The 144,179-nt window shown below is 44.4% G+C and overlaps 1 protein-coding gene across 2 annotated transcripts; it reads right to left on the minus strand.

The window, feature by feature from the left end:
* Positions 1-3,076: 3,076 nt before the first annotated feature.
* On the minus strand, positions 3,077-91,713 carry POLB (DNA polymerase beta). 2 transcript variants are annotated; one of them, XM_033949440.1, is made up of 15 exons: positions 91,577-91,713; positions 87,416-87,581; positions 80,187-80,244; positions 76,073-76,139; positions 74,718-74,792; positions 73,379-73,437; positions 58,089-58,138; positions 47,481-47,532; positions 43,156-43,210; positions 40,441-40,513; positions 25,425-25,495; positions 19,128-19,214; positions 11,418-11,479; positions 8,367-8,506; positions 3,077-3,800 (listed from the first exon to the last, which is right to left on the minus strand). In XM_033949440.1, the coding sequence occupies exons 2-15, from the start codon at positions 87,564-87,566 to the stop codon at positions 3,706-3,708; spliced, it is 1,095 nt and encodes a 364-aa protein (XP_033805331.1). In that variant the 5' UTR covers positions 87,567-87,581; positions 91,577-91,713; the 3' UTR covers positions 3,077-3,705. The 2 variants fall into 2 exon arrangements, with proteins under 2 accessions (XP_033805331.1, XP_033805332.1); XM_033949441.1 differs by lacking the exon at positions 19,128-19,214.
* Between the last annotated feature and the right edge of the window lie 52,466 nt (positions 91,714-144,179).

Here is a 144,179-nt window from a genome sequence, read left to right on the forward strand (position 1 = left end):
CCTTTAGCAAAATTGGTCAAGAGCGCCTGATCACCTTCCAAGCTTTGTAGATTCTTTCCTGGTTAATAGCTTAACACCACCCTTTTGGAATGGAGATGAGAAAGCAGCAAACCAGTCCTCTCCCACGAGAGCAGTGGTCTCAAACTCACGGCCCGCCAGGTACTATTTTGAGGCCCTCGGTATGTTTATCATAATCACATAAGTAAAATAAAAGTTTCTTGATCATATGTCTCTTCAGCTATAAATGACAATATTATTATTAAGACTTAGCCAAAAGGAAAGATTTATAAACTATAAAGAGTTTTACCTCATGCAAAATTGTCATTTCTTTTTTTTTTTTTAATAAATCTTTATTGATTTTCAAATTTTGACAGTGCAATACACATGCAGCTGAACATATAACAATCAAGAAAAGCGTTTTGAACTTACAAATATTCAAAAGCAATCATTTCCCCCCTCCTTAAACAAAAATACCAATGCATATGCATATGCATTAATCCAGCTACCTCTCCTCCCTTGTAACCGAAAAAAACCAAACAAACCCAAAACTGTTGTAACTTCACTGGAAATGTCCAGTTAGCTCTTTTGTAATCCGCCTTGAACTGCAAGGTATAGGCGGAATAGAAGTCCCTAATATAATGTAATGTAATATAATCTTCCAATAACCTAGCAGTGCATTCCCACCCTGGATGTGTAAGGAAATCAAACAAAAATTAAAGAGAAATGACAATTATATAGAAGCAATAAAAGATGCCAATGGGCCCCACACCAAATTAAATACATTATTATGCCCCAAGAATTCAGCATTCATTTTTTCATATTTGTAGCTGGAGCATAAGTTCGCCCAACAGAAAGGAAAGTTAAGTCGATCATAGTTCTTCCAATTGCATGTTATCATCTGCATGGCTATTCCTGTCATAATTAAGAAAAGCCGGCATTTATAACGATCCACAGGGGGTTTAACATGTAATAGTGTTCCACATATTATGACTTCATAAGTCAATGGGATTGATGACTCAAGTACAACATTAATTTGACCCCATATCGACTTCCAAAAAATTGTCATTTTTTTAATAAGACATTAACTATTTTTTTGGAGGCCCTCCAAGTACCTACAAATCCAAAATGTGGCCCTGCAAAGGGTTTGAGACCACTGAACTAGAGATATCTCAGATTCCAGAAACAGATTGCAATTAACAAAACAAAAAACATTTACCGTACTACTGAAGGAGTCACACTGGCTCCACATGAAGAGAATACAAGATAGCCTGCATGGTCTACAAAGCCATCCATGGGGATAACTCTGCAAGACTTAGCGCAGACATCACAGTTACGCACTCCTTCCTCAATGCAAGGACACACCAATGGTACAAACTAGCCTCCCCCCTTCACAAATACTAGGAAGAAGCTCCATTAATTAACATTCGCGTACCAGTGACCTAAATATGGATCAGTCTCTCTCCACCGGTGACAACCATGCCAGTATTACATCTTCAGGAAGACGCTTAAGACCCACCTTTTTGCCTTGGACCTATAACCAAATCGCAGGAGCCTACCTTCTATCCTTCATTCAATGTTCACGTCCTCAGTTCTTAATCTTATTGTAAACCGCATTGAATCTTAGCTGAAAATTGCAGTATAGAAAAATGTATGTTAATTTATATATTTTAGCTCTAAGAATGTATTTTGTGTAGCTTGTAATGAAATATTTATCTAAAATAAAAACAACCCCCAGATGCAAGATGATTACAAAACTGTTATGATTTAATATATAGAAATAAAACAAAAACCAAAGGAAATAAGGTAATACTTTTTTATTGGACTATTGTGATGAGCTTTCAAAGGTAACACTTATTATTTCTTCTTCTTTCTTGGAAAGTGGACTAACATGACCATCACAGCATTTCATAAACAGTCTGGGATTTATGTTGGGGCTGGCTTCTGATTCAGATTTCTTGTACAGAGGCGTGCTTAACCTGACATAATGTGTTCTTGCTCAACCCACTGTTTATTATTATCATAGAAACATAGAAATAGACGGGCAGATAAGGGCCACAGCCCATCAAGTCTGCCCACTCTAATGACCCTCCCTATCTATCTTTGCGGATAGATCCCACATGTCTATCCCATCTGGCCTTAAAATCTGGCACGCTGCTGGCCTCAATAACCTGGAGTGGAAGACTATTCCAGCGATCAACCACCCTTTCAGTGAAGAAGAACTTCCTAGTGTCACCGTGCAGTTTCCCGCCCCTGATTTTCCACAGATGCCCCCTTGTTGCCGCGGGACCCTTGAAAAAGAAGATATCTTCCTCCACCTCGATGCGGCCCGTGAGATACTTGAATGTCTCGATCATATCTGCCATCTCTCTACGTTCCTCGAGTGAGTAGAGCTGCAACTTCCCTATACCGCAGGACCGTAAAGTTATTTGTGGTTTGCAAAAAAATTTTAAAAAATTACAATTGAGAGAAAAAGTTAGATAATCAAATAATTAGAAATAATACTATAATGATCATTCTAGATGGTTCATTGCAATATCCTTGCTGCCTAAGGCCCTGTTTTACTAAAGCGTGCTGATTAGCGCGCGCTAAACGCTAACGTGTACATGTTAGTCTATGGACGCGTTAGCGTTTAGCGTGCGTTAATCGGTTAGCGCACCTTAGTAGAACAGGGGGTAAGTGTTTCATGAACAAGTAAGTCTTTGAATGGCAGCAACAGCTAAAAGTAAGAAGGGGGGGTAGCTCTTGGAATTGGGCTCCATTTCTGGATCACGTCAAAGGCTGACAGAGAGAAGGGACGGAGGGGGGGGGGGGCGTAGAAGCAGGAATTTAGGAGATACAATTGGTACAAAGTTCAGCACTCAGACCGACGATGGCTGATAAGAGCGGCCTATGAAGGATTAACAGTGGGCTATGGCTGGTTCTGATTCTAAAAATGTCAAGAAACATAATTAAAAAGTGAACTTCCTACTATCACAACATTACTTTCATAATATTAAAAAAAAAAAAAGGTTTTATTTTAAACATATGTGATTTCCAAAACTACTGCTAAGGGCAATGATTCTCACTAACAGAAAACTCAAAATAAAACAAGTTTCAAGTTTATTTAAGTCTTGATATACCGCTTTTACGTGCAATGCGGTTTACAATTTATACAAAGTATTAAAAAAAAAAAAAATGTTAGAAAATATAAAATTATGGAGAACAATTTTGCAAGAACAGTACAGACAAAACGAGATACATATAGGCAAATATGAAGGATACATTGCTTAAAATAAAAGAAAGGGGAGGTGAAATACAATAGGACAGGGTCAAAGTCCCTCCTTTAGGGCCGCAATCCAGTCGGGTTTTCAGGATTTCCCCAATGAATATGCATGAGATCTATGTGCATGCACTGCTTTCAATGCATATTAATTGGGGAAATCCTGAAAACCCGACTGGATTGCGGCCGTCAAGGAGGGACTTTGAGATCCCTGCAATAGGAGTAGGGGGAATCCTTTATATCTGGCCTAATGTCTTAGATTTTGAATAAGAAGGACTAGGTGTAGACTGTGAAAAGTTGCAGTCTAAACTACTATCATGCAAGGAGCACAGGAACATCCACACATACTCAAATGAAATACACAGTAAAAAAAAAAAAGTGACATCTCTTGTATCCTGCACTATGTTTTAAATGTGCACCCTCAGTTTCTTCTTAACCTTGAAAGGTCACTCGCTTCGCTCTTTAGGTTCTCGATACTTCCACTGGATATATTCAAAAATGTCCTCTTCACTCTGTACTGGGAGGGGCTCTCCAGCAACACCTGCAAAGACAATTGAAAGTTAGACATGAAGGTGGCATACTCCCATGCTTAACAGCAATGATCCCAAGAAAATCAATATCTGCTTATCACAGTGAATCACAAACTGTGTGCCCCGGCGAGACGATGTCATGGCGAGAGGCATGTTCTGTAGGCAGTCAGCCGACACGCCTCTCCTCCTCCAGCACCACACCGGCGTAGTAATAGCAGGCTCAAAGCCCCATCTGGAGAGCCTCCGTGCATGCACAAATGTTGACATGATGATATCACGCACGCATGTGACATCATCGTGCCGACATCTGCGCATTTCCGGATGCCCTCCAGCCATGGCCCCAAGTTTAGTGTGCCACGGCTTCTAAAAGGTTGCAGGACACTGGCTTATCAGGATATCCAAAAATGGATATCCTGATAAGCCAGTGTCCTGCAAACTTTGGTCTTGGAGAATGAGATGTACAGTGTCAGCATCTATGAGACAAACTTGGTTCTTTTTATTACATAGAGTGTTTTGGACCCCTGTTCGTTTACAAAAATTAAACAGTTCTAAGTCCAATAGATCAGTGGTTCCCAACCCTGTCCTGGAGGAACACCAGGCCAATTGGGTTTTCAGGCTAGCCCTAATGAATATGCATGAAGCAAATTTGCATGCCTATCACTTCCATCATATGCAAATCTCTCTCATGCATATTCATTAGGGCTAGCCTGAAAACCCGATTGGCCTGGTGTTCCTCCAGGACAGGGTTGGGAATCACTGCAATAGATGCTGGCACTGTAATCTGGAACCTGGGACACTTGATCATCTACTTTATAATTGTCCCTATATTAAGAAATTTTGGAATTCAATTTGGTCTCAAGTAAATGCATTAATGGAAAATCATGTGGCACTCTCTTACGATACAGTGTTATTTGGCATGATGAGGAAAAAAAGTCAAATATCATCAGAAAACAACAAGCTTTTACTTATGACAGGGGTTGCCATCCAACACATAACCAATAATTGGAAGAATCACAGTAACCTTAGTTATACATTTTGGTGGAATACATTATGTCATATATTTAAAATGGAACGAGCAATAGCAATACAAGAGGGACATATACTAAATTTATAAAAATATGGGGGCCATTGACAAAATATTGTAGTGAATAGTCATCACTTTTCTTTTTCTTCTTTTGGCACACCAAAGGGGGGAGGTTGTTGGGTACAATTTTACATAATATGTTATAATATATTCTATAATATGTGTATATTCTGATTGAAAATATGATGAAGGTTGGGAGGTAGGGGGGTAAACGTATCACTAGATTTTTATGTAGTAGATATCAAAGTGCTATTGTGTAATAACTTGTTGAAATATATTATTTTGTGCACTTATTGTCAAATTTGAAAATGAATTAAGAAGGAAAAAAAAAAGGATATCCAAAAATGTCCAATCTAGCTTGACCCCTAGAACAAAAAAGTATTTTTCATTTCATTTTTAACTTAAATTAACTCTTTATTAATTTTCCAATAGTATAGTCTTACTCCCAGCTTCTACAGTAACAATTTATTTATTTATAGCATTTATATACCATTTACAACCTAAGTGGTTTACATTCAGGTATTCAAGCGTTTTTCCTTGTCTGTCCTGGCAGGCTCACACTCTATCTAATGTACCTGGGGCAATGGGAGAATTAAGTGACTTGCCCAGGGTCACAAGAAGCAGTGTGGGTTTGAACCCACAACCTCAGGGGACTGAGGCTGTAGCTTTAACCACTGCACCACACTCTTCCAGTGAAGTGTTTTTTTTTGTTTTTTTTTGGGGGGGGAGGGATTTGAGGAACAAACTATGCATTTAGAGTTTCCAACCCATCCTGTCGGGCTTCCTGATAGGAGCCCTATGCATAAATAGCACGCCCCTTTTAAGGAGAGTAAGCACATCCTTACTGGCACATGACATCTGCTTCAAATGTCAGCCCATTCACTGGAACAACAGGTAGAGTTCTTATTGCATTGCCTTATTTTATTATGTATGTTTTGATGGAAAGTTGGAAACCGCCTAGGTGTAGACAGTATATAAACTTTTTTTTAAAAATAAATCTTTATTTGTTTTCAAAAATTACAAGTGTACAATAATCCATCAGAAATATATTAATCACTTCACAATATTATTTGTAATCTTCCAAATACATAAATATAAAAGAATCCCACCCCTCCCTCCCATATACTAATAATTAACAATTATTAATTCTTATCATTCATACTCCCACCCTCCCTCTATCTTTTCCAATACTGAGGTGTTTAAGATGTCTGATCATTAGAATAAATAATCAACAGCTTCTGGTGGAATTCAGTGTGTCATCTGTACAAAATGGAACGACTACTTGCAATACAAAATGGTCATTTTAATAGGTTTCAGGATGTGTGGAGGCCAATAATAAATTATTATAATGATTAATGTTAATTTATTATTCTTTTTCTTATGTGATAAGTTGAAAGAATGGGGGATGGGTGGGGTATGACAATTCAAATATATATTTACATATTTTAAATGATTAATATGCATAGGAATTATATTATTTATGTATGGATGTGGGAGGGGGGTGGGATATAAACTTTTTGGATATATATTGTTATGGAATTTTCAAATGATAATGTATTATGATGGTTTATATTTATTGTACACTTGATGTATATATTAAAATGAATAAAGATTAAAAAAAAAATCAAAAAATCAATGGCCCCCAAATCTTTTTAAACTTATTATAATTACCTTGTTGTATAGCAAGCACCCTTTCCATTTTATAAATATGGCATACTTAATTCCACCAAAAAGTATAATTTAGTTTAGTATAATCTTTCCAATTTCCTGTAATCTGCTGTAAAAATAAATAATTCCTACAATATGCCCTCTATCCATAGCTCCAAACCATGCTGGAGGTAGGTAGCCACGTATTAAAACCCAACAACGGTAACACATAAGGAGCACTCCTATATTGCTTGAGGCATTGCCTCCCATGTTTCTTTCCCCACTCCTTGGTCACCCAGCTTCCCCTCCTTTGAGATGCCTATGCACACATTTATAAATCCTTCCAATTTTCCCCGTCACTCTTTTCTTTTAAAACACTTCCGTTTCTAGTCTGTTGGCTCCTTGCAATTTGTAATTATGCATAGAAAAGAAAATGTGGCAGCCAAAATCCATCTTGAAATTCTAACTAAGTACAGAACACCCCATCCTGAAATAACTACTTGAAGAAACATAACAGGGAACCCCTCATCATCCAGACCTGCTCTAACCACCAGACTCACCCCCTTTACCACTCACTCGCTACCTCCAGTCCTGCCACTATTCCCCTACATTAGGAGCCACCTCTTACTATCATCCACCCCTTACCCAGTCCAACCAATGCGGAAGCTTCCTGGGAGAATACTACTGACAGCAAGCTAAACGGAACCGCCAGATAATAATGGTAAAAATTAGGCAAGTTCATTCTCCGGTCTATCCTAGTCCACTGTAACATTTTCAGTCCCACACAGAGTGTTCTACCCATCCAGGTAAGGTCCGATATTAACCTTTGTAACAGCGGTACCCTACAGGGAGCATTATAAATAAACAGAGCACTTGCAGAGGCATCGCAAGGGTAGGAGGTGGTTGCCCCCCCCCCCCCCCGCCACACTCATGCCCTCCCTTTCCCGCTGTACTTCTTTAAACCTTCGCCAACGTGAGCAGCTTCTCTGGCCTGGCTGCTTGCGCTGGTTTCCCTTTGATGTCACTTCCTGGCTCTGCGACCCGGAAGTAATTTCAGAGGGGAGCCAGGCCGGCATGAGCAGCAAACCGGAGAATTTGCTTGTGCTGGCAAAGATTTAAATAGGTACGGGGAGGAGGGAAGGGAGTGCGTGAGTGTGGCATGGGGGGAGAGCAGAGAGGTGCCGGTGATCCCACCAATTCGGCACCTAGGGACGGTCTGGTTTCCCCCCTCCCCCACCATGCCACTGAGCACTTGTACTCCAACTACTCTAAGCCCCAGGCTCTCCTATTTCAACTCCAAGTCAGCAATACCTGTCTTCACATCCTATATCTCTTGAACAAATATGTCACAGCCCTAGTAGCAGCCACTCCCATAACTCCACTTCCTCCTGCAGTCCAGCATGAACACCATCTTGCTCCTAACTCAATAGGCTGCACTGCATTGTTCACTTCCAGTCTTTGCAGATCTTTACAAAATTCTGTTATCTGGTCGTCTGCATCATTCTTCATGCACCTGGCCGCATACTGAGCTGCTCATGGATCCACAGACAATCTCAAACATGGGGAGTGATCGCTAATCAAGCTAGGGGAGCCATATTAAAGTGTGATTGCTGCCATCAGCACTCCCTGTATTTTTCATTTCATTTTACATTTACACTGTACAAACGGAAACACAAAAGCTGTTCACAGTATTTAATATCAGCATTAAAATAGAATAAAACAAACAGAGAAATACAATTCTATTAAGCCTATTACATAGCCCAGCCCAAGCTCTCACTATGAGGTCTATTGAATATTCCTGGTGGATATCCTGAATCCCTCAACTGCAGGGATTCCGAAAACTCACCTGTGACTCCTAGTGGACGGATGGTATATTCATTCAGCGTAAAGCCCATTTCTAAGGCATGGGCTCGCATATTCTTATTGAATATGTCACTGCCTGTGAAATAGAGAACCCCGCAATAATACTGATCCTTTGGAATCAACCTGAAGGTATTAAACAGATAAGAAATGTATATGACTATGTGCATATTAAATTTCCAATTAATAGAACAGTAGCAAGGTGTTTGCTCACTGATAGAGTTAAGATTTTCACCTTAAACTTTCCCATTTTCCCTTCCCCTTTCCCTTTTTTCTTATTAAGACTATGTAGTTCATCCCTGGCTCCCTTCAGTACTTACTTATCTGTATCCTATATGTCGTCGATATGTCTTGTTTTAATAAAATAAGTCGTTTTAACTTAAAAAATAAAATAAAATTGTACACCGCTCAGATACACAATGAGCAGTATATCAAAACTGAAATAAAACTTGGAAACCGACTGGCCACATTTGTAAGCTGCGAGTCTGTTTCCATTCTGTAGTCATTCTCAAATCCTGTCGCTTTAGATATCCAGACAGGAATAGTTTTCAAGCAATTTAGTTCTCACATTAAATGGGAAAATACTTCCGAATCTGCAGTTTCAGTATCCGCGGATTCGGTTATTTGCAATTTTTGAACAAAAAAACATTTTAATTTTTTGGCATATTTTAGGCCCTGTAAGTCCCCCCCTTAAGCTTTACCTGGTGGTCTAACAGGTTTTCGGGGCAGGAGCGATCTTCCCACGATCCTGCCCCGTGTAGACCGCTCACGGGAAATGGCTCGAGGGACTAAGGGAGCTCAAGGCAGCCATTTCCTATGAGCGATCTACACGGGGCAGCAGCGTGGGAAGATCGCTCCTGCCCCGAAAACCTGCTAGACCACTAGGTAAGGCTTAAGGGGGGGGGCTTACAGGGCTTAAAATAGCCAGGGGGAAGCGGGGGTTAGGGGCAGAACTGGCCCAAATACTATTTGCGTTCTTTTTAATATTCGCGGGCCGACTCTGCCACCAAATCCCCGTGGATATGGAGGGAGAAGTGTACTTGATTACTATTCCATGTATTGTAAACCACTTTGGGTGAATCTCTTAATGAAAAAGTGGAAAGTAAGTATATAAGTATGTACACGAGTAACCCCCCCCCTTTTTTTATAAAGCCGTGTTAGGGTTTTTTATCGCAGGCTGCGGCTGTAAAAGCTCTGACATTAAAGGAATTCTATGAGCACTGGAGCTTTTACTGCTGAGGTCAACAATAAAAAACCCTAAAACGGCTTATAAAGGTATGTGGGGTGGGGGGGGGGGGGTGTATGTGTGAGTAAATAATTAAGTAAATAAATAAATGAAAACATCAGAGCCGCTCATAAACTTATTTGTCAATTCCTTGCCAACATCAACCAGAAAACTGAAATCACTTCAACTACTCATCTCATCTCCCAAAGGAGTTAAAAGTAAATGCATATTCGACTTGCACCATAACCTGGAACAACTTCCCAACTAACATTAGGATGGAAACAAAATTAAAAACTCAAAAAATTCAAAAAGGTTATTATAATAAATTTAAGGATGTGTGGGGACCATTATTAAATTATAGTAATGAATAAGTTACACTTTTCCCAATCTTAATACACATGTGGATTTGGGGGGGGGGGGAATTTCTTGTTTTTCCAATAGATGATTGTCGTAAGATATTATTTTCATGTGGTATTAGTTGTATATGAATTTGGGAGGGGGGTGGGGGTTAAATCTTCTTGGTGTATGATATTGAAAATTTTTCAAGTGATGTATTATATTTAGTTGATATTTACTGTACACTTGATGTAAGTTTAAAAATGAATAAAGAAATAAAAAAAAAAAAAACCCTCTCTTCTTTGAGAGCATACACACTATAGATAACTAACTCAATATACCTAATAACACAAAATCCCATACTTAACTCAAGCATTATACCAGTACAGTCATGGAACCTCAATCCTCCCTTCCTCCGTTCATAACTCGGTTCTCTTCGAACTGCTATAATATAATGTAGCTTATACATTCTAAATTTCCTTATATTGTAACTCGCCTTGACCCTAATTAGGCATAGTGCGACTAAGAAATACTGGATTAGATCAGCTTAAGAGAGACTTGTTCTTGGTTTGCTGAAGGATGAAAAAACAGGGGGGGAGGAGCAATAGTCACATAGGAGGGAGTGCTCACACATGCTCAGAGTGGTTTTCTACCCTCTTCTGGTCTCTGGGAGAAAGAATCCATCCTGACGCCAGGGATGATGTTACCCATGCTTGTGGCTGATCTATCCTGCTTATTTATCGAGAATATTAAGTTCTCCATCGTTTTACTGTATCTTTCCTATAGTTCCCTTAACACCTTCTCCTTTGTGTCGCTCTTCTCTATATCTTTCAGTAAGTCTTCTCTCCAGCTTCATCTTCTAGTACAGGGGTGGGTAACTCCGGTCCTCGAGGGCCGGAATCCAGTTGGGTTTTCAGGATTTCTCCAATGAATATGCATTGAAAGCAGTGCATGCAAATAGATCTCATGCATATTCATTGGGGAAATCCTGAAAACCCAACTGGACTCCGGCCCTCGAGGATCGGAGTTGCCTACCCATGTAGTACTTTAAAAAAAAAAAATCACCATTACATTCCCTTTGCTACTTTCTGTACTAGCTGCTGGCAGGACCCACACTACTGTCAGAAGCATCCGACAGGTGCAGGGGAAAAGAGAAGATCTACAGCAGGAGTGTCAAAGCCCCTCCTCGAGGGCTGCAATCCAATCGGGTTTTCAAGATTTCCCCAATGAATATGCATGAGATCTATTAGCATACAATGAAAGCAGTGCATGCAAATAGATCTCATGCATATTCATTGAGGCAATCCTGAAAATCCGACCGGATTGTGGCCCTCGAGGAGGGACTTTGACACCCCTGCTCTACAGAAACTAAAGTTGTGCTGACCCGGCACGAAAAGGTTTGTTCATTTCAGTTGTAATAAGACACTAGATAAAATCACTCCATTGTGCCCAGTACATTACATGTACAGACATTACCTGATGTCAATTCTTCTAAATGGAAGGCTCTCTCCACTTTCATCTTGTAACCGACACACTCCCTTAGAAAGAAAAGAAACAACATTAACCACCGTTTCTCTAAAAACTCATAATTATTTTGAGAGGCCAATTTTCAAAGCATGTTCATCTGGATAAAGTGATGTGTCTGAAAATTTCCTCTTCAGAGAAGCTAAAAGGTGCAGATGCAGTTCAATACAAGCAAACATCAAAATAGTGGAGTGGGCATATAAATTCATATAATATTCAAAAAAGGTTCTTCAATAAACTTCTCAAAACACTCTCCAAGGCATCAAAAAAAAAAAAGGTTTATGCAAACAGCCAATGCGCTGGCTTAAAAATAGTCTTGTAATAATATTGGAAAGGTGGAAGACCTCAGACTCCTTTTGCCAGCTCACAATAGAGCAGCTTACGCTGTTCAATTCAATGGGATATTCTGTCAATCATCGGTCTACCACCTCCCCCAAATATCAAAATTAATTGAAAAATCATAAAAGGAACTAAAGTTTCTGGTGATTAATCTCTTATTATCGCTGATCTCTGGTCACTGATCCCAGCGGCACCCGTTTCGCCCTAAAGCTTCGTCAGGAGATCAGAAGACACATTATCCCAATGTAGCTTCAGATCAATGATTGACAGAATATCCCATTGACTTGAACAGCGTAAGCTGCTCTATTGTGAGCTGGCAAAAGGAGTCTGAGGTCTTCCACCTTTCCAATATTATTACAAGACTATTTTTCATTGGCTGTTGGTGCAAACCTTTTTTTTTAATGCCTTGGAGAGTGTTTTGAGAAGTTTGTTGAAGAACCTTTTTTGAATATTATGTGAATTTATATGCCCAATCCACTATTTTGATGTTTGTCCAGCACTGGTCACCGTACATGAAGAAGAACACATTGCTACTTGAAAGGGTCCAGAGAAGAGTGACTAAGATGGTTAAGGGGCTGGAGGAGTTGGCGTACAGTGAAAGATTAGAGAAACTGGGCCTCTTTTCCCTCAAACAGAGGAGATTGAAAGGGGACATGATTGAAACATTCAAGGTACTGAAGGGAATAGACTTAGGGGTCCTTTTACAAAGGCGCGGTAGCGGTTTAACGCGCGAAATACCGCGCGTTAAACCGCCTGCCGCGCTAGTACTTAACGCCTCCATTGATGAGGCATTAGGCTTTTAGGCTGCCGCGGGGGTTAGCGCGGGATGAAAAGTCCAACGCGCTAACCCCCATAGCGTGCCTTGCTAAAAGGAGCCCTTAGTAGATAAGGACAGGTTGTTCACCCTCTCCAAGGTAGAGAGAACGAGAGGGCACTCTCTAAAATTGAAAGGGGATAGATTCCATACGAACGTAAGGAAGTTCTTCCCCACCCAGAGAGTGGTAGAAAACTGGAACGCTCTTCCGGAGTCTGTCATAGGGGAAAACATCCTCCAGGGATTCAAAACAAAGTTAGACAAGTTCCTGCTGAACCGGAACGTAGGCAGGCAGGGCTAATCTCAGTTAGGGCGCTGGTCTTTGACCATAGGGCTGCAGCGTGAACGGACTGCTGGGCACGACAGACTACTGGTCTGACCCATCAGCGGCAATTCTTATGTTCTTATGTCTTTTGATGATAATTGAGTGTAGTTTGTGTCTAAGTGTTCATAACACATAACTTCATTTAAAAAAACGTTAAAAACTTATCTTTTTAAAGACGCGTTCAATATCTAATAATGAGACCTACCACATGAAACTTCAAGCCTTTATTTTGTTACTTTCCCTCGTTTTTCCCTTTTTTGTTCTCTCTCTTTAACTAAAAATTGTAACTTCTCCCCGCTATCCCCACGCTTCATGTCTGTCCTAGAGTTAAAGGATGTGTATTACTCTGTTAGCTTTCACAACCTATGTTTTTATAAAGCGATGTATCAAATATTAATAAAAACTTGAAAAACTTGATAACAAGCATACATTTAGCTTTATTAAGCAGGCCTTTTTTTCCATTTAGGCTTGTTTTGGTCTGGAGAGAAAAAGTGTGCATATTTGCCATTTTCCAAGGTATTGTATCCCACCCCTTGCCTGCCACCAGAAGGCACAAAGTATGCAATTAAGTGCTTTCAGGAAAAAAAAGACTTCTGTCTACAAGGAGATCACAGAAAGCAACAGGGCAGGTGGTCTGCAAACTCTTGAGACGGTGACAACAAAAGCATGTAAGCCAAAGGAACATATTCAGAAGAATTGTATTCTTGTGGAAGACACACAAGACTGAAAAGCTTGACACAGGTTATTTTTCACCCAGGCAAAGAATGCATCAGGGTCTCAAGAAAGGTAACCTGATGGTTTGAACCCTTCCCCCTCCCTGCATCACCAATAGGTTGAAACTATAAAATCCACAAGAGGGTAGCTGTTCAGTTGGGTTCACTGTGCCATCTTGTAGATTTTATGGTTTGAACCTGTTGGTGATGCAGGTTTTGTTCACATCATCAGGTTTCCTTGAACCCCTGACACAGTCCTCGTGTGGGTGAAACACAGCCTGTGTCGGGATTTTCAGTACTGTGTGTCCACAAGAATAACACTCTTCTGAATATTTTCTTCAACTTGTCTGCTTTTGTTGTCACCTACAAGGAAGATCAACCAGGCACAGCAGATTCAAGTTAAATATACTCTAGGGATATGCTTTTGTTAAAAAGTATGTGGAACAGCTTTAAGTGTGCAACTCTAAAGTTACATGGGAAACAAAATCAAACCTTGGTATAGGTCAGGGGTAGGCAATTCCGGTCCTCGAGAGCCGGAGCCAGGTCAGGTTTTCAGGATATCCACAATGAATATGTATGAGATGGATTTGCATGCACTGCCTCCTTGAGATGCAAATCTGTCTCATGCATATTTATTGTGGATATCCTGAAAACCTGACCTGGCTCCAGCTCTCGAGGACCGGAATTGCCTACCCCTGGTATAGGTGATGTGCATGATTTTAATTATTTTCCAACATAACTACTGTTCAGTGTTTCTTACCAAAAAACATAGGTAGCAGAAAAGGTGACTTTTCTATCCTGTCCTCCCCCAAAGAGCCCAGAACAGGTTACAGGTCAACATACACAATATACAGTTTGCCATATTAGCACCTTGTAATTGACCGATTGCACTTAATTGGATGTTAGGTCCCTAGTACATGGTGCCTGTCACAAAACAGGCATGGTTAGGGGTGTATAATGGACACATTTCGTATGTAGGCACCTGTTTGGACTTAGGCACATGCATTTAGGCCAAGAAAACCCTGGCATAAACAGGATGGCCTAAAGAAGGCAACGCAAATTGTGAGCCATGGAACACCGGTGTGCCTCCTGAGATTCCAGCTGTGCCACGGCACACTGCGGTGGAGGAAAGGAGTCAGCGCCGGCTGACTGCGTACAGGATGTGCTTCTCGCAACGAGAGGCACACCTGTAGGTAATCAGCTGGCGCCAGTGCCTCTCTCGGGCCCTCTTCCCTGCTGGCACCCCCCCCCCCCCCACTGGCATCTCAGAACCCATCTGGAGGGACTTGTGCATGCGTGGATGTCGACGTGATGACATCCTGCATGCACGTGATGTCTTCACAGCCACATCCGCACACTTCCGGATGCCTCGAGCCGTGGCCACTACGTTTAGTGTGCTGGACACAGGCCTAAAGGGTGCCTAGCAACATCTAAGCACAAGTCTATGAAATGCATCTAACTTTTATAGAATCGTGCTTAAAGCTGCACTACTTGGCACAGATTTTTTAGGCGACATATATGGAATCAGTCCCACTGTGTCCTTGTTTCATTCTAATATTAAACAACAGGATTTTTTAAAAATCTTTATTAATTTTCAAATCAAACAATAAGTGCATAAAAATATATCATAAAAATAATTTCAATATAGCACTGTAATTATCTAACATATGAACTATAATAATATAAATTTCCCCCCCCTTCATCCCATGCTCAATTAAAGTAGAATATGCAATATTATATAACAATATTATAACATCTCATATTTAATTACATCCCAAATCCACCCTCCCGCCTTGAGTGTGCTAGATAAAACTAAGAAAGAAAAGAAAAGGAACAAAAAGGAACGATGTCTATTCATCACAATATTTTTCCGATGGCCCCCATATCTTTGTAAAGTTATTATATGTTCCTTTTTGTACTGCTATTGCTCTTTCCATCTTAAAAACATGGCACAACGAATTCCACCAGAATGTATAATTAAGATTCTTATGATTTTTCCAATTGTTGGTAATACGTTGAATGGCTACCCCTGCCATAACTAATAAAAGTTTGTTGTTATGTGACGAAATTTGACTCTTTTTTCTCATAGTCATTCCAAATAAAACAGTATCATATGAGATCGCAACATGGTTTTCCAATAAAGAATTTACTTGAGTCCAAATTGAATCCCAAAATGACTTAATGAAGGGACAATAATAAAGTAGATGGTCTAATGTCCCTGGTTCCAGATTACAATGCCAGCATTTATTAGACTTGGAACTATCCAACTTTTGTAATCTAAAAGGGGTCCAAAACACTCTATGCAACAACAACAACAAAAAAAACCCAACAGGATTTAATCATAAAAATGAAACACACACTATTTTTAGCCACGGCTTTGGTGTGGGTAAAGTTTCCTTGTCAGCAGCTAATGATACATGACAGCTAGATTTGGGAAGAAGTACATTAGGAGAATTGGGCTGCCTAGAGTCTCTGTCTTACTTTGATCTAGCTATGAAATGTAATTCTCACCAGGAAAATCAAACAAAGAACTAGCTTAAGCAATTGGAGCTTTTTTTGGGTCTCAGCCAGGGAATAAATAGGACAGACTCGCTGGAAGGGTGAGTAAGAGATTCCAAACAGGAACAGAACAGGCAGAAATAGGAAAATGAGGAATTAGTGGCATATCAAGCAGCACACATGGGAGGAAGGGGCAGGAGAGCGAAGAGGACAGAATCCCACAAGGGAGAGGCAGATACAAAAAGAAAGCACCAGCCTACACAGCAGCCTTTATATTGCACTTCTTCCAAGATACAACTCTGGTAGCACAGTGACATATTGAAGTTGCCAATTCCTTAAAGTAATTCAATTTTTGAACCAGCTAAAGATCTCTGAATTCCCTTTTGCTTAGTTAGCTGTTAATACATTAATTTTAGAAAGCGATTTCCTTGCAAAGTATCTTTTACATGCAGAAAATTGTTCTTTTTTTTTTTTTAATTCTTTATTCATTTTTAAACTTTCATCAAGTGTACATAAATTCATAATAAACACAATTAATCTGAGCACTTGAACATCTTATCATTATAATCTATAAGTAGAAATGTAACCCTCTTCCCACCATTCCTCAAAGCCCATTATTCATTACTAGTCTTATAGCTCGTTACATTAACGGGTGCTAGAATATATGTGTGTGTGTCTGTCTTTATTTCTTTCTCTCTCTCTCTCCTTCTTCTCCTCTCCTTCTGTATTTCTTTCTTTTTCCTCAGCTGTCCACCCATTCTCCCTTCCTTTTACCTTCCCTGTGTCCATCAGCACCTCTTTTCTGCTCCCCCGTCCAGCAGTAGGCCTCCCTTCCTTTTTCTTCCCCCCCTAGCACCTCTTTCCTGCTCCCCCATCCAGCAGGTCTCCCTTCCTTTTTCTACCCCCCTGTCCAGCAGCATCCCATACCTTGCATCTGCCCTCCGCCGACAGCCGACTTAAGCCGCTGCGGCCTGCAGCCGCCGACAGCTGCAGTGGTCTGCAGCCGCCGACAGCTGCCACGGCAGACAGCCTCCGCACCGCCCGAAGCCGACATCCGCCTTGGGAGAGATGCGTGGAAGCGCGCATGCGTACTCCTACCTGCAGGGACCTACAGCGCACGGAAAACGGGAGCACGCAGGTAAGAGTGCGCATGCGCGGCTTAGGCTTTTATTATATTAGATAAGATCATATACTTGAAACCCTCCCCCCACCCAATACTAAATGGTGTATAATTAATAGAAAAATGGCATCTAATCATGACAAAAAGATGTTAATGGCTCCCATATTTTAATAAAATTTTTATAATTTCCATTCTGTACCGCTATTGATCTTTCCATTCTATATATGTGACATACTGAATTCCACCAAAAATTAAAATTAAGTTTACTATGATCTTTCCAGTTATTAGTAATATGTTGCAGAAAATTGTTCTTATAAAATTGTCCCGTGTATACGCATCAGGTGACACAACAGGTGTGACTGAGAAAGCAGCTACTTCACGTGATCTGCACACATGCATATTAACACACATTGCCCCCAAGTAACAGGCACTTTTTATGGAGATTTTACATATGTCCCCAGTTATGAAATAACCCCATGCCCAATGTCAATAAAAATATCACAATTATTGTTAAAGCAAAATAATATTGTGTGATGACATCATATCACCATTCCATAATCTATGCTTTACTACAAAAGCATTACTTCAGGTACACATAAGAAACATCATTCAATATACGTTCCGTACACAATATAAAACATATTGACAGGAGGAGAAGTTCCGATTAGAGAATGACACGGGGAAAAATTCTGTCCCTGTCACCGTCCCGTCCCCGGATCACCATCCTCTGCACCGCTCCGTCCCCGCTGGTCCTTTCACCGCCCCGTCCCTTTCTCTGCCGTCCCCTTCACCGCCCCGTCTTCAGCGTCTTCTCCTCTCCATCCCCCCATCCCCAGCACCCTTCACGCGGTCCAGCAGCTCCCTCCCGCCGGCCAGCCGTGCATTTTCCTCCCTCCCTCCTTTTCCCTTACCTTTTCTTCTTGAAACTGGCGATTTCTATAAGGCTACGAGCTGTATTACAGCCGGAGCTTTGAAGTCGCGTCGGGTTGCCTGCTAGAAAAGTCTCCTCCGATGCAACCGGAAACAGGAAGTTGCGTCAGAGGAGACTTTTTCCAGCAGGCAACGCGACGCGACTTCAAGGCTCCGGCTGTAATACAGCTCATAGCCTTATAGAAATCGCCAGTTTCAAGAAGAAAAGGTAAAGGAAAGGAGGGAGGGAGATGCATGGACGGCCGGCAGGAGAGAGTGGGCTGCCAGATTGAACCCGGGTTCACTACTTGTTCACCGCCCCGTGCTACTATTCACCGCTCCACGGGGCGGTGAATAGCCTTGTCCCCGAACTCGTGGTGACCTTTTCTTTTGGTCACCATTTTGGAGGGTTACCCGTGGCTAGCCGCGGGTAACAACCAACGTGTCATTCTCTAGTTCCGATGTGGTATGGCCAGGGAAAAGAATCAATAGTGTGTGTGCGATTGAAGGAACTATATTTTAAAAGCATAGGCTTTACACTTCCCCTTCCGTATTCGCGGGGGTTAGGGGCAGAGCCTGCCCGTGAATATTAAAAAAACATGAATAATATTTGGGCCAGTTCTGCCCCTAACCACCGCTTTCCCCCGGCTATTTTAAGCCCTCCTTAAGCCTTACCTTGTGGTCTAGCAGGTTTTTAGGCAAGAGTGATCTTCCCATGCTCCTGCCCCATGCAGATCGCTCACAGGAAATGGCTGCCTTGAGCTCCCGTAGTCTCTCGAGCCATTTCCACACAATACTAGAATCAACCTGAATGTATTTCTGAAAAGTCTTAACTGAAATAGCCTTAACATTCCTTGAAGTGTTTCCTTCCCAATTTTTAACCTAAATTTTTGAACCCAGTGTCAGAGGAATGCCCGCATGCATGCTCACTCGGGATACTCACCATGAATTTTGTGTCTCCTTTTGACAGTGTGTCTGTGACAAAGCTGGTCTTCTCCAGTCGTTCCACAACTTGATGCAAAAGCTTTGGCTACATAGATAGCCAAAAGAAAGCCATTAATAGGCAAATCAGATATCAGAGGACATGATATTGTGCATAAGCATCTCATTCATGATCATGGAAATCAGGAGTAAAATGAGGATTATCACGCTGAACACACCAAAAACTCCATTTAAAAAAAAATAAAAGAAATGACCATTTTAGAACCCTACAGAAGTAAAGAGTCCAATTTACATTCCAGATATGCCAAGTGGGGAGTAGTAAACAGGCCCTAAATCTGAGAAAATGTTAAAAATTCTGCAGTGCTGCTGCTGGAGTCTCTTCAGTTCTAGGTCTTAAATGGATCCAAACAGAAAACTGTTGGAATCCAATGTTTTCCACCCACCTTTAAAAGTTTTAAGTCTATGAAACTGGCAGACATGGGCCTCCCATTTTGCCTAGCCATTCGTGCCTGTATCAAAGTGACCCCTAATTTTTTTTTTTTTTATTCTTTATTCATTTTCAAATCCATCAACAAGTGCATATTATTTAATCAAACATGAAATTATCACAAATCACTTGACAATCTTATTTATATTCTTTAAAATATATATCTATAAAAGAAACCCCTCCCATCCCCATTTATTAACAATAATATATTATCAATTTATCTATCCCCACCCATCCCCCCCTTATTTCTTATTTAATATCTAGGTGTTTAAGATGTCTGATCTTTAGAATACATAAACAATGGCCCCCAAATCTTTTTAAACTTATTATAACTTCCCTGTTGTATGGCAAGCACCCTTTCCATTTTATAAATATGGCATACTGAGTTCCACCAAAAGGTATAATTTAACTTCGTATAATCTTTCTAATTTCCAGTAATCTGTTGAATGGCAACCCCTGTCAATATTAATAAAAGTTTATTATTATCTGCAGATATTGGGCTTTTGAATCTCATTGATGTACCAAATAAAATAGTATCATATGAAAGGGCAACATGATTTTCTAACAATGTATTAATTTGAGACCAAATTAATTTCCAGAAAGCATTAATATAGGGACAAAAAAAAAAAAAAAAATCAAGTGATCTAATGTCCCAGCTTCTAAACCACAATGCCAGCATCTATTCGACCTATTGATCTGTCATTCACTGAATTTGCTGCAGGTAATTTCAAGCATCCACTATCCCCTCTTATCTTATTTACTTGTATATAGAACTTGCCTTGAATTTAGCCACCCTTCTATTTAGTCCAATTAACTTCGTACTTCCCATCTTGTCTCTTCTATATATCTGCACTTGGCCCCTGGCTACACAGTAAAGATGTCCCACTGTGGCCAGCTATAAATTGGGAGCGGGTGTTTCTCCGATTGCTTCGTGTCTCTATAGCTAGCTCTTTGGTGGAAAATGGATACAAGATGCTAGCTATATCAGTGGTACCTTATGCCCATGCATCTCCATAAAATGTACCCATAGGTGTCAAACCTCTGCTGGAGAAACTGTGGACAGCAGGGGACCTTTCTTCACATTTGGTAGGACTGCCCACAGGTTATCCCCTATTGGGATATGGTTTTTGAATTATTGTCTGACATCTTATATACCACTCTTCCTCGAACTATGGGTAATGTTCTTTTACATCTTCCCTTACTTACGTTGCCCACTAAAGCATATAAACTTGCTTGTTTTGTCTTTACTGCTGCTAGACTTTTATTGGCAGCCCATTGGAAACAATCTTTTCCCCCAGATCGGATTCACCTGTTGCGTAAAGTGGACTTTATTTTTCGTATGTCTAAACTGACTGCGTTGCTACATACTCGTCTTACTCCCTTTCTTAAGGTGTGGGATCCCTATATTAGATGGTGTGAAAGTACCTCATGACCTCTGGTTAGTTTTATCTTTGTTAGGTGCAACCATTTTGTATTGCTCTTATTTGCATTATTGACCCTGGGGTGGGGGAGGGAAGGGTGGCTTGGTTTTATTGGCTGTGTTCTTGTGCATTGTACTGAAGAGTTCTGGTACAACATTTTGCGTTATTGAAATTCGGGGGGGGGGGGTGAAAAGAGGGATTGTTTAATGTAGATCTTTAGTTTTGTATTTGTTATACCTCTGAGGCTTTGAATTTTTCTGAAAAGTTTCAAATAAATATTATTAAAAAAAAAAAAAGATGTCCCACTGTATTGTAGGAACAGCATTACTATTTTATCTACTGTTTGTTATTTGAATGTTCTAATGTGCACTTATTAGGTGTTCCATTGTTAATATGCTGACATTGTATATCTGTTATTTAAATGTTCGTCCAGGCTATCTTGCTATTATTTGTATTGCACTGATATTTATTATACCTGTTTTACTGCAGTGCTGTTAAATGTATATATTTCTGATACTATTTCATGGTGGTCCTAATACTTTCAATTCGCTGTTTCCGAGTTTACCCCATTGATTGCATAGTTTATAGTTTATTCAGATTTTATATATCGCCGTTTCTAATAAAAATGAACACAACAGTTTACAATAAACAATAAAAACAGGAGAAAAGAATGCCAATATAAAATAAGAGACAAAAATCAAGCAAAAAAGAAAAAGAGGGGCATAATAAAAAAAAAACACATCTAAATCTCCTTTTGGCCTAGGCCCTAAACGCTGAAAGTAGAAGCAGGAAAAATGTCCATTCTCAAAAAAAAAACCCCATCCAAAATGAGGTGTTTTTTTTGAGAATGGCTTACCTCTATGTTCAGCTATTTGAACGGCCATACATACCACCACTATGTCTAAACTTAAAACGCATTATCAACTCCAAAACAGCCTAAGCCCCTTATGCCTAAAACTAGACCTTTTAGCCGAAGGAAGGGCCAGTCCTTCGCCTAAAAGCTGGATTCTGTAACCTGTGTCTGTCAAAAACAACACTGGTTACAGAATCCCCCCCCCCGGTAATGATTGTGGCAGGAGAAATGGCTCATCTCCCCTGCCGCGATCGGCCCATCACCGAACTGCCGCGATCTGCTCCTGCTGCGGTTTGTGGCAGTTCAGGTAGAAGGGTGATCACGATCGCTGCAGGAGAGATGCCCCAAGTGCCTAATGTCCCACCCACAGGAAGGGCCTAAGACAACTGGGCCAATTCCAATTGGCCCAGGAGCCTAAGGCCCCTCCTGTGAGCGGGGCCTTAGGCGCCTGGCCCAATCAGGCCCTAAGGCTCGCCATCCGTCCAACTGATTTTAGGTAAGGGAGGTGTTGCGTGGTCGCAGGTTGGGGGGAGCGATCGGGGGTTCAGGGGGGCACAGACCATGAGAGGATGCAGATTTCAAGGCCCTCCCTGGAACAAGTGTACAAGACATGAGGCTCTATGTGCCAATATTAAAATCTTAAAATGTAGATGGCACCAGATCAGTAACCAGTAGCATCAAGTGAAAAACAGGCTGGTATGATCCCTGAACACCGACAATTTTTTTTTTTTTTTTTAAACTTCTCCCAATTGTTTTTGGGTATTAATGACATGAAACATGGACATTTCCCGTGTTGTTGCAAACAACGACCCATCCCTAGTAAACAGGAGCTTTCTTAAATTGATATTTACATATGTATGTGATATATACAGCTTCAACTGACCTCAAGGCTTTCCGCAAAGAAATCAAGACCCTACTATTCAAGAAATTCACCCAAATGTCCTAACCCCTTCCTTTTCCCCTCTCGCCCCCTCTTAGAATCCTCACATCAAAATTGTTTTAGACCTTACGCCTTTAATTGTATTCCTCTTACTGGAAAAGTCCAGCTATCTTTTTGTTGTACTAGGTCCAACTTCTTTAATTGTATTTCTCTTCCTGGAAATGTCCAGTTATCTTTTTGATATAATCTGCTTAGAACTGCAAGGTACAGGCGGAATATAAGCCATTAATGTAATGTAATGTAATGTAATATACACATTTAAATGCTACTATTTACACTTTTTAAAAAAAAAAAATTTCTTTATTCTTTTTCAAACTTACATCAAGTGCACAAAAAGAACATGAAATACTATCGTATAACACTTGAACATCATACATTATATTCTTAATATGTAAATTAATTAAAAACCTCCCCCCTCCCATCTTTCTATACAATCATTAAAACTATCATATTCCTTCAAAATTTCAATTTTGCTACATCTTATCTTCCAATCTCCCCACCCCCCTATGTATATTATCAAAGAAAAATGATGCCTATTCACTACAAAAATCAACCATCGGTCTCCATATCTTAAAATTTTTTTTATAACTTCCTTTCTGTATTGCAATTGCTCTTTCCATCTTGTAAATATGACACAGGGAATTCCACCAAAACGTATAATTGAGATTACTATAATTTTTCCAGTTGTTAGTAATATGTTGCATAGCAACACCCGTCATTATCATCAAAAGCTTATTGTTATGTGCTGATAATTGACTTTTTTTTCCTCATAGACATACCGAACAGAACAGTATCATATGACACTTAATATGTTTCTAAAATAATGGACTTAGTACAGTATATACTTACATATAAACCGGGATTTTGGGGCCCATAAATGGGGGGTCCTGGTTTATATTTGGGCCAGTGCCCCGTCGCCCCCTCCCTGACTTATTGTAGGCCTCCACCGGGCAGGAGAGAGGTTTCCATGCTCCTGCCCTGCTAACCCGGTTCGTTGCTGCCACAAGTTCTGGCTTCAGCCGCTGAGCGGTACTGAGCAGGAGCGCACTTTGGCGTTGCTGCTCGGCGCTAAGCGGCTTCCTGCAAGACTGCATAGTGTACTAAGAGGGCTGAACACTGTCCCTGCAGATTTCATTCCCTTTCTCTTGCACCCTATGCCTGAAATAGACTTCCCGAGTCAGTACATCAAGCTCCATCTATGGCCATATTCAAATCTAGGCTAAAAGACCACCTTTCTTAGGCTGATTTTATTAACTCTTATTCACTTGTTCAGTACCAATATCTGTTTTAATCATTCACACAATAAATAATTCCTCAATTCCTTATTTCTCCTGGTTGTTTTTTCTTGAATAGACTGCAAGCTCTATCAAGCAGGTACTGTTTCATACGTGTTTAATATATAGCGCTGTGGACATCTAGCAGTGTTACAGAAATGATAACTAGAAGCATCGAAGTCTTTTCTTCTCCCTAATAAAAGGTCTCTTGAAGAAACATTTTGCGCATCTGACCACAAGCCAACTATGCACACACCAACTATGCAATCAATGAGGTAAACTTGGAATTAGGGAATTGAAAGTTAGTACAGTGGTAATCTAATCTAATCTAATCTAAACCTTAAGTTTATATACCGCATCATCTCCATGAGAATGGAGCTCGACACGGTTTACAAGAACTTAAAATAGTGGGTAGAGAAGAAGAAAAAGGATTACATACCTTGGTTTATGAGTGCACCGGTTTGCGAGTGTTTTGCAAGACGAGCAAAACATTTGCAAACTTGGTGCCTCGTAAACCGAGCTTGCCTCGCTATACGAGCGCCCCCCCCCCCCGCGATCCGGCATCCCCCCTGCTCGCGTCTGCCCCCCCCCCCCCCCGCGATCCTACATCCCCCCCAAGCACGGCAATGACATCCCTTACCCCGACTGGGCACCAATGCCGGTGCCCGAAGATCCTCCCTCTTCTGGCGTGGCCTGGGCTGGGCGGTGCGTCGGAGATCCTCCCTCTTCTGGTCTGGGCTGGGCTGGACTGGCTTTGAGCATTTCTGCATACTCAAAGCCTTCTGGTCTCGCTCTCTCCGAGATTCTCAGATTCAGAATCTAGGAGAGAGCGATACCAGAAGGCTTTGAGCATGCGCAAATGCTCAAAGCCAGTCCAGCCCAGACCAGACCAGAAGAGGGAGGATCTCCGACGCACCGCCCAGCCCAGGCTGCGCCAGAAGAGGGAGGATTTTCGGGCACCGGCACTGATGCCCAGTCGGGGTAAGGGATGTCATTGCCGTGCTCGGGGGGGGGGGGGGGGGAATGTAGGATCGCGGGGAGGGGTATGGAGCAGCGTCGGTGGCCTCAAGGGGGGAGGGAAATGGAGCAGCGCCGGTAGCCTCGGGGGGGGGGGGGGTGGGAGGAGGTGGAACCAATCAAAACAAGTTTCCCTTACTTCCTATGGGGAAACTTGCTTTGATATACGAGCAATTTGGTTTACGAGCATGCTTCTAGAACGAATTATGCTCGTAAACCAAGGTTCCACTGTATTAGGATTATCATGAAATAAATACACATTTAACAGCACCTAAGAAATCAGTTGTGCAAAATGAAGATACTCGCCTGTTTGGCTGATTCGGAAGTGAAAGCTGGATGGGTTAGGAGAATATCTATATCCCCACTAGATTCAGCACCTGTTAAAAAAAAAAAAAAAAAAGAGTGAAATCCCACACATTCTATACATGGAACTCCTGGGAAGACAGAGGGCTCCTTTTACTATGCCGTGTTAGGGCTTTAATGGGTGGAATAGCGCGCGCTAGACCTTAATGCCAGCATTAAGCTGGTGTTAGTTCTAGAAGCGTAGCACGCGGTAATTTCCTGCGTGCGCTAAAAAACGCTAGCGCACCTTAGTGAAAGGAGCCCAGAATAGCAAAAGGAGTTGCGAGATTACTGAAAATACCTACTACTACTATTCTTATTTCTATAGCAAGACTACAAAGCAGAGTACAATTAACCGAATTACCTACCTCAAAAAGTATTTAATACATATAAGTAGACAGGTTTTTTATTTAAATACTAGTCTTTAAGCCCGTTACATTAATGGGTGCTAGAGACTCCTCTTCCTGTATAAAGTTGTGGTTTTTTTTTTCATTTTATCCTTCCTCCCCCTCCCTTTCCCCTTCCCGTCCCACCTTTCGCTTTTTCAACCCCCTTGCATTTCCCTTTGCATGGTCTCCCTCGTGCTGTGATCTTGCTTCATACGCTCCTTCTCCTGCGCGGGCCACCGGAGCAGAGAGGACGGGGCGGAGCAGGGGGCGGCAGAGATGAGCTAGGCGGCTGGAGGAGTAACAGCAGCCGCCGCCGATCGCAGCCTCCGTCCCGCCTTCGCCTACCTGGATTTGCTTTTTTTCTTATAGTTTTCTTGCTTCATCTGCTCCTTCTCCTGCGCGGGCCACCGGAGCAGAGAGGACGGGGTGGAGGGGGCTGTCAGCCGGGGCCGGCGGAGAGGAGCTAGGCGGCTGGAGGAGTAGCAGCAGCCGTTGCCGATCGCAGCCTCCGTCTTGCCTTCGCCTACCTGGATTTGCTTTTTTTTCTTATAGTTTTCTTCACCGATCCTTTTGTTTCTTGCATTGCATCGGAAAGGTGGAGAGCGGCCTGCAAGGTTCGCTACAGCGGCTGGCGAACCTAAGCAGGCTGCTTTGAAGAGGACCGGCAGCGGGAGGGAGGAGTTGTTGGCACACGCGCCTTCAGCTAGCGCAGGCGCCTTGAGGATTGGCACAGAAGCACACCTCACGCCACCAGGACTCATGGACTTTCGACAGCGCATGCGCGCTCTAGGGTTTTATTATTATAGATACAGTACTTTTGAATTTTTATTGGGTTCAGGGACAAGAGGGGGATTAGGTTTTCCAGACCTACGTATTTATAAACGGGCATGTCTGTTAAGACTCTTCAGAGATTGGATTCTTCAGGATGATTTGTTTACCCCTTTTGTCATATGAGAAAGCATTTTTCCATCCATATCATTTATTATTTTTTATTCAAATACCAAATTCAAGATTACCAGATTATCTTAAAGGTAAATCTATTCTAATTCCTTTGAGATCAGTTTGGAGTAAAATTCTGAAACTATGGGAATATCAATCTAATATAACAGATCTTTTACCAATTCAGGGAAATGGAGATTTTTCCCCAGGTATGACCAATGGAACTTTTAGATTATGGGTAAACAAAGGGGTTAGATTTATAGCTCAGATTTTGAATGATTGTGGAAAAATAAGTTTTCCAGATATTTTTTTAACAGTGGGTAGCGGTCCAGGATCATTTTTTGGATATATGCAATTGGCATATTATATTAGTAAAATATGAAGAGGGGGAATTTCATTGGGTGTTCATGAAAGGTTTTCAATTTTTTAAATCAAAGTAATGATATTCCAATTTCTGTATCTTTATTAAATAAATGGTGGTGGTGTTTAATTCCAAATAGAACATATGATACTATAATACAAAAATGGTGGGATTAATTGGGGATGCAGATTTCTCTACAAGATTTTAGTCAAACTATTTATTGTATATCCAAAATTGTTAAAAGTTATATATGGAGAGAATGTACGTATAGAGTTTTGCATAGGGCTTATTTCTCACAAGTACAAGCATTTCATGCAGGTCTAGTAAATTCTCCTATTTGTATCAAATGTGAGAAAGACCCAAATACTTTATCTCATGCATTGTGGCAATGTTCTCTTATTAAATCATTTTGGTCTGCCATCTTATTATTTTTAGGTGCTCTATGGAATATTCAATTAGTGGAATCTGTAAGGGGGGTAATATTTGGTAAAGCTGCTGCTTGTGGGGTTTTTGGATTAGAAAGAAATATTTTATTTCAGAAGGCATGCATGATTGGTCATAAGTGTATTCTACAATATTGATTACAGAAAGATCCTCCTAGTTTTTGGCATTGGAGGAACCAATTCCATCGGTTAATTTTATTTGAAGTCTGGGAGGTTTGTAAATTTCCTAGAAGAACTAGGTATTTCTTGAAAATTTTTCAAAATCTTTCCCTTAGAGCTCGTAGTATGATTCTTAATTTTTATATTGTGAAATAAGAAACTTTCATTACTTCTTAACACTTTGTAACATGTCATCTTTCATTAAGGGGGTAGGGAGGGAATTTGTTTGATGATAATAATAGTTTGAATTTCTTGAATTCTATATTTATATAATTAATTTATTACATTGTTATATTTTAAAAATTTGGGGGGATGTGAAGAGGCGGGAAGTGGGTGGGAAAGATATAGGGGGGTATATATTGTATTATGAATAGGTAATATGGAAAATATATTTTGGAGAAATGATAAAATTATTTATGTAATATTTGAGCTTTGAATTTAATTGTAATGAGCTTATATTGTATTATTGTATATTTGATTGATTTCTTCAATAAAATGTTTCAACATAAATATACAGTACTACCCCGATATTTGCGGGGGTTCCGTCGCCTTCAACTTATACAAAACACAGCAATAAAACTCATCTACAACTTAGGTAAATATGATCATGTAACACCAGCTCTGAAAGATGCACACTGGTTACCCATGACTCACCGAATCACCTACAAAATCATCCTTTTGTCATTCAAAATAAAATCTTCTCATCTGCCATCATACCTTCACAAACTTCTTATCCCACAGTGCCCCACACGAACTCTGAGATCTTCAAACCAAAATCTCTTATTGATTCCATCCATAAAAGAATTTTATTACACACGCAAAATAAACTTTGCAGTAACTGCCCCGACATTGTGGAACTCCCTTCCACAACCACTACGTGACAAACAAAATCTTGAGAAATTTAAGAAAAGCCTAAAAACTTTCTTATTTCGAGATGCATTCTCTTCCATTTAATTTCTATTCTTTGTAATTTAATTTTTCGCTTTCAAAAACATTCAATATATCTTATCCCCATCCCACATGTTTTTTCCCTAACCCCTCTTTCTTCTTTTCTACTTACAATGTAACTTCACCCGTCCACTCCCTCTCTCCTCACTGTCAAGTCTGTCTTGTTATTGTTTTTAATGTTCACTTTATAATATTTAAATAACTTAATACTCTTTGTTTTCAATTGCTCCTACTCTTAACTGTCAATTTTTTTTAAAATCCAATGTAAACCGTCCAGATATTTGCTTGATGGTCGGTATATTAAAATTTAATAAACTTGAAACTTGAAAAACTTGAACCCCCGCGAATCTTGAAAAACCACGAATATGGTTTTTCATGGGGGAGACTGGAGAGGGAAGCGGGAGAGGCAGGAGAGAGCAGCCGGAGTGCCGGCGAGTGAAGGAAATCACTCGCTGTATGCTCCGACCGCCTCTTCCTGTACTAAAGTCGGGCCTTACCAATCAGAAGCTGCGTGTCAAAGCAGCTCCTGATTGGTGAGGCCCGACTTTAGTACAGGAAGGGGCGGTCAGAGCATACAGCGATTGATTTCCTTCACTTGCCGGCTGCCCTCTCCTGCCTCTCCAGCTGCCCTCTCCTGTCTCCCATGCCTAAAAAACGTATTCGCGTGTTTTTTTTGAAATTTGCAGGGGTTCCTGAAATGGAAACCCCGTGAATTTAGGGGGAGTATTGTACAGCGTCTTCAGGAGCTGAAACTGTGGCAGGTTTTCTACTTCTTTACTGCTTCATTTCATTATAGATTAGCAACTGCACGGGTACACAAGCCCACTCTGTTTAATGTATAATATAGTGTTAAGATTTGTGTTATTTAATAAAAATACAGTCTATTTAAATTTAAAATCTGTCTAGTTATAATAATTATTATTTCTATAGCGCTACCAGACGTATGCAGCGCTGTACAGTCACAAAGAAGACACTCCCTGCTCGAAAGAGCTTACAATCTAAATAGCCAAGACAGACAAACAGTATGTCAAGGATACAGTTAAGGGGAATGGTTAATCAGCTGGCTGGGTTGGAGGCCAGAGGGGAGTTCAGGATAATCAAGCCATTGTGACATCACTGATGAGGTTGGCTCTTATTGGTGGAATGAGGCATTATGACATCACAAGCTCAGCTCTGCTTCTCAAAGACTGAAACTCTTCACACTACTACTATGAATAATTTCTTTAGAGCTACCAGACGTACGCTTACAATCTAAACAGCCAAGACAGACAAACAGTATGTCACGGATACAGTTAAGGGGAATGGTTAATCAGCTGGCTGGGTTGATGGGCATTGGAGTAGGGTTAAGGATTGAAGGCTATATCAAAAAGGTGGGTTTTCAGTTTGCTTTTGAACAAGGGAAGGGAATGGGCTTGGCAAACAAACTCGGGTAATTTATTCCAGGCACAGGGGGCAGCTAGAAAAAAAGGAACAAAGTCCAGAATTGGCAGTGGAGGAGAAGGGTACAGCCAAGAGCAGCTTATCTGATGAACAGAGGAGAGATATTGAGGGGCAGCAGAATGAACACACTTGTAAAGTCAGTAATAGGAGCTTGAACTGTATGTGAAGGTGGATACAGACTCAGTGAAGTGATTTAAGGAGTGGGGTGACATGAGTGTAGCAAGGTTGGTAGAGGATGAGTTGTGCAGCAGAGTTTTGAACAGATTGCAGGGAATAGATTGTAGTAATCTAAGCTTGAGGTTACAAGAGTGTGGACAAGGGTAGAGAATGACACGGTGGCGGTTTACCCGCGGCTACCGCGTTTAGCCGCGGGTAACCCACCAAAACGGGGAATGAAACATAGCAGCCTCTGCGGGGACGGGGACAAGGCCATTCACCGCCCCGTGGAGCGGTGAATGGTCTTGTCACCGCAGTGAGGCATCAAGGATCGCGCGGTCCCCGCAGCCCCCACCCGCATGCCAGCTTGATCGTTTAACCAGCTTCCTCTCTTCACCTCACCTTAGTTTGCCGGCTTTCTTTTTCGGCGACCGGCACACTTTCAAAGAGCCGCACATGCACGGCTGCTCAGTATTCAATCTTCTGCTCTGACCCAACCGGAAACAGGAAGTTGCAGCAGAGCAGAAGATTGAACTTTGAGCAGCCGCGCATGCGCGGCTCTTTGAAAGTGTGCCGGTCGCCGAAAAAGAAAGTCGGCAAACTAAGGTGAGGTGGAGAGAGGAAGCTGGTTAAACGATCGAACCGGCGTGCGGGTGGGAACTGCGGGGACCGCATGTTCCCAGCTCACACAAGGAAGGAGGGAGTGAAAGGGAAAAAGTTTATCTTCCTTGGAAATAGATTCTGAAGTGACCTCATCAAAGAAGACCAGCACCAAATGTACAAGAAATCCCTTAAACAGTGTCAAAAGAGCCCAAAAGAGAAAACTGCTACTGCCGTGAGACTCCATTATTGAAGGAATCAACTAGAAATCACAGTTCAAGAGACAGGAAAAGGTTAAATGCCTCATGGAATCCTCAGCCACAACACAAACCAAATTGTGACTGAAATCAGAGCAGACAGTAAGAATTATAAAATTGATGTCTAATGCTGAGGCATTAGAAATAATGTCTCAGCAATACAATTTTCAGAAGTTCTATTTGCTCATGGTAAGGGAGAAGACAGACTGCTAGTGATGGTGGGGGGACTGATAGAAGATATGAAAGAAGGGTGGGAGAAAGGAACAGATGGTAAAGGAGGGAGGGAAGGGTGGTGGTGGAAAGGAATAGAACAGACATTGAAAGAGGGTAGAGAGGAACAGACCCTGAAGGGAAATGTGGAAGACAGAGTGGGGAGAAGACACTGGAAGGGAAGAAGACAGATGCCAGACTATGGGGGAGCGGAGGGAAGAAGATGGGTGCTAGACCAATTGTGGGAGGGGGTGAAGGGAGAGGCACAGTAACAGCAAATGGAAGACGCAGAGAGAAGACACACAGTGGATGGAAAGAATTGAATGAGAAGATGTGGAAAGCAGAAACCAGACAACAAAGGTAGAAAAAAAAATTATATTTATTTATTTATTTATTTTTTGCTTTAGGATAAAATAGTATATTAGTTGTGTTGATAAAAATTTATAAACAAAGCCCTGCCAGCTGAACATCTCTTTCTCTAGTTCAGCAGCCAGAACTTTGATTTATAAGAAAGGAAAAAGCTAAATATTGCAGTACTAAGACTTATATGGATGCTGCGGGGACGGTGACGGGGAGGTGAATGGGATGGCAGTGGCGGTGACGGGGCGGTGAAAGGGATGGCGGTGACAGTGACGGGGCGGTGAAGGGAACGGCGGTGACGGGGCGGTGCAGAGGATGGTGGGCCGGGGACGGTGCAGTGACGGGGACAGATTTTTTTCCCCGTGTCATTCTCTAGACAAGGGTCCATGCAGTGTGCTCAGAGAGGAAGGGGTGAATTTTGGTGATGTTGTATAGAAAGAAGCGAAAGGCCTCAGCAGTTTGTTGGATGTGTGTAGAAAATGAGAGGTAAAAAAAAATGCCTCTATATCGCACCATGGTGCGACCTCACCTTGAGTATTGCGTTCAATTCTGGTCTTATCGCAAGAAAGATATAGCAGAACTAGAAAAGGTTCAAAGAAGAGTGACCAAGATGATAAAGGGGATGGAACTCCTCTCATATGAGAAAAGACTAAAAAAGGTTAGGGCTCTTCAGCTTGGAAAAGAGAAGGCTGAGTGGAGATATGACTGAAGTCTACAAAATCCTGAATGCTGCAGAACGGGTACAAGTGGATCAATTTTTTACTCCATCAACAATTACAAAGACTAGAGGACACTCAAAGTTACAGGGAAATACTTTTAAAACCAATAGGAGGAGAAAGCACAGTTACTTACCGTAACAGGTGTTATCCAGGGACGGCAGGCAGATATTCTTGACTGATGGGTGACGGCACCGACGGAGCCCCGGTACGGACAATTTTAGAGTGATTGCACTCTAAGAACTTGGAAAGTTCTAGTAGGCCGCACCGCACACGCGCGAGTGCCTTCCCGCCCGACAGAGGCGCGCGGTCCCCAGTTAGGATAAGCCAGCTAAGAAGCCAACCCGGGGAGGAGGGTGGGACGCAAGAATATCTGCCTGCTGTCCCTGGATAACACCTGTTACGGTAAGTAACTGTGCTTTATCCCAGGACAAGCAGGCAGCATATTCTTGACTGATGGGTGACCTCTAAGCTAACAAAAAGAGGGATGGAGAGAAGGTTGGCCATTAAGAAAACAAATTTTGTAAAACAGATTGGCCGAAGTGTCCATCCCGTCTGGAGAATGCATCCAGACAATAATGAGATGTAAAAGTATGAACTGAGGACCAAGTAGCAGCCTTGCAGATTTCCTCAATAGGAGTGGAACGGAGGAAAGCCACAGATGCTGCCATAGCTCGAACTCTATGGGCCGTGACAGAACCTTCCAGCGTCAGTCCGGACTGAGCATAACAAAATGAAATGCACGCTGCAAGCCAATTTGACAACGTACGTTTAGAAACAGGACGTCCCAATTTATTCGGATCAAAGGACAGAAAGAGTTGGGGAGATGATCTGTGGGGCTTAGTACGCTCTAAATAGTAAGCTAGAGCCCGCTTACAGTCCAAAGTATGCAGCGCCTGTTCTCCAGAATGAGAGTGAGGTTTCGGAAAGAAGACAGGCAGAACAATGGATTGGTTGAGATGGAATTCAGAGACAACCTTAGGGAGAAACTTTGGATGTATACGCAGAACCACCTTGTCATGATGAAAGACAGTAAAAGGTGGATCCGCAACTAGTGCATGTAGCTCACTGACCCTCCTGGAAGAGGTTAAGAGCAATAAGGAAGACCACTTTCCAAGTGAGAAACTTGAAAGGAGCCGTAGCCAAAGGTTCAAACGGAGGCTTCATTAAAGCGGAGAGAACCACATTGAGATCCCAGACTACAGGAGGAGTTTTAAGAGGTGGTTTCACATTGAAAAGACCCCACATGAATCTGGAAACCAAAGGATGAGCTGAAAGGAGTTTTCCATGAACTGGCTCATGAAAAGCAGCAATAGCACTGAGGTGGACTCTGATGGAAGTAGACTTGAGACCAGAGTCAGACAAAGAAAGAAGGTAATCCAACAAGGTCTCCACAGCAAGGGATGTAGGATTATGATGATGAAGAAGACACCAGGAAGAAAATCTTGTCCACTTCTGATGGTAACATTGTAGAGTGGCAGGTTTCCTGGAGGCATCCAGAATAGAACGAACGGGCTGAGACAAAAGAGTATCATTCGAAGTCAGCCCGAGAGATACCAAGCTGTCAGGTGCAGAGACTGGAGGTTGGGATGCAGAAGGGTCTCCTGATGCTGTATAAGCAGAGAAGGAAACAATGGAAGAAGAATAGGCTCCCTGGAACTGAGTTGAAGTAGAAGGAAGAACCAATGTTGCCTGGGCCATCATGGAGCGATGAGAATCATGGTGGCCTGTTCCCTCTTGAGCTTGAACAGGGTTCGCAACATCAGAGGTAGCGGAGGGAAAGCATACAGGAACAGATTGGACCAGTCCAGGAGAAATGCATCCGCTGCCAGACAGTGAGGAGAGTAGAGTCTGGAGCAGAAGAGGGGCAGCTGGGGATTGTGAGGAGCTGCAAAGAGGTCTATCCGAGGAGTGCCCCACTGAGCGAAGATGGACTGTAGAGTTAAAGGATCGAGAGACCACTCGTGAGGTTGGAGAATTCTGCTGAGTTTGTCCGCTAAGGAATTCTGTTCTCCCTGAATGTAGATCGCTTTTAAGAATAGTTGGTGATCTGTGGCCCAAGCCCAAATCTTCTGGGCTTCCTGGCACAAGAGGCGAGAGCCTGTCCCACCCTGCTTGTTGATGTAGTACATTGCAACTTGATTGTCTGTGCATAGCAGGAGGACTTGAGGAAAGAGAAGATGTTGGAAGGCCTTGAGGGCATAAAACATCGCTCTGAGTTCCAGGAAATTGATGTGATGCTTCATTTCCTGGGCTGTCCAAAGACCTTGAGTCTGGAACTCGTTCAAATGAGCTCCCCAGGCATAAGGGGAGGCGTCGGTGGTGATGACAAGTTGATGAGGAGGTAGATGGAACAAAAGACCTCTGGAGAGATTTGAGGACATCAACCAACATTGTAGAGACTGACGAAGAGATGATGTCACAAATATGTGCCGTGAGCAAGGATCCGTCGCTTGGGACCACTGGGTAGCTAGGGTCCATTGAGGAGTGCGCAGGTGAAGACGTGCGAATGGTGTGACATGAACTGTGGAGGCCATGTGACCCAAGAGTATCATCATTTGCTTGGCAGAGATGAAACGTTGTGGAAGCACCTGCTGACATAGAGATTGAAGAGTTTGAAGACGGTTGGACGGCAGAAACGCTCTCATGAGGACTGTGTCCAGCACCGCTCCAATGAATTGAAGTCTCTGAGTGGGGATGAGATGAGATTTGGGTAGATTGATCTCGAACCCAGAAGTTGTAGAAACAGGATGGTTTGGTTGGTGGCCAGGAGTACTGTCTGAGATGAATTGGCCTTGATTAACTAATCGTCCAGGTAAGGAAAGACCTGAAGGTGGTGAGAGCGTAGAAAGGCAGCCACCACAATCAGACATTTGGTGAACACTCTTGGAGAGGAGGCAAGACCGAAGGGCAGCACCTTGTATTGGTAATGACAATGATTGATCATGAAGCGGAGGTACTGTCTGGAGGCCAGATTGACCGGTATGTGAGTGTATGCCTCTTTGAGATCGAGGGAGCATAGCCAGTCGCCTTGATTGAGAAGAGGGTAAAGAGTGGCCAGAGAAAGCATCCTGAATTTCTCTTCAACCAAGCATTTGTTGAGATCGCGAAGATCTAGAATGGGTCTGAGATCTCCTGTTTTTTGGGGGACTAGAAAATAACGGGAGTAGAATCCCTGCCCCTTTTGATCTAGAGGAACTTCCTCTATGGCGTTCAGAAGGAGGAGGGATTGAACCTCTTGAAGAAGGAGGGAAGACTGAGGAGTGTTCAAAGCAGACTCTTTTGGCAGACTTTGGGCAGGAAGAGTCTGAAAGTTGAGAGAGTAGCCGTGGCAGATGATGTTGAGGACCCACTGATCCGAGGTGATGATTTCCCAACGGCTTATGTAATGAGCAAGGCGTCCTCCAATGGGTTGTGGAAGATGGGCAGATGGTACAATACTGGCTATGTCCTGGAGAACCAAGTCAAAAGGGTTGGGAAGACTTTTGTGGAGGAGGAGGAGGCTTCACCTGTTGTTGTTGTTGTGCTGGTCTAGGGTTTTGCCTCTGTTGTTGTCGCTGACGCCTTGGTTGTTGAGGGGCCGGTGGCAAAGGACGAGCCACATAGCGGCGTTGATAGGCCGATTGCTGCCGAAAAGGCCTGGTAGGTGGGGTCTTCTTTTTTGTTTTGAGGAGAGTATCCCACCTAGTTTCATGAGCCGAGAGCTTTTGGGTAGTGGAGTCCATGGATTCTCCAAAGAGCTCATCACCTAGGCAAGGCGCATTAGCCAGTCGATCTTGATGGTTGACATCAAGTTCTGAAACCCTGAGCCATGCCAGACGACGCATGACCACCGACATGGCCGTGGCTCGAGAGGTCAGCTCAAATGTGTCATAGATCGACCGGACCATGAACTTGCGAAGTTGTAAAAGTGATGAAGAAGTTTGGCGAAAGGCAGATCTTTTGCGGTCAGGGAGGTACTTTTCAAAAACAGTCAGATTTTGAATGAGATGCTTTAGGTAGAATGAGAAATGAAAAGCATAATTCCCTGATCTATTAGCTAGCATCGCATTCTGATACAACCTTTTGCCAAACTTATCCATGGCCTTACCTTCTCTGCCAGGAGGGACCGAGGCGTACACACTAGCTCCCGTGGATTTCTTTAAAGTGGATTCCACCAAGAGAGACTCGTGTGGAAGTTGTGGTTTGTCAAAGCCAGGAATGGGGATGACCTTGTATAAGGAGTCCAGTTTGCGAGGGGCTCCTGGGATGGTTAAAGGCGTCTCCAGATTTTTGTAAAAAGTCTCTCTTAATATATCATGGAGAGGCAACTTCAGAAATTCCCTTGGAGGCTGGTCAAAATCCAGTGCATCAAGAAACGCCTTGGATTTTTTGGACTCAGCCTCCAAGGGAATAGAGAGAGAGTCACACATCTCTTTCAGAAATGAGGTGAAAGAGGTTGCATCAGGCTTAGAGGACGGATCTAAAACGGAAGGATCCTCGTCAGCCGATGAACATTCCCCCTCAGAGAGAAGAGGCTTTTCGGAGTCACCCCACAGATCAGAATCCCTCACTTGGAAGCTGCGATCCCGGGACTCCGGTGTGGAAGGGTCCAGGTGTCGAGTTTTGCGTGTCGACTTACCCGACCTTAGAGAAGCGGTACCGGGAGATGTTATGGGCTGTGTCAGTGCCGAAGTTTGCACAGCCTGATGTAAGGACCTCGGTTCTGGCGCTAAGATCGGCATGGATACCGATGAAGCAGAATGTACCGGTACCGACAGAGTGGATGCAGATAAAAGAGGCTGCTCCACTGTCGGTACCGGCGGCTCAGACTGGACCGGGACTGGAAGGCTCGGTTTCAAAAGAGCAGGAAGGAGCTGCTGCAATTGCTCCTTGAGCTGCACCTGCAGGACGGCAGCAATTCGCTCGTCCAGCGAAGGCACCGGTACTGCTTTTTTCTTCTGCGGTACCTTTGGTGCCGCTCGACACTCCGAAGAGGAGGAACCCGATGTCGAGGGGCTCACCTCAATCAGTGCGGAGCGCTTCCGCGGGCGCCTCGAGGTCGGCAGGACTGGGCTTGCTGCTACTGAGACCGGAGGACGCTCCAGCGGGGAAGGCTTCTTAGCCGGCTTACCTGGAGGATGCGACGCCGGCGCGGTGTCGACGAGGTAGGTGCCGACTGAGACGGGGCCGATGTCGGGGTCGGTGCCGCAGAATCCGACATATCGGTACCAAACAATAACCGCTGCTGGATTTGACGGTTTTTTAAGGTTCTCTTTTTTAAAGTGGCACAGCGGGTGCAGGTGGACGCCCGATGGTCAGGACCCAGGCACTGCAAGCACCAGTTATGTGGGTCGGTGAGAGAAATGGGCCGTGCGCACCGCTGGCACTTCTTAAACCCAGGTTGGGGGAGCATGAACGTAAAAACGGTTTCTGCCAAATCGAAGGCCGAGGCAAAACCGAAAAAATAAAGAAAAAAGAAATTCTTTTTTTTTTTTTTTTTTAAGAAAAATAATGAAAGAAAAAAGGAAAAACAATTTCCGTAGAGGTTTACGCGAGCGGGAAGGCGTATGAGGAAAAAAGTTTTCAACAGCCGTTGAAAAGTGCGTCTTCTTAGCTCCGCGGAAACTAAGAAACTGGGGACCGCGCGCCTCTGTCGGGCGGGAAGGCACTCGCGCGTGTGCAGTGTGGCCTACTAGAACTTTCCAAGTTCTTAGAGTGCAATCACTCTAAAATTGTCCGTACCGGGGCTCCGTCGGTGCCGTCACCCATCAGTCAAGAATATGCTGCCTGCTTGTCCTGGGATAATAGTTAAGCTCTGGAACACATTGCCAGAGGTTCTAGTAAGAGCGGTTAACGTAGCTGGTTTTAAAAAAGGTATGGCCAATTTCCTGGAAGAAAAGTCCATAGTCTGTTCATGAGAAAAATATGGGGAAGCCACTGCTTGCCCTGGATCGGTAGCATAGAATGTTGCTACTATTTGGATTTTTGCTATGTTCTAGTGACTTGGATTGGCCATCATGAAGATGGGCTACTCAGCTAGATGGACCACTGGTCTTATGTTCTTAATTAAACAAGACAAACACAGCGCTTAAGCAGCCAGCCCTTCCTGAAATCCTTTTACCCCCGGATCTGATAAGAGGCACTCTCCATCACAGGACTAATTGACTCCCTACTAGCACTAAGTCACAAGAAGATTGCAGGGTCCTGGTTTTGCACAATCCTTCCCCTTGACATATCCAGATGACACCTCACTATCTAAAATAGCATTCTAACTTCCAACTAATTGCCTATAATGTAATCCTTGTAATACTTGTAGGTGGTATCCAAAGGCAGCAGATCACTTAATTGCATAAGATGATACAACAATTTATACCAAAAGAAAGGGTACAACCCGGGACAGCATTTTAAGAAAGGGATACATGCTACAGTGTTGACCTCAGAATGTAAAACCAAGTAAATGTCCATGGTATTGCTAATGTCCAAGGAAATGCTTAGCTCAGGTCACTAATACTATGCATAATTTTGGTTTTTCATAAGAGGATTTCTAATCTACTACGAGATTTTTGTAGTTATGTATGAGGGTCATTTCATAAATAAGGCACACTATTTTTTAAAATTTACATGTTTTTTGTTTTTCAAGTATTTCTTTACAATCCTTCAATATAGTCTCCCTGCTTTGCAATGACCGAGTCCCAATGTCCGGGAAGCTTCATTATTCCATCCAAGACACCATTTTTGTTCAGTTGCCGAATGGCTCGGGTACAGGCAGAAGAAAGCTCTTCCAGAGATGCAAAACGATGTCCACGCATAGGATGTTTCAACTTTGGAAAAAAGCTGAAGTCTGGTGGACTCATGTCTGGACTGTACGGAGCATGAGGTAACACCTTCCAGCCGTATTTGAGTAGTTTTTCCAATGACGACATTCCCTAAGGGCGGGCGAGCGTTGTTGTGAAGAATGAGTGGCCCAGCCAAGAGCAACTGAGGTCGAGTTTTGTGCATTTTTCGCAAAAAATCATGATAATACACTGCTGTGACACTTCTTCCACATGGAACTTTGTCTATGATGATGCCTTCATGATCATAAGCAAAAATCATCATTTGTTTGACTTTTGATTGAGCTCATCAAAATTTTTTGGTTCGTGGGAAAGAATGGGGGCTCTCTACTCGTCACTGAAAAACTACGTGAATACGGCTGGGAGGTGTTACCTCATGCTCCCTACAGTCCAGACATGAGTCCACCAGACTTCGACCTTTTTCCAAAGTTGAAACAACCTATGTGTGGACATCGTTTTGCATCTCTGGAAGAGCTTTCTTCCGCTGATACCTGAGCTATTCAGCAACTGAACAAAATGGTGTCTTGGATGGAATAATGAAGCTTCCTGGACATTGGGACTCGGTCATTGCAAAGCAGAGAATCTATAGTGAAGGATTGTAAAGAAATACTTGAACCCCCCCCCCCAAAAAAAAAAAAAAAAAAATGTAAATTAAAAAAAAAAGTAGTGTGCATTATTTATGAAATGACCCTCGTAATATACTTAGGTCTAAATATCTGTCATTGGCTGGTATCTTGCTGTTAAGTGACTGATGTGGCAGCAGAGAAACTTTCAAGACTTGGTGGCTGTTGGTGGTGTGGCAGCACAGTACCGGAGATGGATGGAGTACAGAATTATACAGGGCTGTGGAACCACAGGCAGTCATACACTCAGAAGGGAGACGAGGGAAGACTGATAGAAATCAGTTTCGGTAAGAAAAGGAAAGAAGGGACGAGTGTGTTGGGCTCAGGCTAGGAAGTGGTAGCAAATATCTGGCACAGAGGCAAAGGAGTCAGACTGGGAAGAGGAACACACGGTAGGGGAAAATAACTTACACTGCTCCTCCGATAAATTTTGCTGGGTGCATTATTTATTAATCTACTTTCTCCTTTTAAAATGTAGTCTCATTATTTAATAATCCAAAAATACCTTACCACACCATCTTTACAGCTGTGTAAAAAAAATGTAAACTATTTTGGGATATTAACCTCTTCGGAAACTGCCACATATTGTAGCGATGTAATCAGGATCCTGTTTGCCCACCTCTTTCAATATGATCGCCTGCAGAGAATAGACACAAAATTAAAGGTAACATGCTATACTATAGCTCCTAGTTTACTAAAGCAACTTAATGGTAGATTTTGCAGCAAAATGTAGAAAATTATGTTAGCGCTCTTTCTGAAATTCTGCGACATATTTACATAAATCTGTATATTAAGTAATGCAAATGTGTTATTCTATGAAACAGTGTCATTTGCATATATTTGTGTATCTGGTACCCTGGGTGGAGGTGGGGGGGGATGAAAAAACCCCAAACTCTCCAGTACATTGGTGCTAAGAAGAAAGAAATGAGAGAGAAACAGAGTAAAGACATGATCTGTGGGACACAAAACTGCTTCACAAGAGGAGGACAAGGGGATACATAAAGAAGAGTAGAGAGCTTCATAGAAATGGGGATTGCAGGAATACAACAGGACCCACAGGATTCCCTCAGGTATGGAAGAAGTTGCCATAGGATTCCCACAGAAACAGTCAAATCTCTGGTGACTCCAGAATGAGGCTCGGAATGTACCGAGGTACAAGTGGAGCACCAGAATGAGGCTTGGAATGCCCAGAAATGGTGCACCATACTGAGGCTTGGAACACTCATTGATTGAATAGTGAACACCATCAAAAAATCAGGAGAGGCTCTTCAGATTAGGAGAAAACAGAGGGCTGTGCGCAAATAAATAAGAGCATCAACTCCTGTGATGGGGGCATTATGGATCTTAGCGGGTATGAGCGAGGATGGGTGAAATTTTTGTCCCTGAGCATCTCTATAACACGGTTCACAGTCATTCGCGCACAGGACAAAGCCGTGCCAACATTTGAGCCCAGACAATTGTGCACAAGACTCCAGTGTGCCACCGGAAAAGTTAATTTTAAAGAGCTCCAACGGGATGTGTGAGGGGGGAGCCCCCCCCCAGTTTACTTAATAGTATTTGTGTTGTCATTGGGGGGGGGTTGGAACCCCCATTATAGAGGAAAATTAACTTTTTCCTGATTTTTTAGGAAAAAGCTAAGTTTTCTGTATAATGTGGGGGTTGCCCCCCTCAACGGCAGCGTGAACAGTATGAAGTAAAGTGGGGTTCCCCCCTCACACCCCCTTCGTAGCTCTTTAAAATTAACTTTTACAGTGGCGCGCTGGACTCTTGCGCGCAATTGTCTGGGCTAAAATGTCGGCACGCTTTTGTCCCATCACCCTCTAACACAGAGCATGGGAAGACCACAAGCAGGAAAGAGAATAAAACAAAACAAAAAAGGAAGGAAGGAAGGGGAGAGAGAGAGAGAGAAGAGAAGAGAGAGAGAGGAGAGAGAGAGAGGAGAGAGAGGAGAGAGAGGGGAGAGAGAGAGAGAGAGAGAACTTTGTCTATGATGATGATAATGCCTTCATGATCATAAGCAAAAATCATCAATTGTTTGACTTTTGATTGAGCTCATTGAAATTGTTTTGGTCGTGGGGAAGATGGAACTCTCCACTTGTCATTGAAAAACTACACGAATATGGATGGGAGGTGTTACCTCATGCTCCCTACAGTCCAGACATGAGTAAATAAAAAAAAAATATATATATAGTGTGTATTATTTATGAAATGACCCTCATATTATTTATGAAATGACCCTAACACTCCCACTCGCTTCTTCTACTCCCTTCAATACACATGAACCTCCACCTTCCCCTCCTAATGTACCCTCCAAACCAATTAACTTCACTGACCGGTATTTTTTCCTTGTAAAAAAAAAAAATTACCCTCCTATTGTACACTCTTGTATATTCCTATTGTACATTCTGTCAACTTCATTGACCTGTACACTCCAAAAATTGTTAATTCCTGTCAACTTCAATGACATGTACATTCCAAAAATTGTTAATTCCAATGTTATCTTCGTTTGTAATCTTATTAATTGTTGTGAACCGCCTAGAACTCTCTGGGTATGGCGGTATACAAAATAAAGTTATTATTATTATATTGCTTCCCCTGATATGTGACCAAGCACTAACATGGGAAATGAAGTTAAAAAATAGCTCCTTTAGCAACCACCCAGCTATTTAAAGCCATGGAAGCTTGTCTTTACAACTGGGTAGCACACAAAATATTTGGGAAGGTGTGATAAAGGTAAGCTAGTTGACATAATGTATCTAGATTTTCAGAAAGCTTTTAGGCCCTGATGCACAAAATCTTTCCATAGTAGTAAGACTGGTTAAAGCAGTCTTACTGCCACAGAAAGCTCTCTTCCCAATGCACAAAAGGGTTCTCCGTGGTTACTACCAATCCTCGTAGCAGCCACCGAGAACCCTATGGAAATGCATCGCAAGGAGCTCAGTAGCATTTAAATGAGCTCTCCTATACAGGATTTGTGGTATTTGTAGCAAAGCCTTGTGTCCTTTTGCTCTGCAAGATGTTTGTGGATACAAAGCATCTATGGATATTGGCACCAGCTTTTTCTGCAGATAAATTAAATGGGCAGATTTGAAAATGCAATCTGTGCCATACGTTCCTCCTCCCAACCCGAACACCTAAGTGCTGTGAATAATTTTATCTGTGTTAAGGGTGGGCAATTTTCAGCCAGCCATTTTACTTAACTAAAACTAGTTCTTATCAAGGTAAATAGCTTTTGAAAACTGCCCTACCCATCACCAAATGGGCCATATGTATACTCACTTGCATCTGTAGCATCTCTTTCCGTGGAATCCGTCTCTCAAAATCATCAAAATATCTGTACACAGAAAAATATGAGACCACAGGTGAAAACTAAGCAAGAAAGATTAGGTTCTTACCTCGATAATCTTCTTTTTTGTAGATGTGTCTAGTAGTCCTGAACGCTAGGGTTATGCATTTGAACCAGCAAGTTGCTTGCAGAATGCTGTCAATCATTTTTGAACTCTGCCTACTTCCCAGGAAGCTGCTCTTGCCCACTCAGTTTGTACAAACACAATAAAGCAGCACTGTAATGGCAGACATAACTGGAAGGAAGGAAACGGAGAAAATCCCTGACCCTACAATTCTGTTCTGCTTTGTAACAAACATGTCAATTAACATTATAACATTCAAGTAACTGCTCAAAACAGATACTAAAACTATGTGTAACCAGCATGAATACTATATAGAGCTTGTACCTACTCGCATGTTGTGCTATCAAGCAGAGACTTAGGGCTCCTTTTACTAAGCTGTGCGTGCGGTTTTAGCGCGTGCTAAATTGTCGCGTGCACTAGACGCTAACGCCTCCATTGAGCTGGCGTTAGTTTCTCTGTATAGTATGGGGGTTAGCTAAAAATGCTACCGCAGCTTAGTAAAAGGAGCCATTAGACCCAAAAGCAGCGTCTTTCCTGGCTGCTACATCTACTCTATAGAACTTGGTAAAGGTAGGAGGGGTAGACCAACTAGCTGCTCTTCAGATTTCCTCAAGCGAAACCGCCTGAGTAACCGCCTATGAAGTAGCAACTCCTCTGGTGGATTGCACTTTCAATGTGGTCAGCAACTGCTTACCGCAGCCCACATATGCGGAGGTAATGACCATTGCAATCCATCTGGAATTCAAGGCCTTAGATACCAGCCTCCCTTTCTTAGCATGACTGGTCAGAACAAAAACATGATCCGATATGCAAATCTCATTAGTAACTTCAAGGTACCGGAGAAGTACTCGCTTGACATCCAGCAAATGCAATGCTTTATTCTATTTTTTTAGATCCCTTAGGGTGAAAAGCAATCAAACAGACTTCCTGATTAATGTGGAAGGCAGAGACTACTTTCGGTAAGGAGGAGGAAGCCCTGCTTCTGTAATCTTAAGGAACAGCTCCCTAACAAGACAGAACATGTAACTCGGAGACTTGTCTCTCTGACATAATTGCCATCAAAAACATCATTGTGACCTAAGGTCAGGAAGGGAAGCCTCCTGTAAGGGCTCATACGGAACTCTTCCGAGACCTTGCAATACGGATTCCAGGCGGGAATGGGAGACGAACTGGAGGGTGCAACTAAAGAGTCCCACCTTTAATGAACCGGGTGACATCTGGATGAGAGGCCAGAAAGCCTCTGCCCCTCTCCCTCCCCGAGCTTTGAAAAAGAAAAGGCCTGCTATCTACATTTTCAGCAATCTGTCCGACAGACCCTTCTGAAGTCCCTCTTACAAAAAGTCCATTTTTAGATCTAAGCAGCGTGGTGACGACCCATGTTCGAGAAACCCTTGCTCAATAGGGCCGCCACTCAAGAGCTATGCCGTAAACGCAAAGTGTTCCGGATTCTTTATAGGGACCAGTTCCCGAGTGAGAAGATCCACTTGGAACAGCAGTCAGAAGTCTTCATCCCTCTGGAGACAAACTAAGTTTGCATACCATGGTCTGCGGGGCCAATCGTGTGCTACTAGGACTACCAATCCTGGATAACTCGTAATCCTGCAAATGACTCGACCTAGCTTGGGCCACGGGGGAAACACAAACAAGAACTCCTTCTCCAGTCATGGTTGGACTAACATGTCTAGCTCTGTACTTCCGGATTCATATCTTCAGCTGTAAAATTGAGCCGCCTTTGTGTTTACTGCTTAGGTCATCAGATCCATCTGTGGATGCCCCCACCTCCGAACACTGGAGTTCAATGGCTGGAGACAGTGACCCGGGACAAGAGTCTGCCAACTAAGAAAGTTGGCCTGCACATTTTCCACTCCCTCTATGTGTGCAGCTGAGAAAGTCTGCAACTGAGCTACTGCCTTTAGAAAGAGAAGTTGAGCTTCTAGGCATAATGCGGCACTTCTGGTGCCTCCCTGCCTGTTGACATAGGCTACCGCTGTCACATTGTCTGAGAAGACCCTGACTGCTTTGCCTTCCAGAGATTTCTCTAGTGCCTGCAGCACTAGCTGAGTTTTAGGCGATTTATGGACCACTTTTGCTGAGCCAGTGACCAATGACCCTGAACTGGGTGCCCGTTGCAATGACCCCCCCCCCTAATCATAAAGGCTGGCATCAGTCATTAGTACCTCCGAAATATGGAGAGGCATGCACCTTGAGAGGGAAGCTATCTGCAGCCACCACCGCAGACTGCTCCTCACTTTCAGTAACCATGGAAGCAGTCACTGAAGCGAGTCCTTCTGAAGACACCAGCGAGAGAGGAGAAAGTCTTGGAAAGGTCTCATGTGCGCTCTCGCCCAAGGGACCACATTTATGGCTGACCCCCAGGACCTGCAGATAATGCCACGCCGTGGGAGTTGGACTCTATAGCAGGTCCGAAATCTGCTTCTGGAGCTTCAGTCTGCATAGCTCTGGAAGAAAACCCTAGCCCAATGCTGTGTTGAACAAAACTGCCAGGTACTCCAAGCACTAGGTCGGTTCCAGCTGACTCTTCTTGAACTTAACTATCCATCCCAGGTCCTGAAGTAGTTGGACTACTCTTGAAACTGCCTGTTTTCCTTCCTCCTTGGACAGGACTCCGATTAGCCAATCATTCAAATATGTATGCACTTGGATCCCTTCGGAGAAAAGGTTCTGAGCCAGCCAGGCAGCGATTGGCTGGCCTGGAACCTTCTCTCCGACACCAGAATTGATGTTGGGGGAAGGCTTGTGGGCTGGCTGCGTGCAGTTGCTGCACACGTCTGGCCCGTCCCTGTTGCGGTAGGAGTGGGGCAGGGAGGAATTGGCAGTGGCGGCTTCAGTGGGAGGAGCAGACTGGGAGAGATCCCAGAAGGTGGCCAGCCTGCATACCCCCAACAGGCAGCCCGCATACCCCGAGGTATGCATACCGCAGGTTGAGAAACACTGTTCTACAAGACAGAGTTTGAAGCTCTGAGACACATCTCACACCGCGTGCAGAAGGGAAAAACTACAGGTGGCAGTAGAACTCCCTGTGACGTAGAGAGTCACAGAAAAAATCCAGAGTGGATTCCTTCTGCAGATAGCTCGTGACCATTGGGAGATAACCCACATATCTGGAATGTCTCACCTATTGCACTGGAAACACATTTTAATGAGAGACGCCAAGCTCAGCAAAGCCTTTTGAAAAAGGCTTGAGAAATTTTGAAAGCTCAATTCCTACTTAGGTGTACTCTACAAAATGGAGTTATATATCTCTATTACTTATTTGTATCCATGCTATCATCTCAAGCCAATGTAGGCTTGCTGTTTGGAGAATGATGGCAATGACTATATTCTTCAACTTTGTTGTCCAAGGCTGAGGTGTTGTGATTTGAATGTGCTCTACAGTAGTGCTTCTCAACTTGGTCCTGGAGTACCCCCTTGCCACTCAGGTGTTTGGGATATCCACAGCAAATATGCATGAAAGAAATTTGCATAGAATGGAGGCAGTGTATGCAAATCAAGTTTGTGCATGTTCACTGTGGATATCCCGAAAACCTGACTGGCAAGGGGGTACTCCAGGACCGAGTTGAAAAACACTGCTCTACAGTTCAAAGCACAAAACTCTAGACCAGGGATGTCCAATCTTTTGGCTTCCCTTGGCCACATTGGCTGAAAAAAATGTTTCTGGGGCTGCGCAAACGCTGCAGCAAGACAGAGGAGGGAGCCGGCAAGATGGTAAACACCTGGGGGCAGCAGAGGAAAATACTGCATCGCCTTCAACCGGGACCGCACAAAATACTTCACGGGGCCACATGCGGCCCTCGGGCCACAGGTTGGACACCCCTGCTCTAGACCTAGGAGAATAACTTTGCACAAATTTCTGGGTTGCTACCGTCTTCCTCCTAACACCAAGCATGGAACTGGGCAGGAAAAGAGGCGGCAGACATAGTGTCGGCCAACAGTTTTCTGCAAAATTTTGAGACATCGTTAATTCCATGGTAAGTTTAATCATATGGCTCAACATAGCCATTGAATTGGAGAAGAATGCAAACTATAGCCAGAGTTCTTAGACAATTATGCAACTCAACTCTCAATAAAGAAAATTCAGAAGAGGGAAAACAGCAAACTAAAAAAAGTTGACATTCTTCAATAGTGGACATGCAAACTATTTTCTACCTCTACTATTATTAAGTAGACACCTACTTCAGCCCAATTTTCTGATGATGGTTTAATTTCTGTTCATTCTTCTTAAGATCTGAAAAATGAAATATGAACACACGAAACCTTGAAATGTACCATTCAAGCCACAAAAGGAGGGATGAGTATTCCAACAAATGGCAGGGAAGTGAGAGAACAATATATGCATAGGAAAAGAGAGTATGCATTTGAGATATACTATCTATGAAGTATACATACTGATATACACACACACAAAGCATGTATAATTTAAGGCAAAAGCTAATTGTATAACTAAGGGCTAGATTCACAAAGCCCACCGATCAAGTCCTGACCACTTAGTGACCCCTTTGTGACCCGGACCCGATTCCGATCTGCGCATGCAAATGAGGGGCAGGGCATCCAAAAATAGGGAAGGCAGCGATTCACAAAAAAAAGTAAGGAACTCTGACTGGGCTGGCCGATCACAAAAGAAGCGACTGGTGAGGACCAGTCGCTCATGTCCTTGCCGACTGTTCTGCAGCCCTGCAATCTACTTCCCCCATAGCAACCACCAAGCACAGTGGACACTGCTACCCGTGGGATGCCGCCTGCACCCGTGTATAGGGAGAAACAATCGCCGGGTGACAAGCGCGGCTGGAGACAGCAGCAGCAGAAATAGAAGCCGGGAAAAGGGGGGGGGGGGGAGACACGTTTGGTTCCCGGTCCCCAAGAATCCACACATCCAGGTGTCCTCTGTACTCTCTGCACAACATCCCCAGTTCTGGTCAGCCTGGAAAGCATGAGATCTAGTCCAGAAAATGTTAGCGGCTGCTCAATAGAGGGTTTTAACTCACGGGTTTAAAGCAGTGCAGCCCATTTTAAACCCACGGCTTAAAACTGGGCTCGCACTGAAATCGGGGCGGCAAGGAGAGCACTTGAAATCGGGGTGGCAAGATGAGTTCAGTTTAAAAAGAAAAGTTGCTACGGAGGCAAGCACATGCGCAGACCATCTACAAGCAAAGAAGATGGTCTACGCATGTGTCAGGATCACTCTTCTGCGATCTGCGTGATTGGTTGGGGGTGTGCCTCCGAAAGGCCTAATTAGCATAAGGACGCGTTGTGAATAGGGAGCGCGGACATGGACCGGAAAGGTAAGGTGGGCTTACTGAATACAGCCCTTAATGTGTACAAATTTATCACTGAGGAGGGAATCCATCGAGGGGCGCTAATCGATTTAGCATGTGCTAAATGCTGACACCTATTATATTCCTATGGGCGTCTTAGCATTTAGCGTGTGTTAAATCGGTTAGCGCTCCTTAATGAATTCCTCCTCTGAGTTCAGCAAAGGAAAAAAGCTGTGTGGGCTAACTTTTTAAAATATTTCTTAACAAACTTCAGATCACAATCTAAAGAAAAAAAAAAAGAGATACAGAAACACGTGAAATATCCTAAAGGAATTAAACCCCATCTCAATCCACAGCCAGAGGAAACTCTTTGTCAACCAACATTAAAAGGAATCGAAAGGAAAACATTGCAACTTAAGCAGTATAACCTGTGAACTAATACAAGTCAGTGACTTTTGACTGTTGACCAGAGGAATTGGGCGATTACAGTGGTACCTCGGTTTACGAGTGCACTGGTTTGCGAGTGTTTTGCAAGACGAGCAAAACATTTGCAAAATCAGTGCCTCGGAAACCGAGCATGGCTCGATTTACGAGCACCCCCCCCCCCGCAATCCGGCACCCCCCTGCGATCCAGCACCCCCCCTGCCTCGAACCGGCACCCCCCCGCCACGATCTGACCCCCCCGCCACGATTGGGCACCCCCCCACCACGATCCGACCCCCCCCGACAAGAATGGGCACCCCCCCGACATGATCCGACATCCCCCCGACACAATTGGGCACCCCCCCACCGCTTCTTACCCTCATCTAGGCTCTTGAAGATCGGCCTACTCGTCTGCTGGGCCTGAGCATCTGAGCATGCTCAAGGCCTGCAAGTTCACGTTCACGTTTAGAACGTGAACTCACAGGCCTTGAGCATGCTCAGATACTCAAGGCCCAGCAGACGAGTAGGCCGATCTTCAAGAGCCCAGATGAGGGTAAGAAGCGGCGGGGGGGTGCCCAATTGTGTCGGGGGGGGGGGGGGGGTCAGATCATGGTGGGGGGGGGTGCCAAATCGTGTCGGGGGGGGTCGGATTGTGGCGGGGGAGGTACCGGTTCGAGGCAGGGGGGTGCCGGATCGCAGGGGGGGTGTCTGATCGCAGGGGGGGCCTTCGAGGGGAGCAATGCTGGTTCTCGGGGGGGGGGGGGAGAACGCATCAAAGCGAGTTTCCATTATTTCCTATGGGGAAACTCGCTTTGATAAACGAGCATTTTGGATTACGAGCATGCTTCTGGAACGGATTATGCTCGTAATCCAAGGTACCACTGTAATTGCAATGAAAATTTTTGATCAGACAGCTATAAAATATATATATTATAGCTGTCTGATCAAAAATTTTAATTGCAATTCACCACCCGATTCCACGGGTCAACAGTCTTGGCGGCTCCGCTGGCTGACCTTTTCAATGCTTCTCTACAGTCAGGAGTGGTACTGGAGGACTGGAGAAGGGTGGATATGGTTCCTTTCCACAAAAGTGGAAATAAGGAAGAAGCAGGGAACTACAAACCGGTAAGTCTCATTTCTGTGGAAAGTAAATTAATGGAAACGCTTTTAAAACAGAGAATAGTGAAGTTTCTGGAATCCAGTGACCAGAGAATTGGATAGGATGTGCGCAAGATGTAGAGTATTTAGATTTTAGCAAAGCCTTTGACAGTGTTACACACAGACGTCTAATAAACTGAGTGCCCTTGGAATGGCCCCAAAGTGACGAGCTGGGTCAGAAACTGGTTGAGTGGAAGGCGATAGAGGATAGTGGTCAATGGAGATCGCTCTAAGGAAAGGGATGTTACCAGTGGTGTGCCTCAAGATTCAGTTCTTGGGCCTGTTCTTTTTAACATATTTTTAAGTGATATTATTGAAGGACTGTCAGGTAAGATTTACCTCTTTACAGATGATATCAAAATCTGCAATAGAATAACTCCTGATGGTGTGAACAACATGAGAAAAGACTTAGCGAAGTCTGAAAATAGCATTAACCTTTTCCTATTATAATAAATTTTACGTTACGCTGGTTCCAATCGTAATTATTTTAGCAAAGTTTTGTATTATTTATCGTTATCATTTACGACTATTGTAAACACAATGGCCCAATAGATGGGACAAATAATAGGTAGAAGGTGTACTGTATGTCCCATGCCATGGGACATACGATGGCAACGACATTTTTTGGAATGTCCCGTCATCTGGGACCCACGATAGGAAAAGGTTAAATCTTAGCTGCCAAATTTCAGGCCATGCATTTGGGTTGCAAAAAGTACAGTTTAGGGGGGGTGAAGAACTTTTGTGCACAAAAGAGGAGCAAGACTTGGGTGTGATAGTATGTGATTATCTTAAGGAGGCCAAACAGGTTGAAAAGGCGACAGCGAAAGCTAGAAGGATGCTAGGGTGCATAGGGAGAGAAATGGCCACTAGGAAAAAGGAGGTATTGAAGCCCTTGTATAAGACTCTGGTGAGACCTCATTTAGAATATTATGTACAATTCTGGAGACAAACAGGATGGAATCGGTCCAGAGGAAGGCTACTAAAATGGTCAGTATTCTTTGTTATAAGGCTTATAGAGACAGACTTAAAGATCTCAATATGTACACTTTGGAGGAAAGGTGGGAGAGGGGAAATATGATAGAGACATTTAAATATGTACGAGGCATAAATGCTCATGAGTCGAGTCTCTTTTGAAAGGAAGCTCTAGAATGAGAAGGCATAAGGTGAAAGGCTCAGGAGTAATCTAAGGAAAAGCACAGTTACTTACCATAACAGGTGTTATCCAGGGACAGCAGGCATATATTCTCACATGTGGGTGACGTCATCTACGGAGCCCCGATGCGGAAGCATTTTCAAGCAAACTTGATTGAAGATTTAAGTTTGCTCTGCTGCTCCACGCATGCATGCCTTCCTGCTCCACTAGGGGGCGCATCCCCTCGTGGTCTCCAGTTCACTTAACTAGCAAAGAAGCCAACCTCGGGGAGGTGGGCGGGTTGTGAGAATATATGCCTGCTGTCCCTGGATAACACCTGTTACGGTAAGTAACTGTGCTTTATCCCAGGACAAGCAGGCATGATATTCTCACATGTGGGTGACCTCCAAGCTAGCTGAAAAGGGATGGAGGGAAGTTGGCAATTTAAGCAAATAGATTTCGCAATACTGATTGGCCGAACCGGCCATCGCTTCTGGACAGTGAGTCCAGACAGTAGTGGGAGGTGAAAGTATGAACCGAAGACCACGTGGCAGCCTTGCAGATTTCCTCAATAGGTGTGGACCTGAGGAACGCTACGGAGGCTGCCATCGCTCGGACCTTGTGTCCCGTTACTCGACCATGCAGTGCGAGACCAGCCTGAGCGTAGCAAAAGGTGATGCAATCGGCCAACCAGTTGGACAAGGTGCGCTTGGAAACTGGGTGGCCTAACCGGTTTGGGTCGAAGGACAAAAATAATTGTGGGACTTTCCGGTGTGGTTGACTGCGTTGGAGGTAAAAGGCCAACGCTCTCTTACAGTCAAGAGTGTGAAGCGCCACCTCTCCGGGGTGAAAGTGGGGCTTGGGAAAAAACACGGGCAAGACGATGGACTGATTGAGGTGAAAATCAGACACTACTTTAGGCAGGAACTTTGGATGTGTGCGGAGTACTACCTTGTCATGGTGGAAAACAGTGAAGGGTGGGTCCGCTACTGTAGCTCACTAACTCGCCGGGCGGAAGTGAGTGCAAGCAGGAAAATCACCTTCCACGTGAGGAATTTAGGATGGCATTTGTCTAGGGGCTCAAATGGAGGTTTCATTAGTTGAGCCAGAACCACGTTAAGGTCCCAAACCACCGGAGGGGTTTGAGAGGGGGGTGGATATTCAGAAGACCCTTCATGAAGCGAGAGACTAAGGGGTGGAGCGAGAGGGCTTTTCCTTCCAGAGGCTGATGAAAGGCCGCAATCGCACTGAGATGTACTCGAATGGAGTTGGTCTTTAGGCCGGAGTGAGATAATTGAAGTAAATAGTCAAGGACCAGAGGGACGGGGACCGACACCGGGTCCTGGCTGTGAGAGGAGCACCAGGCTGAGAATCTGGTCCACTTTAGAGAATAGCAGGTTCTCGTCGAGGTCTTTCTAGAGGCCTCCAATATCTCCTTGACTGATTGAGACACAGGGAGAGAAGTCAGGGGGAAAGAAACCAAGCATTCAGATGAAGAGATTGAAGATTGGGATGTAACAGCGAACCCTGACTCTGTGATAGTAGAGAGGGAAACCGAGGCAGAGGCAGTGGATCTCTGACACTGAGTTGAAGTAGAAGGGAAAACCAAGGCTGGCGTGGCCAGCGAGGGGCAATCAGGATCAGGGTGGCTTTCACCATTTTCAGGTGGACCAGCGTCCGTAGGATCAGAGGGAACGGCGGGAACGCGTACAGAAACCTTCCCTCCCAGTCGAGGAGGAAGGCGTCGGCCTCGAGTCGGTCCGGGGAGTGTATCCGGGAGCAGAAGAGGGGCAGTTTGTGATTGTGGGGGGATGCGAACAGATCTATTTGCGGCGTCCCCCACTTTTCGAACACCTGTCGTAGGGTCTGAGAGTGCAGTGACCACTCGTGTGGCTGGAGGAGGCGGCTGAGTGTGTCCGCCGGACAGTTTTGTTCTCCTTGTATGTACACCGCTCGAAGGAAGGTGTTGTTGGAGATTGCCCATTTCCAGAGGTGCATGGCTTCCCGACAGAGGGACCAAGACCCTGTCCCCCCTTGTTTGTTTATGTAGTACATTGTTACCTGGTTGTCGGTTCGGATGAGAACCACCCGGTCGTGAAGCAGATGTTGAAAAGCTACAGCTGCGAGATAGATGGCCCGGAGCTCTAGCACGTTGATGTGACAGCGGCGGTCTTCTGCTGACCACATCCCCTGAGTGCGGAGGCCGTCCAGGTGGGCTCCCCAAGCGTACTCCGACGAGTCTGTGGTGAGTACCTTGCTGTGAGGAGGGGTGAGGAAGAGCAAACTTTTGGAAAGATTTGAAGAGTCGGCCCACCAGCGGAGCGATCGTTGCAAGGAAGGAGTCACTGTCACGGGACGGTCGATCGGGTCCTGGTCTTGACGCCATTGAGAGGCCAGGGTCCATTGAGGGATTCTCAGATGGAGACGGGCGAAGGGTGTGACATGGACGGTGGAGGCCATGTGGCCCAGGAGAGTCATCATCTGTCGAGCTGATACCGAGGTCATCAGTGAGATCCTTTGGCTCAGACTTACTAACGCCTCTAGATGCGGCGTGGGTAGGAAGGAACGGAGGCGAACCGTGTCCAGCGTGGCCCCGATGAATTGTAGGGACTGCGAGGGGCGTAGTTGGGATTTTGGGAAGTTTATCTCTAACCCCAGACTCTGTAGGTAGATAATAGTCTGTTGGGTCGCTCAGATAACCCCTTCCCTGGACGGGGCTTTGATGAGCCAGTCGTCCAGGTAGGGGAAAACCTGAAGACCCTGGGAGCGTAAGGTAGCTGCGACCACCACAAGGCACTTGGTGAAGACCCGAGGTGACGATGCTAGGCCGAAGGGGAGGACTCGGTATTGCAAGTGCAGGTCTCCCACCTGAAAACGCAAGAATTTGCGGTGAGCGGGGTGCACTGGAACATGTGTGTACGCATCCTTCAGATCGAGGGAGCAGAGCCAGTCACCCTCGTCGATCAGGGGGTAGAGGGTTGGCAGGGAAAGCATCCAAAATTTTTCCCGTACCAGAAATTTGTTGAGGCGTCTCAAGTCTAGTATTGGGCGAAGGTCTCCCGTTTTTTTCGGTACCAGGAAGTAACGGGAGTAGAAGCCCTTCCCCCATTGGCCGGGGGGAACCTCCTCCACTGCTCTCAGGTGAAGCAGATCTCGAGCTTCGGAGAGGAGTAGGGGTAGCTGCGTCCGGTTGGGAGGGCAATTCCTTGGGAGGTTGTCTGGAGGAATGGCCCGAAAGTTGAGAGAGTATCCTGATGAGATCACGCCAAGGACCCATACGTCCGACGTGACTTGTTCCCAGCGAGGGTAAAAGACTTTGAGGCGACCCCCAATGGGAAGGAGGCCTGGGACTACGGCGGAGGGGGCCCGCCCCCTTCCGCGTATCCCGTCAAAAGGACAGGGACGGTTTGGTAGTCGCAGGCGGTTGGGACTTGGGCGGGGCCCGATGGTGGGCTTGTGGGCGCCTGGGCGGAGGCCGCGAGAAGGCAGGAGTGGATTTTTGTGGGTAGCGGCACGGAGGGGCCCTGAACGGCCTGGACGTGGGCGGTTTAGGCTTTTGCCGCACGAGGGAGGCAAACAAGCGTTCGTGTTCGGAGAGGCGTTTTGTAGCCGCCTCGATAGTGTCATCGAATAGTTCTTTACCCACGCAGGGAAGGTTAGCCAACCGGTCCTGTAAGTTGGGGTCCATGTCGACCAGGCGCAACCAAGCTAATCGGCGCATGGCGATAGCAAAGGCTGCCTCTCTGGAGGAGAGTTCGAAGCCATCGTAGGCCGCGTAGGTTGGAGGCGTAGGTTGGAGAGGGACTCTGCAAGCAGGCTAAACGCACCTTGGCGGGAGGCCGGTAAGTCAGTCTCAAAGGCTCTCAGTAGTCCAATGAGATGTTTGAGATAGGATGTGAAGGTGAAAGTGTAGCTTTGCACCCTAGAGGCCATCATCGCATTTTGATATAGTCTCCTGCCGAACTTGTCTAGGGTTCGGCCTTCTCGGCCTGGGGGGACCGCCGCTGAGACCCTGGAGGGGTGAGCCTTCTTCAAGGAGGATTCTACCAACAGCGACTGGTGGGAGAGCTGCGGTTGTTCAAATCCCGGGAAGGGTACTGTACGGTATTTAGCCTCCATTTTGGAGGGTACTGCTGTGACCACATAGGGGGTCTTGAGGTTTCTGAAGAAAGCCTGTTGGAGTACCGGGTTAGGCGGTAAGCGAAGGGACTCTCTGGGCAGTGATAGCATATCCAGCTCCGCTAGGTACTCTTTAGAGTATCTGGAGTCGGACTGGAGGTCTAAGTTCAAAGCGTGGCCCATGTCCTGGACAAAGCGAGAGAAGGATGGGCAGGATGTTCCCGAGGCCCCTTGCGGGGTCGGTGAACGAGACCTCCGTCGGGTGGAGAAGGATGGGGAGGCTTCCCTCGAGTATCGAGGCTCCTGCTCCGATCCACGCTCTGAGACCGGGGAAGCACTGTGAAAGTGGTCCGGGTTCGTGGATCTCCGACGTCTCAAGGAGCCCCTCGGAGACGATGCCGGGGTTCGGGGTACCGATCGATGACAAATCGGTGACCTCGACCCGGACTCCCTCGGTGAGAGTCTGAAACCTCGGATCGGAGCCCCGGTCCGAGGGGGGGTTCGGAGGATGGGGGGGGGGGTTCGGAGGATGCGCGGGTTGGAGAGTGATAGCTCCGTCACCCTCAGCGGTCCCGTACGAGGTGTAGGTGAACGGCCTCGTAGAGTGGGGAAACCTCGGGCCTTCTTGGAGGTACGGCGGTTCGAGGTTTCTGTCGTTTTAGCACGACGTTTTGCCCCGCGGCGGTCTGTGGAGGGAGAGCGCCTCGGGTGTCTCGGCGAGGAGTCCGAGGAGAATGGGATGGGGCGAAGCTTGCGCGCTTTTCCTCGAGGTGGCTCGGCGCGAGGCTCAGGCTGGTCTGGCACATGCGGGGTCGAGGTCGAGGCCGGTTGTAGATGGGCCATTGCAGCGGACAGCTCCGATGAAATCATCGCTCGGAGTAGGTCCTGGAAAACGGGCACGGACAGCATCGAGGGCATGTCCACTGCCTCGGTGCGCTCCACCGGGGGCGACCTCGTATCAGAGTATTCCCGTGTGGTGGAGGCACGGCCCGAAGGCTTGGAGGGCTTCGCCGGGGCTATGAGCATGGGACTTCTGCCATGCGTCGCTGGTGTCCCCGAGGCTGGCTTCTTCGCTGTGGCGGAACCTGAAGAGGGAAGAGGGGACTTACCCGGAGCCGAGGCTTTCTGTTGTCCCGAGGACTTCGGATTCGAGTCTCGAGGCGATGCCGAGGTATTCGGGGCCGAGGTCAAGGCCAGGGCCGAGGCCGGAGCCGACCTCGAGGCCGAGGTAGAGGGTTGGTCGGCGGCGAAGAGATCCGCCATGCGGGCTTTTATTCGGCGGAGGGCCCGGTTCTGGAAAGTAGCATACTGGGGGCAGGAGTCGGTTGGATGAGCGGCCCCCAGGCAGAGGATGCACCGGCGATGCGGGTCTGTGATGGAAAGAAGCCGCTCGCACCGGGTGCACTTTTTAAAGCCGGTCAAAGGCCGGGACATAGAATCGAAAGTGGCCGCAGCTCGAGTAGCCACGCGGCCACGGGGACCCGGAAGCCTCCGGGTCAGTCAAAAACGAAGCAGGAACAAGTTGAATAAGAAGAAAATTCGCGCACAGCGACTTAATCGAGAAAAAAATAAGAAAATCGTGGTGCTAGAAGGCAGTTGGGGCAGAGCCTGAAAAAACACAACTTCTAGGCTCAGTGGAAAATTTTGAACTGGAGACCACGAGGGGATGCGCCCCCTAGTGGAGCAGGAAGGCACGCATGCGTGGAGCAGCAGAGCAAACTTAAATCTTCAATCAAGTTTGCTTGAAAATGCTTCCGCATCGGGGCTCCGTAGATGACGTCACCCACATGTGAGAATATCATGCCTGCTTGTCCTGGGATAATACTTTTTTTTAATGAAAGGGTGGTAGATGACTGTAATAGTCTCCTGATAGAGGTGGTAGAGACAGAGACTGTCTGAGTTCAAGAAAGTGTGGGACAGGCATGTGGGATCTCTTAGGGAGAGGAGGAGGTAGTGGACGCTGCAGATGGGCAGACTAGATTTGACCTTTACCTGCCAACATGCTTCTATGTTTCACAAAATTTTCTAAAATTATAATTGTTGTAGAATAAGTTAATAAAGAATGGTTGTTAATCTTTCAACTAGTACTAGAAGCAGGGAACACTGCATGAAACTATTTGGCAGTAGAATTAGAATAATTCTATTGAATAGTTCAAACAATGCAGTCAATGGTAGTAATTCAGATGTATATCAAAACAAAGGGTTGGATAAGATTCTGAAGGACAAGTTATTAATTATTCCCCTGTGGACTTAATGCTCACTACCTCTTGTTTCTATAAGTCAGCAACAGGGAAGATCTCCCAATGAGATCTGCTGGGTACTTCCCACTGGATTTTTCACTCCGAGAGGCAGGTTGCCAAACTCGATGGAACACTAGCCTGAGCCAACATGGTATTTCTTGATGCTCTTAAGCATCTGGTGTAATGCTCACAAGTATTATTGTTGCAGTTGTCTGGCTCTCGCCGTGCCTGGGTAGGTATATCCAACAAGTCAGCCATCAGGGTGGAGAAAGCCACAGCATAATGGCTGAAATGCCAGTTCTACCTAACCAGACGCTACGAGATTCAGACAACTGCAACAGTCATGCCAGCCACAGAAGTCTAAGAGAACATGCACAGGTAAATGTTCTCTTATTACAGAGCAAATTTATCTTACATGTATAGAGAACTTAAAACATCTCTATAGGTGTACACTCACCTTCCACGCTCCGAATCCCTTCTTCGACCAGCTTTCGAGCAGCTGCAGGACTGTGAGGGGAGACAGGAGAAGAAAGCCATAAAAGGAATGTTGCATAAACAGTTCTTTCCAGTGCGCCTTCAGACAGCCTATGGCACAGAATGAATAGGCAAAGAAAGACTCTGCACTGCAGGAAAGGGACTAGTATTATTGTTGATATGCTTTCTCACACAGCATCCAACACAGAGTAACAGACACCATCACTCTCACTTAAGAAAGCTATAGATTTTATATTTGGAAAAAAAACACAGAACTCCAGGTGAGTATCTATGTGAATCTAGCAGAAATTCATGTTTGACTGGGTTAGAGGATGCCTCATGAGGTCTTCTTATAGGCAAGACAAACATTTTCTTTAATTAAAACCGCCTTAGATAGATATAAATGCCGTCTTTTCCTTATAATGACTGGGATAGCCATGCAGATGATAACCCGGAACTGGAAAAACTATGATCGTCTGAATTTCCCTTTCTGGTGGGCTAATCTGTGCTCCAGCTATGGATATGAGAAAATGAATGCAGAAAGTCTGGGGCACAATATTCTTTTTAAATTGGTTTGGGGGGATCTGTTGGCATCGTATGTTACTTCTCTATAGCAGGCCTCTGATTATAAGTCAGGTTTTGTTTACTTTCATACACATCCAAAATAGGATGTGGGGGGGGGGATATTTCTGTCCTAATTTGACCCTAGAGTAAGTTACACTTTAATATGAAGAGGGTAAGGTTACTGGGCAAATAAATGTCAATCATTGATTGGGGGTGGGTGGGAGAAAATGAGTGATTATATATACAATTGTAAGTGGATGTGCTTAAATTGATGTTTTATGTGCTATATATTCATGTATTGCATTTTTGAAGTGTGGAAAATCAATAAAGAATTATTTTAAAAAAACAAACACAAACCTCCTGGTATAACAAGGGTCATAGGAAGGCCTACCTCCCTCCCATTCTTCCTCCCTATTGAGTTCCAAAGAACTGTGGGAAAGTCACCCCTGGTTTATCTGGTTACTTGTATGCAGTTGAAGTGCTTTACTTGCAGGATCCTAAATTAAACGCTGGTAGAAGGAAGTAGCTATCTGGATCTAGAGCAGACATGGACAACTCTGGTCATCGAGGGCCAGAATCCAATCGAGTTTTCAGGATTTACCCAATGAATATGCATAGAAAGCAGTGCATGCAAATGGTGACGGGATAATCGCGCGCCAGACGCCAGCGCGCCGACAATCCAGCGCCGACAATCCGGCGCAAGACAGAAGCGCGCGGGGGAAAAAGTAATTTTTAAAGAGCTCCGACTGGGGGTTTGGGGTGGCAACCCCCCACTTTATTGGTTAGTGTTCGCACTGCCGTTGCGGGGAGGGGGGTGAAACCCCCCATATTATAGAGAAAACGGAACTTTTCCTGAAAAAAATAAGAAAAAGTTCCGTTTTTGCTATAATGGAGGTTTCTAACCCCCCGAACTCCCCTCCAACAGCAGCGCGAACACTAACCAATAAAGTGGGGGGAGGGTTGCCACCCCAAACCCCCCATCGGACCTCTTTTAAAAATTACTTTTTCCCCCGCGTGCTTCTGTCTTGCGCCGAATTGTCGGTGCGCTGGCGTCTTGCGCGCCACTGTCTATGAACCCATGCAAATAGATTCATTCACTTCGAGGACCAGAGTTGCCCATATCTGATCTAGAGCAATGGGTTGGTACTTAATTTAAAACATTTTATTGAAGGAATCAAATAAATATACAATAATACAATATAATAAAATATTCATTACAATTAAATTCAAAATTCTAATATTAAATACATATTTCTATCATTCCTCCCAAACATATTTCCATATTACCTATTCAAACTTCTATACACAGCCCCTGTACCCTTCTCCCCTTCCCCCCTAGTTTTATTTCCCAATTATAACATTTTAATGAATGAATTAAACAAATATACAATTCAAGAATTTACAAACAAATTACTATCATCCACCATATTCCCTCCCCTCCCCCAGAATGAAGATGACACAAATTACAAGGTGTTGAGATGCAATGAAAGTTTCTTAAGCTTCAATATAAAACATTAAGAATCATACTTTGTGCTCTAGAGGAAAGATTTTGAATATATGGATCCCAAATTTTCAAAAAAAGATGAGTTTGTCTAGGAAATTTACGAACCTCCCAAACCTCAAATAAAATTAAACGATGGAATTGGTTCCTCCAATGCCAAACATTAGGAGGATCTTTCTGTAACCAATATTGTAGAATACACCTATGACCAATCATACGTTCCTTTTGAAATAAAATACTTCTTCCATGTCCAAAAACCCCACAAGCCGCAGCTTTACCAAATAACACCCCCCTTGGAGATTCCACTAATTAACTATTCCATAATGCACCTAAAAATAATAGGATGGCAGACAAGAATGATTTAATAAGAGGACATTGCCATAATGCATGAGATAAAGTATTTGGATCTTTCTCACATTTGATACAAATAGAAGAATTAACTAATCCTGCATGAAATGCTTGTACCAGTGAGAAAGCACAGTTACTTACCGTAACAGGTGTTATCCAGGGACAGCAGGCAGATATTCTTGACTGATGGGTGACGGCACCGACGGAGCCCCGGTACGGACAATTTTAGAGTGATTGCACTCTAAGAACTTGGAAAGTTCTAGCAGGCCGTACCACGCACGCGCGAGTGCCTTCCCGCCCGACGGAGGCGCGCGGTCCCCAGTTAGGATAAACCAGCTAAGAAGCCAACCCGGGGAGGTGGGTGGGACGCAAGAATATCTGCCTGCTGTCCCTGGATAACACCTGTTACGGTAAGTAACTGTGCTTTATCCCAGGACAAGCAGGCAGCATATTCTTGACTGATGGGTGACCTCCAAGCAAACAAAAAGAGGGATGGAGGGAAGGTTGGCCATTAGGAAAACAAATTTTGTAAAACAGATTGGCCAAAGTGTCCATCCCGTCTGGAGAAAGCATCCAGACAATAATGAGATGTAAAAGTATGAACTGAGGACCAAGTAGCAGCCTTGCAGATTTCCTCAATAGGAGTGGAATGGAGGAAAGCTACAGACGCTGCCATAGCTCGAACTCTATGGGCCGTGACAGAACCTTCCAGTGTCAGTCCGGACTGAGCATAACAGAATGAAATGCACGCTGCAAGCCAATTTGACAATGTTCGTTTAGAAACGGGGCGTCCCAATTTATTCGGATCAAAGGACAGAAAGAGTTGGGGAGTTGATCTGTGGGGTTTAGTACGCTCCAAATAGTAAGCTAAAGCCCGCTTACAGTCCAAAGTATGCAAAGCCTGTTCTCCAGAATGAGAATGAGGTTTTGGAAAAAATACAGGCAGAACAATTGATTGGTTGAGATGAAATTCAGAGACAACCTTAGGGAGAAACTTTGGATGGGTACGGAGAACCACCTTGTCGTGATGAAAGACTGTAAAAGGAGGATCCGCAACTAGTGCATGCAGTTCACTGACCCTCCTGGCAGAGGTAAGAGCAATAAGGAAGACCATTTTCCAAGTGAGAAACTTGAAAGGAGCTGTAGCTAAAGGTTCAAACGGAGGCTTCATTAAAGCGGAAAGAACCACATTGAGATCCCAGACAACAGGAGGAGGCTTAAGAGGTGGTTTCACATTGAAAAGACCCCGCATGAATCTGGAAACCAAAGGATGAGCTGAGAGAAGTTTACCATGAACTGGCTCATGAAAAGCAGCAATAGCGCTGAGGTGGACTCTGATGGAAGTAGACTTGAGACCAGAGTCAGACAAAGAAAGAAGATAATCTAACAAGGTCTCCACTGCAAGGGAAGTGGGATCATGATGATGAAGAAGACACCAGGAAGAAAACTGTGTCCACTTCTGATGGTAACATTGAAGAGTGGCAGGTTTCCTGGAGGCATCCAGAATAGAACGAACAGGCTGGGACAAAAGTGTATCATTGGAAGTCAGCCCGAGAGATACCAAGCTGTCAGGTGCAGAGACTGGAGGTTGGGATGCAGAAGGGTCTCCTGATGCTGTGTAAGCAGAGAAGGAAACAATGGAAGAAGAATAGGCTCCCTGGAACTGAGCTGAAGTAGAAGGGAGAACCAATGTTGCCTGGGCCACCGTGGAGCAATTAGAATCATGGTGGTTTGTTCCCTCTTGAACTTGAACAAGGTTCGGAGCATGAGAGGCAGAGGAGGGAAAGCATACAGGAACAGATTGGACCAATCCAGAAGAAATGCATCCGCTGCCAGACGGTGAGGAGAGTAGAGTCTGGAGCAGAAGAGGGGCAGCTGATGATTGTGAGGAGCTGCAAAGAGGTCTACTTGAGGTGTGCCCCATTGAGCGAAAATGGACTGGAGAGTCAAAGGATCGAGAGTCCACTCGTAAGGCTGGAGAATCCTGCTGAGATTGTCCGCTAAGGAATTGTGCTCTCCCTGAATGTAGACAGCCTTCAGGAATAATTGGTGATCTGTCGCCCAAGACCAAATCTTCTGGGCTTCCTGACACAAGAGGCGAGAGCCTGTCCCACCCTGTTTGTTGATGTAGTACATTGCAACTTGATTGTCTGTGCACAGTAGGAGAACTTGAGGGAAGAGAAGATATTGGAAAGCCTTGAGAGCATAAAACATCGCTCTGAGTTCCAGGAAATTGATGTGATGCTTCTTTTCCTGGACTGTCCAAAGGCCTTGAGTTTGGAACTCGTTCAAATGAGCTCCCCAGGCATAAGGTGATGACTAGTTGATGAGGAGGTAGATGGAACAGAAGACCTCTGGAGAGATTTGAAGATATCAACCACCATTGAAGAGATTGACGAAGAGATGATGTCACAAATATGTGCCGTGAGCAAGGATCCGTTGCTTGGGACCACTGGGTAGCTAGGGTCCATTGAAGAGTGCGCAGGTGAAGACGTGCGAGGAGGGTGACATGAACTGTCGAGGCCATGTGACCCAAGAGTATCATCATGTGCTTGGCAGAGATGGAGTGTAATGGAAGCACTTGCTGGCATAGAGATTTAAGAGTTTGAAGATGGTTGGACGGCAGGAATGCTCTCATGAGGACTGTGTCCAGGACCGCTCCTATGAACTGAAGTCTCTGAGTAGGGATGAGATGTGATTTGGGTAGATTGATCTCGAACCCCAGAAGCTGTAGAAAAAGGATGGTCTGGTTGGTGGCAAGAAGCACTGCCTGAGAGGAAGTGGCTTTGATTAACCAGTCGTCCAGGTAAGGAAAGACCTGAAGATGATGCGAGCGTAGAAAGGCAGCCACCACAATGAAACATTTGGTGAACACTCTGGGAGAGGAGGCAAGGCCAAAGGGTAGCACCTTGTACTGGTAATGACAGTGATTGATCATGAAGCGGAGGTACTGTCTGGAGGCCAGATTGACTGGTATGTGAGTGTATGCCTCTTTGAGATCGAGGGAGCATAGCCAGTCGCCTTGATTGAGAAGAGGGTAAAGAGTGGCCAGAGAAAGCATTCTGAACTTTTCTTTGACCAAGCATTTGTTGAGATCGCGAAGATCTAAAATGGGTCTGAGATCCCCTGTTTTTTTGGGGACGAGAAAGTAACGGGAGTAGAATCCCTGCCCCTTTTGATCTAGAGGAACTTCCTCTATTTCGTTCAGAAGGAGGAGGGATTGAACTTCCTGAAGAAGGAGGGAAGATTGAGGCGTGTTCAAAGCAGACTCTTTTGGCAGACTTTGGGCAGGAAGAGTCTGAAAGTTGAGAGAGTAGCCTTGGCTGATGATGTTGAGGACCCATTGATCCGAGGTGATGATCTCCCAACGGCTGATGAAGAAAGTAAGACGACCTCCTATGGGTTGAGGAAGGTGGGCAGATGGTAGAACACTGGCTATGCCCTGGAGAACGAAGTCAAAAGGGTTGGGTAGACTTCTGTTGTGAAGGTGGCTTCACTTGTTGCTGCTGTGGTGGCCTAGGGGTTTGTCGTTGTTGCTGACGTTGACGCCTAGGTTGTTGAGGAGCTGGTGGTAAAGGGCGAGCCACATAGCGGTGTTGATAGGCTGATTGTTGCCGAAAAGGCCGAGTAGGTGGAGTCTTCTTCTTGGTTTTCAGAAGAGTATCCCATCGAGTCTCATGGGCGGATAGTTTTTGGGTGGTAGAGTCCATGGAATCACCAAAGAGTTCATCCCCCAGGCATGGAGCATTAGCCAGGCGATCTTGATGGTTGACATCAAGCTCCGACACTCTGAGCCAAGCTAGACGACGCATGGCCACAGACATGGACGTGGCTCTGGTGGTAAGTTCGAACGCGTCATAGATTGAACGGACCAGGAACTTACGAAGCTGGAGAAGAGAGGAAGAACACTGGTGAAAAGCAGGTCTCATGCGGTCAGGGAGGTATTTCTCAAAGGAAGCCAAGGTGTGGATGAGATGCTTGAGGTAAAAGGAAAAATGAAAAGCATAATTCCCTGACCTGTTAGCCAACATAGCATTCTGGTATAATCTTTTGCCAAATTTATCCATGGCCTTTCCTTCTCTGCCAGGAGGGACGGAAGCGTACACACTAGCTCCTGCAGACTTTTTAAGTGTAGATTCCACCAAAAGAGACTCGTGTGGAAGCTGCGGCTTATCAAAGCCAGGGATAGGGATGACTTTATATAAAGAGTCCAATTTACGAGGAGCTCCTGGTATGGTCAAAGGAGTCTCAAGATTTTTATAAAAGGTTTCTCTCAAGATATCATGGAGGGGTAATTTGAGAAATTCCTTTGGAGGCTGGTCAAAGTCCAGTGCATCAAGGAACGCTTTGGATTTCTTGGACTCAGCCTCCAAAGGAATAGAAAGAGATTCACACATCTCTTTCAAGAAAGAAGTGAAAGAGGCAGAATCTGGCTTAGAGGATGGATCTGGAACAGAAGGATCCTCATCAGCCGATGAACACTCACCCTCAGAGAGAAGAGGCTCTTCGGAGTCACCCCACAGATCAGGGTCCCTAATTTGGGAACTGCGATCCCGAGACTCCGGTGTGGAAGGTTCAAGGTGCCGGGATTTGCGTACCGACTTACCCGACCTCAAGGAAGCGGTGCCAGGAGAAGTTAAAGGCTGTATCGGTGCCGAAGTTTGAACAGCCTGATGCAGCGCTCTCGGCTCCGGTGTCAGAACCGGCATGGAGACTGAGGAAGCCAAATGAACTGGTACCGATAGGGTGGAAGCAGACAATAGAGGCTGCCCCACCGTTGGTACCGGGGGCTCAGACCGGACCGGGACTGGAAGGTTCGGTGCCAATAGAGCAGAATGGAGCTGTTGCAACTGCTCTTTAAGCTGCACCTGGAGGACGGCCGCAATTCGCTCGTCCAGCAAAGGCACCGGTACCGCTTTTTTCTTCTGCGGTACCTGCGGTGCCGCTCGACGCCCCGAGGATGAGGAGCCCGAGGTCGAGGGACTCACCTCAATAGAGGTGGAGCGCTTCTGCGGGCGCCTCGTGGTCGGCATGACTGGGCTCGCTGCCACAGAGACCGGAGGGCGCTCCAGCAGGGAAGGCTTCTTAGCCGGCTTACCTGACTGTTGCGACGTCGGCGCGGTGTCGAAGAGGTGGGTGCCGACTGAGATGGGGCCGATGTCGGTGTCGATGCCGCAGGGTCAGACATATCGGCACCGAAAAGTAACCGTTGCTGAATCTGACGGTTTTTTAAAGTTCGTTTTTTTAGTGTGGCACAGCAGGTGCAGGTGGAAGCCCTATGATCGGGACCCAGGCACTGTAAGCACCAGCTGTGCGGGTCAGTCAGAGAAATGGGCCATGCACACCGCTGGCACTTCTTAAACCCTAGCTGGGGGGGCATGAAAGTAAAAACGGCTTCTGCCAAATCGAAGGTCGAGGCCTCGATGGTGGCAACAGGCCCCGCCGGGGCGAAACTGAAATAAAAAAAGGATTTTTTTTTTTTTAAAAACAATAAAAGAAGAAAAGAAAAAGGAAATATTATTTCCTCACAGGATTTTCGTGAGCGGGAAGGCGATACAAAAAAACTTTTCAACAGCCGTTGAAAAGAACGCGTCTTCTTAGCTCCGCGGAAACTAAGAAACTGGGGACCGCGCGCCTCCGTCGGGCGGGAAGGCACTCGCGCGTGTGCAGTGCGGCCTGCTAGAACTTTCCAAGTTCTTAGAGTGCAATCATTCTAAAATTGTCCGTACCGGGGCTCCGTCGGTGCCGTCACCCATCAGTCAAGAATATGCTGCCTGCTTGTCCTGGGATAAATATGCCCTATGCAAAACTCTATACGTACATTTTCTCCAGGCATAACCCTTAACAATTTTAGGCAAACGATGAATAGCTTGACTAAAATCTTGAAGAGAAATCTGAGTCCCCAACTCATCCCACCATTTTTGTAAAATGCTATCATATGTTCTATTTGGAATTAAACACCACCACCACTTATGCAACAAAGATACAGAGATTGGTACTTTACAAAAGATGGAGTTGATTAGTTCAGGTGGTTTGGATTGACAGTTAAATTTCTAATTGCCCTTTGGTAGATGGAGTTCAAACCACCCTGAAGGATAAGATTTGTAATCTGGGAGCAAGACTGGATTCAGCTTCTACTTTGGAAACTCAGCTGAAGGCAGTATCTCAAGCTGTATATTTTAAACAGCAGAAGGCAAGACAGTTAAAGGCATTCCTTACACCTTTGTTGTGTAATCTGAAATGCAGGATTTGGTTTTGAGCTCATCGGATCAGTGCAATATTCTACATGCTGATCTCCCAGAGTGATGCAAAGGTTTCAAGTTATTCAGAATGTGGCTACTCAGGTATTAACTGGCTAGAGAAGAGAGAGAGTGCTTGTCTTTCATTAATAATGTTTTAATGGCTACCAAAACAGGAACATGTGAAATCTTAATTCTGTAGATTTTAGCTTTTAAAAGAGACTTGGGAAACAAATACATGGACAATCTTCTAGAATTCTGAGATCAATTCATGTGGGTCAGTTGGTTATCAAAAGTGGTGATATAGCAGAAAAGAGAATGTTAAACTGCGGTACCTCAGTTGTGGAATTCCTAGACGTGGAGCAGAGGCTTGAAACAAATATTGTAGCTTTCATAAAAAAATTTAAGACTTTTTATTTCTTGTTCTATTGTCCTTTGATACTCAACTTTTGGAAGTCAATATGGGGACAGATTAATGTTATACTTGAGTCATCAATTCCATTGACTTATGAAACAGTCATATGTGGAACATTACAACATATTAAGGGGTCCTTTTATCAAGCTGCGGTAGGGGTTTAACGCGCGTAATACTGCGCGTTAAACCACCTGCCGCGCTAGCCGCTAACGCCTGCATTGAGCAGGCGTTAGTTTTTTAGCCGGCCGCGGGGGTTAGCGCGTGATGAAATGTCAGACGTGCTAACCCCCCTAGCGTGGCTTGATAAAAGGACCCCTAAGCCCCAAATGGACCGATATAAATGCCATCTTTTCCTAAATATGACTGGGATAGCCATGCAGATGATAACCCGTAATTGGAAAAATTACGATCGCCTGAATTTTCCTTTTTGGTGGGTGAACCTATGCTCTAGTTATAGGTATGAAAAAATGAATGCTGAAATGCTGGGGCATAGTAATGTATTTAAACGGGTTTGGGGCCCGTTGACATCTTATATTACTTCTCTGTAGTTGTTTTTTGTCTTTAATTCTGTGCCATCCCTTGCACATCCAGGGTAGGAGGGGGGGGGGGGATTGTGTTATTGTATTATTTTAAATAAGTGTAGATTATTGAAAGAGTCTATACATAGTGATTAATCAATGGGTGGGTGGAATAAAATGATTGATTTTGAATATCTGTAAGTTGAATGTGCTTTTCTTGACTTGTCATATGTTCTTATACCTGTGTATTGCACTGTTAATATTTAAAAATTAATAAAGATTTATAAAATCAAAAATTATTTCTAGCCTTTGAGTAGAACTTTTTTTTTCATGGAAGCACAACAGGATAGAATTACTTTTTTGGGCCCCTTCTTAGAAGATAGAGTTGGAGGAGATTGGTTATTGATGGCTTCTTTTGATTATTTTATGTATTTACTGCACATTGCTTTGACCAACTGATGGAAATGGAAAGGAAGTACAGAAATTTACATACCTATCTATCACTGGCACAGAATGTTGCCTGTATCCTGGAAACTCACTGTCAATTCTCTAGGACACACAGCTCAGAGTCAGCCATTTGCAATAAATTCCATGCATCAGTGTCCACTTCCAGTCCATGCCCAGTAAGGTACAACGGTAGTCCCTTCCAGGTAAGGCAATGCCACATACAGTTTGGCCAGCAGACTGAAAATTTCTAATTGGGCATCTCTGCAACTGGGTCTAGTTATATCATCTCTCCAGTCTCATCACCAATGTCTGCTGAAAAGCAGCATTCTGTTCTAAGAGACAGAGAGATTCCTTGCAACAGTTTTGTAATGTAACCTCCACTATGTTCCCCAATTATTACCATCATCTACTGTGGCTACTTCCTCTCTCTTAACTGCATCTCTGCTAAAGTCCTCTGAACAACACTTCCCAGCATCCCCATGTTTCTCGCTCCGTTTATCTATATGATCCCTCAACCAACTGCTCACTCTTCCAGTCCCTCTTAAGGTCTACTCAACAAACTGCCAGCCTCCCCAGGCTGCTTCTGCATATGAAATCAGGGATGGGAAACGTCATGGCGACACCAGGAAGTATTTCTTCACCGAAAGGGTGGTTGATCATTGGAATGATCTTCCACTGCAGGTAATCAAGGCCAGCAGCGTGCCTGATTTTAAAAGAAAATGGGATAAGCATGTGGGATCTCTTCATGGAAGAAATTAGGGGGGTGGGTCATTGGGGAGGGCAGACTTGGTGGGCCGTGGCCCTTTTCTGCCGTCATTTTCTATGTTTCTATGAAACAGAGTTTTACGTCACAGTCACATTATAATGCCATTACTACGGTATTATAAGGTCTTTTCACTGCGCAGCTGCTCAACCAGATTGCACCCCTCTGCCAGTGCAAAGATGCTCAATGCTCAGTTCTCATTCTTCCATCAGCTGTTTGCCATTCTCATACTTTCCTTCTTGCTGATCTGCGCTGGCTCTGATATTTTATTATTTAAAACCTTTTATTGGTTTAAAAAGTGCACTCATGGTTCTGCTCCTGTCTATCTGCTTCCATTCCCCTTCCTATTAACTCCACGCTTCTCAGCGAACACATTTCCTATCCTCAGGTTAAATAGGTATCTTCCCAGTTTCTCACATTGTTTTGTCTTTGCCTCTCATTTTTGGAACAAATATCCAACAGCCATCCATGTTGACAAGGTCTAGTCATTTCTTAATCATATAAATTTAAGGTGAAAATATGGTTATTACCTAAGGTGCTGAAGGGTGCCACGGCTTCACCATACATTTTGCTGTGCACTCTGGATCTTTTCAATGTTTTGTGGAGGTGTGGCCTAGTGGTTAGAAATGCTGCCTCAGCACCCTGAGGTTCTGAGTTCAATCCAGCTTGCTTCTTGTGACTCTGGGCAAGTCACTTAATCCCACCATTGCCCCGGATACCACAGTTACATTATGAGCCTACTGGGGCAGATATGAGCATCCCGAAAGGACTGGGTCCACTAAAGAAATGGCCTCGCAGAGCCCCACTGGGCCTGTCTGGATGATAACAGCAGGCCTCCCAAAATCTACCTCTAGAGGAAGACCCCCTACTGAAGCCCTTCGATTGTTCTCCAGAAGCTTAGGTACTTTAGCTTTCTCTAGGCCCTGAACAAGTTTGTCCAGATCCTCGACAAACAGCATAGACCAAAAAAAGGGCAGCAAACAGCCTGGATTTGGAATCTATATCCGCAGCCCAGATGCAAAGCCAGAGAGATCTTGAGCTGCCACTTCTAATGCCATATTCTTTGCGAAGTCCCTGAGGAGATTATACATTGCAACTGCTAGAAAAGATGAACCCATCTCCAGCTAAGCCACTCAGTAACCAGGCACTCCAACTTAGGGTCATCCAGCATAAGCAAGTTCTAGCTATCAGTTCCCTGCAAATAAAAGTCTGTAAGGCCAGTGCTGCCAAATCAAAACTCCTCCTCAACAACAAATCCAACTTGTGATTTTGCTGTTCCTTCAAGACCGCACATTCATCCTGCGGAATCCTGGTCTTCTTGGTGATTGCAGTGACCAAAGCATCTACTGAGAGACAAGTGGGAAGGGACCCAGACACCCCAAAGGTAACATGTAGCTCCTACAGACCAAACACTGTGGCACTCCACACAGAGGCAGTCGAACAAAAAGGAACTGCTAGGAAGGTACTAACAAACAAGACAAGGAAAAGAAATTGCCCTGCAAAGAGCTTACCAGAACAACATGTCACAGACCGAACAGCTAGACGTCCACCACCTGTTGGGAGGCTGGATGCTTAGGATCTGTACATGGTTCTTATACAGTCTCCACCTGCTGTTAGGTGTACACAACCCTATAGGCAGTGAGAGGCCTGGTCTAGATAGGCTGACAAGGAACTACTTAAGAGTACCTGATTACTATTCTGTGTATTGTAAACCGCTTTGGGTGAATCTCTTCATGAAAAAGGCAGATAATAAATCCCAATATACATGGTTATTGTGCATAGTTGCCCGTCTATTACATTAGTAACATCAGTTAATCAAAATATCATGCTGATGTAATTTATATCACAATGGGGATTCTCAGAAAGCCACCCTGACCATTCAGGTACTCTTCACCGATTCTACCCAATTATGTGATATATTTTACTTTTATACTTTTTATATTTTTCTTTAGTTGATTTTATATTAATTTCATTTTTAAAGCTAAATTCTCCACTAGTATTTCATAAATACTGGTACTGTGTTTGTTGCACAGATTTTCATTTCAATTTTTTTCACTTTATTTCCATTTTCTTTTCATTTTTTATGCAAATAATGCTCAACTTAGCTTTATGCTGTTGTTGCGTTCTCCCTGTTCCCCGATGCCACAACAGGCCAGCAGCGACTGCAGAAGCACCGGATATACCAGCATTCCCCCCCCCCAACATCAATTCCGACGTTGGAGAGGAAGTTCCGGGCCAGCCAATCGCTGCCTGGCTGGCCCGGAACTTCCTCTCCAACGTTAGAATCAACATCAGGGGGAAGATTGGTGGGCCCAGTGCTTCTGCAGTCACTGCTGGCCTGTTGCGGCATCAGTAAACAGGGAGAACTCGGCGGCAACGGTGACCTGTTCCCAGACGTCGGTGGTGGCTTGGGGGCCTGCTCCAGACGACGGCACCGGTGGTGGCTTGGGGAGACAGAAAGAAAGAGAGAGAGAAAGAAAGGGGGGGGGCAGGGAGACAAAAAGAAAGAAAGGGGGGGGCAGGGAGACAGAAAGACAGAGAGAAAGAAGGGGGAAGGGAGACAGAAAGACAGACAGAGTGAAAGAAAGGGGGGCATGGAGAGAGAAAGAAAGGGGAGGGGGCAGGGAGAGAGGAAGAAAAAGATGGACTCATGAAAGGACAGAGATGTTGGTTGGGGAATGGAATGAGGTCTAGAGGAGACAAAGCATGCAGGAGGAAAAAGGAAGGGAAGAAATATTGGATGCACAATCAGAAGAAAGTGCAACCAGAGACCCATGAAATCACCAGACAACAAAGGTAGGAAAAATGATTTTATTTTCAATTTAGTGATCAAAATATGTCCGTTTTGAGAATTTATATCTGCTGTCTATATTTTATACTATGGCCCCCCTTTTACTAAACCGCAATAGCGTTTTTTAGCGCAGGGAGCCTATGAACGTAGAGAGCAGTGCAGGGCATTCAGCGTAGCTCCCTGCGCTAAAAACCGCTATCAGTAAAAAAGGAGGGGGGTATATTTGTTTATTTTTGTATGGTTGTTACTGAGGTGACATTTCATATTTTAAAGTCACGTGCCTTGACCTCTTTGAAAACCCCCCCCCCCCAAGAATATAAATGATATTTAACATTTTCTCTGCATACAGTGTGCTTTGTATTTTTTAAAATTTTATTGTTGGTAGAACATTTTGACTTGGTCATTTTAAAAGTAGCTCACAAGCCAAAAAAGTATGAGCACCCCTGTTTACTACCATTTTGATCTTGCTGGCATTACTAGACGTACCCGCAGATTTCATTTGTTTACCTTTCCTACATTGAAAGATTGTGTTTATAAGAGGTTCCTTTATAGGACTCTTTCACTTCAAGCCGGTAAACTGAATGACTGGTTAAGTGAATCTATTTTGAAAGCTTTTTCCTACTAATCCTTCAGAAGAACATCAGACACCTAGCTCTTTGATAAATTTGTTTAACTTTATAATTATGCTGCTGTATTTCAATTGGTGTTTGTAACTTCACTGTCTGTCAGCTGTCTCTATTACCGTGAACCACTCTAAACTGCTTATGGGATTGCAGTATATAAAATTAAAGTATGACATATGATACGATTTTATTTGGCACAGCAATGAGAGCACATAGTCAAATTTCTTCAAATAACAACAAACTTTTATTTATATTAACTGAAATAGCAGTTCAACAAATAACATACAATTGGAAAAGTTATGACAGGTTAAATTATAACTTTTGGTGGAATTCAGTATGCCATATGTATAAAATGGAACGTACATTTGCAACACAAAAAGGGTATATAGATAAGTTTAAGAAGATTTGGGGACCATTAATAGATTTTTGCAATGAATGATACAATTTTCCCATAATAAGATATTGATAAGAGGGGGGTTGGGGGGTTTATTTTAATCATCTTATAATATAAATAATTTATCAATATATCTTGTTGTATTATATGCAGTTGTATAAGGAAGGGGAGGGGATGGGTTTATAATTGAGAAATAGTTGGTATACTTATTAAATATTATATACTGCTTCAAGATTATAGTAAAAGATTATATAATGATACGTTATATATATATATATATATATATAGTAATGTATGAAGGCATATCAAGTGTGTACGTAATGAAATTGTATAAATTTAAGTGATACACTTGTTATGTGAAAAATGAATAAAAAACTTAAAAACAAAACACAAAATTAAAGTTATTATTAGTTATCCTCAGTTATGTCAGGTCTAAGACTCATTAGGCAATGGTGGTTTGAGCTAGTATTCTATAATGCAACACGGGCACTCAAATACCATTACAGAATAGATTCTTATTGCATGACATTGGGCTACCTAAAAAGAGGCACCTAAGTTACAAAACTACTCCCTAAATGCTTGTACAAACATTTCATTTTTGCAGCAATAACAATAAATAATAAAAACACATAGCAAAATTGGCATGAACAATAAATAGATAAAAGCTTACCCAATGCCAGAGACTCGTGTGAGAAGATTGATAGATGAACTTGTATCATCTTGTCTAATCTACAGTAAAAAAAAAAAAAAATAATGAAGGAATGAGAAACAAGGATAGCCAAAATCCACTTTGGTCACCAGGTCAGATTTTTTAAAAATTGAAATACTAACCATTATGGGAACACAGAAACCTAATCTGATGATGATGATGACGACGACAACTACAATGTCAATTTAGTCCTACCATTTCATCCCCTCTTAGTTGGGCTTTTCAATGTGAAATTGGGAATGGAACCAGGGTTCAAAATCCTGCTTGTCCCACAGACTCCTCTTATGACTTTGGGCAAGTTGATTCACCATACATTATCTCAGGTACAGACAGACTGAAAGCCCTCTGGGGACAGGAAAAAATATACATACTGTACTTGAATGTGGCTCATCTTGAGTGTGGGTTTGGAAAGGCATTGCATGGAATAAAATAGAATCCAACTTCAAACAGCTTTTACCACAATTACCGTATTGTTCCGCTCCATTAGACGCACCTGACCATAAGACGCCCTCTTAGCGGGAAGCGGCGCGGGACCAGGCAGGCAACCTGGTGCGCTGCTATGCTGCGAGAGAACGGGGGGGGGGGGGGGCAGCGGCGAGAACCAGGCAGCCAGCCAGCCTTGGCCGCGAACAGAAGTAAAAAAAAAAAAAAAAAAATAGGTACGCGCGGGGGTGGGGGGCCAACTGAGGGCGCCACATCCAGCGAGGGAGGGTGGCCGCATTAAAAATAGGTAACCGGGGGGAGGGTAGAAGGTGCTTTGGGTATTTGCTCCATACGATGCACCCTAATTTCCATCCACTATTTTGGGGGGAAAAAAGTGTGTCTAATGGAGTGAAAAATACGGTATCGATTTACTTTTCAGAAACAAATGGACAAGATCAGCAAAACATGTAATTCAGGTGCAAGAGGTGAAGGTGGCAGCAAACACTAAGGAATAACACACTGCTAGCAACATCAATTGGCTGACTCAGCAGAGAAGCCTAAGATCTGAATGCGATCAGCAGTAAAGTATTTTCTCACATATATACTGTAGTTAAGTTACAGGGCAATGGAGAGGGATCTGTTGTCGCCTGCAATTTTGCATGGTTCATATCTATATCATACTTATACTGTAGCAAGACGCTGTTTGGGAAGCCTGGACTGTAGCTACACAGGCTGTAGTTTGTGAATGTGAAACGTGCAATGCTGCTGTCTGTCCCATGTTTGCACAGCAATTTACCATAGGGTAGAACTGTCCCCAATTACTAGCAGCAAGTTTGCTACAGAGTATAATCTAATCAAGGCAGTAAAAGTCTATTACTTTTTCTAGTTTGCGTAGTTTTCCAGTGGTTAAAAACTCATCAATCTTCTCAGCAATTTTGGCTCCAACTCCATCCTAAAAACAGCAGAGACAGGCAGTGAATGACTGTTATCCTTACAATTGTAGTATTGTAACACTACGGAGACACACTATAGGAAGACACAAACATCAGCTATCTCAGTAGCAGGACCATGTTGGTGGAATGCAGTGCCTGGATACTTGAGATTATGTAGGGACAAACTGTCTTTTAAAAAGCAACTAAAAACCTTTTTATAAAGGTTTTTTATTAGCTTAACCTTTTCCTATCGTGTATCCCTCTCTCTTTCCCCACTCCCTTTGCAGCAAGAGAGGAAATGAGAGAGGAAGACATGTTGCACAAAGGGGTGGAGGGGCAGGGAGGGAAAAAAGAGGGAGATGGATCCAGGACAGAAGGGAGTGAAGATGCTGTACAATGGGATGGAGGGAAGAAAGAGGGAGAAATGATGGACCATGGTAGGAGGAACCAGAGGATAGCAACCGCTTGAAGAAGAATTTGCAGTAGAATGTGTAAAGTAGACATGTGAAAAATAAAAGAGAAACTAGTATCAACTTGATGGGAAAATAAATCTCCAGACAACAAAAGTAAAAAAACAAGGAATTTATTGACTGAAATACATTAGTTTTGGGAAAAGTGTATAGCAGATGACTTTGTATGGTATTCAACAGTAAAGGAAATGCATTTCTCTTTTTATTTCTCCAGTGTTGAAGTATTTGATGACCCTTGCTTTAGCTGGTGGAGATCCCCAAGAACCACCAACTGAGGACGCCCTCCAAAGGTGGCTGGAACACCCTTCTACCAAGCATAGCAGTTGCTCGCTGCATCCTTGAGCCACTGAGATGACATCTGTGGCTTAAGAATGTTGCTGCTGCCTGCCAAGCTTAGCAAAAGGGATTTTTGGCCACCTTCAGAGAAGTCTTCAGCTAACATAGCTTCAGGGTCCTCATCAGCTCTGGCAGAGACCCAATTACAAAGTAAGTATTCTTCCCAATTAATATTTCTAAATTAATAAAGTGTCTTTGCTTATTCGTAAATGAGCCTCTAATTCAGTAGCATAATTAAATGAAATAATTATGTACTTCTGAAGTTTATGGGGACGGGCTTGATTTTTGTCCCCGTGCAACTCTCTACATGGGATTTGCCTACAAATAATGTGAATCGTCAACACAAACCTTTATGTGTACATGCACCTCATAATTTATTAAGAGCTATTCTCCACAAGTAAAAACAAGCTTTACATGTGCAGAAAGCAGTTTATGAAGTTTCTCTCATTGCTCATATAATATGATATAGTACCGATGCCTTTAGTAATAATTACCAGTTTCTTTGCTTCTGCTCCGCTCTTAATCTTGCTTGGGTACTTGGAAATTACAGATGCTGCTTTTCTATATGAAAAAGAATATAAATCATTGGGTACATATTTATCTTGAGGCCAGTAACAGTAATGAATCTTAGTCTGAAGCCAGGGTATGTGAAAATAATCTCAACACTTGCCATATTCTCTCTGTGAGGAGAGATTTGGTGTGCATGTGGACTTCCCTCCCTGTTGCACCTTTCCCCTGAGCTTACTCCCTCATCCTTCCCCTCCCCCTTGTTTCACCTTTCCCCGCCATCTACAGGGTATTTGTTTATAAACTATTCCTCCCCTCACCACCTCTTGCACATTGGGAAGAATAACCCGAATCACAGTTACCGGATACTAGGGTCCACTGTGGGGGTTAGCACCCAAGAAAAGGATCTGGGTGTCATCGTAGACAATATGATGAAACCTTCCATCCAATGTGTGGTGGTGGCCAAAAATGCAAACAGGATGCTGGGAATTATTAAGAAAGGGATGGTTAACAAGACTAAGAATGTTATAATGCCCTTATTTCGCTCAATGGTGTGACCTCACCTAGAATACTGGTTGCCCTGGATCGGTAGCATGGAATGTTGCTACTCTTTGAGTTTTGGCCAGGTATTAGGGACCTGGATTGGCCACTTTGAGAATGGGCTACTGGGCCTGATGGACCATTGGTCTGACCCAGTAAGGCTATTCTTATATTCCCTCCTCCCATTGCATAACTCCTTTTCTCTCACCATTCCCAGTTTCTTATCATCAATGCTGAGAATCAAGTTTCAAATTTATTTTTGACTTATTGAATCGCTTAATTTAATTTGCTAAGCGATTTACAGATAAAAAATAGATACATCAGATTAATTATAAAAGGATACATAAATTTGACACATTATCATACAAAATAATAAATAAAGTCATACAAACTAACAGATACATGGGGAAAGAAAGGGTAGAACTACAATCGTATATATAAAAGAAAACATAAATGGTAAAAACAACAGGTAGGGGAAATAAAAAGATAAAAAAGGAAAAATTTGATAATAATCCTTAATTAGGCTTATAAATTAAACGCATCTTTAAAAAGGAAACTCTTTAAGCTGCTTTTAAACTGTTTCAGATCATTTTCTACTCCAAGATACTGGGGCAAACTGTTCCATAATTGTGGGGCTATTACAGAAAAAATGTCAGGGCGACGAGTTCCAATGACTTTTAGTGATGGAACTGTTAAGAGTTTTTGATTGGTGGATCTTAAAGAGCGTGACGTACTATGTGGAATTAGTAATCTATTAATAAATTGGGGTTCATTTGTAGTCAATGTTTTAAAAACTAAAAGTAAGATTTTAAAAGTAATGCAATGGGCACAAGCAGACAAGTTATCAGTACAGTGCTGCATTTTTTCTGCAATTGCAGTGTCACTGATCCCTCTATGACGACAGGAAGTGAGTCCCTGTTAGCAACCAGCTCCATTCCTGGTGGCCAACGCTTCTCTTTGAACAGTGGAGTCTTACTTCCCCACCACTCATTGCTCATCTGAAGCCTCAGCTCCAGCTTCTACACCGATTGAGTGGCGAGGTCTAGCCTCTGCTCCAGCCATGATTCACTGCTTCTTCCTTGCATTCCTCCTTAGTCCATACCCACCTTTTAGCGCATGCACAAATGCATACAGACAAACCCTTCCCAAGAGGTACTATCAAGAAATTTCACTTCAGCTTGAGTCATATCATATATGCATATTTACTACTGCTACTATTAATTATTTCTATAGCGTTACCGGATGCACGCTCCCAAATTGCTCCGCAAATTCTACTTAACAGAGGATAAACAAAATAGAAACATCTTGTTCACAAAACTCTTTGGTAGATTTTAAATGTTTGAAAAAGTATCAATAATAATAAAAAGCTAAGCGCGCATGCGCACTCGCGTCGCGTGTTCCCTGATCTGTCGCGGCAGCACGAGTGCGCCACAGCCTCCCTGCTCTCCACCTCGCGCCGCTGCTTTCAAAATTCCCTGCTGGGAGGGCACGGATGTGGGAGTGTGAGCTACTGGAGGGCCCGGTAGAGGTCGGAGTCGATCCGGGGGAGGGGGCGGCTGCTGAAGAAACAAGATGAAGCGGGCGCGCTTTCCTTGAATGCGCGGCTCGCGCCTCTTTCCCTCCATCGATGGCGCCGAAGCCCCGGGTCGACGAGAGCCCCGAGCGCGTGGCGGTGCGCGTCCGAACCTTGCTGCCCAAGGAGGTGTCTACACAGCTACCATTTGTGCCTGCGGGCGGACCCCCGGGGCCGGCGGGTTGAGCCTACCATCCAACCCTCCCACCGCGAGATGAACACAAACCTCCGGCCTGCAGCAGCTCCACAGCACTCTAAACATTCTGCTTCCAGCCTTCTGTCTTGATTTTCACTGCCGAGGAAATCAGGACAGTAGAGTGCTGTGGAGCTGCTGCAGGCCGGAGGTTTGTGTTCGTCTCATGATGGGAGGGTCAGTGGGGATGGCTGCATGGCAGCGGTAGTGGCGTGGGAGGGTGGCGGGGGGGGGTAGATAGAAACGTGCTGCAAATGCCGAATTCTACTGTATGGGAGAATGGGGGGGGGTAGAAGTTAAAGGTTCTACTGCACAGGGGGATGGGAGGCAGGCAGGCTGGCTTCAGGGGGAGGGTGTGGGTGGAACAAAGTCTAAAAGGCATTGAGGGGGGGCAGTAGAAGGAGGCACTGGGGGAACTAAGGACATAGGAAAGGGCACTAAGGACACGGGAAGGAGGCACTGGGGGCACTGAGGGCACTAAGGATATAGGAAGGAGGCACTGAGGGCACTAAGGACATTGAATGGGACATTAAGGTCACTGGGGGCACTAAGGGAAGACAGAAGGGGCCATGGAGAGACAGTTAGGGAAAGGGGGCTGCTTTGGGGGGAGGTCTGTGCTGGGGGCAAACAGCTTTGCTCTGGGGTGAATACAGAAGGGGGCCACGGATAGACAGTCAGGGAGAGGGAAAGGGGGCTGCTTTGGGTGGAGGGGTGTGCTGGGGGCAGACAGTTTTGCTTGGGGAGGGGGGGAAGATAGAAGGACACAGACAGTGGCCAAGGAGAGAGAGAGAAAGAAACACAGACAGACAGACACTTCTATTCTAGCACCCGTTAATGTAACGGGCTTAAAGACTAGTAACATATTGTAAATGAACTGTGTTTCACAATTACCCTTAAAGACTGTATAATTACACCAGGGACTCTTTCCACACAAAAGCTGGACTTTGGAGGTGGGGGGTGGGGATTCCTCCTCAGCTAGAGATTGGTCACTTGGATCCAGGGCAACTCTGTCCACTAGGAAGCCTATGTTGCTTTTACCAAGAGATCCCAGCACTGATAATTTTAAAACTTCTCTTCACAGCAGTCAAAGGGAATATATGCCTCCTCTTTTTATCCTTTCCCCAGTGCATACCCTTCACCCAGGGCTACATATGTATTTTCATTCTGAAAAATAAAAGCTGCAAGTTGCACCTGCTTTTTGGGGCAGGTAGATTTTCTTTGGAAAAGAACAGATTTGAAAAAGCGATCAATGAATATTATTTTCTAACCATACCCATGAAAACGCTAAATATGATTAAAAATATGGGAAAATGTTCAACTGACTGGGTCAGGCTTTAAAAAGTGTCTTCAGGAATAACTAACCAGCTAAAGATGTACTTGACAGAAAAAAAAAAAGAAAAAATGATACAAACATTCATTCAACAAGGGTTTACCATAGATATTGTTTTCTATAGAACAAAAAGTTATAATGCAAGGATAGAATGGGGGGCGTAAAAGGAATGCTGGAAAATACTTTCACCAAGATGGTGAAAAGTCTTTTACTGGTGGTTACAGGAGTCAAGTGGTACCCACATTTAATCAAACATAGGATACACAAAATGAGCTTGGTGGGCAGATAGGCGAATGCTTTTGGTGGCACAGTAGTTAGGCACAACTGGGCACACTTGACATCTATCTTTCTTTTTAAGTCATTCTAAAAACTCTGAGCTAGGTAATTGCCCTAATATAAGAGGGCTCCCTATCCCAGTTACAGAAGCCACAATTCCACTAACCCCATTCTATTAAACATACTCACCTGTATGCATTGTACTTATGGATGGCTCGATTCACATTCCTTTCATAATTGGCCAACTCTGAAAAAGAAAGCAAGATTATTGCTTCAGGTGGGAAAACAGCTGTGCAGAACTCCTGTGAACAGATGAAAGGAAAAGCACATTTGTAAAATTGATAAAATGCAAAGATGAAGTGTGTTGCAAAGGCTTTCGTACCCTTGTACATTTTCATATTCTGTTGTCTATGAATTTCAATTTAAAATGAATTGAAGTAGGTGTTTGTTTCAACGATCTGCATGACCGATGCATACTTTCTTTTTTTTTTTTTAATTTCTTTATTCTTTTTCAAACTTACATCAAGTGCACAAAAAGAACAACATGAAATACTATCGTATAACACTTGAACATCATACATTATATTCTTAATATGTAAATTAATTAAAAACCCTCCCCCCTCCCATCTTTCTATACAATCATTAAAACTATCATATTCCTTCAAAATTTCAATTTTGCTACATCTTATCTTCCAATCTCCCCACCCCCCTATGTATATTATCAAAGAAAAATGATGCCTATTCACTACAAAAATCAACCATCGGTCTCCATATCTTTAAAAATTTTTTATAACTTCCTTTCTGTATTGCAATTGCTCTTTCCATCTTGTAAATATGACACAGGGAATTCCACCAAAACGTATAATTGAGATTACTATAATTTTTCCAGTTGTTAGTAATATGTTGCATAGCAACACCCGTCATTATCATCAAAAGCTTATTGTTATGTGCTGATAATTGACTTTTTTCCTCATAGACATACCGAACAGAACAGTATCATATGATATTTCCACATGATTTTCCAATAAGCAATTTATTTGAGACCAAATTGAATTCCAAAAATTCCTAATGCAGGGGCAATAAAAAATTAGATGATCCAATGTCCCCACTTCTAGATTACAGTGCCAGCATCTATTAGAAACCGATGCATACTTTCAATGCAAAAGAACAATTACAAAAATATTCACAAAGTAAAACAAGAATAAGAAACCAAGATGAGGAGTTACGATGGCTGTGTGTGGAAAGCTCTTCAGTTTGTTCTGGTTTTTCTTTAAAAATCTAACCTATATGCTGTCTTAATGAGGAATTATTAAATTTGCCATCTTGAGGCCAATAAAATTTTCCTCCCTGAGACACTGGGTTGGTTTTGTCCTTGTGATATCTCTAACAGCTGACTTCGGTAGGTATTTATAGTGAAAGATGCCGCAGCTATCTTGGTATAAATCACTGAGTGGTCGACGTATGGGTAAAAAGCTGCATTAAGGTATTTATTCATTTTTGTACTATACTATGTGGAAACCATTTTGTAGATGTAATTTTTAGTTATGAAGTCCAATACGACATAGAATAGGGGACATTAAATTAACATACAAAACAAATTTTTTTGTCTATAGGGATAATAGCCTTGAAGATACCCCCCCCCCCAGGGTGAAACATGTTGGCTGGTTAGTCCCTGTGAACCTGACCACGAACATTAAGCTTAAATATCTTAAAAATGTTAATTAACGGTTAATTTATGGTTGATTTAACTTAATATAAGAGCTATTCAACAATGGACCTGATGAGGATTTGATGCATAAAGCCAAATACTATGAAAATTTTGAGTATATTGGTGGCATCTCTGAGGGCCTTCCCGCATTACTTGTTTCAGTGAGAGTATTAAGAAGTGATCTGAAAGGATTATCTCCATAGTAGGATGAATTATAGTCTTAACTAGCTGATGGCCTGGCGTTGCACGGGTATTTAATTATAGCAATAACACTGTAAATGGATTCAAATAAAGATACTTTATAGTGGTGAATGAAATTATTTTTTTACAGCTTTATAAAAAGTACAATATTCAAATTATAATGTGAAATATTTGACAAAATGAATACAATACAACTAACACAAAACTTGATTATAAACAACATTTTTAGTTTCACCTCCAGGAGCAAGAACATATAAATTATTGGGTGAACCCACCCTTGAGCAAGCAACATAGAGTTGTCCATGGGAAAAACAGGGGGATCTTATATCCACTCCACAGTATGTAATAGTCTGTCCCTGTGATTTGTTGATTGTGATAGAGAATGCAAGTCTCACTGGAATTTGCAATCTCTTAAACTGAAAAGGAAGATGTGTTGGAATAAGTGGTATCCGCGGGATAAATACGGTTTCACCTTGTCCCTGTCCCGAACAAAAGTTTCAGTATTGATTTAAACAACTAAATATGTGGAAACTCAGGTTGAAAAGAAACTCCATGCAGGTTTTTCCCGGTTCAGAATGGAACCTGTGTTCCTAGTTCAGCATATGTGAGTACTCATGTAATGTAATAACATTATGAACTGGGGTGCATGAAGGAAACAGTTACAAACACAGTTAGAACATACACACGTATGGTGTCCGTGGTAGAATAGTAACGATGTCCCTAGTGGTTATAGTGTCATAAAAAGTGTTTTATAGTTGGAATTACTGTGAAAATGGCAGCTTTTTACATTTTTTCCATTGACATGAATGGGTGAAATCTGATTTTCAGTTTGTAGCTCCGCCCACGTGTGCAGGTGGGCTGCGAGACCCCCAGAACATATCACCCCAGGTAGTGAGGGATCTGCATACCAAGTTTCGTTCAAATTGGGCAAGCCGTTTTTGCGTTGGCAGCTTTTTACATTTTTTCCATTGACATGAATGGGTGAAATCTGATTTTCTGTTTGTAGCTCCGCCCACATGTGCAGGTGGGCCGCGAGACCCCCAGAACATATCACCCCAGGTAGTGAGGGATCTGCATACCAAGTTTCGTTCAAATCGGGCAAGCCGTTTTTGCGTTGGCAGCTTTTTACATTTTTTCCATTGACATGAATGGGTGAAATCTGATTTTCTGTTTGTAGCTCCGCCCACGTGTGCAGGTGGGCCACGAGACCCCCAGACCATATTACCCCAGGTAGTGAGGGATCTGCATACCAAGTTTCGTTCAAATCGGGCAAGCCGTTTTTGCGTTGGCAGCTTTTTACATTTTTTCCATTGACATGAATGTGTGAAATCTGATTTTGTTTGTAGCTCCGCCCACGTGTGCAGGTGGGCCGCGAGACCCCCAGAACATATCACCCCAGGTAGTGAGGGATCTGCATACCAAGTTTCGTTCAAATCGGGCAAGCCGTTTTTGCGTTGGCAGCTTTTTACATTTTTTCCATTGACATGAATGGGAGAAATCTGATTTTCTGTTTGTAGCTCCGCCCACGTGTGCAGGTGGGCCGCGAGACCCCCAGAACATATCACCCCAGGTAGTGAGGGATCTGCATACCAAGTTTCGTTCAAATCGGTCAAGCCGTTTTTGCGTTGGCAGCTTTTTACATTTTTTCCATTGACATGAATGGGTGAAATCTGATTTTCTGTTTGTAGCTCCGCCCACGTGTGCAGGTGGGCCGCGAGACCCCCAGAACATATCACCCCAGATAGTGAGGGATCTGCATACCAAGTTTCGTTCAAATCGGGCAAGCCGTTTTTGCGTTGGCAGCTTTTTACATTTTTTCCATTGACATGAATGTGTGAAATCTGATTTTGTTTGTAGCTCCGCCCACGTGTGCAGGTGGGCCGCGAGACCCCCAGAACATATCACCCCAGGTAGTGAGGGATCTGCATACCAAGTTTCGTTCAAATCGGGCAAGCCGTTTTTGCGTTGGCAGCTTTTTACATTTTTTCCATTGACATGAATGGGTGAAATCTGATTTTCTGTTTGTAGCTCCGCCCACGTGTGCAGGTGGGCCGCGAGACCCCCAGAACATATCACCCCAGGTAGTGAGGGATCTGCATACCAAGTTTCGTTCAAATCGGTCAAGCCGTTTTTGCGTGATCGCGGCACATACACACACACATACCTCCGATTTTATATATATAGAATGAGGAAGACATCTATATTTTTCTTCTTAAAGAAATGCCTTCGATTTAAAAATCAGGGACTCTGGGAGTTCTGGTTCTTCAACCCCATTCCTATTTGTTCTTTGGCCTCAAGCCTATACGTTGTGCCATCATCTGAAATAGGTCAAATGTCGTCTCCAGTTTTGCCTTCATTCCCTTGTGTTGTCACAGAATGGCCTACCTGTACAAGTTTTGCAGAGACTTCTTTAGATTGTAAATTGATATTAGATAAAGTTTCAAGTTTATTATAAATTTGATTAATCGCTTATTCAAAATTCTAAGCGATGTACAAAACAGTAAAATTACAATTTTCTGGGGGGAAACAAAACAAACGAATAAGACTAACCTGACAAAATATATTAAACAAAAGGAAAAATGGGGAAAGAAATACAAGTTGTTGATAGTAAATAAGACAAGTAGGGGAAAAAAACCCAATAGGAGGGGTGAGTGCGGTGGGCTTCAAATAAGTTGAGAAATAAGATTCAATTGAGGCTCATAATCTAGCTTTCTAGCTGTCAAATGCATCTTTAAAAAGAAAGCATTTTAACTTGCTCTTGAATCTGTCTAGATTGCATTCTTCCCTTAAATAAACAGGGAGGGAATTCCATGTTTGGGGGGCTGTGACAGAAAAGATGAATTGCCGCCGTGTGTTAATGTTTTTGAGAGAGGGAACAATTAATAAATGTTGGTCGTTTGACTTAAGTAATCTTGTTGGAGTGTGGGGAATCAATAATCTATGAATGAAGGCGGGAGTTTTATAAAGAAGAGATTTAAGAGTCAGCAGACTTAATTTATATGTTATGCGGTGAGGAACTGGGAGCCAATGCGCTTTCTTAAGGAGAGGTGTCACATGGTCGAATTTCTTAGCTTTCATTATGAGTTTAATTGAAGCATTTTGGATAATCTGTAAACGTCTGGTTTCTTTTTGGGCTATTCCCTTAAATAGAGCATGCAGGGTCGGCTCAAAGGGTTATGGCATCCTGAGCCAACTTTGATGGTTGGACTCCCGCCCCTGAAGCTAAGCTTTCTCTTTCTCTCTCAAGCCCCTAGTCAGGCATTGCTCCGCTCCTCTCCTCTCCCTTGGCCCTCTAAACATTACCTTGCTTGTCTGTAGCAATAACATGCAGAGCAAATTGCATTTGGTCAACCCTAGGTCTTCTCTCTACCAGGAAATTGCAGGTGGGATGTGGCAAAGGGAAGACTCAGGGCTAGCTGAAAGCAGCCTTCTGTGCATGCTGTTGCTACCGGCAAGCAAGGTAATGTTTAGTGAACTGTGGGGGAAGGAGGAGGGAGAGAGGACAGGGAGCAATACCAGATTAGGGGCTGGAGAGAGGAGGGGAGAAAGCTTTGGCCCAGGTGAAGCACTGGCTGGGGGCTCAGGGGCCAGGGATTTTGGCACCGTGGGCTAGGGCCTCACCTAGTTCAATGGTTGAGCTGGCCCTGACCACCACTGCAGAACAGGAGTGTAGTCCGACATTCAATTTTGAGTGGGCCTGATCACAGTTGGGGCACCAGATCCCATCTCTCCCTCTCCCACCCAGGCGAGACGATTTGATCTGGTCCTAACCCTGCTGCCGCTGCATACCTTTCAAAGAGCCAATCTTTGCTGGCAGCATGCAGCCTCATACAAGCTGCTTGTGCTTCCCCTATAGCTTTCCTTTTGATGCACTCCACCTCTGCAGAAACAGGAAGATGCGGCAGAAGGCAGGCTGCGAGCAGCATGCATCAGTCACGCTACTCACCGCTGGAGAAAATTGGCCCTTAAGGTAGTCTGGGGGATTTTTAGCTGGTGGAGCTTGGGTATTCCCACGAGCTACCTTACAGATGTGCTACAACTGGTTAGGTCAGTGTATATCTTTCATATTTCTTTTTACACATATATGTATGTCAATATATATGTCTATGTGTATCCAGACAGCAAACTGATTGTACATTTCCTACCTTCTTCAACTCTATGTTTATAACCTAACTAATTTATTTTTCTCAAGTACTTTAGCAAGAATGTGAGCCTTTGGGACAGTCAGGGAACTCTAAGTACTTTCTCTTCATCTTAATTAATCTTACTTAATGCATTTCTTCTATTTCTACTGTAAACCGCTTAGAACCTCACGGTACAGCGGTATATAAGAAATAAAAATTATTATTATTATTACATTGGGTGTTTGATCATATTTTGACTTGTTTTCTCTTTTGTTTTTTTCCATTTCAAATTTGCATGGTCTTTGTCTGTTGTATTATTATATTCCTCCAGGACCCCTGAGGAAGGCTAAATCAAGCCAAAACATGGCCCGTGAAGCGTCTGGTCATCATTAATGCAGTGCAATCATTAACACTGTTGGAATGAGGTCGACTTTCGGTACAATGTGATTTATTTTGTCTTTTACATCAATAAACTTTACAATTTTAAACTCTTGGAAGTCCAGGATCTGGTTCCACATTCTTTCTTGTGTTCAACCCGATCTTTGTGGTATCTAGGTCCATTATTGTGGCCGGCAGGACCGTCCTGGCGATGTGACCACCCCACAGTGTTGTTCTGTTTCTGGAGAACGAATAGGAACATAAGAATTTTGCAACTTATGACATCCCTGTATTTGAGACTCTTACATGGGCTCAGATTTGGCTAATATTGAAGAGATGAGGGACAGTTTACTGCGTTTCCTTTCTAGGAACTGACAAAAACTTTATTTATTTTTAAAAAAATTTATATACCGCAGAGGAGTGGCGGCGCCATACATCTTTATCTCCATGCTGGAGCAAGCAACATCTCTAATTTGCTGACCGTGCTGGCCTCGGCTCTCCTTCTAATGTCACTTCCTGGTCCCAGGTTGCAGGTGCTGCTCATGCCGGCACAGAGCCAAAGAGGTTTCAAGTTTATTTTAAAATTTTTTATACCGCTTAATCAAATTTCTAGGTGGTGTACAGAGTAAAAAAAAAAAATTCATAAAAACAAATTAAAATTAAAAATACTAAACAGAACCAGGATAGGTTAGTAAACACATACCAAAACATATGTACTAACTTCACACAGTTAGGAAAGAAGGGCAAGAACTACAATCTTTGAGAAAAAGAGCACAGTTAAAGGGAAAAACAATAGGTGAGGGTAAAAAGCCAAAAAGCGGGGTGGGGGGCATAGAGGAGTGGTGCCAGCACCCTCACAAAGCTCAGGGAGGTCTGCCCCCCACATCTAAAAACTGTTTCTTAGTTTATGATGACTTCAACATGCACAAAGTATTCTTAGTTTTTAAACTAAATTAGAGAAACTATTTATACACCCCTTAAGATCATTTCCTTGAAAAAGTGCTCACCTATCAGGAAGTCTGTGATACCCTCGTTCAGGCTTTCCTGCGGGGCCTTACGTTTACTCATAGCCGTGAAAGTTGAAAGCTGCAGGGAAAGGTTGAAGGTTCCACCGTGGTAATGAATCCAGTTCCTGATGCAAAAAAGTTTCAATCCCATGCACAGATCTAACAGCTAGAAAGAGAGAAAGGCAACGAAGAGCTAAGTTTCAAAAGGGGACAAGTCACCCGCACCCTGGCCCAACCAACCTTTTAATGCCGCTCTACTTTGCTGTCCCAAAAGACTCATATGCACATAAGGCACTGCACTGAGGGGAGATGCTCAAAAACGTGCCGTGGAAGTAAGACTAGCTGTAGCCAGTCTCGCTTGCAAGGCAGCTTAGCCTCGGATGCGCAAACTGCTACTATTACTATTTATTATTTCTTTAGTGCTATTAGATGCACCCAAAACATGCAAGAGACTGTCCCTGCTCGAAAGAGCTTACAATCTAATTATGAAAGACATGCAGGACAAAAAGGGTGAATCTATACACTGCTCAAGTAGAGAATTACAAGGGGACTGTTAAGGCAGATGTGGGAATGACAAACAGATAGGGGTGCTTTACAAGTTGGTAGGGTTAGGCCTTAACCATAGCTTCAAAACAAGTGGGCTTTCAGCCTGGATTTGAATACAGCCCGAGATGGAGCCCGACATATCAGGTCAGGCAAGTTGTTCCAGGAACATGGCACAGCAAGGTAGAAGGGACAGAGATGGGAGTTGGCAGTAGAGGAGAAGGGTACCTACAAGACAGACTTACCTGATGAACAGAGTTCCCAGCAAGGACTACAGGGAGAGATGAGAGGAGAGCTACTGAGGAGCTGAATAGTGAACAGAGAGGACTCATTCAAAAATAAAAGTTCTAGACTTAAAAAAAAATCTAACTTTGTTCAGATAGGGGATTATAACATAACATAATATTATACTGATAGTCCGCGTTACCAAAAAGATCTACGCAGTTTACAAAAGATTATAAACATTAAACATAATTGTATATTTGAATGAGTCAGCTAGTCAGGTATTTGGAGAAAAGATAGGTTTTTAGCTATTTTCTAAAATGTTTTTAGCTATTTTCTAAAACAGCTGTGAGCAACAATGATCGAAATTCTTTTTCATGAGAATCTGCCAGAGATGCTAAAGAATGATTTAGGAATTTCTTGCTTTTACAACCTTTTACAGAAGGGAAATTGAACAGAGCATGAGTTTTTATACTGCATTTGTGCGTAGCTATGGAAAAACTATTAGCCAGATAAGTATGGGCTGCACCATATAAAATCTTGTAACAAAAACAGCCCAACTTGAATAATACCCTAGCTTCCACAGGTAACCAATGTCAAAGAATTGTTGTCTGGTGGGAACATCTGGAGGGAGTAGAAGTGCAGCGGGTTAAACTGAAAAGGAGCGATTGTAAGGCAAGTAAGTAAAAGTAAGACAAAAAGAAGGCTGCTTTGGTTCTCAAAAGTAGTAGCTGAGAAGGTAAGGAATACGAAATTAGCTTTCATAAACTACAAAAGATCGCAGAAAGATGAAGACAGGCAAAAATATCTTGAAAAGTCAAGAAAGGCTGGTTATGTAGTCAGGAAAGCAAAGATACAAATGGAAGAAAAACTAGCTGACATGGTAAAATGGGGAGACAAAATATTTTTTTAATAATAATAACTTTATTTTTGTATACCGCAAATACCACAAGCAGTTCAGAGTGGTTTACAGAGGAAAAGACTGTACATAGACAGCGATGTCACAGAAAATATTTTCAAATTACATTGGTAAGTTGAAAGAGGTTAGGTATATTCGGAAGAATATCAGGGATACAACAAGTATTTCAGAGGTACAACAAGACAGGAAGGAATCAGTGATAAGAAGTCCAAAAGTGGCATTGTGAGACACAAAGGTGAAGGGGAGAAATATGAGAAGCTGATAAAGAAAAGGATGAATTGCTTAACAAATATTTCTGCTCTTTGTTCACGGCTGAAGCGCTGAGAGCGGGACAGCAGAAGACAAACACAAGTAGGGCTGGAGGAGTAGTTGTGCTCGTGAGGAGCTAGCTAAATTTAAGGTAGACAAAGCAATGGGGCTGGATCGTGTACATCCAAGGGTGATGGAGGTACTTAGGGAAGTTCGGGTGGCTCCGATGGCTGGTCTTTCCAATGCTTCTCTAGAGTCGGGAGTGGTACCAGAGGACTGAAGAAGGGCGGATGTGGTCCTTTTCCACAAAAGTGAAAGCAAGGAAGAAGTACGGAATTACAGGCCAGTAAGTCTGACTTCTGTGGTAAGCAAATTAATGGAAATGCTTTTAAAACAGAGAATGGTGAAGTTTCTGGAATCTGGTGGATTACAGGAATGGAGGCAATATGGATTCACTACAGGTAAATCTTGTCAGACAAATCTGATCATTTTCTTTGACTGGGTGACCAGAGAATTGGATAGAGGGAGTGTGCTAGATGTGGTGTATTTAGAGTTTAGCAAAGCCTTTGACAGTGTACCACACAGATGTCTAATAAATAAACTCAGTGCCCTCGGGCCCAAAGTGAAGGGCTAGGTCAGGAACTGGTTGAGTGGAAGGCGAGAGAGGGTAGTGGTCAATGGTGATCACTCTGAGGAAAGGGATGTTAGCAGTGGTGTGCCTCAAGGTTCTGTTCTTGGGCCTGTTCTTTTTAAGTCTTGTGAACGATATTGCTGAAGGGCTGTCAGGTAAGATTTGCCTCTTTGCGGACGATACCAAAATCTGCAATAGAGTGGACACCCCTGATAGTTTGAATAACATGAAGAAAGACCTGGCAAAGCTTGAAGAATGGTCTGAAATTTGGCAGCTAAGATTTAATGATAAGAAATGCAAAACCCCGAGGAAACCGTACAGTTTGGGGGGTGAAGAACTTATGTGCACGACAGAAGAGTGGGACTTGGGTGTGATTGTATGTGATGATCATAAGGTGGCCAAAGAGGTTGAAAAGGTGATGGTGAAAGCTAGAAGGATGCTAGGGTGCACAGGGAGGTTTATGGCCAGTACAAAAAGAGGAGGTATTGATGTCCCTATATAAGACTCTGACGAGATATCATTTAGAATATTGTGTACAATTCTGGAGACCGCAAATTAAAAAAAGATATAAAAAGGATGGAGCCAGTCCAGAAGAAGGCTACTAAAATAGTGCATGGTCTTCATCATAAGGCATATGGGGATAGACTTAAAGATCGCAATATGTACACTTTGGAGGAAAAGCGGGAGGGGGAGATATGAAAGAGACGTTTAAATACCTACATGATGTAAATGTGCATGAGTCTCTCATTTGAAAAGCTCTGGAATGAGAGGGCATAGGATGAAGTTAAGAGGTGATAGGCTCAGGAGTAATCTAAGGAAACACTTTTTTACAGAAAGGGTGGTAGATGCATGGATCAGTCTCCTGGAAGAAGTAGTGGAGACGGAGACTGTGTCTGAATTTCTGAATTCACGCTGCCTGACGGCACAGAGTTATACAGAGCACCAGGTGAGCAAGCAGTGGATCCCACAAGGGGGGGGGGACTCTGAATAGATGGGAGGGGTGGGGTGGTAAGGAGGACTCCAGATAGGTGTGCAAGCTGCTGCAGGGGGTACTAGATATCCGATTTTCCTGGACAAAAGTTATAAAATTAAAAAGCCGACCGGACTCTCGCCACAGTCCTCAAAACAAGGACATGTCCAGGGAAACCCAGACATCTGGTAGCCCTAAGCAGAAGCCCTTCGGATGCGCCCCGAGCTCAGGGCCTTCCAAAAACCGGACAAACTGCCGGGTTTTGGAAATTCCTCCGGGCACCTGGACAGTCTTCTAAAAAGAGGACTTGTGGTAACCCTAGCTCTGGTGAACAGGAACTGTACACAAGAGCTGTGCCTACCTGTCAGCTCTTGGGGACAGGCACAGTTCCTCCCCCTTTCTCCGAGATACTCAGCACAAATAGCGTGCATGTATGATTTGCCTGCTGTTTGTGCAGCGCATGCCCCCCGAAATAGCTCCCAACCCGGTGTTTTCTACCGGGTTACCGGAGCTTTATTTATGCTGCCTTAAGATCAACAGTAATAGCAAGTCACGCATTTGGCTCCCCTCCTCCTACAGCCCCGGTCCGGCATCTCTTCCTCATTCGTAACTCCTTCCCCTTCTTACCTTCCAAGCTTATCTTCAGCTTCACCGGCAACAACAGCCATTTTTTAAACGAGCTACACGCAACACAGCAGAAACCACCCCTCCTCCACGTCAGGCGCTGCCGGAAACAGGAACTAGCGTCAGAGTGGGCGGGACGGTGACGTGATAAAAAGAGGGAGGACGGATCCGGCGGATTCTTCCGGATCCTGGTACTCGATAACCAAGGTAACGGATTCTCCAGGATTCAGAGTAAATCTTCACGAATCCCAATATGAATATCTTCAGATCTTTTAAAAGTAGGCTGCCTCGAGTTTTCACTTGCATCAGGAATCCCCAGAATCCTTCTTGTACTCCAGGACCATCAGGGATTCTCCTGGATCCTATTTTAAATCTTCATGGCTCCTAATATTAATACCTTCGACTCCTTTAAACGTAGACTGCTGTCGAGTTCTTAACTTGCATCAGGAATCCCCTGAATCCTTCTCCTAATGCTAACCTTCCCCAATCTCATTCCTTGTCTCAAACCATTACATTCCTCAAGATCCTGTTACCCACCTTCTGAATTCCTCACCACATCCTCCCTTAAGATCCAACACTTTCTCTCATCCACTCATCCCCTTCCTACCTGAGTACTTCCTCTGGGGTTGTGGTCATTTCTCCCCTCCCCTTCTCTGTATGCTTCTGCTCCTACTTCTCTCCTCTGCTGCGGATATCAGTCCCAATCCTGGTCCTCCTAACCTCCTCCCACTCTCCTCACCCACACCATCCTACCTCCTATCACATCTTTCCTCTCCTCCCCACTTCCTCACTTGCAGATATTATTCCCCACTCCGCCCTCCCAGACCACTCACACCCCACTCAAGCAGCCCACACCTCAATGGCTCAAACCTCATCTCTGTTCCTCTCCCCCCTCCTTCATGCCTTTTTCTTGTAATGCCCACTCTATCTCCAAAAAAAACCTGCCTACATCCATGACCTCTTCATCTTCTGATCCTTCCACCTACTTGCTCTGAGACCTAGCTCTACCCTGAAGATTTTGCTTCAGTAGCCACCCTGTGTCATGGAGGCTACCTCCTCTCCCACAAACTTCACCCAGCCAGTCGCTGAGGTGGTGTTGGGCCATTACCCCTACCCTCCCACCAATCCCAACTCCCCCAATACCCCAGTCCCACTGCCCACACTCTCCCAAAGTGCACTCTATCCCCCATATGCTCCCCTACCTCTCCAAGTAGCAATCATCCACCGAGTCCCTGACAAGTCCCTTTCTTCCTTCCTTGCCGACTTTGACTCCTGGCTTTCCTCCTTTCATGACCCCTCCTCTCCCTCTCTCATCCTTGATGACTACAACATCTGGATACAGTTTAAACTTCTCTTGTTGACCTACAAATGCTTCCACTACACAGCCTCCCAGTATCTTTCCTCACTTAGCTCCCCTATAGCCCCCCACCCGTGAACTCCGCTCTTACTGCCAACTCTAGACTGTGCCCCTTTTTCCTTGCTGCACTGTATGCCTGTATCAATAGATTAAGCTCCATCTCATGATGTGTTCAAATCCAGGCTAAAACCTCAATTCTTCAATGCTGCTTTCAACTCCTTACACACACCATTCTTCAACCCCCTCCCCTCCCTCGTTGTCTGCTCTTCATTAGATTGTAAGCTCTTCAAGCAGGGACTGTTTCTTATATGAACTAATAACTAACATTGCATTTGCTTGGTAGTGCTTTAGAAATGCTCAGTACTAGTAGTAGTAGTTGACTATGTTCAACTTGTTCATGCTGTACACCAGTGGTCACCAACCCTGTCCTGGAGGACCACCAAGCAGTCAAGTTTTCAAGATAGCCCTAATGAATATACATGGAGCAGATTTGCATGCCTGTCACCTCCATTATATGCGTACACCAGTGGCGTACCAAGGACAGGGCGGGGGGGGTGTGGACTGCCCTGGGTGCCAGCCCAAGGGGGGTGCACAGCCGGCCAGGTCTGGAACCTCCTGTGCTGCCCTAAATGGCATCTCAGCATGGCTGCAGTACTTACTCCGGAGCAGAGTTGGCAGCCACGCTGAAGTGCAGGAAGGTCCCGCGATGCCTGCGTCTACTGCCTCTGCTCCGGAAGATGTAAGTGACGTCGGAGGGGGTGGACCGGCAGCTGCTGTCATCGCGGGACCTTGCTGTAACTCCTTGTGTTTGCCGGCCCACCCCCCTCCGATGTCACTTGCCTCTTCCGGAGCAGAGGAGGCAGAAGCAGTCATCACAGGACCTTGCTGATTTGGATGGAGAGAGAAAGGAGCATAGCAGGGTGGTGGAAGGAGAAAAAGGGGGTCAGGTGGGTATGGAAGGGTGGTGAAAGGAGAGAAAGGGGGTCAGGGTGGTATGGAAGGGTGGTGAAGGGTTAGAAAAGGGGGTTGTGGTGGTAACAGTTCTGATGCTCGGAATTCTATGAGCGTCTGAGCTGTTACCACCGTGGCTAAAAACCACACTACAGTTTTGTAAAAGGGGGAGGAGATAGTTTGTGATTACATACTCCATACTAGGCAAATGTTTTCTGTGTTCTGTGTGTTCAAAAAGACATGGTTTTCTGTTAGGATTGACTGTGTAGGATTGATCTGTACTAGTCTGGCTTGTTTAGTTTTACAATGGGTGTGTTGATGTTGTACTGCTCACTGCAGTATGTAAGATGCTGCCTTTTCCTAGGTACACTCTTGTGTGACGTGTGAATTGTTACTAAAAATCATGTTTTTCATACAGATGGAGGGAGGGGTGTTAAAAAATGATGGGCCCCGGGTGTCACATATGCTAGGTACTAGAGAATGACACGGTGAAAAAATTGGTCCCCGTCACCGCCCCGTCCCCGTCTCACCATCCTCTGCACCGCCCCGTCACCGCCATTCCCTTCACCGCCCCGTCACCGCCACTGCCACCCCATTCACCGCCCCGTCACCGCCACTGCAACCCCATTCACCGCCCCGTCACCGTCACCGCTGCATACATAAAAGCCTCAAACGGGTACGATTTTATATACTTTTCTTTATTTACGTATAAAGGAAACATTCTTTAAAACTTTAAAACTTAGTTAAATATTAGTTAATAACTATACAAAAACAAACACGACATGTACTTTTAATGCTTACAATGTTAGCCTACATGGTAAGTAGACGCGGCCGCTGTACCTAATCGCGGCAAAGATCTCCCTGCCGTGATTAGCATAGTGACCGCGGCTACGGCTGCAAGTCTCCCCTCCCCCCAGCGATCACGACAGGAGGGCACCCAACCCCTCCTGTATGCTTCTCCTCTGATCCTCCTTCCCTCAACCAAGCATCTCTCTCTCTCCCTCCATGAGTCCAACTTTTCACTCTCTGCGCTCTCCCCCTTCCCCAGTGTAACATTTCTCCTTCCCTCCTTTCTGTCCTCCCCATCCATCTTGCCCTCTCCATGAGTCCAACACTTTCTGCCTCCTGCACACTTTCTCTCTCTGTCCTTGCCTCTTCCCTCAGTGGTATCCCTCCTTCGCACCCCACAACCCAACATGCTCTCTCCCCATGCACCATCTCACCTTCCCCTCCAGTGTGTAGCACCTTTCCTTTCCCTCCTTTTCTGCCAGGTTCAGCAGTACCTCTTCTCCCTTCCTTTTACTTCCCCCTTGTCCAGCAGTACCCCTTCTCCCTTCCCTGTTCCCATTGTCCAACAATACCCCTTCCCTCCTGTCCAACAGTATCCTTTCTCCCTTCCTTCTTCCCCTCCTCCCCTTGTCCAGCAGTACCTGGTGTACACTGGGCAGGAAGAGAAGCTCCGGCATCAGCGTCAGCTGACTAGCAACTTCCTGCAGCTGCATCTTTTGCTGGGACTCCTGTCTTCGTGTATCCGGCAGATATGCGAAGGCAGGTGTCCCATACGATGGGGGGTTGCTAGTCAGCTGACGCCGGAGATTCTCTTCTTTCCCAGTGTGCAAGATTGCGCCAGCGTCAGCTGATTTGCAACTGCCTGCTGCCGTCGCGTATGCCGGGACTTCTGCCTTCGCGTATCCGGCAGATACACGAAGGCAGGAGTCCCAGCAAACGCGACGGCAGCAGGCAGTTGCTCAGATTTCGGGATCAGGTTGCCCAGTTGCAGTTGCCCAGATTGCGAGTTCGGGTACTAGACTGTGTATTCCTGTAGACCCCCCCCAACGGCCCTCCCGACAATCGCAGCAGAAGGGTACCCAACCCCTCCTGCCGGTCCTCCCAATGGCCTCCCCTAAGATCGCTGGCAGGAGGGTACCCAACCCCTCCTGCTGGACCCCCCCCCCAACGAACCCTCCCACCCCGGAACCCCCTTAGTCTTACTTTCCAAGTTGGACCGGACGGCTCCTCACACGTATGGCCAGCAGGCTTGCCTCCGTCTAAATGAGGCGGGCCCGCACCTACCCTGCCCAACCCACAGGATCCTAGGGCCTGATTGGTCTAGGCACCTAAAGCCACTCCCGCTATAGGAGGGGCCTTAGGTGCTTGGGCCAATCAGGCCCTAGGATCCTGTGGGTTAGGCAGGGGAGGGGAGGGGCGGGCCCGCCTCATTTGGACGGAGGCAGGCCTGCTGGCCAGACGAGCGAGGAGCTGTCCGGTCCAACTTGGAAAGTAAGACTAAGGGTGGTGTTTCGGGATGGCGGGGTTTGTTGGGGGAGGGTCCGGCAGGAGGGGTTGGGCACCCTCCTATTGGCGATATAGGGGGCCGTTGGGGGGGCCGGCAGGAGGGGTTGGGCACCCTCCTATCAGTGATCATAGGGGGGCTGTTGGGGAGCTGGCAGGAGGGGTTGGATATCCTCCTGCCGGCGATCGTCGGGGGGGGGGCGGGTTCTATTGGCAGGAAGGGTTGATCTGACAAATGCAAGTTGGATCGAGAGTAAATGCGGCAACGTGCGAGTTGGATCGAAAGTTGGAGGAGACAGACAACATGGCGGAGACATCTAACACCCGGTCACGAACACGGTGAAACACAGGTAAATAGCGGTTCCTAGAAGGGGGGACATTGGCCTGCGGGGACAAATCTATTCACCGTTTTTTGCGGGCGGTGAAAGGATTTGTCCCCGCGTCTGCGGCGATTTGCTAATGAGGTCACCATAACCCGCAGCCAAACCGCAGCCACGCAGCGGTTCGCTGCGGGGATCGCTCCCCGTGTCATTCTCTACTAGGTACGCCACTGGCGTACATCACTTGGGTGAATTTCTTCTAAAATGTGGTAAATAAATCCAAAGAGATAAATAAATAAAGTGTACTTGTTTTCAAATGAAGTGGCTTCTGAAAGGTTTAGGGCAAATCTTGGAAAGTGTTTTATCATTGACCTGTGAACACGTCAAGTTGAGAAGCATCATGCAGCAATCTCCCCTGCTGCAGCTAGGTGGCGCACAATGTAAGCAAACCAGCTGAGTCATCCCACTGAACAAATTCAGACTGGTGTTATTAGACACATCACGCATTGTACACATTATCGTATGTGTGATGGAAATAATTCAAGCCCCCCCCCCTTTTCTTTTTTCTTTTTTTTTTTAAGAAACATTTATTTCAAAGAAAGTGAGAAAGCAATAACAGATCTTCTCAAGAAAAAAATACAAATTGGGAATGATGCTGTTTTCAAAGCTGTGATGTTCAGAATCTGCCAACCTAAGGCATTTCATACATGACTTTTATAAGCATTTTTACACTCACTGAAACATGTTCCATAGCATGCACTTTTAAACTGTAGTGAATAGTATAGGTGGTCATGTGTGATCAGAAATGATCTGATTACATTTTCAAATCATAAGTAAACAGTCGTTGAGACCTGACACTGTGTGGGAGATCTATGTGCTTGCTGCCTGTGTTTGGAAGGCTATTATACCATGGATAAGTCAGATAATTAGCTCTCATGTGAAACCTGTTTTCTGCTGGGGATAGTGTGTCCTTGGGTCTCTGATAAGAGAGACAGTTATGTCTTCTGTGCTGCTGTCCCCAGTGGCAGGCAGAGTAAATCTTGCAATTACTGTAGTCCATTATGCGAAACAAACATTATTCCAAAATGCAAGCAAATTCCCTGAATGGAATATATGAGCCAGGCTTTATTTTGCAGACCATGTTTTTTTTTAAATTATTATTATTTAATAACACTATATTTCAAAAAAATCCCCAATAAAAGCTACTGCACACAAAAGCCATTTATTTCAATTTTTCATGCTTGTACTGAAAACTCTTTGGAGGATTCATTATTTTATTGATTAGTTTATTGCTCTGTTACTGCACGTTGAAATATGCCTCTGTGAAATATAAAAAATATATTTTTGGTAATAAGAAAGAGTCTGAAGATATTATAAAGGCATACACAGCTCTAGAACCCACCAAACCTAGAACCTGTATGCATGAAAGCTTATTATTAAATATATGTGCCACCAAATTACTTAAAAATATGTCATCAGTTAAAAACTTTTAATGGGAACATTTTTTGTAGTAAGAATTTACCCTCCCCCTCTTTTACAAAACTGCACAAGAGGTTGTTTATAGCACCTGCCAACACGCTGAATGCTCTGCACTGCTCCGACACACATAGGAATTCTATGACTGTCGGGACAGCACAGAGTATTCAGTGCGCCGGATGGCTCTAAAAACCTCTTGTGTGGTTTTGTAAAAGGGGTGTGGGGGGAGGGGGGGGAAGGTTAACCAGGTTGATTGCCAAAGTGATTTTACTAGCCAGAAATGGCTGCTAAGAACATAAGAACATAAACCGTGCCTCTGCTGGGTCAGACAAGAGGTCCATCATGCCCAGCAGTCCGTTCACACGGCAGCCCATCAGGTTCAGAAACCTGTATTTAACCCTCTATCTATATCCTTCTATCCCTTTTTCCTTCAGAAAATTGTCCAATCCCTTCTTGAATTCCAATACCGTACCCTGTCCTATCGCGCCCTCTGGAAGCGCATTCCGGGTGTCCACCACCCTTTGGGTGAAGAAAAACTTCCTAGCATTGGTTCTGAATCTGTCCCCTTTTAATTTTTCTGAATGCCCTCTTGTTCTTGTAGTTTTCAAAAGTGTGAAGAATCTGTCCCTCTCCACTTTCTCTATGCCCTTCGTGATCTTGTAAGTCTCTATCATATCCCCTGTAAGTCTCCGCTTCTCCAGTTTCTCCAGTCTTTCAGCGGATGAAAGGTTTTCCATACCTTTTATCAAACATGTCGTTCTCTTCTGAACCCTCTCGAGTATCGCCATATCCTTCTTTAGGCACGGCGACCAATATTGGACGCAGTACTCCAGATGCGGGCGCACCATCGCCCGATACAATGGCTGATTGATTAAATTTGCTTGTTTTAAGCCATCTACTAATTTTCAGTGGCACTTAACCATTATTGCTGCTGAAAATTAGTGGCTAGCACCTAAGTAGAAACTGATGATTATAGGGGCGGAGTTAGCACTTGGCTGGTTAAGTGCCGCAATTCAGCACTTAACTGGCCAAGGTAATGGTAACCTCATAAAACACAGTCCTATCTTAGTGTGGTAACCAAAAGACACTTAAGTGCTCAAAAACTGGATATCCAGTGCCGAAGCCATGACATGGCCTGGTATTGAATATCTGGGAATAATGTTGGTGGTGGTCAGCAAAATGCTTACCACTACCAGCTGAATAATTTACCCCAATGTGCATAAGTTTAAGTATGTGAAAAATGAGAAGGATTTTGAAAAAGAATGTACTTGTATGAGCATCAGTTGGTTTTGACGATGTACTTATGATGTCTTTCAAAGTGTGCACTTTCCCTCTAATTCAGGGGTGTCCAACCTGCGGCCCAAGGGCTGCATGCGGCCCCATGAAGTATTTTGTGTGGCCCCAGTCAAGGGCGATGCAGTGTTTTCCTCTGCTGCCCCCTGGTGTTTACCATCTTGCCGACTCCCTCCTCTGTCTTGCTGCAGTGTTTGCGCGGCCCCAGAAACATTTTTTTCGGCCAAAGCGGCCCAGGGAAGCCAAAAGGTTGGACACCCCTGCTCGAATTCTAGGGCCTGATTCTATATATAGTGCCCGGTATATAAGAAATAAAATTATTATTATTATTATTACATATACCTTATATAGAATTGCACTAAGCACCAGTGTGTTGCATAACTTGTAGGTGCACCCATTTGGGCAAGCTAAAACCAGACCTAAATGACTGGGCCTAAGTTGTCCACAGATCGTGCGTGTTCTATAACAATGCGCATAACTTATAGGAGTGGCCAAAGTCCGCCCTTGACCCTTCCTTGACCACACCCATTTTTCAAACTCACACACTAAAACTAGCGCATACTTTTTATTAAATTCTGCTTTCCAAGTTGTGCACGTAATTTTTTATTAGTGCCGCTTAACATAAATTATGAGGTACTAATTGCCAATTATCAGTGCCAATTAGGCTAATTAATCAATTAAGGTGTGTGCATAAATCAGCTGTGGGTGCACAACTTAAGGCATCATATACAGAATTTGGGGTGCAAGTGCAATTTGTATGGTAAGCTTATAGAATACTAGAAATTACACCTTCACCTGAAAAGGCAACCAATGCAGCTTACATAGTAAAAGAGAAGCCTTCTCATATTTCCTAACTCTAAAAAACAGTTTTGCAGCTATTGTGTATAATGAAAGAAGAGATTCATATCAGAGGCTCCATGTGCTTTCATTTTGTCTTTCTTCCAAGGCTCAGAGTGAGTGCCTGGGATGCAGAAGGGAGATTGCTTGGAGCAGTTGTTGAAAGCTTTGGGCAGGAGTTGAGCTTTGGTCTCTAGAGAAAGGGAATATTCCTTATAACTCTTTAATCTGGTGGAGTCTTCAAATCAATTTTTAAGGTTCCAAGGACAACGGTTTATGCAAAGGAAGAAATTCTACGCTCAGGGAGAGTGGCAGCAAAACATTTTCATCTGTGTGTTATCTCCAAAGAGCATCAGAGGAGACATGAAAGGAAGAGAGTGATCTAATTTTCATGAAGAAGAAATTCTAATTTAACATCAGAAGCAAAAATCATCTAAAGCAGCGGTCTCAAACACGCGGGCCGCACGTGGCTCTCCAGGTTTTATTTGCGGCCCGCAGTCTGGACGCGATCAACAGCATTTCTCTTCCCCTTTCCCTTCCTTTTGGAGCTGCAGCGTGTCTGGCCGGCTCGTTCCGTTCAAAGCCGCGGGTTGGCGGCTCCTCACGCTATCCACTCCTGCATCGGAAGCCTCTCTGACGTCACAACATCAGAGAGGCTTCATAAGCAGGCGCAGAGCTCGCAAGAGCCGCCATCCACAGCTTTGAACGGAACGAGTCTGCCAGACACGCTGCTGCTCCACAAGGAAGAGAACGGAAGGGGAGGGGAAAGAGAAATGCTTCTGCTACATAGGGAAAGGGGGATCCTAGGGAAATGCTGCTGCTGCTGTACAGGGAAAGGGAGAGGGAGGGGAAGGGGAAGAGAAATGCCTCTCCTGCACAGGAAAGGGGGAAGGGAAATGCTGCTTCTGTTGCTGCTGCACCCAATTGGGGAAAGAGAGGGAAGGAAGGAGAAGGGAGAGGAGAGGAACAAGAGAAGAAGCCAAGTTCATGGGAGGGAGGGAAGGAAAGGAGATATCAGACCATGGAGGGGGAGGGATAGATGCCAGGGCAAGGGGGAAGGGAAGGAGACAGATGCCAGACCAGGGGAAAGGAAGGAAGGAGGGAGGGAGAGAAAGGAAGGAAAGAGATGCCAGACCATGGAAATAGGACGGAAGAAGAGAGAGATAGGAAGGGAAGGGAAGACATGGAAACGTAGATTTTGAAAAGAAAGCAGAAAAATTGAACATTAAGTTAATGCCAAAGATGGATCAAGGCAGAAAGTGAAGACGGAGAGAAAAACAGTCAAAGGACAAGAAGGCCCTGGAAACATAGTTGAAAGCACAGAAAAATAAAGTCACCAGACAACAAAGGTAGGGAAAATGATTTTATTTTCAATATAGTGATTGAAATGTGCCAGTTTTGAGAAAGAAAAGATATGAAACTTTAAATGTGAGTGCTGCAGAAAAAATAGTTAATGTCTTATTAAAGAAATGACAATTCTGCATGAGGTAAAACTCTTTATAGTTTATATATCTTTCCTTTTGACTGTTAAAGGAAAGTTTTATAAACTATAAAGAGTTTTACCTCATGTAAAATTGTCATTTCTTTAATAAGACATTAACTATTTTTTCTGCGGCCCTCCAAGTAACTACAAATCCAAAATGTGGCCCCACAAAGGGTTTGAGTTTGAGACCACTGATCTAAAGGAACCCTGACACTCGGGTCGGGAAAGCAGTTTGCGAGTTAGAGTAAACTACTGCTACTATTGATGAGTAATGAACTGTTAATAGTTCTGATCAATTTGTATTTTTTTTTTTTGTATGAATGTTAAACAATGAAGGTGTATACAAGGATATTGTCAAGCCTGCTCTAATCGAGAGGGTCACAAAACTAAAGTTAATAAAAAAGAGACCTTCTCTCCGTTCTTGAAATGCTGTGGGTTCTGAGGGCTCTTTAATGTAGTAATAAAAATACTTAAATTCTAATTTTTAAGTACAGGGTGTTCGATCAGTTTATGGGAACTTTTTAAAAGACATTTTTCAAAAGTTCACCAGGGTTTGTTACCGCATTTAGCACCCTAGAATGCATTGCAGGAATGACCCACAAACATCATATTGTACACCCTGTGACTAATAAAATTTGTATTTTTTTAAAAAAAATTTTAAACTAGTGTTCTCAAACATGCAGAGTTACCCAAAGTACCAAGTGCCAAAATAATCTAATTCAAGAAATCAAAAACACTGAATAATGTGAAATCACTTAATAGTCATTCTTGCTATGCCACATACTATCAGTCATCAAACATTCAAATATGGCTACTAAAGCGAGAACTTATCTTAATCCAAACCACTAACATCCAACAATAGGAAAGTCTGTATACAGGGAGTGCCAGCTGATCGCCCTACAGAGCCCTGTTTCGTGTCCTTCGTCAGGGGCATCTCCCGCTGAATGTTGAGTTATTTACTGCGGAGCCACTGAAAAGTTCTCAGCCCAAACAAAAAAGTTGGGGCGGTCTCCATCAAGGGCTATACACTTAGTCCAGTGATATACCACTTTTTTTTTTGTTCTGTTGGAAAATGGAAAGGAAAGGAATGGAAAAAAAGATGAAAAAGTCATAATGCCCTTGTATCACTCTATGGTACAGCCACACCTCATATACTGTGTGCAGTTTTGGTTGCCGTATCTTTAAAAAAAGATATAGCGGAATTAGAAAAGATACAGAGAAGGGCGACAAAAATGATAAAAGGGATGGGATGACTTTCCTTTGAGAAAAGGCTAAAGCAACTAGATCTCTTCAGCTTGGAGAAGAGATGGCTCAGGGGGGATATGATAGAGATCTATAAAATAATGAGTGGAATGGAAAGGGTAGATGTGAATCACTTTTTCAAAAAAAATACAAGGATTAGGGGGCATGCAATGAAGCTACTAAATTTCTTCACACAGCATGTAATTAAACTCTGGAATTCGCTTCCGGAGAATGTGGTGAAATCAGTTAGCACGGTTTAAAAAGGTTTGGATAATTTCCTAATAGAGAAGTCCAAAGGCCATTATTAAGATGACTTGGGAAAATCCAAGGAATCCTACTTATTCCTAGGATAAACCACATAAAATCTGTTGTACTATTTGGGATCTAGCTAGGTACTTGGGATCTCGGTTGGCCACTGTTAGAAACAGAATACTGGGCTTGATGGACCTTCGGTCTGTCCCAGTATGTCAATTCTTATGTTCTTATGAACAATCTCAGACCTATGTGACTGCATGGTTTGTGCATGAGGGAAAATTCAGAAGAAGGAAACAGAAACCAGAGCCAGTGACCAACCTGATCTGAAAAATAAAATGACCAGGCAACAAAAGGTAGAAAAACCTTTTATTTTCTTTTTTGTGATTAGAATATATCAGGTTTCAAATGTGTATCCTGCCAGAGCTAGTGTTAGACATAACTGGGGACCACAAAGCCCTTTATCAACTTCCAGCAGGCTTAGGGCTCTATACTGATGACTCCCAGATCTCCCTCTCTATACCAGATATCTCTATAGGAATTCAGGCCTGAATCTCAGCCTACCTGACTGGCTTGGATGTCTCACCATCATCTATAATTGAATATGGTTAAAACGGAACCCCTCAGTGTGAGACAGCAAGCATAAGGAACCGGTAAAATATCACCATTCCAGCGCTTGACTAAGCTAAGGAGTAATCTCAGTCACCAAGAACGCTTATTCAAGACCGAGAAATCAGCTAAGTGCTTTTTCTATCATCATTATTTTTTTATACGGGGGAGGTTATGATCTCTTCAGAGTTCCACATGGTAAATATTTTTATTATGTACAGTGTCTAAATTGCTCCTGTAACAAGTTTAAAACAAAATATTAAATTTAGTTCTTGGGCACCTTATATTACTCACATTTGATTAATTTCACGCGGACACATCCTATGATGGTGTGCGGCTTCAAGCGAGTCAGCTGTCTCGCTTTATGTGCCATTCCATCAAGCGCTGGAACAGTGATCATTTTTTTTAACGGTTCCTTATGCTTGCTGTCTCACACTGAGCATACGTTTCACATTAATATTATTATCATTATTTTTATTGTTAAGGGGGCAATTCAGTGCTTTTTGTGGTTTCTCTGGATTGATCTATTGGCTTGGTTGCTCTTATTAGTATCTTTTAAGTATCTCTTGCAGCATTTGAGATTTTTTTAAATTTTTGATTCTCCTAAATATGGCAACAATCCAGAGGTCTGTCACAAAGGGGGTCTTTTACTAAGGCGCGCTGTAGGTGACTTGAAGCTCCACAGTTCCAGTGATGAGCTATTAGTGAACCAATGTGGACAAATGTGCTAAAGCAATTTTCCCTGAAGGAAAGTTGAGCAAAAGTGAAAACATCCCTCTGATTGATACCTTGTGAGACAAATGAATTGAAGAGGAATGTGCATGTAAATATCCAGGAGTGGAAGAAAGAGCAACAAACATAAGTCACTGACCTCCCCTTTTATAAAACCACCATAGCGGTTTTTAGCGCAGGCCAGCACACTGAATGCTCCGCACAGCTCCCTATATAGGTGGCACCTGCAGCCATAAGGGCTATTGGGGTTGTAGACAGGTGGGTATAGTAGGTTTTGGGGGGCTCACCATGACCTGCAAGGGAGTTGGTGGTGAGATGTTTATGTGGCACCCTTTTTGTGAAGTTCACAGCAGTGCCCTGTAAGGTGCCCCACTACTCTGTTGTCATGTTTGGGTGGCCAGTACATCACTTTGCTGTCCCCTCCCATGTCCAAAAGGTCTTGTTCTGGGTGTTTGGGACTTGGACGATCAAACTGCTGAACGTAGAAGTAGACAATTTTGGAGAAAAACAAACAAACAAACTCAGGGGCGGAAAATTTCATGGCGACACCAGAAAGTATTTCTTCACAGAGAGAGTGGTTGATCATTGGAACAAGCTTCCAGTGCAGGTGATCGAGGCAGACAGCGTGCCAGACTTTAAGAATAAATGGGATACCCATGTGGGATCCCTACGAGGGTCAAGATAAGGAAATTGGGTCATTAAGGCATAGACAGGGGGTGGGTAAGCAGAGTGGGCAGACTTGATGGGCTGTAGCCCTTTTCTGCCGTCATCTTCTATGTTTCTATGATGGGTCATTTGGCCTTTATCTGCCATCATGTTTCTATGTTTCTATAATCAGAAAGTTCTATGACATCACAATGCAGGTGTAAAGAGCCTTAGCCTATAGGAAGAGGAGATGCAAATGTTAAGAGCCTTACCAATAGGGAGAGGAGGAGAGAGTGGCTCCTGCAGACACCAGAAAGTATTTCTTCACAGAGAGAGTGGTTGATCATTGGAACAAGCTTCCAGTGCAGGTGATCGAGGCAGACAGCGTGCCAGACTTTAAGAATAACTGGGATACCCATGTGGGATCCCTACGAGGGTCAAGATAAGGAAATTGGGTCATTAGGGCATAGACAGGGGGTGGGTAAGCAGAGTGGGCAGACTTGATGGGCTGTAGCCCTTTTCTGCCGTCATCTATGTTTCTATAACCAATTTTTGGATGTATTTTTCGAGAATGGACTTTGGACGCTGCCGACTTTGGGCGACTAGCGCCCTAGGCCCAAAAAGGACTTAGACGTTTGTTTTGATTATGCCCCTCTATGTGTTCGGACAATTTTGAAAAATCCAAACCAAGAAAGAAAAGAACTAATTTGCCTTACAAAATATACCAAACACCAGAAAAAAGGCAAGTGTGATGTCCAGTCCAATCACAATGAACTTTATTGCATAAATACGGTTCCAACAAAGATCCTAGTTTCGGCATGTTATGATGCCTCCCTCAGGGGACAATGATATTCTGAAAGTAAAATATCAATAAAAACATATCCCCCCCCCCCATCCTTTTTACAAAGCCGTAGCATGGTTTTTAGCGCCGGCTGCGGTGGTAACAGCTCCGATGCTCATAGAAATTTGAGTGTCAGAGCTGTTACCGCCGTGGCCAGTACTAAAAACTGTGCTACGGTTTTATAAAAGGGTGTGTGTGTGTATGTTTTTATTAATTCCAACACATATTAGTACCAAATGACTAACCCCCTCTTTTATGAAACTGAGATAGCAGTTTCTAGCGCGGGAAGCTGCGCTGAATGGCCCGTGCTGCTCCCGATGCTCATAGGAACTCAATGAGCATTGGGAGCAGCGCGGGCCATTCAGCGTGGCTCCCTGCGCTAGAAACTGCTCTAGCAGTTTCGTATAAGGAGGCCTAATTAACATTATCACGTTCCTTGCAGCAAATTTTCAAAGGAAAATCACAAGTATTTTTTTTCCTTTAAAAATTGGTACCCGTAAAGTATGAAAAATGGTTGTATACTTCAAATCTACAGTTTGTGTGGGTAGCCTGGGATTAGAGCCAAAGAACACATGCCTTGAAAAATAAAATCTATTGTCCATAAAATGTTGTTGGTTCATTACCCACTTTAAAAACTTAATGCGACTTCCATTCATTCATAAACGGCAGAAACATGTAAACATAGAATTAAATTGATCGGTCAATCATCCTAGAGCTAAGTAAGTAGGCCTAAATAATTCTGCAGCTTTTTTTGTTTTATTACAATACAGCACACTGAAATCGGATGAAAAAATGTAGTATTTTCAGCATTATATTAAAATTTTGAGCTGCTAAGGATAAATTTTATCATGGGTCAGTGGGTCACGGACACTGACCCGTGACCCATTCAATATTGTAGACCCATTGTCATCTCTGTTTGGCTAACAAGCTGTTAACCATTAATAATTGAGAGACTGACAACCAATTATGGACGTTAATTGGCACCACATAAGAACTGCATGCACATCTGACTTTGTGGGAGGAAAGTGTGGCATAGTGGTTAAAGCTACAGCCTCAGCACCCTGAGGGCGTGGGTTCAAACCCCAGCTGCTTCCTGTTTCCCTGGGTGAGTCACTTAATCCTCCACTGCCCCAGGTATATTAGATAGATTATGGGTCCACTGGGACAGACAGGGAAAATGCTTGAAGTACCTGTATGTAAACTGTTTTGAGTGAACATAAGAATATAAGCAATGCCTCCGCTGGGTCAGACCCGAGGTCCATCGTGCCCAGCAGTCCGCTCATGCGGCGGCCCAACAGGTCCAGGACCTGTGCAGTAATCCTCTATCTATACCCCTCTATCCCCTTTTCCAGCAGGAAATTGTCCAATCCTTTCTTAAACCCCAGTACCGTACTCTGCCCTATTATGTCCTCTGGAAGCGCATTCCAGGTGTCCATCACACGTTGGGTAAAGAAGAACTTCCTAGCATTCATTTTGAATCTGTCCCCTTTCAACTTTTCCGAATGCCCTCTTGTTTTTTTATTTTCTGAAAGTTTGAAGAATCTGTCCCTCTCTACTCTCTCTATGCCCTTCATGATCTTGTAAGTCTCTATCGTATCCCCTCTAAGTCTCCTCTTCTCCAGGGAAAAGAGACCCAGTTTCTCCAATCTCTCAGCGTATGAAAGGTTTTCCATCCCTTTTATCAGACGTGTCACTCTCCTCTGAACCCTCTCGAGTAACGCCATATCCTTCTTAAAGTATGGTGACCAATATTGGACGCAGTACTCCAGATGCGGACGCACCATCACCCGATACAACGACTGGATAACTTCTTTCGTTCTGGTTGTAATACCTTTCTTGATTATACCTAGCTCTCTTAGCAGCCGCTGCACACTGTGCCGTCGGCTTCATTGTCATGTCCACCATTACCCCCAAGTCCCTTTCTTGAGTACTCTCATTCAATAACATCCCTCCCATCATATAGTTGTACCTCGGGTTTCTGCTTCCCATATGTAATACTTTACATTTCTCAACATTGAACTTCATCTGCCATCTCGTCGCCCATTCCCCTAGTTTGTTCAAGTCCCTTTGCAATTCTTCGCAGTCCTCTTTAGTCTAAGCTCCACTAAATAGTTTGGTGTCGTCCGCAAATTTTATTATCTCACACTTCATCCCTGTTTCTAGATCATTTATGAATATATTAAATAGCAGCGGCCCGAGCACCGAGCCCTGCAGAACACCACTCGTGACTCTCCTCCAGTCCGAGTAGTGGCCCTTCACCCTTACCCTCTGTTTCCTACCCGCCAACCAGTTTCTGATCCATCTATGTACGTCTCCTTTCACCCCATGATTCTTCAGTTTCCGGAGTAGACGTTCATGAGGCACCTTGTCAAAGGCTTTTTGGAAATCTAGGTATATGATGTCTATGGGGTCTCCTCTGTCCATCCTTTTGTTAATTCCTTCAAAGAAGTGCAATAAGTTAGTTAGGAGTGTGGTTGTATAACTACAAAAAGGTGGTATTGGCCTAGTGAGGGTGGGGGGGCGCCCGGGGTGGTGGTACCCCCCTCCTCTCTGCCCCTCTCTGCTCTGCCTCCCCCCTCCTTCCATGCCCTTCGCCAGCATGAGCAGCTTCTCCACCTGCTGCTTGTGCTGGCTTAACCTCTGACGTCACTTCCTGCCTGTGACCCAGAAGTGATTTAAGAGGGAGCTAGACCTGCACGAGCAATAGGCTAGAGTAGTTGCTTGTGCTGGCAAAGATTGTAAAGAGGTATGGGGCATGGAAGGGAGGGCATGAGTGTGGCATGGGGGGTGGAGAGGTGCCGGCATCGCCATCAAGATGGCACCCAGGGCGGTCCATCCCCCCCCTTACTACACCACTATATACAAGTCCCAATCTCTTTCCCTAATGCTGGGTGCCTAAATCCTATAGCATGCAACCCATAAATGGGCGGAGTCATGGGCCATATGTACATCCTCATTTCAGTTGCTCGCTATGCCATTTACGAGCTTACAGAATGGATTGCTGCTGACATGGCACATAGGCCCAGAGAGCAGGAGTTTTAGCACAATCATTGACCATGGCACTGGGGTAGGGTTGCCATATTTAAGAATGGAGAAACCTGGATGCATGTCCCTGCCCTGTTCCACCCCTCAGCCCCGCCTTGTTCTGCCTCCAGCCTCTCCCTGTTCCACCTCCAGCCCAATCCCCCAAAAGCCTTGTCTCTTTTTTCTGACCTCCAAGCCACGTCTGGAGGGCCTCCAGCATGCGCAGATGCATGTTACGTCATCCGTGCATGATTGTTGAAGGTCCTCCAGAAGCGGCCGTGGCTTTCCAAAACCTGGACAAACTGCCGGGTTTTGGTAGTCCATCCGGGAACCCGAACAGTCCTCTAAAAAGAGGGCATGTTTGGGTTTTCCTGGATGTCTGTTAACCCTACACTGGGGAAGGGTCCCTGACATTGTAGTGCAGCAAGCAATGAGAAGCTCTGCTGCTGGAGAGCTGGAGTACTGCTGGGAGAATTCCTAAGATTATGGGAAGTCTTGCTGGCCTCCTTGTAGCAATGGACCATTGCAATTGAATATATACTGCAGCAGGTTTGGAGTGTACAGCAGCAAAAGAAGACCGGAAGGAAACGCGATTTCCCAGTCCAATGGCTAAATGAGTCCCCAGCAGATTTCACTGGCTTGAGCCAGTTGCTCAACTTGAACTTGCAGCAGGAATAGCTAAGTATTCCAAGGGTGACAGGGTTTCTGGCTGGAATTTACCAGAGACAGCTGTAAGAAGCTGTGGCTCCATGTGGGTTTAATTCAAAGCTTAGAATTAAGCTGTTTAGTGACCAGAATAGTATGAGAAGCTGGAAAAATAGCCCTCATTCTTTTATTCAGTAAAGCTGGGATCTGTCAGTGGTGCTTTAATTCTCACAGTGTAGTGAGTGTGTGATTGAATTTGAGAAATTAAAAATAAATCAAACTAGTCTATTTATAGTTTGAACAATAGCTGAACGTAGGTGAGAAAGTCTGAGTGTAAGACTATTTGAATTTCTGAGCAGCCGTGATATGTTTACTTCTCTGGGAACGCTGAAGTGAGTAGCTGCAAAAGGAAAACAGGAAAAAGTTCAAGTTCAATAGAACCCTATGTAGAAATAAACTGCAAAGAAAATAAATTGGTAGGTTTCTGTGTTGCCTCTACAAATTACATTATTGTCGCAAGTGACAACTGACAGATTAACAAAATATCTTTAAAGACAACAGAGAGGGAAAAATACTTGAGTACCAGAATAAATGAATGTAAACTATTCAGAGCTCCCCTGGAGAACACTATAGAAAATTGACTAAATAAATAAATAATGGTACCCAGCTGTTCCTCCCTATTATAATTCGGGAAGATTGTTCAGAGAAAAAACTTGAGTGAGAATTTGGCTGGCAACAGTTGGATGAGGCTTGCTTTGGGAGGAGGATTCTCAAAATTTACCGTGCCCTTAATGGTGGTTGCTAAGCTGGTCTAGCGTGCCAGTATTTTACTGACTATCAGAATGAACTTTTCAGAGCTTCCTAGCAGTCTCCAACTCTGCCATGCAAATTTAGTACAACGAGGTCATTAATATTAAAATGGAGGGGTCTTAAGCTCCTGGGCCAATCAGAGCCTTAGGCCCTTCCCTGGTGCATCCCAAGATGCACCAGGAAGGGGAATGCCCGTCATTTTGAAGAGGCATGCCTGCCGGCCAGAGGTAGTAGGCATCCCTCTGGCTGGCCTTCGTTCGAAGGGTGGAGGGGGGGGGGGGGGGGGGGAGACCCTGGTGGCAGGAGGGAGTGAGCATCCCTCCTGCTGGGGGTGTTGGGAGAGGGGATTGTCGGAGTTGATGGGGTTCATCAGCGATGGGAGGGAGTGGGCATTCCTCCTGCCATCTTCCAATTTAAATGTATGGGGGGAGCGGTGGGTTGTATGTGTGGGGGTGTTGCGGGTGATCCCAGTGGCAGGAGGGAATGGGCATCCCTCCTGTCGATCTTGTACAAGGCATTGGGGGGGGGGGGGGCAGTCCAGGTAGCGGCAGGCGAGGGGGGAGGGTGTCATAAGGAGAGGGGAACATTTCCCTCTGCTGCTTTCCCTGCCGGTCAATCAGCTGAGCTGGCAGGACTCAGGAGACCTGCAGCTCAGCTGATCAGGGCAGGGAGAGCAGCTTTGATAGAAGTGAGGAGCTGTGGTTAGTGATTTCTCTTCTGAGCAAGCACCAGGCACTGTTCCTCCCACTGTTTACCGGCGATTCTCCACACAAATAGTGTGAATATAATTTCATGCTATTATGCTGAGAATCGCCCTTAAAATAAAAGTCTCTTCCACTATTGGGCACTACATCGTTTCGCTGAATTTTACCATCGAGTTTTGAGAATCTTCCTCTCTGTGACTATCCACTTCCTTCCCTTTTTCAGTCTGAGGTACAGGCTTGCATCTTTGCCTTCAAATGCAGAAAATAGCAACCTGAAAAGACAGCAAAGAGAAATTGCAGCCAATCATCTTCATAGTCCAGAAAATAATTCTGTACAAGGAAACAGATGTTTCAAAATCACTAAAGACAGAGAATAATAAACATTTAAAATGAAGTGAGCCTCATATTTTTCTTTCCAAGATACCAAACATATATGGTTTCCAGTCACTATTCAGCTGGTGGCAGTCAGAAGGTCTTTAAACACTGACTGGCATAGACAGAATTAGCCCCAGGTATGCCTGGCATTGAATATCCCAAGGACATGCCAGCATAGGGTTACCAAATTTGTGATGTCAAAAAAAGAGGACACACAACCCTGCCATGACCCCACCCTGGGCCCACCAGATTTCAGGTGTGGTGCGACACACTGGGGAGGAGGAGAGGCACCGGCTGATTTGCTTACAGGACGTGTCTCTCGCGGTGAACGGCACATCCTGTAGGCAATCAGCCAGTGCCAGCACCTCTCCTCTCCAGCCCTCTTTCCTGCTGGCACCCCCCACTGGTGGCTCAGGGCCCATCTGGGAGGGCTTTCGCGCATGTGCGTTCTTCGATGTGATGACATCATGCAGGTAGGTGACGTCATCATGGCGACATCCATGCACTTCCGGTTGCCTAGAGCCATGACCACTACATATAGTGTGCCACGGCTCGACAAAGTTTGCAGGACACTGCACTAACGATAGGACTCAGGTCACTGTACAGTGTACACTGAGCTGTTGAGGCCGGCATCCTGATCATTCGCAGTTCTTGTGCATGAACCAATCATGCTTATGATGGCGGCATCAACAGATCACACTGCTGCAGCTGAGCGCCATGGTTAGTGACTGAGTGAGGCAGGGCTTGAGGGTCCCTGCCGGCTGGACAACTGGTAGGCCTGAGGGAAAAATGGATGGGCCCAGGCCAGTTCAGGCCCTGCCATGCTCCTGTTTTTGCCCCAGTTCTGTCCCTGTTCCCTACTGGTTCATTGCCCATGGTTCCTCTTCGTTGGTCCTGTGCCTTGTCACTGTTCGCTTTAGACTATTTCCTGTTCTTGGTTTTCTAGGGTGACCACTACTACTGTTATTTATTATTTCTATAGCACTACCAGATGCACACAGCACTGTACATTAAACATGCAAGAGATGGTCCCTGCTCAAAAGAGCTTACAATCTATGTTATGACAGACACACCAGTTGCAGGGTGGGTCAATATACAAGTGCTCATGAAGGGACAAAGAAGGGATGAAGAGGTAGAGAGGGTAGGTGCTGCAGAGGAAATGAGAAACAGATATAGTGTAAAGTATAATCTCATTATAATGGACTCGCTTATAACGGAACCTCGTGTATAGTGGACGATGTCCACTGGTCCTGGCTATGCGCCTTTAAAAACATGCAGAAAATCATTGCATATAATGGACTGTCGGATATAACAGACAACCAATTTGGTCCCCAGAGCTGCTTTTAGCTGTAGTTTTGTTTGGCTTTAACAGACATGCAGACTCCGCCTAAAAGGCGTGTGGCGTGCCGGTGATATAGTATCAAAATGCAGCCCAGAAGAAAATGACAGATTATTTCTCTTTCCTGTACAGTACGACATAATGCTTTAGACCAGTGGTTCCCAACCCTGTCCTGGAGGACCACCAGGCCAATCGGGTTTTCAGGCTAGCCCTAATGAATATGCATGGAGCAGATTTGCATGCCTGTCACTTCCATTATATGCAAATCTCTCTCATGCATATTCATTAGGGCTAGCCTGAAAACCCAATTGGCCTGGTGGTCCTCCAGGACAGGGTTGGGAACCACTGCTTTAGAATATCTTTTAGTGTTCTGGTTTTGCAATCATTTCGTGTTTTGCTGAGTTTTGTTATTGATGTTGCTGATATGCTTGTGCAGTGACTGTTATTCATTGATTGTACGCTGTTTCAGTTGACCTAAATAAAGTTTATAAAAAATGCAACTCTGTATATAACGGACTGTTTTTCCAGGTCCCTTGAAGTCTGTTCTAACGAGATTATATTGTATTACAAGTTGGAAGCGTTAGGACCTAAACGCAGCTTCGAAAAAGTGGGCTCTGTGCCCGGATTTGAACACCGCCAGGGATGGTGCCTGGTGTACTGATTCAGGCAGGTTGTTTCAGGCATATGGCGCAGCAATGCCGAACAGGCAGAGTCAGAAGTTGACAGTAGAGGAGAAGGGTACATACAAGAGAGACTTACCGAAGAACGGAGTTTCCGTGGCAGGATATAGGGACAGATAAGAAAGGAGAGATATTGAGGAGCCGCAGAGTGAGTACATTCGTAGGTCACTACAAGGAGTTTGAACTGTATGCGGAAGCAGACAGGGAGACAGGGAGCCAATGAAGCGACTTGAGGAGAGGGGGTAACATGAGCATAACAACCCTGGTGGAATACAAGGCGTGCAGCAGAATTCTGAACAGATTGAAGGGGGTGGGGTGGGGGGGTGGGGAGAGATGGGTTAGCGGGTGACCCACGAGGAGCACGTTGCTGTAATCAAGGCGAGAGGTGACGAGGGCGTGGACAATGGTCTTGGCAGGGTGCTCGGAAAGGAAACTGGATTTTAACGAGGTCGTATAGAAAGAAGCACCAGGTTTTCTAGGGCTCAGCAGTGGCTTGTGTTTTTTTGACCCTTGTTTAACTTGGCCTAGTGAGTCCTGATCCTGCCTTAATATGGTGACCAATAAATTAGGCTTCTTCAGTTCCCTCTTCTGATGCCCAGCCTGTTTGAGGCAGAGCCTAGGCCAGCTGCTCGTTCCATGGGATCCCATCCATAGCGGCGGCCCATAGGGATCCTCAACAAACTGATACACACAGCTGCTGTATTAGTTAGGCAGCCAGCGATCTTATGTTACAGAAGTAGTGTAATTTTACAACAAGCCATAAAGGCCAACAAGGATGACATTTACTTATAGCCAGTGCCCTGGTGTGATGAGCTCGTGGCTTGAAGCAAAGCATTAACAGGAAACATCTGAATCTGGAGGTCATTATTATTCTGGAACTTTTCAATTACAATAACGGCTTTCAGATCTTTATTTTATTTCTTTATTTTTGTCAACTTTCATCCGGGGAGGGGGATTTCTTTTGGAAGGGGGGGGGAGTGGAATAGTTCATATGGAAATTTATTTGAAGGAATGATATAAATAAGTATGGAAATGTTATTATTGTGAATCTAATTGTAATGAATATCTCTTTTGATGTATATTTTTACTTAATTCCTTTAATAAATTGTTATAAATTAAATGGGGAGGGGAGGGGGAGGTAGGGGTGGTGGGGGTTGTTTGGGGTCATATGAAAATATATTTTGAAGGAATACTTGAAATATTTATGTAAATATGATAATTGTAATTTTATTTGAAATGAAATCTTTTTGTATTATATTATTTCCGTCAATAAAATGTTATAAATTAATTAAAAAATTTTCAACACTGTTGAGATGAATATGCTATTTTTTTTTTCTCTCAAGGTTCCTGCCAGTAAGATAATGAAGCAGATTGTGAGAGGAGATACGGCTAGTGGGGTGGTAGAATCCACAGCTCATTCTTCACATTAACTCCTTTTAAATATTGTGCACAGCTGCTAGGTACACTCAGGTAATCTATGCCCTTTGCCCCCTGCAGTCCTGACTTTACTGAACAAATTCCTCAATGTGGTAAGATTGCAGCGTTGCTCTCAGCCGCTGTGAATCTCTATTAGGCTACCCTCTTTCAAGACCAAACTGATGTGTTTGAACCATTTCCTGTTTGATATTTTTGCTTTCTAAGCATCATCGTATTGTCATTTACAATTGGCATCCAGATATCTTTGGTCACTATATGATGACATGATTAACCATAGTTTAAGCCAGCGTAGGGGTACCATGAGTAAAATCTGAACATGTGGCCTCACCCCTCAGCCCCTCCCAGGACAGTTCCTCCCAGCCCCGCCCTGTTGCACCCAAGTCATGCCCTGTTCTACCCCAGCCCCGCCCCCAAACCTCCGGTTCTCGAGCTCGGAGCCCCGTTTGGAGAGCCTCCTAGCATGTGTGGGTGCGACGCGATGCCGTCACACGCATGTGTGTGACATTGCCACCTTGGGTCTCCAGAAGCCACCCCCGAGCTCATAGCTTTTCAAAACCCGGACAAAGTGCCAGGTTCTGTAAAGCCATCTGGACACCTGGAGAGTCTTTTAAAAAGAGGACGTGTCTGGGACCATATGGTAACCCTACCATATGGCCCCAGAAAAAAAGATGTCAGATTGAGAGATTCGGGTTTTACTTCCATTGAAAGCAATGGAAGTAAGGAGACAGATAGAGTAGGGTTACCATATGGCTCCAGAAAAAGGAGGACAGATTGAGACATCCAAGTTTTACTTCCATTGCTTTCAGTGGAAGTAAAACCCGGATGTCTCTGTCTGTTCTCCATACTTCCATTGCTTTTAGTGGAAGTAAAACCCGGATGTCTCTGTCTGTTCTCCCTACTTCCATTGCTTTCAGTGGAAGTAAAACCCGGATGTTTCTGTCTGTTCTCCATACTTCCATTGCTTTCAGTGGAAGTAAAACCCGAATGTCTCAGTGTGTCCTCCTTTTTCTGGAGCCAGTGGCATAGCGAGGGTGAGAGGTGCCCGGGGCAGTGGTGTCCCTCCCCCTACCTCATCTCCGCCCCTGCTTCAGTCTGCCGTGTGCGCCTCTCACCTGCTGCGCAAGCCCCCCTTCCCTTCCCCTGTACCTTTAGTTGAAGTTGTTGCTCGCGGCGGTCACTTCCTATGTGCAACATCAGCGGGACAGCCGACAGGATTGCGAAGAGCACTTTGTTGACTGCCACAAACAACAACTTCAGCTAGAGGTATGGGGGGAAAGGAAGGGGGCATGCATGCGCGAGTGGAGGGGAGGAATGGGAAGAGGCGGGGGGCAGAATGGAGGAGGGGTGCAGACCACCCCCGTCACCCTCCCCTTACTATGCCATTCTCTGGAGCCATTTGGTAACCCTAAACCAGTGGCTTTGCCAGACCCTGTATTTTGGTTGGGCCCAGAGTTAACTTGGATGGGCCCTTCCACACACACACACACCCTTCCTTCCTTCTAGAGATATAAAAATGAAATACAGATTTTTTTTCACCTATTCCGCATCCAACGTTTCTCCCCTCTCTCCTCTGTAATGTCCTGGCATCTCCCCTCCTGTCTCTGAACCCCTTCCCTCCCAGGTATACCTTACAGGCCTCCCTGGCTCCTACAGCGATTTGTTTTTGCTGCCTGTGGCAGCCCTGTAAACTTCCCTCTACTGCATTCCGCCTTAGCTGCTATCTCTTTCCTGTCTGGTGGAGTGCAGCAGAGAGAAGCCTGTGGGCCCAGCACAGACAGCAAAATTGAATCGCTGCAGGTGCCAGAGAGGCCTTCAGGTACACCAGGGAAGGATGGGGTTCAGAGAGAGGATGGCAGATTCCAGGATGCCTTGGAGGAGAGAAGGGAGAGGGCAGTGTGGTGCCACTACTGGGTAGACCTGAACCAAGAATGGGTGGGCCTGTACCCACGCCAGCCCACCTGTAGCTAAGCTACTGGTTTGGGCTCACATTATAACCAGGTCATGTACAAGTGATAATGCACTGACTGAGCAACTTGGGAGTGTCATTAGCTAAGCTTGGTTCTTTGGAAAGTTAATATACAACTAAGTTGCTGGTCGCAAACACACAAGGAGTGACACTAGCTGCACATACTGTATACAAGGCTTGCTTATCCACCCCTACCCTAGCTCAGATTATATTCATGCACCTGTATGGCTTCCAGTGCAACTTTAAGTTAATCCCCTTATTACTCTGGGTTGGGTTTTTTTTTTTCTATTTGTTCTACTTCTGTTTACACCCTATGCTGTCTATTAGAATGTTTCATTGTGTATTATGTTGACATTGCAAGTAGCATTCTATGCCATCTTATGCACTGTTTGAATATTTTGACTGCTGTGATTCGGAACTGCCAAGTAACCCATTCCAGGAGGGAGACTTTTCTGCCAGCTTTGGTTTTAAACTTGCACTGCAAAGCAGTGAGGTATTTGTAGCAGGGCTGTACCACATATTCATATTCAATTTGAATCAGGCCCGATGTGCCTTGAATACATTATTTACAGTGGACTGAAAAGTGATTTAAATTTGAATACAAATCATCCAGGGTTCTAGTGTGCCAAATCCTATCGAAATAAACACTTGATCTCCGATTTCACATACCAGAATGGCCATTGCCTTCAGGGGTGTCAAAGTCGGTCCTCGAGGGCCACCTTCCAGTCGGGTTTTCAGGATTTCCCCAATGAATATGCTTGAGATCTATTTGCATGCACTGCTTTCATTGTATGCTCATGCAATTTATTGGGGAAATTCTGAAAATCTGGCTGGATTGCAGACCTCGAGGACCGACTTTGACACCTGTGGCCCTTGACCTTGTCTTCTCTTCCAACTTCTCTGCCACCAAATTCTGCAACCCAACACTTACCCTCTCTTTTAACCTTCACAACTCATCACTCTCCACCCCAGACCAACCACCACCAACCAATCGGGCTATTGACCCTGGCACCCTCTCCACCACCGTCTCATCCCTCCCTTCAAATACTATGTCACACAAGTCTGTCAATGAAGCCATCTTCTCCTATAAAATCATTATCTCCTCTGCTTTAGATGCTCTCACTCCTCCCATTTCACGATCTATACGGCGCGCCAAACCCCAGTGCTTGCCGAGTCCCAACATCCGTTACCTGCACTCCTATGCCCAATCTGCTAAACGTCTTTGGCTTCAATCCTGCACACATGCTGACTTCATACACTTCAAATTCCTGCTAATGTCCTTCCAGTCTGCTCTTTCACTTGCCAAACAAGAATACTGCACCCATTTAACTAACTCTCTTAGCTCTAACCCTTGCCATCTCTTTGGTACACTCAACACTCTACTCAAAGTGCCCCCACTGCTAATCCCCCCTTTACTTTCCCCCCAAACGATGACAGAGATTTTCTACGACAAGACCCACAGGATTCATCTTGAGTTCTCAACCAGGTCACCTTACCCCATCCTCTTCGAGTTGTCTACTCACCCACTCCATTCCATGGAAACTACTCTTGCTAAAGTCTCTAATGACCTGTTCCTGGCTAGATCAATGGCCTCTACTCTATCCTCATCCTTTTTGATCTATCTGCTGACTTTGATACTATTGATCACCACCTACTAAGAACATGAGAACATAAGAAGCGCCATCTCCAGATCAGACCTTCGGTCCATCAAGTCCGGCGATCCGCACATGCGGAGGCCCTGCCAGGTATTTTTTAGTCACCCATATCCTTCTATGCCTCTCGTAAGGAGATGTGCATCTAGTTTGCTTTTGAATCCTAGGACGGTCGATTCTGCAATAACCTCCTCTGGGAGAGCATTCCAGGTGTCAACTACTCGCTGCGTGAAGCAGAACTTCCTGATATTTGTCCTGAACTTGTCCCCCCTTAGCTTTATTCCGTGTCCTCTTCTCTGTGTCAAATTGGACAATGTAAATAATTTTTTCTGCTCTATTTTGTCGATTCCTTTCAGTATTTTGAAGGTCTCGATCATATCCCCTCGCAGTCTCCTTTTCTCAAGGGAGAACAATCCCAGTCTCTTAAGTCGATCCTCGTATTCCAGTTTCTCCATACCTTTTACTAGTTTCTTTGCTCATCTCTGCACCCTCTCCAGCAGTTTTATATCCTTCTTTAGGTTGGGAGACCAATGTTGGACGCAATACCTGTCCTTGCTGGGATTCCAGGGTTCGGTTCTCTCCTGGTTTTCTTCCTATCTCTCCCATCGCACTTTCAGTGTAAGCAATAGTAGATTCTCCTCCACTGCTATCTCACTGTCAATCAGTGTACCTCAAGGCTCTGTCTTGAGCCCCCTCCTTTTCTCCATGTATGGCAATTCTTATGAAAGGAAACTCTGCAATGAGAGGGCATAGAATGAAGTAATTTAAGGAAATACTTTTTTACAGAAAGGGTGGTAGATGCATGGAACAGTCTCCCAGAATAGGTGGTGGAGACAGAGACTGTGTCTAAATTCAAAAGGGCCTGGGGTAGGCACGTGGGATCTCTTAGAGAGAGGAAGAGATAATGGTTAGGCAGACTAGAAGGGCCATTTGGCCTTTATCTGCCATCATGTTTCTATGTTTCTTATGTGAGGACAATTAAGCCATTGTGACATCAATGGTGAGGGTTGGCTAGACCAGTGATTCCCAACCCTGTCCTGGAGGAACACCAGGCCAATCGGGTTTTCAGGCTAGCCCTAATGAATATGCATGAGAGAGATTTGCATATGATGGAAGTGATAGGCATGCAAATTTGCTTCATGCATATTCATTAGGGCTAGCCTGAAAACCCAATTGGCCTGGTGTTCCTCCAGGACAGGGTTGGGAACCACTGGGCTAGACATTGGTTGAATGAGGCATTATGACATCACAATCTCAGCTATGAAATGTTGCTGCTATTTGGGTTTCTAGCTAGGTACTGGCGACCTGGATGACCACTGTTGGAAGCAGGATATTGGGCTTGATGGATCTTCGGTCTGTCCCAGTATGGCAATTCTTATGTGTACTTTATATTATACAGGCATACTTAGCAACTTCACCCTTACACTGTCCAAACTATAGCCCTGGGATCGCTTATGTGCCATCTTATTAGCATGTCACCAGAATATGTCCAGATGTGGTCAAATGTTAAATTTCCTAAAAACCTGACGCCTCAGCCCCACCACTCCTCCGCATAGTTTGATTCAAAAAGCGGGAAGTTTTAATGTGGGAGCTTCATCATCGGCTGTCTGGTTTATTACAATTTTCACTTGCTTCTTTGTTTTGCTGTTCATTTATTTTACTATTCGTTAATAAAGCATCAATGTTTTAAAGGTCATAGTGTGAAATTTAAGAATTGTTTATATATTCAACTTTAAGCTCATAATGTGAACTTTAAGAGTTCTTTATATACTCATCTCCGTGTCCACCCAGGGAGTCAGACCCGACATGTTTCACACGAATGTGTTTTATCAAGGGTCTATGACACACTATGACCTTTAAAACATTGATGCTTTATTAACGAATAGTAAAATAAATGAACAGCAAAACAAAGAAGCAAGTGAAAATTGTAATAAACCAGACAGCCGATGATGAAGCTCCCACATTAAAACTTCCCGCTTTTTGAATCAAACTATGCGGAGGAGTGGTGGGGCTGAGGCGTCAGGTTTTTAGGAAATTTAACATTTGACCACATCTGGACATATTCTGGTGACATCTTATATTACCGGTCTGGGTTATACTATACATTTATCTTTCAGCCATTTGATTTAGAAACTGTAAGATCTTATTAGCATGTGCACGTAAACATGTCTATATCACTGCACAATTTTTAATACAGATTCTTCTCCATGAATAAAACCAACTTTACAGAGAAAAAAACATTATAACATTACCCCATAGTATTTACAAGTTATGTCCATTCAGATTTGTGTGTATATTCAGCCATGCTTCCACCCAGACAAATGCAGCCGAATATAATAACATAGTAGATGACAGCAGATAAAGACCCGACTATCTAGATAAACTTGTCCTTTTCTATTCTTTCCTGGCTCAGTATTAGTCAAAAGCTCATTGCTGATGAACAGTGATCTCTTTTTGTAAAAACTGGGCTAACCATCAGCTGATGTGAACTTCCCATTAGATAAAATAGGCAATCGCCTAAGGACCCTGGGTAGATTCAAAGAAAGAGAGGGACACTCGGAGCAATGGCGTAGCAAGGGTGAGCGGTGCCTTCTGCCTTCTTCCCTGCCCCCCCCCTGCATGCATGCGCCCCTTTCCCGTACCTTTTTAACTGTGGCACTAGCAGCCACCAACTTGCTGCCCGCGTCGGCTTCGGCGCTCTCTCTGACTTCACTTCCTAGGTGTCGGAGAGAGCACCGAAGCTGACGCGGGCAGCAAGTTGGTGGCTGCTAGTGCCACAGTTAAAAAAGTACAGGGGGAGGGAAGGGGTGTGCGTGTGGCAGGGGGAGGAGTGGGAAGGTGGGTGGAGAGGAAGAGGGGTGCCAGCCCCCCAAGCAAGACAGCGCCCGGGGTGGACCTCCCCCTTACTACGCCACTGAATCGGACCTGTTCTTTCCACTATATTGTTGAGGAGTTCTCCTTCTCCACCAGTGTTACAATTTCAGAGGGGTTTCCCCCAGCTCCTATGCCAAGAAGAGATACATCACAGATAAATTCCGTATTGGTCTCAGCAAACTGCAAACATATATCTAAGCTAAGTTATCAAGATTCATTGCAGCAACTCTAAACTTCAGTAACCAAAACCATATAATGTTGGGGGAAAAGAGACTAGTTTTCCATTCCCAAGAGGTTTGTTGAACAGAACAGATTTATGCTATCAAAGAAAAACACATTGCCTCAGAGTAAAGTCTTGCACTAGAAATTAATCTCAAGCTTTATACAAAGTTCTTCATTTCTTCGCAGTGTCAAGTTGCTTCGATCCTCTGTAGATCGCGGTTTGCCAAAATAAGCATGCTTACGTAAGAGGGTTGGGTTGCTAAGAGAAGTGCATGGAGCTAGCTCAAGGTGTGCTGTTTGAGCTGGTGGCCAGGCTGACTGAAAACAACAGCATTGTTTTAAAGCAATATACACTGGAGTGTTGCATCAGACTGCATTGCATGAGCTAGTTCCAAACTCAAGGTTATTAAAGCGAATGGAGAAGGCGAACCATGATCGGCCTTTGGGTCCAGATGCGGTGACTGCAGAATGCAGGCATGTTTCATCTGTCATGGGTATACTGGAAGAGGGAATAAGCTGTGCAAGGTTATTGTTCTCCTGTGTTGCACATATAATTTTATGTAGCTCATTGGGTTTCAATCTAAGGTTAAAATGATAACTTACGGTGTCTGCGTTATTGAAAGATATAAGAATTTAATTAGGATTATTTGATATCTCTGATAATCATCTATATCAGTGGTTCATGACATTTTTTCAGTTGGGACACATTTGACGGATGATAGCATATGTGACACACTGCACACATGGGGCCAGATTCTATAAGACGTGTCTAAAGTTAGGCACCATTAAGAACATAAGAACAGACTTACTGGATCAGACCAATGGTCCCAGTAGCCCGTCTTCACAGTGGCCAATCCAGGTCACAAGTATCTGGCAAAAAACCAAATAGTAGCAAACCACCTTAATAGATTCATTTACGAGAAGCTTTAATAAGCACATAATTGAAAAATATTTTTAATTGGCAGATAGGCGCCTACCTGAGTCTGGCGGTGCTCTAACACCTAAGTGGGCGTGTTTGGGAAAGGGGACTTGTATACCACCTTTTTGTTGCTTTGGCATTTCAAAGCTTACCTTTAAAGTGGTGGGCACTGGAGGATTAAGTGTCCAGGGTCACAAGGAGCAGCGTCGGGATTTGATCTCACAACCTCTGGGTGGGTGGAGATAGGCATAGCCACCACTAGGCACGATTCTCTAAAAAACAAGGTCCCGGCAATGTAGGCCAGTCAAACCCTGGCCTACATTACCGGCATCTAGGATTTTTGATAGGTGCCGTTAGGTGCAATTCTGTAAATGCTGCCTAAGCATGATTGACATGTGACCAGCATCTTTTTTCTAGACACCTGCTAATTTAGGCACTGTTTATAGAATCCAGCCCATGGTGCTCACGGAACTTTGATCTAACACTGTATAGCAGTTCTTATTAGTTAAATGAAAACATGCTTTGCAGCTAAAAAAGCTGCACAGGGGGATGGGAGGGAGGGATAGAAACATGCTGCACAAGGGGCGGGAGAAGAAAGGAAAGAGGAAGAATTGGGGTGGAGGAGAGGAAGAGAGAGATGATTGTTGTACATGAAAAAATAAGACATCCCCCAAAATAAGCCCTAGTGTGGACCTAAAATTAATATAAGACACTGTCTTATTTTGGGGAAAACACGGTAAACATATTATACTGGGCTCTAGAACACCAATACACCTACTACTGGTAAAACAGAACATAAGGGACTGCTATAAATTTCTACAGTTCAACACTTCAGTCACACAAAATAACATAGACAGACCATTACCAAATATAGAACAAGCGATCACAAATTCGAAATAGGAATATGAAGACAAAAATTGAATTGGGAGCCTCAAGAAATCAAACATTGGATAAATAAAAACAGAAATGCAAAATACAAAAGACATCTGTGATGCACATTCCCACAGCCTAACATATTCCAATTAATAATTCAACATACATACAACACTATTTTTCTCCCTTTGTTGTCTGGACATTTTATTTTTCCAATCATGTTGGACCCAGTTTCTTTTTTCTGTTTTCCTGTCCTGTCTTTTGTTTTCTTTCCAGTGGCTGCTGCTCATATTTCCTTTCTCCTCTCACTTCCTAGCTTATTCTGTTCCTTCACTACATTTGTCTCTGACATCCTGATCTTTCCTTCCTTTCTTTTCTGGCTGCTTGCTCATTCAGATTTTATCCTCTCAATTGCCATATCACTGGACAACAAAGTTTTTTGCTTATTTAACACTTTTGGGTGCATCTTACAGATTTTTTTTGCTGCTAATCATGAAAATCACATTTAAAATTACGTATCACGTACCTTTTTAACAAAAAAGTATATTTTTACAACAATTTCTTGTTATACTTTCAGACTAATGCAATTAATTCTTAACCTAATTTTTAATATAGGCCTATTGCTCACGTTATAACTTGCTGGATATAGTATGAGCATGTCCAGGTGTACATTCAGGGCAGGTTGCATAATGTCCATGGAAATGATATAGTCTGGGCATGCTTGTACATAGGTTTGATGGATGCTGCCTGAAAAGGCTATATAAAAACATATGAAAACATGGAACTGTTGTTAAAGCATATCCAGTATACAAAGTACAACTGGAACATCTGCAGTGATCTTAAAGTAGTAGCTCTGCTACTTGGACTGCAGCTTGGATATACCAAGTACTGTTGTTTTATTTGTGAATGGGACAGCCATGCTAAGGAGTCACATTACATTCAAAAGAACTGGTCATTCCATAAGAGTTTGGTTCCAGGACAGAAAAATGTGGTACATGAACCACTTGTTGACCTGACAAATATATTTTGCCTCCTCTTCACATAAAACTTGGACTGATGAAAAATTTCATAAAAGCGATGAACATGGAAGGCAAAGGTTTTCCTTATCTAAGACAGATGTTTCCAAGAATAACTGACACCAAGATTAAGGAAGGCATTTTTGTCGGTCCACAGATCAGACATATCATCAATGATGAGAGATATGAAGATCTGTTAGTCGGACCAGAGAAAATCGCCTGAAAGTATTCAAGGATGAGGTTGAGAATTTTCTTGGCAGTTACAGAGCAGCAAACTATATTCAACTGGTTGACAAACTTCTTAGAACATACAAATCCATGAAGTGCAACATGTCACTAAAGATGTACTTTCTACAGTCACACTTGGAATTCTCCCTGCAAATCTCGGTGCAGTCAGCGACGAACATGGCGAAAAGTTTCACCAGGACATTGCCATTATGGAAAAAAAGATATCAGGGCAACTGGAATCCATCAATGCTGGCTGACTATTGTTGGACACTGCAACGAGATGTACTGGACACTGAGTACAAATGAAGATCAGCAGGAAAATACTTTTAGCCATGACGAACTATCACAGCACATCAGAAACTTTGTGCATTAAAACATGTTATAGTCAATTAAAGATACCATCGTGTTTCTCAAAATTCCTACGTGATAAAGTCAGTGGGAAATTATATTTGTGTTTCTCAAAATTCCTACGTGATAAAGTCAGTGGGAAATTATATTTGTGTTTATTTTGAAGGGGTCTATCATAATCACCAGTTTATTTTAAGGAAGCACAATTTTTGGAAAAATTTGTTGTCCAGTTTATCTTTCTGTATCATCTATCTATCAACTATCCATCGCTTCCTCTCACCCTTTAACTCTTAAATTCCCTGTCTCACTCCTTCCATGGCGTTTTATTTCCTTCTATCTTTTACCCACTCCCCTTTACCACAGTTCCACCCTCTGTATAAACCATCCTCTTCTCACTCATTAGCTTGACAACCCCTCATAGCCCCTCTCACTTGGTTTCACCATAACCAGCATCTCCACTATTCTTATAGCCTAACATCTCCCTGTCCTGTCTCCCTTCCCTTCCACCCCTGTGGCCCATTTGTCTGTTCCCTTCTTTTCCCCTCCACCCCTATGCAGTAGCAGAAAAAAGTAAGCCCATTTTGGCTGATTTGTGGGAAAATGGAAAAACACATGGTTTGCCACTGCAATGAACTTCATCAAATCCCTATTTCTTCTCTCTTTCCCTCTCCTCTCTACAATCCAGCATCTCCATCTACTCTCTCGTCCCTTCCCGGGAACAGTGCAGCATCTCTCCCTCCTTTTCCCTCAAACTCTTTTCCCAAAGTGCAGCAATTAGAGAATGATATGGGGACAAAATTTTCCCGTCCCCGCGGGAACTCATTTTCCCATCCCGTTCCCGTGAGTTCTTTTCCTGTTCCTGTTCCTGTCCCTGCCCCATTCCTGCAAGCTCCGTCCTCATCTGCACACGCCTCAGACACTTGTAAAATCATAAGTGTTTGAGGCTTGTGCGGTTAAGGCAGAGCTTACAAAACTCGCAGGGACGGGACAGGGAAATCGAGCTCCTGCGGGGACGGCGGCAAATTTGTCCCCGCGTCATTCTCTATGCCGTGTCTCCTCTTCCTCCCTACAGTGCGATGAGAATGTGTCTCTTCTCCCCTTTCCTGAAACAGTGCAACATCTTCCCTCTCACCGTCCACCCTCAAGAATGCCCCTCCTCTTCCCCCGACAGTTCAGTCTACCATCTTCTGTTTCCACCCAACTGTGCCTCGTCTCTTCCCCCTCAACAATACATTATCTGCTCACTCCCCCTTAACAGGGTGCCTCGTGCAGTGCCTCTCTTCCCCTTCCTAAATCTCTTCAGTATCTCTCCCCTTGTCTTTCCGCCACCACTGCAGCATCTCTGAGGGGGATATCAGCAGTAGAAAGCACAGCCTGGGAGCAGGAGACACGGGCGCACAAACCCCGACATTCTTTCATTTTGTTGTGAACTCATTTCTTGGAAGCACGGGTCATTTACTTTTATTTTAATTTAGCTGAGAGAGAGAGAGAGAGAGAGAGAGAGCACGTTCTGTTGAAAGGATCAGACGCAGCTTCCAACAGAGACACAGACTGATAATGTTGATGAGGTACTTCAGCCTCAAGGTGCACGTGACGAGATACTGGAAACTTACAGAGAGAGAGATTGAGATTTTCAAAGTGAACCAGAATATACGCAGCACCTTAGGGAGTACTGATCAAGAAGCAGACTGTTCTTTTGCTCTTCACAGGTCTCTTAAAGCAGGGGTATAAAGCTGAGGCTCCGCCTTGGGGGGCACTGACATGTAACGGAATGGGACGAAGAGTAAAAAAAGGTTGGGGGAGAGGGAGTAGAGAATGACACAGGGAAAAAAATGTATCACCGTTCCAGCCCCGTCCCCGTGAGCTCGTAACCGCCCCTGCCCCGACCCCGTGTGCTCAGTCCCCATCCTTGCTCCGTCCCTGCAAGCTCAGTTCCCGTCCCCGCCCTGCAAACTGTCAGATTCCACCCGCACAAGCCTCAAATAGTTATGATTTTATAATGAACTTATTTTATTAAAGTATAAAAAGAGACTATTCTGTACAATTGTCATTTTATAAACACAAATAATACAGAGCAAGGATCAACAAAACCCCTGTCTCCCCTCACTTTCACAAATATCCCCTCCACTATTGTGAAAACTGAACAAACCAAATTACTGCAGAATGCTACATAGAAAAATCAAGCTAGCAGAATACTTCAGTCACACATGGCAGGAATAGTGTTGAGGGAGAGCAACTAGGGCAACTGCCCCCTGGTCAGAGAGAGAGCCCTAAGACAGCTGGAAGCTAAAGAAGTACAGCCTTGGCTTTGTGGTTCCTAGTTATGTCTAATACCAGCTCTAGCAGGATACATATTTCAAATCTGAAATATTCTAATCACAAAATATAAAATAAATTTATTTTTTTCTACTTTTTGTTGTCTGGTAATTTTATTCTTCAAATCACATTGGTCTCAGGCTTTGGTTTTGAGTCCCTTCCGTCTTCATCGTGGCATGGCTGGCTCCTGAAGGTAAAATAGGCGCAAATTTTTTTTACCACAGGAGCAAGACTTTTCACCGCTTCCACGAGGTGGTGAAAAGTCTTGTCCCCCATTCCCACGGGGTGGTCAAAGGTCTTGTCCCCATTCCTGCAGTAAATCAGTTGCAAATGTCCCCATTACTGCAGATTTACTTTAGTGACCCACGGTTTACTGCGGTAAACGGTCCCCGTGTCATTCTCTAAGGGGGAGTTTTGAGAAAGCATGTGAGGGACTATAGGGATGTGGGGCATTAAGAGAAGGTGACTGCCAGGAATGCTGAAGAAACTGTGGAACCACGGGGTGGAAGGGGACATCCACAGATGGATCCAAAATTGGCTGGCGGATAGGAAGCAGAGGGTAGTAGTAAAAGGACACTACTCTGACTGGAAAGGGGTCACAAGTGGTGTCCCACAGGGGTCTGTGCTGGGACCGCTGCTGTTCAATATATTCATTAACGATCTGGAAACGGGCACGAAGTGTGAAGTTATCAAGTTTGCGGACGATACAAAACTCTCCAACAGAGTAGAAACTGTTGAGGAATGCAAAGAATTACAGAGCGACCTGAACAAACTGTGTGAATGGGCAAAAAGATGGCAGATGAGCTTCAATGTGGAGAAATGTAAGGTCTTGCAAATGGGGAAAGGGAACCCCATGTACAGCTATACGATGGGAGGAAAGGTGCTGGGGAAAGGCACCCTAGAAAAAGACCTGGGGGTATTGGTGGATACAACAATGAAGCCAGCGGTGCAATGTGCAGCGGCCTCAAAGAAAGCAAACTGAATGCTGGGCATTATCAAAAAAGGTATCACTACAAGAACGAAGGAAGTTATCCTGCCATTGTATCGAGCAATGGTGCGACCACATCTGGAATACTGTGTCCAATACTGGTCACCGTACCTTAAGAAAGACATGGCGATGCTTGAGAGGGTCCAGAGGAGAGCAACCAGGATGATAAGGGGAATGGAGAACCTTTCATATTCCGAAAGGTTAGACAAACTGGGGCTCTTTACCCTGGAAAAGCGGAGACTGAGAGGAGACATGATACAGACGTATAAAATCATGAAAGGCATAGAGAAGGTGGAGAGGGACAGATTCTTCAGACTAGCGGGGACAACAAAAACAAGAGGTCATTCAGAAAATCTGAGAGGGGACAGATTCAAAACGAATGCAAGGAAGTTTTTCTTCACTCAGACGGTGGTGGACACCTGGAACACGCTTCCAAATGAGGTAATAGGACAGAGTACAATACTGGGTTTCAAAATGGGACTGGATGACTTCCTTGAAGCGAAGGGGATTACAGAGTATAGATAGAAGGTCACTCTACAGGACATAAGCGAAAAGCATATGACAGTTTTAGGGTATGAGCACTATCAGGTCCTGGACCTGAGGAGCCGACGCGTGAGCGGACTGCCGGGCACGATGGACCTCCGGTCTGACCCGACAGGGGCATTTCTTATGTTCTTATGATGGGGAATGAAGAACACTCTGTGTGACTGTCGATGATAGGGGGAACAGACAGAGAGAGGCTGCTGGGGTAAAGAGAGAAAAAGATGGTGGGGGGATGAGAGAGGTAAACAGGTGATTTACATGAGGGTCCCGATTTATACTACTACGACTATTAATTATTTCTTCAGTTTATGATAGGATGGCAGCTCTCAAAATATTTTGGAAAAAAATATAAAAGCTGTAAAAATGGCTTTTCTGTTTTGGAAGGTTGCAGACCACGCTCTAAGAGATTAGAGAATGACACGGGGACAAATTTTTCCCCATCCCATCCCCATAAGTTTTGTCACTGCCCCCTTCCTGTAAGCTCTGTCTTAACCGCACATGATTTTAAAGTCTTTGAGGCTTGTGCAGCTGAGGACGGAGCTTAAAGGAATGGGACAGGGACAGGAAAAGAACTCACGGGGACGGAACGGGACAATGAGTTCCCGCGGGGACGGGGAAAAATTTGTCTCCGTGTCATTTTCTATTAGAGATTTAACCCCCCCCCTCCCCCGAATGTCTCTGCTGCAGAGCAGGAGGCAGGAGATTCTTCTGGGAGTCACTAATTAGTGTGTGTGTGTGTGGAGAGAGGTTAAGTGGGTGTAGCTGGAGGACCCTGACTTGAGTGCTTCTATTACTACTATTTATTATTTCTATAGCGCTGAAAGGCGTATACATTCTAACACACAATAGACAGTCCCTGAGTGGGGGTGGGGGTGGGGATAAGAGTATAAAAGTGTTGTACTAGGAGAGAGCAGGCCTTTTCTGGATCTCCCGCAAGAGCCCCAGTACTGGGGGGAGACTCCTGGAAGTATCAGCAGCCTGAGGGGTGAGAATCTAAGTGGATTTGCTAGCAGAGCAAACTCTGGAGTGTTTCAGCTTGGCAGGAAAATAACGTGGTCCTGGGCTGAGGAGGGAGGGTGGCTTACCAAGAGTTAAAACAAAGGGATTCTGTACCTGAGGGTTGCTGCCAGGAGGGGACAGAGACAAGCCTAATTTCTGCTGGTAAAGGAGAGTATGAGTGTCTTCTGCTTATAGTGGAGCCTCAGTGGGGTGTTTCAGCTTAGCGGGAAGAAAGCATGGTTCCGGGCTGAGGAAAGAAGGTGGGACCCAGAGTGGCTAACCATGAGTAAAGCGCCTAAAAACACACCTGTTCTTGAAATACCTGAACAACTGACCTGCTCTTCCCTCTCTCCTCAATAACAGTTCTCCCGACCTCTTACCCTTTTCCTCTCTCCCCTCTTAAGTCCACATAGAACTCTTGGTTCTGTGATATATACAAATTGTTATTATTATCATATCGTAATTTTCGCTGTACTTTCAGAATTGCACATAGAACTCTTGGTTCTGTGACATATATAAATTGTTATTATCGTAATTTTTGCTGTACTTTTTGATTTGCATGGCCTTCTCCTAACAGGCCCACTTGGAAATTTCTTCCAATCTGTATACCTTAAACTCTCGCTCAGCAAATTGTATATCTATAATTTTGCTTCCTAAATGTTTCTGCACTCTGTATTTCCTCTGACTATCTGCACATTGTAACTCGCTGAATGTCCAGCTCTCTTGATTGTAAACCGCCTAGAAGTCGCAAGATTGTGGCGGTATAGAAGAATAAAGTTATTATTTATTATTAAAGTGGGAATTGTGTGAAGAGATTTGGAAACACAGCGAGGAATTGCTATAAAGGACTTGTGAACTGAGATGTGACTGAAGATTGGCTTTAAAATACCCTCCTTGTAAGTGTTTATTATACCACTTCACAATTTTCAGTATATAACAGTTAGAATACAGCTCTGAGACTCGTCTATCCATTGAAAAAAACATGATCACATTACTAAGGCATTCATCAATTCTCATTGGCTTCCAATCCAGGAAAGAATACAATTTAAATTCTACTGTATACTATTTAAAACTATAAATGGAGACAGCCCAACCTACCTAAACGACCGCCTCATCCAAACCACCTCTACCAGGCATAGAAAAACACACACCCCATTCACTTACCCCCAATCAAAGAAGTAAAACGGAAAAAACTATACAACGGACTACTGGCCACTCAGGCAGCGAAGATAGACAACCAAGTCTCCAACCTATTGACAACAACCCCAGACTACAAGATGTTCAGAAAGGAAATAAAAACTATACTCTTCAAGAAATCCCTTAATAAAACTTAATACCATCAGGGCCGCCATCAGGGCAGTACTACCAGTCCTGCATTCAGGAGCCCGGAGCTGACAGGGGGCCCGGGCTCCCTCAGGGTCCTAGGCCACAGTCTAGGGAGGGGGCGGGCCGCCCCAGGTGCACAGGAGAGAGCTGGACGGTGAACCCGCGGAGTTCAATAAATCTCGAGCCGCGAGGCTCGTCTTCTGTTCCTACCTGCCCTGCCGCTCACATATAGACGATCGGAAGTGTTCCCCGATGTCAGCGCTGACGTCGGAGGGAGGGCTTAAGCAAAGCCTGCCCTCCGACGTCAGCGCTGACGTCGGAGAATACTTCCGGTCGGCTATTTGTGCGCTGTAGGGCAGGCAGGAAACAGAAGACAAGCCTCGCGGCTCGAGCTCCGTTTTGCTGAGAAAATTGCAAAGATGGGCTGGGAGGCAAATGCGGAACACAAAAGGGGGGAGGGAGTGCGTTTTGGACACAAGGCATGAACTTGTGAGAGAGGAAGGGAGGGAAAGAGATGCTGAGGTGGGGGAGGGAATGTGTTTTTGGACACAGAAAGCATGGACTTGGGAGAGAGGAAGGGAGGGAAAGATATGCTGAGGTGGGGGAGGGAATGTGTTTTTGGACACAGAAGGCATGGACTTGGGAGAGAGGAAGGGAGGGAAAGAGATGCTGAGGTGGGGGAGGGAATGTGTTTTTGGACACAGAAGGCATGGACTTGGGAGAGAGGAAGGGAGGGAAAGAGATGCTGAGGTGGGGGAGGGAATGTGTTTTTGGACACAGAAGGCATGGACTTGGGAGAGAGGAAGGGAGGGAAAGAGATGCTGAGGTGGGGGAGGGAATGTGTTTTTGGACACAGAAGGCATGGACTTGGAAGAGAGGAAGGGAGGGAAAGAGATGCTGAGGTGGGGGAGGGAATGGGTTTTTGGACACAGAAGGCATGGACTTGGGAGAGAGGAAGGGAGGGAAAGAGATGCTGAGGTGGGGGAGGGAATAGGTTTTTGGACACAGAAGGCATGCACTTGGGAGAGAGGAAGAGAGGGAAAGAGATGCTGAGGTGGGGGAGGGAATGTGTTTTTGGACTCAGAAGGCATGGACTTGGGAGAGAGGAAGGGAAGGAAAGAGATGCTGAGGTGGGAGAGGGAATGGGTTTTTGGCACAGAAGGCATCAATTTGGGAGAGAGGAAGGGAGGGAAAGAGATGGTAGTGTACACGGGGAATAGAAGAAAGGAGAATTTTTGGTCATAGGGAGGGAGTGAGGTACAGATAGTGGCATACCAAGGTGGGGGAGGGTGGGGGGGGCGGTCCACCCTGCCTCGCCCCGGGTTTATGTCCCAAGGGGGTGCACAACTGGCCACCCTCCAGTGTTCTCCCTAGGCCGGCAAACTGCGGCTTTTTAGCCACTTGAGTGCCACCGCCGCCATCGGGAACAGGCCGGCGCTGAGTTCTCCCTGCTTTTCCCTGTGGGGCCGACCAACTCTCGCCACTCGCGTCAATTCTAACGTCGGAGAGGATGTTCTGGGCCAGCCAATCGCTGCCTGGATGGCCTAGAACGTCCTCTCCGACGTTAGAATTGACGTCGGATGGCGAGAGTTGGTCGGCCCCGCGGGGAAGAGAAGCAGGGCAAACTCGGCGCCCTGTTCCCAATGGCGGCAGTGGCAGCCTATTCCCCAGTGGCGGTGGCAGCATTTTCCCAATGGTGGTGGCATAGGGGATGGCAGGGAGAAAGAAAGAAAGGGGGGGAGGACAGGAATCCAGAAAGAAAGAAAGGGGGCAGGGTGAAACAAAGAAAAATGGGCCACGGAAAGAGAGAGAAAGACAGACATACAGAACGAAAGAGGGTGTGGAGAGAGAAAGAAAGAAGGGGGCAGGGTGAGAGAGAGAGAAAAACAGACATACAGAAAGAAAGGGGGTATGGAGAGAGAGAAAAAGAAAGAAGGGGCAGGGTGAAACAAAGAAAAAGTTTGGGGAGGGAATGAGGTCTGGAGGAGAGGAAGCATACAGGAGGCTGAAAGAAGGGAAGAAATATTGGATGCACAGTCAGAAGAATAAAGTGCAACCAGAGACTGATTAAATTACCAAAGGTAGGAAAAATGATTTTATTTTCAATTTAGTGATGAAAATGTGTCTGCTTTGAGAATTTATATATGCTGTCTATATTTTGCACCAAGGTCTCCTTTTACTAAACCGCAATAGCGTTTTTTAGCGCAGGGAGTCTATGAGCGTTGAGCGCAGTGTGGGGCATTCAGCGCAGTTCCCTGCGCTAAAAACCACTATCGCATTTTAGTAAAAAGGGAGGGGGAAAATTTGTCTATTTTTGTGTAGTTGTTACTGAGGTGACATTGCATAAAGTCATCTGCCTTGATCTCTTTGAAAACCCGCGGAATATAAATGATAATTAACATTTTCTCTGCGTACAGCGTGCTTTGTGTTTTTAAAATTTTATTGTTGGTAGATCATTTTGACTTGGCCACAAAGGTAAGGGGGAGGGAGGGGAGCTGCTGAAAGACATCTAGTAATCCTTGCAGGCTTTACTGTGCAGGGAATTATTTTTGTAAAATCATGTTTTGTTATGTGACTGGCATTATTTAGACTTTAATTTCTATGAATGAATAGAATGAAAATGATATAAATTACTTGCTTGTTTTTATGTGCGTGCGCTGAAGGAAAGTGGAGAGAGAGTGGGCTGAGGACGCTGAAGGGAAATGGGGAAGAGAGAGTGGGGAGAAGACGCTGATTTATAAATTGACAATTGTACAGAATATTGTTTTTTTTTTATATTCATCCATAGCTGCATGTTAATGATGTGCTCATATGCACTTATTTATCATCATAACATATACATCATCATTAACATGCAGCTCTGGATGTGTAAGGACAGGCTGAGGAGGATGGATGGGAAGGAAGGAAGGTGCACATATCAACATATCATACATTTTTAACATGCATGATGCAGCTATAGGCAAGCTGAGGAGGATGGGATCATATAGATGTGTATGTTCAGATATGCGCTCAGATGTGTAGTTTTTTTCTGATATATTTATTAAGCTTACAGTATTTATAAAAACACATTTAATACTTGTTACAAAAAATATTGTGCAATTGTGATCTACTTCTGGCCTACAAAGGTCAAAAGAAATCCTTAACTGAGATTTTACATTCAAAAGTGAATTATAGCTACTAGCACTATTATTTATTAGTTATTTATTATGCAGATGTTTGTTAGTTTGGTATTAGTTCAGTATTAGACATATGTTAGTTTAGAATAGATAGGTATAGATTAGTTTAGTTTAGGTTAGGTTAGGGCCCTGCTGAAAGAGTCTACCTTGACGTGGTTGCAGGCTTACAAATATTTTGGTCAAAGAGTGCGGCGACAGAGAAAAGTATGTGTGTATTCGGCCCATGGAAGAAGGGGGGAGGTCGGGGGGGGGGGAAGGGGTGCGTGGGGGGCCCAATAGGATTGCTCAGTAAGGGGCCCAGAAATTTCTGATGGCGGCCCTGAATACCATGATAAAGCTTAACCCCCCTCTTACCATCCCCTCCGTAACCCCAGATCCTACTTTTCCCTCTCTTGGAAACCTTCTCTGATCTAACGTTGTAACCCTTCTTCCATAACTCTTTTTGTAATCCGCTTTGAACTGAAAGGTAATGGCGGAATAGAAATCTGTAATGTAATGTAATGTTAGCAAATTTTGCTAACAACAATCAATAAAAAGAGATGGCTTAGCTGGTTTTAAGGTTTGTACAATTTCCTGGAGGAAAAGTCCATAGTTTGTTATTGAGAAAGACATTGGGGAAGCTACTGCTTGCCCTGGATCGGTAGCATGAAATGTTGCTACTCATTGGATTGGCCATTGTGAGAACGGGCTATTAGGCTTGATGGACCATTGGTTTGACCCAGTAAGACTATTCTTATGTTCATAGATGAAAAGAACTCCAGTATATAAAAACAAGACATCAACCATTTGTATATGACCATTTTCATACTAAAATATAGATTTAATTGTCTCCCCTTGCTCTATATATTGTGTTCTGCAACCAAATGAATAAACCCTTGTTTGTTCTGTAAACCTATAGCCTGGTTGCCCTGGGTAGGCCTGCTCTTGCTATTGGAAGCTAAGCGGGGTCAGACCTGGATGGGGGACCACTGGAGAATGCCAGGTACTGTACACTGCAGGGCCCTATGTTGGGCAGCAGCAACACAGTGGAGCCACACACTGCACAGGAGAAGGCAATGGCAAGCCACTCCTGTACTCTACCTTGAAACATCACAGCAAAGATTCCTCGCTGTGCATGCAGCCACGGATCAGTGGTTAACACAGTTCTCTAAAATAATGCAAAGGGGTGCTAGAAAGTTCTCAGCCCAGCCAAGAAGAGAATGATGTGGCTACGGTTCCATCAATGATCTGAAACACAGAGTTTCATTTCTGCAAATTGGCACTTGACAAAATAAGATAACATTCTGTTCAGCTACAAGTGGCATAATAATGCTCAGCATTTTAGAAGTTGGTTGGTTGGGCTGAGGACTTTTTGGCACCCCCTTCATATGTTTTAAAACCTATTTTAAATTTTGAAATTTGAAACTACAGCTCAGATCTTCAGGTAAAGTTATTACATTTTCATGAGTCTCAGCTTGATTCATTCCAAATTAGGTCAAAGACTGTGTGAAGTGATTGGACCCAGGGAAAGGAATTTTTCAGCTGATGGGAGTAAGACCAGCCCCGGACTGCACCCAATTTGAAAAGACAGACTTTGTTTTGTAGATCCTGGTCACAGGTACATGACCCAAAGAACCAGCTGTTGCCCAAGACTGTGTGAGTGAGACCAAGGTACAGAAAGAACTAAGGCCAACCTGCAAAATGTTGGAGTGAAAGCTCCTATTTGTAATGATAGGATGGCATTTTGTTGGCAAGTGGAAGTAAAGTCAGTGTTTAAATGTGTGTAAATATTAAAATTAGAGAAAAATGTGTACGCTGACATGAAGGGAATGTTTGTGTATTACCTCTTTAAGGGAAGACTTAAAGGAGAAGCATGTCCTCGTGACTATTCTAACAGCACTAGTTTTTCACAAGGCTAATGAGTTTGCCAGCAGTGACCAACAAATTTTATACTGAAATTAGCCCCTTAAAGGAAAAGCAATTGAGACAGAACTGAGTTTTACCTTGCAGCGGTGATAGACTTCTGAGTAAATACAGCAGGATGTAATTTCTCATGGGAATCTATTCAGAGACACATTGGTAGTCTTGGCTTAGAGAAGTGATGCTATCAGCAGAAAAAAAAAAAACACAACCCCTAGGGGTTTTGGTTTGCAGAGCCCGTGAAGCTGAGCACTGCAGAAAGGAGCAGAGTGCTTGCATGCCAGAGAAGAACAACAGCTATGTGAGCTGGTTGAAAGAGCAGTTTGCAAGACCTACTCTGAGATAGGAATTTGGTGAAGTCTAAGAAATGCTCAGAATGTCTGTGAGCTGAAAGACCCGGGGGTATGAGAAAGGTGTACATCAGCTGAGGAGTGCATGCTCTGAGCCATATCTATAAAAGATAACAGATCTGCAGAGAGACACGGGGGGGAGGGGGGGGGTAAAACAGGCTTTGGAAGTGCAAAATAAAAGTGGAATTGCCCAAATCTGGGGAAATTGTGTGAGAGGTGTGCTTAAAGAGATTGCATTTTAGTGGAGTGAATTTTCTGAGGCAGAGCAGTCAATAGGGGTCTGATTAGAACACTTTTGAATCTGAGGTTTTATTTCTAAGAACTGTGGGACACATTCTCCAGTAATCCATGTTTGAATGAAAAGAGTTCAAAGAATGTGCGTAAAAAACAAAATACTCAACAATTAAAAAATGAATAATAAAAGCGAAGTGATGGTCGATTTAAGAACCTCTGAATCTGAACTAGCATCTCAGAAAGCGTAGTAAGGGGGGGGAAGAGGGCGGACTGTCCTTGCACTGTCTTGGTGGGGGTGCCGGCACCTCTCCACCCTCCCATGCCACGCTTATGCTCTCCCAACCCCCGTATCTCTTTAAAATCTTCGCCAGCACGAGCAACTACTCTAGCCTGCTGCTCGCGCCGGCCTGGCTTCCTCTGAAATCACTTCCAGGTCGAGGGGCCAGGAAGTGATGTCAGAGGGAAAGCCAGAGCGAACAGCAGGCCGGAGACGCTGCTCACGCTGGCGAAGATTTGAAGAGGTACAGAGGTGGGGAGGGAGGGTGCGAGTGTGGTGGTGGGGGCAGCAGCGAGGAGGGCGCAGGAGGCTTGGTGCCGAAGGAGTAGGGGACGGTGCGGGGGTGCCACCACCCCGGACACTTCCTGCTCTCACTATGCCACTGCATCTCTGTCTATGGAAACACCTGGATTTCAAGCTGTATGTGCAATACAACCACCATGTGAGGGTGCCCGCTGTTAACCACGGGTAAGGGGACAAATTCTGTCCCTGTTATTCTCTAGGGTGCATTGAAACCACCAATGGTTATGGTTTGATGTACAGTCGTACACTATCAGGATCTGGTTGAGCAGGGCTGTGGATTATGCCAAAGAATACCACAATCAACAGAACTGTTTATTTGAATGTTTTAAAGGAAAACTGCCAACCATTATGCTTTTCATTCAAATTTGGTTCAACTAAGTGATACTAGGTACTTGCTTTCTCATCTGTAAGGATTTTGTGTATACTGTTGAACGGCATTCTCTTGTAAAGCAGAAATATTTATGGTCAGTATATGAGAAAATAGGTCCTTTTTGTGTGATTCCAAATGAAACTTATACTGTGGCTGTATAAGCATTGAGGTCTTTGGATGCTATTGGAGAAACCAGATATGTCTAAAAAAGCTGTGTAGCTAGACTATCAGTTTGTTTTTTGGAGGTTTTTTTTTAGGGGCCGCCAGCCCTAAGTGGTAAGGCATAAATTCCCCTTCCCTGACCCAATCCTTGTCCTGCACTCTGTGCCCCTCCCCCAAGATTCCAAATACTGGAGGCTGCTGTTGAGGGATCTGCAAGTCCTGCCAGCTGAAGAAGGCCTCAGCAACATTTTCTATGGGGCTACCACCATTACACTGATCCCCTCACATGCTGTTTCATGAAAACTGAGCACGCGTGGGGAGAGGGAGCTAGTGTGGTGAAGGCGGCACATAGAAGGTGCCACTGACAGCCGGCCAACCGGTGGAAGACCTCCTCGGCTGGCGGAGCATGGGGATTCCTGCCAGCTATACATCAGATGCTATTTGCTGCAATTTTTTTGGGGGGGGCCTGATCCCAAAGAGTGTGGGGGATCCAAGATCTCCGATGTGTTTATGCCACTGTTCTAACGGATGGAAGCGCTGTGTATGTGGTAAATTCTAAGTACAGGGAAATTTTGTTTACATTTAAATGAGAGGGAGAGAGTGCAATTAACAGTGAAATTTGCTAAAGTAAATTGTTAGCAATAAGGAAACACAAGCTCAGTCAAATTTGCATTTGAAAGGAATAGCTCATGCCTTCCCTGTGGTAGAATACTGTAGGCATTTTCCAGAAGGCATACAATCTAAGATTTTACCTGAAGCGTTAGAGAGTTAAGTGACTTACCTAATATCACAAAGAGTGGGATTTGAATAGTAGCTTCTGTGGCTGATACTGTAGGTTGCCATTCTGATAGGTGACTCCTCCGCTCATTAAATATACTGACCAGTGAGGAACACATACACCACACTGTGAAAAATTAACCAGTGAAAGGAAGATGGCTTCTCTTTTCGAATTCTTTAAGCACAAGGGGCTCAATTCAGTACAGTGTGTTAAAACTTAGACACCAAAAATTTGGGTGCCAAGCGCCAATCCAATAAAAGCAGTATTGGATATACACTAATTGCCATTATAGAATACTAGTGTAACTCTGGTGCCTGCCTCTAGGCACGAGCACTTATTCCATGTCAATGGCTGGTGTAAGGGTTCTGGCAGTTAGGTGCCAAGTTATAGAATATTATCAGTTGCACGTGCACTTTCCATGTCCACATCCCCTTGGAGCTGTGCACCATAGAAAGTACCGTATTTTTCGCTCCATAAGACGCACCTGACTATAAGACGCACCCTAGATTTAGAGGAGGAAAACAAGAAAAAACATATCTTAAACTGAAAACCAGCTAAAATAACTGCAAGTGAACTTTTAGACCCTGCCAAACCTGCAACACAAATGACTTTAAAGGTTAAGGGCAAATCCAGTAATTAAATTAGAATGGTTACTCAATCTGGAGAAACAGGAACTTAAGACAGAATACAATATTTTAAAAGTGTAAGAGCTCGTTTAGGGAGAAACAGTAGTATTCAAAGGATTACATATTATATATCTCATCTCAAATCCATGTGTTCTTTCCTTTTAAGTACCGTAATATGCAATCCAGTCATCAGGGTCAAAAAGAGGAAGCCGTGCCCGCGGGGCTGCCGGTATCCTGGAAGGAAAAAAAAGGGGGGAGAGCGCGAGGGGGAAAAGAGATGCACTGCACACAAAGAGGTTCTTTATTTCTCTGTCTCTCCCCCCCCCTCCCCGTTCCTTCGTGCAAAGCAGAAGGTTCAGGAAAGTGCAGCCACTGGGGGGAAATAGCGCGGCGCTCCACTCTGTACTCTTGCGACTGCCAGCACCAATACCTCCAATCTCCGCACATAAGCGGGAGACCTTGGTCCTTCCGAAGACAGTGGTGAGACGCATTTGGTAAGCATACTCCCAGCATACCCCCCCCCCCCCCCGTTTTTAAAACGTATTCTCTCATCCTTTTTTTCCCTTCCACCCCAACCGACATTTTGCGGTGGCGGTGGCTCCATCCCATACTCTCTCCCTGCCTACCTTGCTCTTCACCTCCACTGCTGCCAGGGACTTGCTGCTTATAGCCCTATGGCTCTAATTCATTGTTGAAGCTGACCAGTGGGGCTCTTCGTCCTCATGCTCCGCCTCCTCCCTGAGCAGGGGGACAGCCGTGGTCTCAGTCCACTGCCCCGGAAGTTGTTGCTAGAGACCAGCGGTTGTGGTTGTGCACGCGCTTTCCTCCGAGCTCGTCACTGACAGAGGGTGAGGTCAGCGGCGAGGGCTCAGCGCCATCATCCTGGCTTCCTCACTCAGACACCAGCAGAGTCATGGCGCATGGGGCAGGGTTCAAAGATCCAGGAGGGTAAAATTCTCTCTGCAGCTGAGGTATATTCGCTTCATAAGACACACCCTTATTTCCACTCACTTTTGGAGGGAAAAAAGTGCATCTTATGGAGTGAAAAATAGGTAGGTTACAGAATAGGTGCAGAATTAATTTACAAACATGGAGGGGCATTTTCAATAGGATGTCTAAGTCTGAGTTTGGATGTTTTGAGAAACACATCCAAAATCCAGTAGAGAAAATGCCCATGTTCAAAACCACAAGACATCTATTTTATTTAAAAAATGACCTATCTAGATGTTTTGGCCCTTAGTGCATCTATATTTTTTGGTCATTTTCAAATACGAAAACATCCAAATAAAATGCGCACACATAATAGCCATTAAGACGTACAAACAGCCAGCATTCTTAGCAAACTGGCCACAGACATATGAGCAGAGCAGAGGGGCACTCTAGGGCAGTGTTTCTCAACTCGGTCCTGGAGTAGCCCCTTGCCAGTCAGGTTTTCAGGATATCCACAATGAATATGCATAAATGCGATTTGCATACATTGCCTCCATTATATGCAAAGTTCTTTCATGCATATTCATTGTGGATTTCCTGAAAACCTGACTGGCTAGGGGGTGCTCCAGAACCGAGTTGAGAAACACTGCTCTAGGGGGTACTGCAGTGAACATTAAGAAGTCCCAGGTACACATTTCACCATAATCTGCTTATATTGTATGACGAGCCCTCCAAAACCCACTCAGAACTTACTGTACCCACCTGTACACCATGACAATAGCCCTAATGCCTGCAGGCGTCATCCTTATGGGTGCATGCAAAATTTTTTCTCATGTGAATGACAAGTTCAAAAATTTTTTTTTGTCATATGAGCCACAAGTTAAAAAAAACCCCAAGTCTTCCAGATTTGAAAACATTTTCGTGAGTGACCATGTAAAATGCATGAGCGATGCTCCTAGAATGTATGAACGATGACTTACATGCTCCGCGTAGAGGGAACATAGGTTGATGCCAACTGTGGGCACTTAATGTTAATGTAACACCAATTAACTAATTTACATACCTAAATGACCCCTGCATGCCTAGAGCATACCAAGTTTTTAGTACCCTTATAGAATTTGGGGAAAGGAGTACAGGCCTACTACTACTACAAATTGACTTATCTTTTGTCAATGCTACTAGACTTATTTAGTGCTGTACAGAAGTTTAACCAGGAAGATCCCCCAATAACAATGTTTTATAATACCATTCCAAATCCCTCTGGAGTACCAGTTGTATCTGCTGAAAGGAACCATTCCATAACACCAGGGAAGGACATTCCAGAAAAGAGTGGATGAACGTGCCCGGAGCAAGCTTGCATTTATTACAGGTTGCATCTCCCCAAAGGCACTTGATATACCTGGCCTTGTTAGTTGTCTGGAAAATTATACTGCAATATTGGACACAGGAAGAGGACAAACCTCTCGAGAGATGGGTCCACCACATGTCTGAAGTAGCCCGTTTTGAACTTTGTTATTATAAGCATACTAAGAACCCTGATATCCTGGCCTATACAGCCTTGTGGCAGGCGTATTTACATCTTCCAATAATCTCTCATATTGGGATGGGGGGTGGGAGGGGAGGTTTGAAAGTTGGAGTCTGGCTAGTGAGTGCATGGTGAAATGCTTGTGTTCTGTTTCCCTTGGCAGTGCCTCAGGAGGCTGAGGAAGAGCTTGGATAATAAAAAAGAGGGTTCATGGTTTATGGGCTCTCTCTACTAGGAGGGATCATTTGTATTGCTTGTTGCACAATTGGCTTGTTGCTGATGCCACAGTACTTGTAAGGCTTCTTTATTGTTTGCTATGTAGTTCATGATTGGCATTGATTGCTACATTCCTTGTTATTCTTTGGTTTCTGTTGTACCTGCCTTCTGTATCTCTTCTGTAGTCTGTATCTCTTCTGTAGTACTACTCGAAAGGGTCCAGAGAAGAGCGACTAAAATGGTTAAGGGGCTGGAGGAGTTGCCGTACAGCGAGAAATTAGAGAAACTGGGCCTCTTCTCCCTTGAAAAGAGGAGACTGCGAGGGGACATGATCAAAACATTCAATATACTGAAGGGAATAAACTTAGTAGAGAAAGACAGACTGTTCACCCTCTCCAAGGTAGGAAGAACGAGAGGACACTCTCTAAAGTTGAAAGGGGATAGATTCCGTACAAATGTAAGGAAATTCTTCTTCACCCAGAGAGTGGTAAAAAACTGGAACGCTCTTCCGGAGTCTGTTATAGGGGAAAACACCTTCCAGGGTTTCAAGACAAAGTCGGACAAGTTCATGCTAAACTGGTGAGACTGGACTCATTTGGAGCACTGGTCTTGACCTTGGGGCCGCCGCGTGAGCGGACTGCTGGGCAGGATGGACCATTGGTCTGACCCAGCATCGGCAATTCTTATGTTCTTATGCTATGTCCATTCTCCGTTGATTCCTTAATAAAAATGATATTTTTTAAAAAAACCAAACACACCAGGAAGAAGAGAAGAGCCTGATCTGTTCAAAATAGATTGAGAGAGCCTGCAATGTAGAAACAATACACCTCGTCAAAAGCAGCTTGAGGGAATCTGGGAGATAGCCAGCTCAAGATCCTCAATGTAAACTAAGCATGAGCTCACATATTGCACACACATTTGACACATACACAAGGTTACACAACTATGCAGATCAGATCATTACTAGAAAGCAGATCGCTGTTGAAGTTTCAGTTACAAGGTACCAGATGCGTTTGGATCACACTGAATTTGTCTTGGAGGGGAGGGGAAGGTCCATGGACCTGCATAACAAGAGTTATATTCCGAAAGTACAAAAGAGTATCATAATGAATATTGTAATTGGTTTCTGTGATTTGCTTGCGATAGAGCTTGGGCTTGTAATAGAAGAAATACAAGGAGTGAAAGGCTAAAGAGTGGAGGAGTAGCCTACTGGTTAGAGCAAGTCCCACTGCAGCTCCTTGTGACTCTAGGCAAGTCACGTACCGCCCTGTAGCACTGTTTTTAGCACTGGCTGTGGCGGTAACAGCTCTGATGTTCGTAGAATTCTTATGAGCTCTGGAGCTTTTACCACTGCAGCCAGCACTAAAAACCTCGCTACGGTTTTGTAAAAGAGGGGTGGGGGTGGGTGGGGGTGTAGGGGTTAACACTTTATTGCCCAAGGTCTAAAAATATGTTGTTGTTTCACAGTGTAGTTTTACCTCATATTTTGCAAAAAAAACCAGAAGCTAAATTATTTGGCATATTACTGGGTATAGCGATGCAGCAAATCTTAGCAAACTGGAATAATAGTTCAGTTTTGTCTGAATGTGCCTGGTGGAATGCTGTCTGTTTAGTAAGGAAATGTGAGAAGGTAGCTGCTGTTAAAATGCACATTTTACCAAATTTTAGAAAAGATATGGAGGACTTTAGACATTTATTGTCTGACTTCTGTATAATTTTAATGGCACTTTTGCCATTGTGGGGAGTGTTATAATTGTTTACATAAGAACATAAGCAATGCCTCCACTGGGTCAGACCTGAGGTCCATTACGCCCAGCAGTCCGCTCACGCGGCGGCCCAAACAGGTCCATGACCTGTGCAGTAATCCTCTATCTATACCCCTCTATTCCCTTTTCCAGCGGGAAATTGTCCAATCCTTTCTTAAACCCCAGTACCGTACTCTGCCCTATTACATCCTCTGGAAGCGCATTCCAGGTGTCCACCACACGTTGAGTGAAGAAAAATTTTCTAGCATTCGTTTTGAATCTGTCCCCTTTCAACTATTCCGAATGCCCTCTTGTTCTTTTATTTTTTGAAAGTTTGAAGAATCTGTCCCTCTACTCTCTCTATGCCCTTCATGATCTTGTAAGTCTCTATCATATCCCCT

This window comes from Geotrypetes seraphini, chromosome 6 (genome assembly GCF_902459505.1).
Source record: "Geotrypetes seraphini chromosome 6, aGeoSer1.1, whole genome shotgun sequence".
NCBI classification, from domain to species: Eukaryota; Metazoa; Chordata; class Amphibia; order Gymnophiona; family Dermophiidae; genus Geotrypetes; species Geotrypetes seraphini.

Coding starts and splice junctions, on each gene's coding strand:
- POLB (XM_033949440.1), bottom strand. CDS start 87,566: ATGGGATTGAAACTTTTTTGCATCAGGAACTGGATTCATTACCACGGT. Junction 74,793..76,072: donor GAGCAGAAGCAAAGAAACTG/GTAATTATTACT, acceptor TGCTGTTTTTAG/GATGGAGTTGGAGCCAAAAT. Junction 43,211..47,480: donor CATCAGAAAATTGGGCTGAA/GTAGGTGTCTAC, acceptor TTCTGTGTACAG/ATATTTTGATGATTTTGAGA.